Raw genomic sequence first — 144179 nt, forward strand, 5'->3', positions numbered from 1 at the left:
TTATTGGTGTCTGCTAGAGACCATCAAATCACACTAGGGAACAGGATGACCAGCTTGTTATGTATCTATCTGTAATGTGTAGGGGAAAAAAGCTGTGAGATCATGGGAGGTTTCAATTTGAGTGCCATATGCTGCCAGTACTAAAACATCTTTTGAATTTAAATATGATAGATAACAATTCCTTAAATCAAAAAGTGTTTCATCCAACATGGGGGAATTTCTATATTAGACTTCATCCTGATAGATAAAGAGGAACTGATCACAGAATTAAAAAAATGAATGGTGACTGTGGTACAACTGATCATGACTTGATCGCATTTCAATGTGCAAACAAAATCAAGTGTAGACTAGTGATATTTATACTTGCTACTTTAAAGGGCCAATTTCAGAAAGCTGAAAACAATTATGAGCCAAATCAGCTGGAAGAATTTTGTCAGAAAAATGTGTGAATGATAATTTGGAATTGTTTAAGAATACTTTACTACATGCCCAAAAAAGTCACAATTGAAGAAGGCCATATTGGTTTAAAAATTGACCGGGTTTAGAGGGAAAGTGAAGGCAGCTATGAAAAAGATTATATAACAAATGGAAGAAAAGAGGAAACTAATAGTAATGAATATAAAACAGATAGAGAACCCATAATAACATTATAATTTAGAAGGTTAAGAACAGGTCACATGACCTCATTGCTAAGGGAACTTCTCTGGAATAAAATTAAATACAAAGGAAGGGAATACTGATGAGTGCTAATTTACAGAAGTATGAATATTAAGCATTCCTGATCTGTGACAACTGATGCTACCTCCCTGTTTAATTTAGTAGGAAAACATTAACAAGGAAAAATCTCTTAATTTGCCACCTGGAAAAAATGCATAGGCAATTGTTACTTAGCAATACTATTCATTAATCATGTTTCTCTGGGTTTGGGTAATGCAAGGAGGAGGAATACTATGTAATTATCTATTTACTGTAGACACACTACAGTATGGTTAGCTCTGAATAAAGATATTGTGTTTCACAGTAGCAGCTGTGTTAGTCTGTATTCGCAAAAAGAAAAGGAGTACTTGTGGCACCTTAGAGACTAACAAATTTATTTGAGCATAAGCTTTCGTGAGCTACAGCTCACTTCATCGGATGCATGCAGTGGAAAATACAGTGGGGAGATTTATATACATAGAGAACATGAAACAATGGGTGTTACCATACATACTGTAACCAGAGTGATCACTTAAGGTGAGCTATTACCAGCTGGAGAGCGGGGGGCGGGGGGGAAATACTTTTTTTTAGTGATAATCAAGGTGGGCCATTTCCAGCAGTTGACAAGAATGTCTGAGGAACAGTGGGGGATTGGGGGGGATAAACATGGGGAAATAGTTTTACTTTGTGTAATGACCCATCCACTGCCAGTCTCTATTCAAGCCTAAGTTAATTGTATCCAGTTTGCAAATTAATTCCAATTCAGCAGTCTCTCATTGGAGTCTGTTTCTGAAGTCTTTTTGTTGAAGTATTGCCACTTTTAGGTCTGTAATCGAGTGACCAGAGAGATTGAAGTGTTCTCTGACTGGTTTTTGAATTTGTGTCCATTTATTCTTTTACGTAGAGACTGTCCGGTTTGGCCAATGTACATGGCAGAGGGGCATTGCTGGCACATGATGGCATATGTCACATTGGTAGACATGCAGGTGAACGAGCCTCTGATAGTGTGGCTGATGTGATTAGGCCCTATGATGGTGTCCCCTGAATAGCTATGTGGACACAGTTGGCAACGGGCTTTGTTGCAAGGATAGGTTCCTGGGTTAGTGGTTCTGTTGTGTGATTGCTGGTGAGTATTTGCTTCAGGTTGGGGGGCTGTGTGTAAGCAAGGACTGGCCTGTCTCCCAAGATCTGTGAGAGTGATGGCTTGTCTTTCAGGATAGGTTGTAGATCCTTGATGATGCGTTGGAGAGGTTTTAGTTGGGGGCTGAAGGTGACGGCTAGTAGCGTTCTGTTACTTTCTTTGTTGGGCCTGTCCTGTAGTAGGTGACTTCTGTGTACTCTTCTGGCTTTGTGTTTGTGATCCTTTAAAACTGTATGGGAAAGTAAGATATTATATATATATATTTTTTATAATTAGCCTTATCCATGGAGTTTCTAAGTTATCTTTTTTCTAATGATTATTCTAGGAAGTACTCCAGTATTAAATTACATAATAGTTCCCACTGGGCAGGCCTGTATTTGTAAGGTTGGGGTGATTTGTTTTTTTTTTCCTTTTAGCTTGACATTTATCTGCACCAGTTGCTTTGTGGAATGTGGCTGGTACACCATGGCTGTGAAAGACCTGATGCACAGCTGAAGACTGGGAGCTGAAAGCCTCTTCTGTTAGGCGAACAGTACACTTAAGCCCAACTGCATCAGCAATGTAGTCAATCTGTCTGTGTCACAGTTGACACTATTTATAAAGACATTTTTTTTTCTGTAGTGGAGCTAGGAGTATGTGGTTACTCTGGCTGCTTTGTGCCTGACACAGCCCATCTACTTCTTGTCTACTGTGGTTTTGATGTGACAGCTGGAGTTGGAAAATGAAAGTAGACAAGATGGAGATAAAAATATTTTACCTTCTGAGCAGAAAAGGGTAGAGTAGAGGGATGAGATGGAAACAGAGGGGTAGAAATTATGTAATAAGTTTTGAAGCTTGATAAAGCATAGGGGTTCTTATTACAAATTTTTGGTGGCCTCAAAGTGCTGCTGGTGGCTGTTCCCACACTTTTTCCAAAAATACTTAATTAGCTTTATGAAAAACAAATAAATATGCACATATATGTGACCAAATCATTGTAATTTATTTATTGCTAGCTAGTAAGTCCGTTGTGAAAAGTGATATTAACAAACTTACAAATATCACTTTTCACAGTAGACTTACTCAGCTCTGTCAAGCCTGGGGACAAATTAAGCCCTGAATGAGGTGCTGGGGGAGGCAGTGGGGGCCTAGAGCCTGAAGCCCCGCTGCCATCCAGCCAGATCCTGGGACTAGAGCCCAAAGCCCTGCTACAAGTGCCTGCCAGCCCACGACCCCAGGGATGAAGCCCAAAGCCCGAGCCCGACCACCACTGGGAAGGTGAGGAACTCACTGGGTGCCTGCTCCTGCACCCAACCCCTGCTGGCAGCTCCAGCAACCCAAGGCGATGCATCCAGGAGCAACAGGAAGAGGGAGGGGCTGTGACTCATCTCCCCCGCCCCCTGCCCAGGAGGCTGTGGCCACAAGAAAAGCCCCCGGTGGCCACATTTGAGAAACACTAAGTGTTGGGTTAATTTGCACTGACCATCCATTAACCTCTTTGAAGAAAGTTAAGTTTTGTTTTTGCGGTCTCAAAGATGCATTTTTCTTTTGCCTCTTAGCTGTGATTAAATAATAACTGTATTTTATATAGCTTAGCTATCTTGTTTTTGGGGGGAGGATTGGGAATAAGAGAGGGTGTTTGGCTGACAACACAATCTTTTAAAACCACATAAATGCAATGCAAGTATTCATGTACTGCATCTGTTAAATCCAGAGTTTGTAGTTTGTGGCTTTTAATTAATCAATGTCCTATCATTTGGGTTCATATGTAAGTGGTGTCTAAAATTGTGATGTTTTGTATACAAATCTCCTTCTAACATTAAAAATCCCCCAAGTTTTTGTTTCTTTTTGGTTTTCATTTGTACTGACTGAAGAAATATTCAGCTTACTTCCAAAGTAGTAAGGGGAAAAAAATCACTGCAAAGTCCAGGACAGTTCATTCTGACTTGCAAAGCTGATCAGTGATGCATGCTGTTTGACTGTTTAACTCTTGCTTCTAGAATTAAGGTGCTCAGTAGATCATAGCAACCTTAATATGAGGTCCCTTTTCTTAGGCTGTTGCTGTCACTTGACAGAAGCAGTAAGTGGGCCAGCCAGTGGAGACTCACGAAGGACAAATTCTGTGTTATCACTGCTTTATTCTTTGCTGCCTGTACTTAGATGTCTGAGAAGGTGGGTGAGGTGATATCTTTTAATGAACCAACTTCTGTTGGTGGGAGAGACAACAGAAGCAGGTCCAATAAAAGATATCACCTCACCCACCTTGTCTCCCTAGTATCCTGGGACTGACGCGGCTACAACACCACCACTTAGAAGTCTGACACTGCTTTAAGTCCTGGTAATGAGGTTTTTTTCCAAATCTGCTTTACATGATCTGAAAACATTACCCACAATGCCACAAATCTTAGACCAAAGGTTTTTGTTTTTTTTTTTTAAATACATACCAGTGTATGGCTTGAAAATTCTGAATCTGCTGGAGTACAGCATCTCACATTTCTGCTGGGGATAATTGGGGCAGCTTTTGACACTTATGCCAGTCTGCAAGTTTTTATTACTTTAGCACCTCATGCAAATACAACTAATTGACAGTTGGCTGGGTTTTTTCCTTCTTAATTATTAAGCTTCAAAAATTATAAATAAGAGGGCTGAGATTTGTTTCTTCACTAAGTAAAACTGTGTGTGCATGACGCTGTAAATCAGACTATCATATTTCACTAATAACATCAGGCACTAGTCATATGCATTCTGCCTTCAGGAAGCAATTAAAGAATTTTTCCAAGGAGGATATATCTGCTCAAACTGATTTGCAAAACAGGTTAATCAGAAAGAGTGTGAATTAAATTTTTAAGTGCGCTTCAAAGGCACAGGGACATATTTTTCTCCTGCTTCATTTACAGTAGGCAGGAGTATCCAGTGACTTCTCAAGTGAAAGTTAATGTTAAAAATAAAAGGGGGTGTCTCCTGTGGCACAGAAGTACCTGCCTGTATGTAATGGTAAAAGGCATGAGTTGAGCACTGAAGAAATGGCCTGGAACTAGGGGTGCTGGGGGTGCTACTACAACCCAAACACATGGTTTCCACTCTCAACACCCCCACTATAAAAATTGCTTCAGCACCGCTGCATATATTGTCTGATTCTTTAAATAGTATTTTTAAGAGACTCAGTAGCAGAGAAAAGCTGCTTTAACAGTGGAGGTGGGTCAGGGCCAGAGGGTCAAACGAAACACCTACTGGCAAAGAGATTACAGAGTAGTCCGTTAAGGAGTCAGTTTGGAATCAGCAGGGAAGAACAGGAGATCAGCAAATCACATATAAAACAACAGAGAGCCAAGGCAAGGAAGAATGGATTAATGATGGCTTCTTGGGATTTAAGCTCTGTGTTCTAAGTGGGTGAGTAAGCACATCAGGTTTTAAAAGCAGACCACAGTGTCTGCTATTAAGCACATTTTTCTGCCCTACTTCTTCCTAGTCTGGGGAAGAGAGCTCTGAAGGGTTGGTGGATCTGGGCCTACCATTTTTTAATCTACTCCAGATGACAAATTGGTAGCAGTGGTTTTCCCAGAGCTGTAAAACATCAGCAACACCAGTGAAACCTGAGAATTGAGCCTCAATTCCCACTATGTAATAGCACTCCCCTTCCTCCCCGGGGTTCTGTGGTAATAAATATGTTAAAGATTTTCTGACAGGTTAAGATTCTACTATGGTAATGGGGCCCATATAAGTACTGTGAGTAGGTAGGTTAAGACCAAGCAACAAAAAAGCTGCTTATTCTGATGGGTCAAGTGCATTTTTATATGCTTCACAAGAAAGTTTATGTATTCTGATGCTATAACTTTGTGTGTGTATGAGACAGACAATCAAACATGGAAGAAGGGATTTCTTTAGCTTCTGTTCATGCTATGAAGATGTTCTGCAATTTGGTACTTAAAAGCCCCAGAGAGCAATTGGGGTTAGCAGATCAGTAGCTAATTCAAATCATTATGGTAAATCCGTAATCCGCAGTCACTTCATAGTTAAGCTTGCAGTTGAGTTTCAAATTTTATCACCCTAAGATTTGACACATATGTATTGTAGCCAGTTACATTTATTTCTGGAACTACCAAATCCATCTCAATTTTTAAGTGGTGATTAATTTGTTTTTGGAAAAATCTACTTTATCTTATTCAGATTTATAAAACCTGAGGTGCCTGCCTAGACTGTTTGCCACAAGCACCTACACTGTCCATGTGCTTAAAAGCACAATAAATCAAAATGAGAAGCAGCAATTCCATAACCCATTAGGTTGGTTTGCTTCAAAACCCAAATTAATTTAGGTTCACCTAAGATCTTTGACAAGCTTGCCAAGGATGCAGAGGAGGAATATGTCACTCAGAAAATAATGAAATATAGAGCCTTTCATCTGCAGATCACCTATCTGAATCTTGCCCAGGTCAGTAGTGCCCAAAGGTGGTTGTTGCCTTTTGCTTAATAGTTTGCTTGTTTTTGTGAAACGAATCTCTGGTCTCAGCACGGTTCATAGTGGGCAGTTCTCCACAACACAACCCTCTCCCCACCCCACCGCACCAAAAATGATACTTAGTCACACTATTGTTGGCACTCTCCACACATGCAGTTATCTTCTCACAGCCCCGCTCCCTGCCCTTCAAAAATCCTTCTTCATAAGTCTCTCAAAAAAAGTGTTATGCTATTTCCATATAAGTGAACTGGGATGGGGGTGGGGGTAGCACCCAGACTGCTACTGGAAAGCTAGGGGTTTGACAAATCTTTTTGATGCTAGCATTGTGAAACTGAGTTGTTTCTCAATTCTAAAATATTCAAGAAGAGCCTTTTTGCTCTGACAGTCTGTCTCTCGGAGCTGCTTAACTCTCAACCTAATTTATAATATCCAAGATAAGGAAACAGAGTTAAAATAAAAACAAATAAGTGAAGCACTCCTCACTTTATTGAAATGGAACATTCTTAATGGGAACTGAAGGGGACTCTTCATAGGAGCTCATGAAAAACCCTCCAGGAACATAATATTAAGTTATGCATTTTTCACATGAAGAAATGGTTTGATAGATTAGAAACTTTACTTAGTGTAAGGTTTTTCTTTGCAGAGACCCTTTTATTGACCTATGGCTCACATTGCCAGGCAATTGCTCTTTTACTCCATTAATGTTAATCACAGTTGTTTAAGCTTAAATGAACTGCCTAATTTCAAGAGTGTTGTTTACTGCACTAGGCGGAAAAAGCCTTAAAGGTGATCTGCAGCATGTGAGGAAGGTGGGGAGGGGGAAAAGGGGGAGGGAAGGGAATGGAATGCACACACAGTTTTAAATGCTGAATGACATCCAATGAACAACTTAAAAGTCTATTTCAATGTAGGACTGTATTAAACAATAGGCCCACAATGAGTAGACCTAGAGTGCAGGCATTTTGGGGTGCTATTCTTATTTGCCAGTTGTTATGCTGACATTCCTGTAAGAGGAGCTACCATTGTGTGCTGGGCTCCCAATACAATGCAGTGATGTGTACAGCCATGTTCAGCTGGTTATCCACCATCTTCCCCAAATCTTCTTCAGAGTCACTGTTTCTCAGGATAGATTTCCCTGTCCTGTAAGTATGGCCTACATTCTTTGTTCCTAGATGTATAGTTTACATTTACTGCAGTTCACATATGTACTGTCAGTACCACTGGCAATGTATTATGTGAATAAACAGGGAAGAGCCTGCTCCAACCAGTTTTGTCAGGAAGCAATATATTGTGGGCATTTTTGCACCAAGGAAAATAACATGCCCATAACTGCACACTTACCAGGTGCTCAAAATTGGTTGGTCAATCACTTCAGCAGGAATTTCTCCCAAAGTTACATATGGTCCTTGAAGGGCAGTGTGCTGAGGTCCATTTTCAAATAATGGGGCATTCTAATTGACCCATTCACAATGCCTGGCAATAGGAAGCACAGTCAATTTTGTTCTCCAGCAGGTCTCTTCTGGGCTCATTAACCAATGCCTTCCGTTTGAATTGGAAATCAGCGCTGATGTATGCTTTCTCCTTCGATCCCATTCATCCCTCAGGTTATTTTCAAACGGAGGTTGAGTCATACTAATTTGATACTCATTGTGCCAGCTTGGCCAAGAGAATTTTGGTTTTACGACCTTCGCAGTCTATCTGTTCAACCTACCAAATCTCTTTACCTCATTCCTGACGTTGACACAACACAACCGCCAGATATGGCATCCAGCACTGAGAAATCTGCCTCTAATGACATGGATGCTGCATGGTTAGAGGAGGAGGAAGAATGATGTTTGGAAACAGTGCAGTGAGTCCTAGTTAATAGTAGAAAATCTTCTACTAGACTTACCTGTTAGGCTAACTGGAATTGTTTTTCACTTTGGTCAGTAGCTTGGGGAATTTGACTGATGCTAGCATGTATTCAGGAGATTTTGGATGCTCTGTTACATTCTACGTCCTCAGGTCTCTCACTCAGCTCCTTGAGAGTCCATTTAGTGGTGATCTTGACATTTCATCCTCTGATCCAAGGGAAGTTGGTATTTTCCATCTCCATGGTAATTACATTTCTAAAAGGTATTGTCCACCTCTTTCTGCCTATAAAAGAAACAATTCCCTTGTGGGATCTCAATACTGTACTGGCTGTCCTTGTGGGTCCTCCGTTTGATCCCCTGGTGATTTGATCTGTCTCTCCTGTTGTCAAAAGACAACTTTTCTTGCCATAACTTCTATGAGCAGAGTAAGCCCTGGTCTACACTACAGGGTTAGGTCGAATTTAGCCATGTTAGGTTGATTTTATAATGAATACATCTACACAAGCAACCCCGTTCCATCAACCTAAAGGGCTCTTAATATCGACTTCTGTATTCCTCCCCGGCAAGGGAAGTAGTGCTAAAATCGACCTTGCTGGGTTGCATTTCGGGTAGTGCAGATGGAAATCAATGTTATTGGCCTCCGGGAGCTATCATAGAGTGCTCCAATGTGACTGCTCTGGACAGCATTTTCAACTCTGATGCACTAGCCAGGTACACAGGAAAAGCCCCAGGAACTTTTGAATTTCATTTCCTGTTTGGTCAGCGTGGCGAGCTCAGCAGCACAGGTGACCATCAGTCCCCCCAGAATTGCAAACAAGCTCCAGCATGGGAGACACTGGATCTGATTGCTGTATGGGGAGAAGAATCTATGCAGGCAGAACTCCGATCAAAAAGAAGAAATGCTAATATATATGCCAGAATTGCACATGGCATGATGGACAGAGGCTGCAACAGGGACACACAGCAGTGCTGCTTGAAAGTCCAGGAGCTCAGGCAAGCCTACCAAAAGACAAAGGAGGCAAACGGTCACTCTGTGTCAGAGCCCCACACATGCCACTTCTATGATCAGCTGCACGGCATTCTAGGGGGGACCCTAACACTACCCTACCACTGTCCATGGACAATGGCAAGGGGAGAGTCTCAAGCAACAGGGAAGAGGATTTTGTGGATGAGGCAGAGGAGAAGGAGGAGGAGGAGAATGCACAGAAGGCAAGCACTGAATCTGTTCTCCCAGGCATCCAGGAGCTTTTCATCACCCTGGAGCCAACACCCTCCCAAGGTGGGATCCCCGATTCTGAAGGCAGAGAGGGCACCTCTGGTGAGTGCACATTTGTAACTACAGTACAGGGTTTAAAAGCAATAGTGTTTAAAGTTTGATTTTCCCTGAAGACTTGAGATGCATTCGTGCCCAGTACAGCTACTGGAAAAGTCTGTTAACGTGTCTCGGGATAGAGTGGGAATCCTCCCGGGACATCTCCATGAAGCTCTTCTAGAGGTACTCTGAAAGCCTTTTCAGAAGGTTTCTGGGGAGAGCTGCCTTATTTCGTCCTCCACAGTAGGACACTTTACCACACCAAGGCAGTAGCAAGTAGTCTGGAATCATTGCAGCACAAAGCATGGCAGCAAATAGTCCTGGGTTTTGGTCACATTCAAGCAATATTCAGTCTTTATCTTACTGTGTTAACCTCAGGAGAGTGATATCATTCATGGTCACCTGGTTGAAATAGGGGAATTTTTGTAAAGGAACAGTAAAAGGACACCGTTCATGCTGGGCTGTTTGCGCTTGGCTAAAAGGGATCCTATAGCCACGCAGTGGGGGGAGGGGTGAAAGGATCATCCCAAATAGCCACGCGGAGGAGTCGGGGGAGTTGTGTGCTGCATATCCACCCCAAAACCGCAGCCCCTCCTTTTAAATGGCAAACCCAACCAGTATTGCTTGCTCTGGGAAAGGAGGGTGCTGCAGTTTGAAAACATTCCCACATGTCATGAAGGTGTTAGAAGCCAAACCTGTGTACCCTTTGGCTTACCATGGCTGCCTGGAAACCGAATTCTGTTGCCCAGCCGTGTGTGATGTGTCACCATACCGGCAGGCGCTCAATATAAAAGGCAAAATGCGACCTTGTACCTGAAGCACATGTGCTGTCTGCTTGATTTACTGTGAAAGAGTCTCCCTTTTGTTCTCAGAAATGTATCATCTTAAATTTTACTCTCCCTTTTTATCCCCCTGCAGGTGCAATAATGTTTCTATGCTCCCTCTATCATCTCCATCCATGAGGTTATCACAGATTAGAAGGCGAAAAAAAACACACTCACGTTTTCTGAGCCCATGCAGTCCTCCCGCACTGATAGGGCACAGCTGAATGCATGGAGGCATTCAGTGGCAGAGTCCAGGAAAGCATTAGGTGAGCGCAATGAGAAGAGGCAGGACACAATGCTGAGGCTAATGGGGGAGCAAACAGATATGCTTAGGCATCTGGTGGAGATGCTGGAAAGACAACGAGAGCACAGACCGCCACTGCATCCACTGTACAACCTCCTACCCACCTCCCCAAGTTCTATATCCTCCTCACCTAGATGCCCAAGAATGCAGGGGGGAGGCCCTGGGCACCCAGCCACTCCACTCCACGCCAGAGGGTGGCCCAAGCAACAGAAAGCTGTCATTCAAACAGTTTTGAACAGATAGTTAATCATTTTTTCCTTGTGTATACAGTGGAGTTAATCACTTACAGGGAAGCCTGAAAGGAGGAGTCTTGAATTAAGTTAACAAATGTCCTGAGATGTACATTACCCTGTTGTCATTATCTTGTTAGTAGAGCCTTCACTGTTTCATTCTATGGTATGAGGATTTATTTTAATCTTGACTTGTTTATGGGGTAGAGCACTTTAGGGGTGAAGTTACGGCAGGCTGCTCACTTAGTCTGTCTTCTTGGAAATGTTTTTTACTGAAGAGCATGGTGCTGGTATGTATAGCTTGACTTTGGCCATAATTTCCTCCACAGAAGGCAGGTGAGTTGAAGCATGTGGCATGACAAATGGGGCCACAAAAATTGTGCCTACCGGAGTGAGGAATGACACCAATCTTTCTCTTTCTCACTGTGGTCACTTTTTATCTTTTATTTTAAAGATTATATTATTTGGAGTTCTATGTTACCAGTGTATTTATTCCCTGAATTGCTACTATGCTTAAATGATAACAGTAGCCTAACCTATTCCACACATGTGCATCTTTTTCTCCTTATAGAGAGCTACCACAATTAAGCTGGGTAGCAAAGGTTTTCTGCTGGAGAAGAGGGGTTAAGCTGCCAGCACACTACCCCAAAGGCCACATCCCTGCCAGAAATATTTTTGCTATAAATTTATCTTTTTTCTGGGGGGTCTTGTACCTATGGAAACACCACTTTCTCCTGCTGTTATGAAGAATGATTTGGTACTGCTAGTATAAATGCACATGTTCTGGAGTATAAAATGTCACGTCACTGGTCATATGAGAATATTCCATAGGGGAATGGTAGAAGAGGTATTCTCCCAGGTGAGTGGCATTCCCCCAGGAGGAAGGGGAGAATGACACTTGGTATTTGTAAAATCACAGTATGTCCTGCAGGATTTGTACTCAGCTTGACAAAGTGTGCTGTTAATTATCAGTTTTAAAAACACAGACAAAATCCATTTATGGTGAAATTGTGATTTTGCCACAAATCCTGTATGTTGAACAGTCAGCCATTGCATTGCCTTCAGAAGAACTCAGGAAGCAAATGGCAACTCAGTCACAATCTGTCTTCTGCTCCAGCAGGGGCATATGTCCTGCACCAGCCTACACCTGGTGAAGTTAAACATTTGCTTAAAAGTGAGGTGAGAGTAGGGAAGCAGACTGGGCAGAACAGAAGTACATGGTGGATTTGGACAGAGCTGTTAGCTTTGGGTTGCTGTACACTTCAAACCTAGGTCACTTGACATTAAGGTCACTATTCAGCAGGGATGTAAGCATGCGACCAAGCAGTTAAGCTTATGCTGAAATCCAATAACAGTCAGTGGGATTTAAGCACATACTTGGAGAAGCATGTGCTGAAATACTTTGCTGACTAAGGATAGAGTGAAGTATGTGCTTAAAGTTAATCATATGCTTAAGTGCTTAGCTGAATCAGAGCCTTAAAAACGGAACAGAACAAACGCTGTTATTCTTCATCATAGCAATTCGTACTCCTGCCAAGAAAAGCCGATGGCTGTGTTAGAATTTGTTGAGCTCAATTCAGATTGAGTTCAATGGAACTACTTACGTACGTCAAGTTATTCACGTCCCTAAGTGTTTGTAGGCATGGGACCTCAATATGGGAAATTTTCAGGGGTCTCTGTGTGTATAGCCAGAGGAAGCCAAAGAAGTGATTGCTAGGGCTAATTCTCAAAGCTGGATGATTTGTAATTGTTTTTTTTCTAGAAAATTTAGCAAATATTTTATTCAAAAAGTGTCACAGAAAATCCAGTTGTTCCTTGAACAGTAATTGTGGCAAATACGGAGACTAATTTTAACCAATGAAGTACGAAATAGAAGAATTTTAATCCAACTTTAAACAAAAAGCTCCCTACAACTTAACTATTCAGTCTTCACTCATGTCCCCATAAAAAGCCCTACTGTTCACTCTCCCTTATAACTTTCGTACAGAATTGTGTTTGCAATTGCATTAAGTATATTAGAATATCTTTTCCCCTGGTCATGGGTCCATTCACCCTTAAGGGTGCCTCCTCCTAGCTGCACTGGGGATTAGCTCCTTCCAGGTGCTGCGCCCTCCTCTGGTAGTCCACTGGTCATCCCCTCTCACCCTGTGGCCCCTCTCATTCCAAGAGCTGTAGCTTCCTCTCTGTGACTTAGCACTCTGGCCAGGTCACTATGGTCCCCTCCGTTCAGTGTATCAAAGACTTTTAGGGTGAACTGTCCCAGGCAGTCTGCTTTCCACTGCCTGGTCTGTGTTACTTACTCAGTGGCTGGTAGGAGAACCGAGGCCCACCCCCTCCTCAAGGTTCCAGCTCAGGGACTCTCTCTTCAGCAACCCAGGTCTGCACTATCCTATATCTTGCTGCTTTTTCCCTGAGTCTTTCCTAACTTTTTCGCTCCCCCTGTATTTGCCAGCCCATACTCCCTCCCCCCAGGGCGTAATTGTTGACCACACTCAATAGTCCCAAACACACCTCCCTTCACCTAGAGAGTGACTGCAGACTAGCTCCCTGCAGCCCCCTTTTCTATACTCAGCGCCTGAGCTTTATACAGGCCCCTCCTGCTCCCATTAAACTGAGCCTCGTCTAATTAGTCCCTGCTCCCTGGCTTCTCCTCCAGGTATGGGCTGGGCAGATCAATTGGCCCACCTAGCCACCTTAACCCCTTTAGGCCTTGTGTGGGGTGGACACCCCATCGCAGAGCTGCAGAAGGTAATTGATCAAACCATATTGAGTCTAGACATGTAAGAATAACAGAATTTTTTATTGAAATAATTTTTTTTTAAATGTTGGTCCCCCTAGTTGTTTTAATTTGCTTTTGCTTTAAAACTTGATTGAAAAATACCATTTAAATCTAGTGAATAGGGTAATTAAAAAAAACCTTACAAACATTGGCCTTATTTGGTATAACACTGCATGCCCTGTAAAGCCTACATGGCCAAATGAACATTTTATGAAGTCTGTGCGAAGAAAAGGAGAAATGGGGCCCCTGCATATTATTCCACAGAGCAGAAAAAGGCAAGGGAAGCAAATGATTAAGGAACTTCAAAAGCTTCAAAGTTTATCCACACATATGAACCAGAGACCACTCCCTATATCATCTTACATTAGTATCCAGATATACCCAAATGTTGCCCATTACCTTCGATATATAAACTAGAGACTAACTTTGTTCACTCCAATTTGCCTGTGTGGTCAAGAAACAATGCATCAGCTCATATACTCCATATAGTCTGGAAAAAATGCCTCTTTCTATCCTTTATTCCACTCTGAGACAGAAAATCCAATCTACCCCACCCTGCCTATATAGACTGCAAATCTCATTACACTTTCCTTATTCATCCTCCTAATGGGATCCAGACACCTCATTTTACATACAAGGTCCCTGCATCCCCTTCGCCCAACCTACCAGATGTTGTAGCCTCACAGTTATCAACTCTTATTAAACTGGGATACTTACTTTCCACAGAGAAAACAGGGCCGTCACTATGCCTGTAGAAGGACAATAGCTTAAAAGCACCATCTTTTTTTAAAAAACTGAAATTTAGCACAGCCATCATCTTTTGATCAATGTGAAGTGTAACGCATGCCGTGTAAACTGGTTTTGAAGCCCCATCATTTCATTATTCATGTGATGAGTACCTTTACGAGATTCCTCCTTTCAGAATACTATTTTTATAATCCAACAAATTTAGGCCCCAATTCAACAAGGTATGGGTTATCCGTTCTTAACTTGAAGCCTTATCCTAGGAGAACTTTTGGGGTTTGTAATCATTTCAGCAACTGAGCCTGCAATTTTTCCCTCTACAGAAATGAGTTATGCATATTACTCAGACAAATAAGATAAATCTCTTAGTTGATGGTGCTGATTTATAACATAGCTTTTTAGATTGAATATTCATCTTACAAAAAGTTCTTTTTAATGTGAATTGTGGTATAGTGACATCTATAACTCATCAGCTCTTTTGTTTTGGCTATGTTCTGTGAAGCGCTGATGTATTTCTTTACTCTCCCCTCATCTTTTTACTTTGCTTGAGCTATGATTTCCTGTGCAGAAAAATACATTTAAAACATGTTGATATTGATGTGTATGTGTGCGATTATATCACCATAATCACAGCAACAGATCAGATTTCTGCTGGTGTCGGGAAAGATCAAAATTCCTGGCACAGGAATAAAATACTTCAATTACCTCAAATCCTCTGTGCATAAACAAGTAATATAAAGGCTGGGATGGCAGCAAATGGCAATGTGAAAGGGACTCCAAGGGGTCTCTAGTCTGCCTTCGTTTGTTTTTGTTTTTTCCCCCCTTTTGAGCCCAGAAAGGGCTTCTTGGCATCAAGGTTGAATTATGTTTAGTTGAGAGTTCTGCATGAAAATTTCAATCTTTCTCCTGTTAAAGTAAACTGCGAGTTTCCCAATAATGTCAGTGGGAGGAGAATTAGGGCAGAAGAGTTCAGCCGCTAGTTTTGTACAAGTGACCTCAAATTGTACATCTACTCTCATGTCCCCACCCTGGTGAATCAAGATAAAAGCGTGTTAATGCCTCTAAGGCTACCGCAAAATCCTTAATTGAAAAAAAAAAGCAGTTTTCATCTGTCCAAGTTCAGAAGATGAAGTTGTGGCTTCAGTACCACAGTCAAATGAGTAACGTAATGTCGATGGTAGTTAGGATCCCTATTTTAAAGAGGAAAAAAGTATTCTAATTCTTGATAAGCGGAATTGTGCTCCTGGCAGTCTACTCAAAATATGCCTGGCAGCTGTCTGGAACAAGCCTAGTATTAACCTTATGCCAAAAAGCAAACACTGATATTGGTACAATTCTTTTGGCGTCACAACTGTTAAATCCACTAGTGGGGACTTTCCTCCGCTGATTCTGCTGCTAGTAAGGATAATATATCCATAAACCAGTGTTGCTGCACTTTGCTTCCTTAGCATGGAATCAAAAGAATTCTTCACTACAAAGAAGTAGATATTTTTCTACCTACAACACTACATTTTATGTCAGTTTGAATTCTCCAAGAATTCTGATGATTCCATCCTTTAACCTGGACTCCGTGACAGATCTTCACTTACTTTGTATAACAGAACTTGGGCCTTGACTAGATGTTCAAAATCTGCCTCAGGCTTCTGTTCTGATGGGATATGGTACTCTTCTTGCCTTGCGGTATTTGGGCTCGCTGCCCAGCATAATAGCGGCTAGCTTTGCAGTGGTGTCTTTCATGCTGCCCGGTTCTCCAGGAATATTCCACGCAGGTCTGTTTCTCCTTGTGTCATTATGTGAATTTCTGGCCAGTTCTGCTGCATCTTTTCAAGCCACTAACAGCCCATCCATTTATAATAACTCTCACTACATTTAAGACCTGAAAAGCTCAATGTAAACTTGCAAGCTTGTCTCTTTCACCAACATAAGTTGGTCCATAAAAAATATTACCTCACCTACATTGTCTCTCTAATATCCTGTGACCAACACTGCTACAACTACACTGAAAACCACAAGCAATGACATAGTTTTTCCATGGAGTTCATGCTAAATGTCCAAAGTTCAACCACATTATATCATTGGTTAATCTGTAAAAGACCACAATACAATTTGGGTATATTGCAGGGGAAGATGACTGGGTTTGTTATGATACTCTGCAATTTATACAAGTGGTATTGCAGTTCCTGTAGCCATTTACATCTCAAGTGATTGCTCTGCTAGCAATGGACTCACTCAGCATGCCTGCAAGTGCCCTGGCATAATGCAAATGTGCATGATAGCATATTCTGGATTATTTTCTCTCTCTTCTCCCTGCCTACCTGACAAGAAATGCAAGACTTTTCCTTGCCAGATCACACTGGCAGATGCTTCTCCCCTCCCCATCTCCCTCCCATTTCTGACTGAAAGCACTTTGAATGCGTCCCTTTTCTTACCACACTGCCAGAATGCTACACTACTTCTGGCTAAGTAGAGTGGTCTTTCCACATCAGTGAAGGTGCCCAAATAATTGTCAAATACACCAACATTCTGTTGGTACCTTGTGGTCTTCAGTAACTGCATTTGGCTCTTGCAATTCTCTTGCTATGATTTCTAGTCTTCTCATATATGAATCTGGAGCAGAGAGTAAGTGTGCCTATATTGATTCAATCACTACATGGACCATAGGACAGCCTGTCACGAAGACTCTAATTTTACACAGCATCACGTTCACAATGTTCATTTAGCCTCTTTCAGCCAGCCACACCCTCTGATGCTGTTTCCACCTCTTCTTTGTTTCTGCTAAACTAGAATCTCTCAGTTTTGGAGCAAAATGTGACTCACACTTGCACAACATCTACATATGTTTTTGTTCCTTGTCTGTGTGTCTACATCAGTCCAGATTAAAAAATGGGTGGGGATCTGCATCCCTGAGAAACTCTCTCTCTCTCTCTGTGATATTGTGTCAGTTGCAATTAGAGAAAGTGCCAGGGCTATTGAGGTAGAGAGGGGGCTGATAGAAGCGTGTTTGTTGAGAAAGATCTTCTGCTTTGGAATTCATCCTCCTTCCTTCCTTAGTCTGAAACAGCCCACATTTATTGGTGCTCCATATAAGGCAGTGATCCAGAATTTTGGAGAGGGTTGGTCGGGAGGCTGGGATATTTTTCCTGTCAGACTGTCTGAGCTGTGTTATCCGGCTGATCGTGGGTGGGCTAGCAATTTAAATTTGATATTCTGTTGTAAATGTAAATTTTGTCTGAGTGTCTGGGGCTGTATTACAGGACAGGTGATTTTGTTACAGGTCAAAATAAGTAAAAGGATGAAAATTTGAGCTTGGTGTCCAGGTCAGAATGGATATGTTACAGTTCTCCATATGACATTTGCAGCTATGAAATATTCAAAAGGTCTGGTGTAGGAGCTGCGCTGTTCCACACTGTTTTAAAAAAGTATCATCATGATAGCAGCTATAACAGGAAATGTTGTTAATGTTGATGACAAATGAACAAATCATTAACAATGTCTTCATCAGAATGTTAGAAGCACACACCCACTCACAACATTGCTTCTTTCTGGCGCTGATCCTAAGCCTAGAGAAAGCCAAGGAAAAGATTCTCATTCATTTCAGTAGATCAGGCTTTGGATCAGTTTTAGCTTTTTACATCCAAGCCTGATCCAAAGCCTGTTAAGTCACTGTAAGGACTCCTACTGATTTGAAATGGGCTTCAGGTCAGGGCCCTTAGTTTGCAGTTCTCTTGTTTGCTATTTTATTTATTTTCTGAATAAATAATCTTGCTCCTTCCTCTCTATTTTAGTAACTTTTTTTACCACTCCAAGGAACTTCCTTCTCTCACTCCAGGAGCTGGGAGGCTTTGAAACTCCACAGAGTCCAGCAGATTAGCATATTTGCATGTACCAGAATCTCCTGCAGTTAGGAAATTGGGTCTTTAAATGGCAATGTCATTTTATTCATTTCAGTACAAATTGCCCATTCTTTTCCCAGGGGAATGATGGTGGAAGAGGTGCCTTCATCATCACCATTGTTTAAATTTGGAATTTAACTCGGCTGTCCACTAGGGCACATCAGCTGTATATCATCTGCAGACATTCTGCACTATTTTTTTCTGTAGAGAGACAAATTTAGGCCCCCATCCTGCATGTTTCATTTTACATGCTCTGTGTTCAATTGATAATAGTGGGACATAAAATTAGACATATGCCTAAGTCTCTGCTGGACCAGAGCCTTAAGATGGTCGCTGTCATCCCATCATTATTAAAAGGCACTCTATATCCTCCAGAATACCACCATTTATTACACTTTTCATATCATTCTTCACTTACTTTTTTCTATTGATTTGTGCTCACCAGGTTGCTTTGTTTTTCTCTGATAGCAGACAGTCTGCAGAGTTTAGAGAGCTGTATTTTTCAAACTGAGCACTTGTAACATGATGAGAGAGAATCCAGGGCACGTATCTATTGTCAATGTGGCAGCAACAGTCTTTTACCAATGGTGAAGTGATTTTAAAAGTGGGAAGGTACTATATGGTGCTGGGAGACCGGCGACCAAGGTGTTAAATTCAATCAGATTGCGAGACTCTATTTTTGAAAAGCTAGCTTACTTGCTCCTACCCCAAGAAAGCTGCCTATCTATGCATTATAAGTGACACAGTAATTATGGTTGCCTAACACTTCCCATTACAAGACCCTGTTCAAACTAAAGCTTTCCACGAAGAGTGTCTCAGGCTGATTTCTCTTTTATTTTTTGTCTTTTATTTTTAAAGTTTATGCTAAAATGCTTCAGCAACTTCTGAGAAACTATGGAAATATATGTAGACACCATGAAGGGAAGGATAAGAATAAATGGACACATGACCAGAGCTGGGAGAGGGGCAATGGCAGGCTTTTCGGGGTGGGGATAGCAGCAGTGGAGGGGAAAGGAGTAGGAGCTGGGGTCAGTGGCAAAGGAGCAGAAGAGGACAGAAAAATACAAGGGGAATAGTGGCAGAAGGATCAGTAAGAGAGATGGTCAGAAACTTTCTGATGGAACATTTTTTCCTTTGGAAAATGCCAATTTGTTAAAATCAAAATGTTCTACAAGAATGTGTCAATTTTGATGATTTCTGATGGTAACTAGGCAGGTTTCCATTGGAATCTTGCCTGGCAGATGTGTTAAAACTGTAGGAGACCTCCCTGGTTTCCTGCCAGTTCACCTGCTTTCACAGCAGTCTGCCTGGCAGGCTGTCATGGAGCCACGGCTCCCCAGCTCCCAGAACTGCCTGCTTTCTCAAAACAAGTTTTTTGGAGAATTTTCTTTTTGTGGAAATCTTAGAGATTTCTACTTATTTTTTTCATAATTTCCTGCCAAAAAGGAAATTATGAGTTTTAACAAGCTCTAGTGGGTAACTTCTAGACACACTCCCCTCCACAACCTGGAAGTGAACTCAGAAGGCTGGTCTCTCAGAATTCCTTGGCTATGTAGCAGATAACTGTGAAACATGGTAGCAAAGTTAGTTTGTGATGTTGCACTCCATATGTTTATGGAAATATGCTTATGAGTGTAAATATAATGTAACTGGAATATGCTTTATGCAAAAGGTCTCTTGTAAGGTATCATTACAAAGCTTATAATCTACTGAGTGTGCTCATCCTATTTGTATGAATGTATCATTCTTGTATCTGAAGCTAGAAATATGAAGTATTACTCTGAAGTCCTATTGTAACTATGCAAAGTGTGGGCCATTAATGTTGGCTTGGAATCTTGAAGGTTCCCATTTACTAGGACAATTGGTTGTGAATGGCTCTGTTTATTTGCAAACCTTCCTGGGTATATGCAGGCCAGCCATAAAAGAATGGAAAATGAGGTCTTACAATGACATGTGATCATGTCACCTGGTACTGGAATCCATGTTAAACCTGGTGCTTTTCCATTTAGAAGGAGTGGTGGGGACCCAGAGAGACAAAAGATTCCTGCCTTGTGCCAAAGCTATAAAAGGGGGTGGAACAGAACAAAGGAGGCTGCCAGTTATGAGAAATCCCCTATTACCACTTGAGCTGGAACTAACAAGGACTGCACCAGGCAATGGATTGGGTCCATACAAGGAAGGAGTCTAGTCTGTGAAAGAAGCTTATTGGAACATATCTGAAGGTGAGATATCTGTAATCAGTTTCTCAATGTACTAGGCTTAGACTTGTGTGTTTTTGCTTTATTTTGCTTGGTGACTGTCATAAATGTAAAGGGAAGGGTAAACCCCTTTAAAATCCCTCCTGGCCAGAGGAAAACTCCTCTCATCTGTAAAGGGTTAAGAAGCTAAAGGTAACCTCGCTGGCACCTGACCAAAATGACCAATGAGGAGACAAAATACTTTCAAAAGCTGGGAGGAGGGAGAAAAACAAAGGGTTTGTGTCTGTCTGTGTGATGCTTTTGCCGGGGACAGAACAGGAATGGAGTCTTAGAACTTAGTGAGTAATCTAGCATATGTGTTATATTATGATTTCTTTAAATGGCTGAGAAAATAGCTGTGCTGAATAGAATGAATATTCCTGTCTGTGTGTCCCTTAAGGTTTTGCCTAGAGGGATTCTCTATGTTTTGAATCTAATTACCCTGTAAGGTACTTACCATCCTGATTTTACAGAGGTGATTCTTTTTTACTTCTATTAAAAGTCGTCTTGTAAGGAAACTGAGTGCCTTTTCATTGTTCTAAGATCCAAGGGTTTGGGTCTGTGCTCACCTAAGCAAATTGGTGAGGATTTTTACCAAACCTTTCCCAGGAAGTGGGGTGCAAGGGTTGGGAGGATTTGGGGGGGAAAGACGTTTCCAAACTCCGTTTTTTCAGGAACCCAGATAAAGTTTGTTGGTGGCAGTGGAAGTCGAAGGGCAAAGGGTAAAATAGTTTGTACCTTGGGGAAGTTTTAACCTAAGCTGGTAAAAGTAAGCTTAGGAGGTTTTCATGTAGGTCCCCACATCTGTTCCCTAGAGTTCAGAGTGGGGAAGGAACCTTGACAGTGACCTACTTTGTTCTGTCTGCTATTACTTGAAACCACTTAAATCCTACTTTTTATACTTAATAAAATCACTTTTGTTTATTAATTAACCCAGAGTAAGTGATTAATACTTGGGGGAGCAAACAGCTATGCATATCTCTCTATCAGTGTTATAGAGGGTGGACAATTTATGAGTTTACTCTGTATAAGCTTTATACAGAGTAAAATGGATTTATTGGGGGTTTGGATCCCATTGGGAGCTAGGTGTCTGGGTGCTGGAGACAGGAGTACTTGCTGAGCTGTTTTCAGTTAAGTCTGCAGCTTTGGGGTCATGGTTCAGATCCTGGGTCTGTGTTGCAGCAGGCTAGCGTCTCTGGCTTAACAAGGCAGGGTTCTGGAGTCCCACGCTATCAAAGAAAACGGGCTCAGAGGTAGTTCCAGCACATCAGATGACAGTCCCAAGGGAGGGGGGTCTCTACCTGCAGGCCCATGTAAAAGACTTCAGCCTCCTAAGGTTCAAGTGATAGACGAGTGTGCTGTGGAGCTAGAGAGCTTAACCCTGCTAAAGACCCTTGGGGGCGGTGTGTGTGTGTGTGTGTGTGTGTGTGTGTCAATATGGTTCTTTAGAGTTCTTTTAAAAATGTTGCCTTTTTAACAAAATATGGAAATTACATACCAACCCCACCCCCAAAATAAAAAAAAATAAAGAATATTAATGTTGCAAAGTGAGACACTCAAAAGCTAGGAAATGCTTGAGCAACCTGAATTCAGACCCCTTGTGTATATGCATTATGGTATAATCTTCCATTACATGATCACATACTACTGGTTCCACAGGACCCCGCCACATTTAGTGCACAGGATAGACTTCTCTGGAAATGAATCAGGCTTGTGTAGTGAATGAGACAGTTGTCTGTACGGCCCCTTCTTTGTTGCAGAAGTTGGAAGGTATGTAGATAATGTGGCAGGGGGACTGCAGGAAGATAAAGAACAGTCTTGTGTGTTAAGGCAGTTGAATGCTGCCTTGGAGAATTGAAGTCTATCCCTGTCTCTGCCACAGACTTCCTATGTGAGCTAGTCAAGTTACCCCAATTAAACTTTCCATAGGTGGTTACTGCATTTGTTTGTTGTTTTCTGGGTGCCCAACTTGGGACACCTGGAGTCTGATTTGCAGAAATGCTGAACAATCATAACTATAACTGATGTCAATGGAAGCTCTGCTCTAAACATATAAAAAACTAAGTACTCTGATTAAATCAGGGCCTAGGTTTCTCAAATTGGACACACACAATTAGTTAAAAGAAAAGGAGTACTTGTGGCACCTTAGAGACTAACAAATTTATTTGAGAATAAGCTTTCATGAGCTACAGCTCACTTCATCTGAAAGCTTATGCTCAAATAAATTTTAGTCTCTAAGTGCCACAAGTACTCCTTTTCTTTTTGTGAATACAGACTAATACGGTTGCTACTCTGAAACCTGACATTTTTGTATGTATATAAACATCTTCTGTATTTTCCACAGTATGCATCCGATGAAGTGAGCTGTAGCTCATGAAAGCTTATGCTCAAATAAATTTGTTAGTCTCTAAGGTGCCACAGGTACTCCTTTTCTTTTTGCTAATACAGACTAACACGGCTGCTACTCTGAACACAATTAGTTGACACTCTTCACAATTAAGGCTTTAATCTTTGTGTCTCAGTTCTCCATCTGTAAATTGGCGATAATAATGCCACCTCACCTTACGGGGGCATTGTGAAGATACAATTATTTAAAGTTTGTGAAGAACTAAGACACTAAGACTATGGTGAGATGACAGAACCTCAGAAAAGCCCATGAGGAAATTAATAATTCTGTATTCAGATCACGGGTTGAATAGTATGCAGTAAATAATGCATGGACATGCCTCAAATGATTAGAATAAAAAGAAATATTGAATAGCAGCTCATTAAGTGAGAACTGTACATCCTGTGCATTGTATGAGGCAGGGGTCCTGTGTCTAAAAAAAAAAAGTATGCATTATGTAATTAAAGATTGCATCATAATACACAAACACAGAGGCTGAATTACTGTTGCCCAAGTAACCTTAATTCTGACATGTCTTAACTTTTGAATGCTTTATTTTGCAAATGTAATATTCTTTTAACACAGGCTTTTTCAATGTAATATATAATATGTTAATTGATGCACAAAGAGTTTATATTAAATAAACTTGTGTCTTAGGTACAGAATTAACTATGTATTTGTGAAGTAATCTAGTGTAAAATATTACTAGGAATATCACTGAGGTGGCATCAGTAATAGAATACAGCAAGGCAAAGTAGCTGAGTGAGAATTTTCCATTGGAATAATTTTCTGGTGGAAAATGACCTTTTTGCAAAATCAGTAATAGCAAAATTCCATGAATATTAAATATTCTGAGGGCCGCAACTCTCCAGCAGCCAAGCTGAGAGGAAGGCAAACCTCCTGCCTCTCTAACAGCTGGGCTGGGTAGGAGGTGGAGAGCTGGAGAGGCAAACAGCTTGCGTGGTCAGCTTCTGGCAGCCACTGGGAAAGCTCTTTTTCAATTTCACATTCTGCCTGCAGGGAGAAATTTTTCCTGGCAAAGGATTTTCATCTTCTGGTCAGCTCTAGTAGCAATCACCTGGAGGGAAGTTGTGTAGTGCAGGTTTGAACCATAACAAACAATACTAGGCAAATAAGTGCACGTAATTCTATAGAGGCTACCCATAATGGCCAGGGCATAGGTGGCCAGGCCTGTAGTATATGCTGGGCTGGAGCTGAAGGTAGGGGTTGAGACTCATTACCAAGCCCAGTCAGGACATGGGTATCAAGGTCAAGCCAGAGTCTGCGTTGTTGCTCAGACAGCTCCCTGGGGCAATTTCATCTTTTAAATAGTTGGTGGGGACCAGTCAGTCAGTCAGCTGCATAGTTCTGTTGATCTGGCCTTTTCAGGTAGTACTTCCTGTGGTGCCTAACCTTCCAGTAAATTTTTCAGCTCTGTTTTGTCTTGCTCCTCAGTGGTGGTGTGGAGGCATTGGTTGCCCAGGACCCCACAATCAAGTTCAAGACCCTTTGGAAACTCATAGCCCCTCCCCACCATCCTTCATACATGCTCCCTCTGAGGTGGCATCAGGGTGGGTTTGTTAGGATGTTCCCTGTGGAACCTTTTAACTAGGTCAGGGATGTGAACATGGGCAGTGGGTTTCTAGGAGCATTCCTTGGGGCAGTAGGCCTGCTAGTAATGAGGTAGTAGAGTTGGCCTTGTTGCAGTTTGGAATCAAGAATAGCATGCACTGTGTGTTCCTCATGTCCCTGAATCTTGACTTAGCTGTTGGGATCGGTTGGGGAACGGATCCTCCGTACAAGGCTTCAAAAGTGACACATGAAACGCCGGATGTATTTTGAGGGAGTTGCAGTTTGAAGGTAATAGGGATGATCTGCTGACAGATGGAGAAACGGCAGAGAAACTGGTGGTCCAACTTGCAGGGAGCTGTTTCAGAGTAAGCCAGACCTTTTGGCCCAGTGAAAAAGCTGGGCATTCCCAGTGTTGCCAGTCCATGAACTCCTTATAGGCCTTTTTCACATCCTGCAGGTGGCTCGTGAGTTCCTATTGAATGTTGTGAATCCGATGGATCCAGTTGATGGCTGTTGAGTTCAGTGAATCTGCTGGTAACTCTGGGTGGAAGCAGGGATGGAATCCATAGTTTGCAAAGAAGGGACAATGTCCTGTGAAGTTGTGGTCAGGATTATTATATTCAAATGCAGGATGAGGCAAGAGGGTGGAACAGTTATCCCGGTGGTAATTGACAAAACAGTGTATATACTGTTCTAGTACTTGTTTTATTCTTTTTGACTGTCCATCTGTCTGATGGTGATGTGTTGTGGAAGTGGACATGGGGACATCCAGCAACTAGAGAATCTTGCACTGAAAGTAAGAAATTATCTGTGGCCCCAGTTAGAGATTATTTAATCCAGGAGTCCCTGAGCATGGAGATGTTAGCTACCAAGAGCTTGCTGTCACCTCAGCAGAAGGCAGGCTGTATGAAGGATGAAGTGTGCTATGTTAGATAGTCGATCTACAATTGGCAAGACTACTATGTGTTTTGGAGTTACATGATGAAGTTTGATGCTCAAGGTCAGATTGGGATATCAAGAAGCCAAGAGCCTTCCCAAGAGGCTTCTTAGTTAGGCACCTTCAGGGTTCTGTTGCTCCGGCCTCTTCAGGCATTACATCCTGCAGTGCCTAGCCTCCAGTAACTGTTGGGTGCAGGTTTCCAACTACGCCACTGTAAAGATGCTGGTTCTGGCGGGACCCAACTGAGAGTGCCAATTCAGGACAAATTGCTTAAAGCCAGGCAATTACAGCCCAAGGCTGGGGTTTCTATGCACACGAAGGCAAATCAAACCAGCCAAACAGAGAAGACTTTGGTTTTACCCCACTGGCTAGCCACAAGTCACACTAGCAATTCCCTTAGACACTTCAGTTTCCCAGTATCACCACCAGTGCCACTCGTTATGGGGACAAATGGTTATGAAAACCAATACCCCAGTAAAAGAAAAAAGGTCCTCTTGATCCCAAAGGACCAAGCCCCAGACCCAGGTCAACATACAAATCAGATCTTACCCACAAACCACGCTGTTGCCAATCCTTTAGAATCTAAAATCTAAAGGTTTATTCATAAAAGGAAAAAAAGATATAGATGAGAGCTAGAATTGGTTAAATGGAATCAATTACATACAGTAATGGCAAAGTTCTTGGTTCAGGCTTGTAGCAGTGATAGAATAAACTGCAGGTTCAAATCAAGTCTCTGGAGTACATCCACAGCTGGGATGGGTCTTTCAGTCCTTGGTTCAAAGCTTCAGTGTAGCAAAGTTCCTCCAGAGGTAAGAAGCAGGATTGAAGACAACATGGAGATGAGGCATCAGCCTTTTATAGTCTTTTCCAGGTGTAAGAACACCTCTTTGTTCTTGCTGTGGAAAATTACAGCAAAATGGAGTTTGGAGTCACATGGGCAAGTCCCTGCATACTTTGCTAAGTCACAAGGCGTATCTGCCTTCTCTCAATGGGTCAATTGTATAGCTGATGGTCCTTAATGGGCCATCAAGCAGGCTAGGCAGAGCTGACACTAACTTGTCTGGGGTGTCACCCAGAAGCATAGCATAAGTTTGAAATACAGACAGTGTAGAGCCAATATTCATAACTTCAACTACAAAAATGATACCCACATATAGACAGCATAATCATAACCAGCAAACCATAACCTCTCCATAGACCCCTTACACAACAACCTTTATACAATATTTGCTGCAAATATATAACAGTGGTTGCAACAATGATCTATACAGTTACAGATTATGTTAATAATGTCACAGTTTGCCCAGGTCACCAGAGACAATATGAAAGTATCAGTTACCCAGGCCCCCATAACCCTAGACCCATAGATCCTTAGATTAACTAATAATCCTTAGATTAACTCACTTACCAAACACACACAATGTTGTTTTTAATCTTCCCCATACCAAGTTCTCTCTAATAGTAATGGGTAACAGTAGAAAGTGACTCTAATATAGGCTTTCCCTTCAGCCACCATTAGTCCGAATGGTTAGGTTAACTCCATAAAACTCAATTGCTAAAATATGTCTCCCTCTGAGTCTGCTACTCCACAGCTTCATTTCTGCTAACATTAGTTCTTAATAACTCTTGGAAACCTAGTTTCTCTTTCTCTACAAAGCTGAAAATTTCAGCTGCCAAACTTCAGCAGCCCCTTGAGTGCAGCATGATCACTTGCCAGTCTATCAACATAATGATATGCCATGATAACTCCTCAATTAATATAATGTTAATGGAACATTCACAGATTAAAAAATACATTTCCACTAATGTTAAGGGTCTGATTGAACATAGACAAGCAAGCAAAACTAGATTTGGGCATCTGGTAGAAAATGCTGAATGGGTGAAGAGAGAGGATACACATCACTAAAAATGTTTGTTCTGGTAACAGGTACAAGCAAGTGCCCTTATCTCCCATTTGTTTTGCTTTAATTGAAAACAATACTCATCAACTTAAATTGAGTTTCATTGCTATCTGTAACCTGCCCCTGGTTTTTTTTTTTTGTTTGTTTGGTTTTTTTTTGGTACTCAAGCTCATGCCCATGCTGTTCAGTTGATGCAAAGCAGGAGAAAAATGCTGATCATGCCTGAATGGCTGAATGCCTTTTTTATGTTAATAGGCATTCTTGATGCTCCCATCTGGATTCAATTGTGCCTAAACCTGAGAGTCCCGGGTATCTTCTCTGTACCTCTCCAATTTTACAAGACAGGCTGAGATCAGGCTGTGAGACCCTGCTGCCTCTTTTTTTCCTCCCCACATCTCAGGTAACATGATCCTGCTGACTGATTGTTGCCTCCTATTCATAATAATAAGTCAAAACCATGGGTTTCCGTGGTCTGGAGGAGGTTCTTAAATTGATACATAGAGGTACAGAGCAATTAGGGACTAGTGAGTGAAGTGGTGTTTATGGATGTGTGTGTGACAGGAAACAGAAGCAGAGGGAAAAATGTAGTGAATGATTCCTTAGGGAGAAGATACCAATTTATTTGTTATAGCAGATAAAATGTTTTCCACATATATTAAATATGCATAACAACATAAAATATTTAAAATCAGTTCTTTTGCCGACTATTGTCTAAAATGCAATCTATGCACAGCCTATTTTAAATTACCCCTTACAAGTGGCAGATAAGCATCTCCTATGCACTTTATTAATGACAGAATCTTCATTTATACAGCAGTCTTTATTTAGAAGCATGTCAATACATTTGATTAACAATATATAAAAGCTTTTTCCCAACTCTGGAAATATAGCAACCCTGTGGATGAAACTTGGCATTCTGGAAAGGACACTACCTGGGAATTAGAAGACATAATTCTTCTGGTGGCTGTGACAATGACCTGCTGTGTGACCTCAGGCAAGTCACTTCCCTTATCTGTCTCACTGCCCCTCCTTTGTAAATTCTGTCTCTTTAGACTATAAGTTCTTCAGGGCAAGCCTACCTATTAATATATGTGGTTTTGGTGTCTGATGCAATGGAAAGCACTCTTGGAATATAAATAGTTGTTAAACAGCAACAATAACAGTTTAGAACAGGAGGTAAAAAACAATAACTTTGTCCTCTTGAAAGTACAAGTGGAATCTTAGGAAGGCTGGGTGTAATTATCAGAGTTAAAACTTAGCTAGGAATTAACATCCATGCTCTTTCAAAAAGTTCCCACCTATCTTTAATAACCAAGTAACAGGGTGGCAGCCTATCTCTGAAATAGCCACCCTGTTGGCATATGTTGCTGCTGTTAGGAAAGGTTTAAATGATCTCTGCTTGCTTGTTGAGGCAAGTGACTCGTTACTGCACTTCAACAGAAAGAAAGTGGGAGCTGCTTTCTGTGGGGAAAGGATTTGAGCTGAGTGATTTGATCTTATCACCATGACATTCTTTCCCCCTTTTATTAATATACAATAGGGTCATAGAAGCCACAAGAGAGAATACCGTGGGGGAATCTGCTCAACTTCTTAGCTGTTGGTACACCAATGCAAGGAGTATGTGGAATAAATAGGAAGAACTGAAAATCTTAGTAAACAAGTTAAGTTATTGCCTAATTAACATCACTGATATTCGGTGGGATAAATTTCATGACTGGAATATTGGTATAGTAAGATATAGGTTGTTCAGGAAAGACAGCGAGGAAAAAAAGGGAGGTAATGAATTATATATCAAGAATGTATTGTGATACAGCACGGCCAGAGGGCAGCAGGAGAGTGTGTTTTTTTTGTTTTTTTTGTTTTTTTTTTTGTTTTTTTGTTTTTTTTACTAGTACTTAGAGACTAACACATTTATTTGGGCATATGCTTTTGTGAGCTAAAACCCACTTCATCAGATGCATGCAGTGGAAAATACAGTAGGAAGATATATATATGACAGGGTCGGGCCAGATGGCTACAAGAGAGTTATTTATTTATTTATTTTTTGAATCAGAAAAGAATTTTATTTGTGCAACACTTACAAGGAATCACCAAAAAGGATAAAGCAAAACTATGCAACAAAAGCAAACACAAGGTATAACACAGCAGCCTTCAGGAGGGAGAAGTGTTCAGGCTAGCCTGGGCCCAGAGTGGGGGGGCTTCCTCGACACTCGTGGTCGTCCACCCTCCTGAGTTACCTGGTGGCCTAGAGCAGGGGGGCTTCCTCGACACTCATGGTCTTCCACCCCCTCGAGTTACCTAGTGCCACGCCCAGTGTCACCGATTATTCCTCTCCTGAGAGTGCCCGACAAGATGGGCACAGCTGTGGGGTGTGCGGGTTGGGGGTGGGCGGGGATGTACACCACGTGTGATAGGACCCCTCCTAGGTGACAGTAATGATGGTATCTACAGCGGTAACGGCTGGGGCTAGGGTCTCTCGCTCTTCCCCTCAATCAAAGGGTCAGACGGAGGGAACCGGATGGGGTCACCGAGCAGAGAACCTCAGACAGCGCCCACCGCTCCTCGAAGGCGTCAAGGGAGTCGGTGGACGCCGCCCAGAGGAACTCCGCCCGGATACGTGAATGTACTGAGGATCAGAAAATGGCCCTACAATCGCAGGACGCTTCATTAGCCAACCGCCTCTCTCTGGTTTTATAAATGGCTGTTTTAGCTAGGGCTAGGAGGAGGTTAACCAGGAGATCTCGCGATTTTGTGGGGCCACGGATGGGGAGTGTGTAAATAAAAAGGTGAGGGGAAAAGTGTAGCCAAAAGCGTAATAAAATATTCGTGAGGAGCCGGAAAAGGGGCTGCAGCCTGGCACACTCTAAATATACGTGCGCCAGGGTTTTCCTCACATTGCAAAAGGGCAAGTATCCGAGATGGGGGTGAATCGTGTCAAAAACATGCCCGTACTCACAGCTCCGTGAAGGAGCCGGCAACTAATGTCCCCGATGGGCCTTGCGACCAAGGTGGAATACAGACTGGCCCACTGGGGTTGCTCACCCTCCAAAGGTGGCAGGAGGTCCCGCCACTTTGTATCCGGGCGGGACACCAGGGTGTGAGCGTGGAGGGTGTGAAGCATGAGTGTGTATAAATATTTCCGTGGCACGATTTGGAAGCTGACCGGCTGCAGTTCATGCAGCCGGCTCTCAGTGAAAGGGTGAGGGGTTTGTTGGAATCTACGGGGTAGGGGCCCAATTGAAAGATCCGGCGGGCCTGGGGTAGAGGGTGGGCGGGGTGCGCCCTCACGTAGGGCTCGGTTGAGATAACCCCTAGCAGCGAGCGTCAAGGCGGCCTTCATCTCCTGAAGTACACGTCGGGGGGTACGAAGTCTGGAGAGCCCCATGCACCCAGCGAGCATCAGGGGATCCAGTCCAGTCTCCCCAGTCGTAGTCCAGGAGGTCTCCGATTCTCGTTACTTCCACCAGGACCAAACTCTGCCGCACCGAACGGGACTCCGCTGCCTGCACACGGAGCTGGGGGTTGTGTAGCAGGGGCTCCGCGAGGAGATCTGCTCCCACAGTGGCCGCCACGGACCTGGTAATTGAAAACAGTTTCCAGGTCCGGAGGAGGTCCTGGTAGAAGACCGGCAGCCCGGAGAGGTCTCGCGGAAAACCTCTCAGACAGAGATAAAAGAGCTGCCGGTTGTATCGGAGCCCTTGGAAGCGGCGCAGGAAGGCGTGCGCCAATATGCTCCACGTCGAACTACCTGCATTATAAAGGAGCCTCTGCAGGGCCTGGAGGCGGAAGACACAAACCTGAGTGTGCAGACACTTCAGACCCTGCCCTCCTTCCTTCAGGGGTAGATGAAGAACCCCAACAGGGGCCCAGTGCATTCCTGACCAAAAGAACTCTAGAATCAATGTCCGGAGGTTGGTCAGGAAACCCGGGGCCGGGACCAGGGTGTTGAGACGGTACCAGAGCGTGGACAGGACTAGTTGGTTAAGCACCAGTGCTCTCCCTTGGAGGGAGAGACATTGGAATAGCCTCATCTTTTTCCGGAGCCGCTCTATCACCCCACCTTCTAAATTTTGCCAGTTCTCCGGCGGAGAAGGGTGCGTGGCAGAAAGGTAAACTCCTAGGTAGAGCAGTGGACCCGTGCTCCACCGGATGGTCTGAAGCGCGAGTGGGAGGGAGCTCATCTGCTGCCAGTCCCCCACCGCCAAGCCAGAGCTCTTGACCCAGTTGACTCAGGCGGAGGAGGCTGCCGAATAGATGGCCTGGCAAGCCTCCACCCGCGCCAAGTCCCCCGGGTCCTGGACCACGAGGAGCACGTCATCGGTGTACACTGACAGGACCAGCCGCAGCTCCAGCTCCTGCAGCACCAACCCCGTCAACCTCCTGCGGAGGAGACAGAGGAAGGGCTCGATCTCCAGAGCGTACAGCTGGCCCGAGAGGGGGCACCCCTGCCGTACACCTCGCCCGAAGCTGACCAGTTCGGTCAGGGTCCAGTTGAGCCTAACCAGACACTCCGTGGAAGCGTACAGCACCTGGAGAAAACTCACAAACTGAGGTCCAAATCCAAATGCCTGCAGAGTGCCCAGGAGGTACCCATGGTCAACTCTATCGAACACCTTCTCCTGATCAAGAGACAGGAGGGCAAATGACAGACCATCTCTACGCCCGAGTTCCAAAAGATCTCGGACTAGAAATAGGTTGTCAAAAATGCTGCGACCCGGGACAGTATAGGTCTGGTCTGGGTGGATCACGTCCGCCATCATGGACCCTAGCCGCAGCGAGATTGCTTTCGCTACAATTTTGTAATCTGTGCTAAGGAGCGAGACGGGACGCCAATTTCGTAAATTGCGGAGGTCCCCCTTCTTTGGCAACAAGGCGAGCACCGCTCGCCTGCACGAAAGAGGGAGGACCCCGCCCTGCAAAGACTCAGCCCACACAGTGGCTAGGTCTGGGCCAAGAATGTCTCAGAACGCGTGGTAGAACTCCATGGTCAGCCCGTCCATGCCCGGAGATTTATTGGTGGGCATGCGATGGAGGGCTTCTGAGAACTCGGCCAGGGTGAGAGGCAGCTCTAGTCGGTTTCGGTCGCCCACGCTGACCGTGGGAAATTCCTCCCAGAGTACCCTGCAAGCGCCAGAATCAGTCGGATCCGGGGAGAAAAGGCTTGTGTAGAAGTCACGGGCCCTCCCACACATCTCCACCGGATCCGTGAGGGGGGCGCCGTCTTCTGCTAGAAGGCATGTGACGTGTTTCTTGGCCTCCCTTGTTTTCTCCAGGGCATAGAAGAAACGGGATCCGCGATCCATCTCCCGAAGGAGACAGATGCGGGATCGAACAAAGGCACCTCGGGCCCGATGGTCCTCGAGGGCCCGGAGCTCCTCCCGCTTCTCCCGGCACGCTCTGCAGAGGAACAGATCCTCGGGGCTGGCGGCTAGACGCCTCTCCATCTCTAAGATCTCCCGTTCCAACTGCTCTATCGCTGCATTTCTCCATTGGCTGGTGCCCCGGGTGTAGTCACGGCAGAAGAGCTTGGCGCGCAGCTTCCCTAAATCCCACCATCGCTGTGCCGAGGGAAAGGCACGCCGCTGCTCTCGCCAGGCCAGCCAAAACTCCCGGAAGGACATCACAAAGCCCTCAACCTCCAACAGGCTGTTGTTAAAGTGCCAATAGGCCGGCCCCGGCCTCTCTGCACGGAGGGAGGCTGTTATGGTGGCTAGATGATGGTCAGAGAATGGGGCCGGCCGGATGTTGGAGGAGTGGGCCTGTGAAAGATGGAAACGGGATAAATAAATACGGTCCAACCGAGAGTGGTGTGACCAATGGGCCTCCACCCGGACAAAGGTGAACGTGGAAGTGTCATCTGGGTGGTGGTCACGCCAGACATCTACTAGGGAGTGATGTTCGACTATTTCTCGGAGAATGTTCGCAGCGGCCGGGCTCAGCTCGGCCCCTGAGCGGTCCTGTTCCTCGAGGGTGGTGTTAAAGTCCCCTCCCAGGACTAAGCACTCGTGAGAATCTAGGGTGCTGAGGAAGTCGGACACCCGCTGATAGAATTGCAGCCACTTCGGGCTCGTTGCCGGGGCATAGATGTTGACGAGGTTGACCATGAGCCCCTCCATATGGACTCGGAGATGCAGCAGGTGGCCCGGCATGGCCTCAGTGACCCCTAGCACCTCGGGCCATAGGTTGGGGGAGAACAGGGTCGCCACTCCAGCTTGTCGAATCGTGAAGTGGCTGAAGTAGACCCCGTCCCCCCACTCCAGCCGCCAGCTGTCCTCGGCGGTCGGATCCCTATGGGTCTCCTGCAGGAAAACCTCAGAGTACCCCCCTTCCCGAAGGTAAGAGAGCACCTGGGACCTGCGGAGAGCATCCTATAGCCCCTGGTGTTCAAAGTTGCAATAATGAGGGGCGTCATGCGGAGGGCTGAGGGGGTGGGGGTTCCTTGTTGGCGGGGGTGTTTGCAGCCCCCGGCAGGTCGTGCAACAATCCGTGACCCATCCCATAAGTGAGTAAATCGTCACGGAAGCTGCGGGCCCACCCGTAGGCCGCGGCACTGTGCCTTCCTTTCCCTTTACCCTCCTTTATAAGGGCCCTTGTGGCCTGGAGGATGTGATCAAAGTCCCCCCATAGCTGGAGAGCTAGCTGTACCCTGTTGCGGGAGCCACGGATGTCTTCTAAAAACTGTCGCAACGCTTTTCGCAGCTCATGGGGGAGTGGGGTTGCGATTTCCAGGTTATTCCCTGGTGCAGCCTCGTGGTCCGCTGAGGTGGCCAGGCAGGGTGCAGACCACCGACGGGGCGTCTGACAGGCTAAAGTTATTAGGTCCGTCTCAAGCCTTGGGGTAGAAGAGGATGGCAGAGGGAAAATTGCAGCTCCTAATGGGTTGCGGCAGGAAAATGCAAAGACTGCTCCTTGGGGGGGATCCACAAAAAACGGGAAAGAAATAGTCCCAGGGGCAGCAATAGCATTGCAGGAGGAGGTGGATTGGGCAGGGACAGGGGTGGGGATGGGGGCGGGGGCAGAGGCGAGGCTCTGGGCTTCGGGAGGCAAGCAGCTGAGAGGTGGTGCCTTCCAAACAGATTCGAGGGTTAAGGGGGTGGGGAGGGGGCTCCCAGTGATGCTAGGCACACGCTCTGTGGTGGATTTGGCAGCCATGGCTTCAGGTGGTGGACCATCTTCTGCAGGGTGCTCGCCCGGGAAGGCAGTTAGGGGGAGGGAGCATGGGGAAAGGGGGACTGGGGTGAGGTTGCCCAGATCGAGGCCAGCCAGCAGTAGGTCATTCTCTCCCTGGGTGACCGGGGTCAATGCTAGGGCCTTGATCTCCTCATGGAGGAAAGGTCGTTTTCTGCCACCCCGGGGGACTCCCCTCTGGTGCCCGCTACGACGGTCGCTTCGGGGTTTGCGGAGGGGTTCGGGTGATATTCGGGCAGAAGGGGCTTCCTCAGGGGTCTCGGAGGGGAGGGTCTCCCGTGGAGGGGAGATTCTACCTTCCTGTGCTATTTTGTCTTCCCCTCCTGACACCGGTGGATGGATCTCACTCGTGGGCATAGCAGAAGGCTCAGTGTCAGTGCCTCCCTTCCTGGTCTTCCGGGGGGCCTCCGCATCAGAGGGGTGCAGCGGAGCTCGAGCCTTCCGCTTGCCTCGCTTTCCCAGGACTAGGGTCCAGCCCTCCATAGCATCATCTGGGGGGTGGTTAGCAGGGGTCATGTCGGGGGGCAGAGGCGATGGTTCACGGGCTCGGGGGGGGTAACGGTGAGGCAACATGGGGGGGGCGGTTCTCCTTGGGGCAGGCCCTCTCCTATGCCCGGTAATATCTTTGCTGCACCCCCCTCCATAGGCTCTGCTGGATTGTTAACAGCAAGGGCGGGGCTCCCTCGCTCGTCTGGGCATTGTAGGGGAGGTGTCTCTTGGGCCCGGGCAGGAGCAGTGGTGGATTGAGCAGGAGGAGAGGTGGTTTCAGATCTCGGGTGGCCAGGGGCGTCGGCAACGACGGGGGTCTCGAGTGCCCCTCCCCGCCGGGCCAAGGGGCAGTCTCTTCGGACATGCCCCGCTGATCGGCAGAGGTAGCACCGGACCTCTCCTGTGGAATAGTAGACCCGATAGCGGGCTCCCTGGTAGGGGACGAGGAAGGACCCCTCGAGCGCCTCTCCATCACGTGCCGCCGCCGGCGGTAAAAGCTGCACTTGCCGGTGGAACAAAAGGACGTGATGGAGGGTGGGGTCCTTGCAGCCCAACGGCAGAGGGCTGATGACGGAAATGGGTTTCCCCAGGGTGGAGAGAGCGGGTAACAGGGCTGCATTGGGTAGAAAAGGAGGGACGGAGGTCAGGACTAGGCGGACACCCAGGTCTTCTAGCGGCTCCAGGGGGACAAATACCACCCCCCCCCCCGCCAGGCCCTTCTCCACCGCCTCCGATGCTAAGAAAAAGACGACCTTCCCGTACATTTTGGAGGCTGCCACAATGGCCATGGGTCCTACTACCCTCGCCAACGCCTGCACGTATGTCTCCACGTGGGGCGAGGCGGGCACCAAGAGGCAATGGACGCCAATCTTCCTGGTCATGGTGGGAAAGGGGCCTCGGCCACTATTGATGGTATCAGAGGCGGTGGGTGGGCGAGATGACAAGGTGGCAGGCCGGGCGGGGGCTGCCACCGCCTGGGCATACGCCCTGGGGGCCGGGGAAGGGACGCTTGCGGAGCTGGTGGAGGGAACAGCAGGGAGGGACGCCATGGTCGATGATGAGGCCACAGCGGTGGGGGCAGCCTCTCCCATGGAGGGCTTGGTGGTTGTGGCAGGGACCTTCCCCTTCTTCGCACCCTGGCCTTTCCAGCTAACTGGGGGGGCTTTCCTAGAATCTGTGGGGCGGTGGGGATAGCAGCGGTAATATTCGCCCCGGTGCCTCCGGCTGCCGATGCCCCAGCGGGGGTGGTGGCCGGTGTTTTGGCAGCAGTGGTGGGGAGGGGGGCTTGGGGGTTGGGCGGGGGGGTAGGTAGGGGAGGGGCAACTGAGGTTGTTAGAGGGGCCTCACCCCTCTCATTCCCCGCCATCATGAGCAGGGAGAGACGGGGAGAGACGGGGAGACACCAGAAGGAGGAGGGGGAAGCAGATTAACCACTTCTCCCTGTTGGGCTGAAGGCGGGGGGGGGGGGTGCAAATGGGTCGGACTGGACAGGGGAAGGAAACAGGAGTTGGGGTCAGGTAGTAGGGGCAAACTGTGGGGTGGGCAGTCCGGGGGTGGTGGTGGGGAACGCAGACCCATGTGCATTTATCCAAAGAGTCTTGTTTGGTTGGCTGTTGTGTCTGGTCCGGATGATGGAATTCAAAGCAAGCAGCTGAGGCTAGAGACAGATGGTAGGTTGCCAGCAGGGACGGACAGCGGGGGGGCCGTGACAGTTGTAGTAGTGTTGGGGGGGCACCGATGGATCGGGGGCAGCTCCGTGCCACACCCCCTGTGCCCCTACAAACGCAATTAAGACACAGTCAAACTCCCCACACACGAGAGTACAGTTCAAAAGTTACTCAGTCTTACGGCTCCCTCCACGATGATTTGTAATTTCCCTGGGTGATGTCTCTGTCAGCTGTCTTCTCTCTCGGTCTTTGTGGAGCATTCCAAAAATGCCAAGCAAAGATAAGAAGACAATTAATTGCAGGTCCACAAACAAACAGCAAAACGGTTGGGTCTGGGGGCGTCCACTCTCCTCCTCCGGGGAGTGGGTTGGCAGTCCTCCCCACTCCTCCGCGGGTTGCAGCTGAAGCAATAGCAGTGTCCGAGGGCAGGCGTGGGGGGGCTGGCAGGCAAGCTGGCAGCCGACCAGCACTCGAACAGCAGCAAAAAAAAAAAAAAACCAGCAAAAAAAAAAAAAAAACTAAGAAAAAGCATCTGGCCCGGTCGGGGGGGGGGGAAGGGGGGTGAGGAACTGAAGCAGGGGCAAAAAGCAAGGAAAGCCCAGGTCAGAGGGCAGCAGGAGAGTTAATACCCCATTTCAGGGGTGAGAAACAGTGCCCTGAACCCTCCCCAAGAAGAGAAAGCACGAGACCCATCAAAGTAGTGCAGGCAATTTGCCACAGTATGCATTACTCCGAGGGGCCAGAAGGAGATGAAACGCAGACCAGTTGAAAGTCTCTGGGCGAAGAGCAAGAAATCAGGAGGAGGTGGAGGAGGCATTTCTACAATAAATGTAATATCCAAAACACAAGACCTGTTAGTATTGGGGGACTTTAACTCCCAGCCATCTGTTGGAAAAGTAATATGGCAAAACACAACATTTCCAGTAAATTCTTGGAAGGTATTGGGGCCAACTTCTTGCTTCAGAAGGTGGAGAAAATAACAAAAGGGAAGCCATTTTAGACTTGAGTCTGACTAACAGGGAGAAATTGGTAGTCTATCTGAAGATAGAAGGCAACTTGGTGAAAGTGATCATGAAATGATAGATTTCATCATTCTAAGGAAAGGAAGGAGTGAGAGTCACTGAGTAAGGACAATGGACTACAAAAAAGCAGACTTTAATAAACTCAGATAAGTGGTTGGTAAGGTCCTATGGGAAGAAAAATCTAAGGAAAAAAGAAGTTCAGGAAATTTGGCACTTTCTCAAATTTCTCAAATTCTCAAAAGGGACAATATTGAAGGGACAACAGCAAACTGTGCAAAAGAAAGACAGGAAGAATAGTAAGAGGCCAATGTGGCTGCATCAGGAGCTCTGTAATGACCTGAAAATAAAAAAGGAATCCTGCAAAAAGTAGAAATATGGACAAATTGTTAATAGATCAAGCACATACAGACAAAATCAGAAAGGTTTTGAGAGAGATGAAGGAAAGCGTAGGTCCACTACTTAGCAGGGAAGAAGAGCTAGTAATGGATGGCAGCTTCTGTCTTTGCTAAGAAAAGTAATTGTGACTACATGCTTAACACAATTAATATTAACAACAAGAGTGAAGGAATACATTTCAGAATAGGGAAAAAACAGGTTAAACATTATTAAGGTAAGATGTATTCGAACCTGCAGGGTCTGATGAAATTCACCCTAGCCTTAAGTAATAATCTAAAGCAATCTCAGAACTCCTGGAGGATGGGTGAGGTCCCAGAGGACTAGCAAAGGGAAAACATAGTGCCTGTCTTTAAAAAGAGGACCTGAGGAACTGTAGACCAGTCAGATTAACTTTGATACCTGGAAAGATACCAAAGCAAATTATTAATCAATTTGTAATCACCTAGAGAATTACATGGTTATATGTAATATCCAACATGGATTTGTCAAGAACAAATCATGCCAAACCAACCTGAAATGAGTGAGGGATATCATTCCTCTGGGATCAGACTTCTGGAGTTGGCCAACTAATTACCTGATTAGCTCACCCCTGCACCTGAGGAAGAGGTGGAACTTCATTTTCTGACCATTATAAAAGAGAGCAGTAAGAATGAGGGGGAGTGGACTGCAACATCCTGTAAGAAGTGTCTGGGCAGTGCTCTGAATTGACTGCCACTGGAATTACTGCTGAAAGGAACTGCTCTGGAAAACCAAACAGACAAGTTGGGAAACCGATGGGTAGCCCTAGAGAACTGAGGTTCTGAGGTAAAAGCCAGGAAATCTTGCCTTGGGAATTACTGGTCATAGAATATCAGGGTTGGAGGGGACCTCAGGAGTTCATCTAGTCCAACCCCCTGCTCAAAGCAGGACCAATCCCCAATTAAATCATCCCAGCCAGGGCTTTGTCAAGCCTGACCTTAAAAACTTCTAAGGAAGGAGATTCCACCACCTCCCTAGGTAACACATTCCAGTGTTTCACCACCCTCCTAGTGAAAAAGTTTTTCCTAATATCCAGCCTAAACCACCCCCACTGCAACTTGAGACCATTACTCCTTGTCCTGTCATCCTCTACCACTGAGAATAGTCTAGAACCATCCCCTTTGGAACCACCTCTCAGGTAGTTGAAAGCAGCTATCAAATCCCCCCTCATTCTTCTCTTCTGTAGACTAAAAACAATCCCAGTTCCCTCAGCCTCTCCTCATAACTCATGTGTTCCAGACCCCTAATCATTTTTGTTGCCCTTCGCTGGACTCTCTCCAATTTTTCCACATCCTTCTTGTAGTGTGGGGCCCAAAACTGGACACAGTACTCCAGATGAGGCCTCACCAATGTCGAATAGAGGGGAACGATCACATCCCTCGATCTGCTCGCTATGCCCCTACTTATACATCCCAAAATGCCATTGGCCTTCTTGGCAACAAGGGCACACTGTTGACTCATATCCAGCTTCTCATCCACTGTCACCCCTAGGTCCTTTTCTGCAGAACTGCTGCCTAGCCATTCGGTCCCTAGTCTGTAGCGGTGCATTAGATTCTTCCGTCCTAAGTGCAGGACCCTGCACTTATCCTTGTTGAACCTCATCAGATTTCTTTTGGACCAATCCTCCAATTTGTCTAGGTCCCTCTGTATCCTATCCCTACCTGCCACCATATCTACCACTCCTCCTAGTTTAGTATCATCCGCAAATTTGCTGAGAGTGCAATCCACACCATCCTCCAGATCATTTTTGAAGATATTGAACAAAACCGGCCCGAGGACCAACCCTTGGGGCACTCCACTTGATACCGGCTGCCAACTAGACATGGAGCCATTGATCACTACCCATTGAGCCCGACAATCTAGCCAACTTTCTACCCACCTTATAGTGCATTCATCCAGCCCATACTTCTTTAACTTGCTGACAAGAATATTGTGGGAGACCGTGTCAAAAGCTTTGCTAAAGTCAAGAAGCAATACATCCACTGCTTTCCATCCACAGAACCAGTAATCTCATCATAGAAGGTGATAAGATTAGTCAGGCATGACCTTCCCTTGGTGAATCCATGCTGACTATTCCTGATCACCTGATTACCTAGGGAGGTGGTAGAATCTCCTTCCTTAGAGGTTTTTAAGGTCAGGCTTGACAAAGCCCTGACTGGGATGATTTAACTGGGAATTGGTCCTGCTTCGAGCAGGGGGTTGGACTAGATGACCTTCAGGGGTCCCTTCCAACCCTGAGATTCTATGATTCTATGATTCTATGATCACTTTCCTCTCGTGTAAGTGCTTCAGGATTGATTCCTTGAGGACCTGCTCCATGATTATTCCGGGGACTGAGGTGAGGCTGACTGGCCTGTAGTTCCCAGGATCCTCCTTCTTCCCCTTTTTAAAGATGGGCACTACATTAGCCTTTTTCCAGTCGTCCGGGACTTCCCCTGATCGCCATGAGTTTTCAAAGATAATGGCCAATGGCTCTGCAATCACAGCCGCCAACTCCTTTAGCACTCTCGGATGCAACGCATCCAGCCCCATGGACTTGTGCACGTCCAGCTTTTCTAAATAGTCCCTAACTACTTCTTTCTCCACAGAGGGCTGGCCACCTACTCCCCATGCTGTGTTGCCCAGCGCAGCAGTCTGGGAGCTGACCTTGTTCGTGAAGACAGAGGCAAAAAAAGCATTAAGTACATTAGCTTTTTCCACATCTCTGTCTGGTGTGAGAAAATGATTTGGGGAAGGGGCTACTATGCTTTCACAGACTTTGAAATAAGATTCTTCAATGGGTGGGCTTCCTTTTGTTAAGAAGGCTCAGTTAAGAAATTACCCCAGGTGAAGATTGTTTCCCTGGATTCCTTGAGAAGCTTAGATGACGGTTGCCCCAGGGAATGAGCTGACACAGCAGAATAAAACTTGGCTTGACAAGAGGAGACCACTATAAGACAGGCCCAAACGATTACACGTGGCACCTGGACAGAGTCCTGACCTGAACCCCTTTCATTAAAAAGGGACGTAGAGGAGCTATTCTGAATAATGGTGAATTAACAGAGATGGAGACTGAAAGGAACTCCAGTTCCAGGAAGCTTTCCTGTCCACTCAGCAATGCATTCAGGAAGCCCAGCTGGCTGACCATGAGCAGAACCAGCAGTTCCAAGTCGAAATGGCCTGGCTGCTCTCACATCAGCCACTAGCAGATAGGAATAGGTAAGGAGTGAAGGCCCATCCATGCCCCTGTGCAGTAGCCCAGTGGTTCCTGGACTTGGCTACCAAATGACTAACTCCAGAGACTAAGACTGTAGGAGAGCTCATGGACAACATTGTCCTAGAAAAATAGCTGCAAATTTTCCCTATCGCAGTAAAAACCCGGGTCTGAATGTTTTGCCCCACATCCACTGTGGAGACAATGGAAAAGTTCTTGGAGGTCAAAATGCTCATGAGTGGGAATGCCAGTCTCTCTGTGGGCCTGCCACACTTACAATGATGACAAGAGATAACCCACCAACCCAGTGAGGGTCCTAGTATTGGCTCACCTCGAGCAACTGACCCTTTACCCCAAACACAGATCCCCACACAGAGAACCAGGACTGGCACCAGCAATCCAAGCTCATGCTTGGGGTGGCACAATTCCAGGGGCGGCATTCCGGGTGGTTTTTTTGTTTTTGTTTTTGGGGTTTTTTTTGCTTCGGCAGTTGCACTCTCGGAGGTTTTTATTTTTGTTTTTTTTTTTCCGCTTGGGGCAGCAAAAAACCTAGAGCCAGCCCTGCAGAGAACAAGGCCTCAAAGACCCAGATTTTCAAGGGATGATGTCTGCCCTCCTGACGAGGGCCAGTGGTATATTATCACTGTGGGTAACCCAGGCACATCCAATGGGAATGCCCTAAGATGGAATGGAACTATCTAGGACAGGGGTTCTCAATTTTTTTCTTTCTGAGCCCCCCCAATATGCTATAAAAACTGCACAGCCCACCGGTGCCACAACACCTGGTTTTCTGCATATAAAAGCCATGGCCGGCATTAGAGGGTAGCAAGCAGAGCATTTTCCTTGTGGGGCCCCATGCCACAGGGGCTCTACCTAAGCTACATTGCTCAGGCTTTGGCTTCAGCCTCTGGTGTCAGGGTTCAGGGCCCCAAGCTTCAGCCCCATGCAGTGGGGCTTCAGCCTAACACTGGCCCACATTGAAGGACCCCCTGAAACCTGCCTGCAGCCCCCAGGGGGGCCCGGCCCCTAGTTGAGTACCACTGATCTAGGATGCCACTTTGACCAAGCGGGTGAGATTGCGAACAAACCTATGAGACTAACCATGAGACCCTCTGTTGTCCCAATAAAAATAGGACTGAATACAGTGGAGGTATTGATAGACTTGGGGTGTGGAAAAGTTCTTCTTCAACATAACTTAATCTCCCCCAAGATCTTAGATACAGAATGATCCATCCAGATTTCCTGCATTCATGGAGAAATCCATACTTACCCAACTGCCTCCATTACCTTACAGATAGCAGACCAGGTAGGGGTGCCTCCAGGTAGGGGTGGCGGGTCACCTGTCCTGGCCAATGATCCTTCAACAGTATTGGAAACATCTTTGGATGCTCCTGGGAGGAGAATCAATTCCCTCCAACCCAAACTCCTTACAGATGCATGAAGGAGCTCACCTCTGAGGATGCCTGTGATCTATTCCCTGTTGCTCAGTCCAATATTTTTGAAGTCTCACAAAGGTCCCAGAGTTTGCAAAGACAATCAAAGAAATCTCTGAAGGGAGGATGGGCCTGTTCCTGTGCTGGATCTCACTCTGGGACGCCAAAAGAGGGACTTTTCCTCAGGGTAGACACTGAGAAGGGAACATGTAAACAGTCTGCATGCTATTACTCACCCACAGACCAGGCAGAACCCCTTCACATCTTAGACTACAACATCTGGAGTGACATCTTTGACATGGTGGCAGCTCAATATGATGACCAAACACTGCAGGAATGTTTCAACCAAATGTTGTTGTCATCTCTGAACAAACATCTTGTTGGTTTCCCTACTTTGAATTATAGGCAAGATTGGATATTGCTGGAGAGCCCTGGAAGGCTGAGTCTCTGAGGTAAGAGCCAGGAAACATTGCCTCAGGAATTACAGGTATGAGAGACTGGTTTTTGGGATGGAACTGTTAGGCTTGTACAGACTTTGAAATAAGAGTCTGCAATGGGTAGGATTGTGTTTGTTAAGAAGGCTCAATTAAAGAAATTACCCCAGGTGAAAATCGTTTCCCTGAATTTCTTGAGAAGCACAGATCAGTGTTACCTCAGGGAATGAGCTGACCTGGCAGAATAAAGCTTGTTCTGACAGAAAGAGGGCACTATAAAACAGGTCCAATCTATTGCACAACCTAACGTCCTTCTTTGACAGGATTATTGGTGTAGTGCAGGGGTGGGCAAACTTTCTGGGCCAAAGACCACCTCTGGGTGGGGAAATGGTATGCAGGGCCGGGGCAGGGGGTTGGGGTGTGGGCAGGAGTGAGGTGTGTGGGAGGGGGGGCGGCGTGCAGGAATGGGCTCAGGGCAAAGGATTGGGGCAGAGGAGGGGTGCGGAGTGCAGGAGGGGGCTCAGGTCAGAGGTGCAGGAGGTGTGCGGACTGCCGGAGGGAGGGCAGGGGTTTGGGGTGCAGGAGGGGTGCAGGTGCGGCAGGGGGCTCAGGGCAGGGAGTTGGGGGGCTGGGTGCAGGAGGGGTTTGGGCTCCGGCCCAGCGTCATTTACCTAAAGTGGCTCTAGGGTGGCAGTGGCACGCACCAGGGCCAGCGCAGGTTCCCTGCCTGCCTGCCCTGGCCCCAAATAGTGCCGCTCCAGGAAGCGGCCGGCACCACGTCCCTGCGTGGCCCCTGGGGGAGGAGGGGACACAGGGCTTCACGTGCTGCCCTTGCCGTGCCTCCAGATACCTCCCCCAAAGCTCCCATCGGCCGTGGTTCCCCATTCCTGGCCAATGGGAGCTGCGGGGGGCGGTGCTTGGAGGCAAGGGCAATGCATGGAGCCCTCTGCCCCACCTCCCTTCCCGGGCCGCAGGGATGTGGTACTGGCCACTTCTGAGAGCGGCACGGGGCCTGCGGCACCATGGGGGGCAATCTCGCGGGCCGGATCCAAAGCCCTGAGGGGCCAGATCTGGCCTGCAGGCCGTAGTTTGCCCACCCGTGGTGTAGTGGATGAGGCGGGAAGCAGTAGCTGTGATATATCTTGATTTTAGTCAGGCTTTTGACAAAGTCAACATGGCATCATCAGCAAACAAAGGAAATGTGCACCCACAGGCTAACATGGCTGCTACTCTGACACCTTATAGTAATTTCACCTAGACCACAACTAGGTAAAAGACCATACTTAAAGAGTAGTTATCAATGTTTCACTGTCAAACTGGGGGGATGTTTTGCGTGATGTTCTGCAGCCATCTGTCCTAGGTCCAGTGTTACTGAATATTTTCATTAATGATTTGGATAATGAAATGGAGGGTATGCTTATAAAATTTGCAGGTAACATCAAACTGGGAGGAGTTGGAAATACTTTGGAGGGCAGGATTAAAATTTGAAATGACCTTGGCATATTGCACAATTGATCTGAAATCAAAAAGATAAAACTCCATAAAGACAAGTGTAAAGTACTACACTTATGAAGGATAAATCAAATGCACAACTACAAAATGGAGAATTAAGTGGCAAGGGGGTAGTACTGCTGAAAGGGATCTGGAGGTTCTAGTGGATCACAAATTGAAAGTGATGTGATGTGATGCAGCTGTGAAAAAGGAAAATGCCATCTTGGGGTATATTAATGGTATTGTCATATATAAGATATGTGAGGTAATTGTACCACTCTGCTTGGCACTGGTGAGGCCTCCACTACAGTACTGTGTCCAGTTCTGGGCTACACACGGTAAGAAAGATGTGGACAAACCAGAGTGAGTCCAGAAGAGAGTAACAAAAATGATAAAGGGTTTAGAAAACCTGATTCATGAGTAATGGTTAAAAAAAAAAGGGAATGTTGAGTCTTGAGGAAAGGAAACTGAAGTGGGGGTGGGCATGATTATAGTCTTCAAATATGTTAAGAGCTGGTATAAAGAGGATGGTGATCAATTGTTCTCTGTGTCCACTGAAAGTAGGACAAAAAATAATTGGCTTACTTTGCAGCAAAGGAGATTTAGATTAGATATTTGAAAAAAAACCTTTCTAATTGTAAGGATAGTTAAGCATTGAAATAGATTACCAAGGGAGGCTGCGGAATCCCTGTCATTGGAGGTTTTCAAGAACAGGTTAGCCAAACACCTGTCAAGGATGGTCGAGGGAAGAGGGATTAGATGACCCCTCCAAGTCACTTCCAACCTTACATTTCTATGATTCTACTCAGAAAGAGTACACTACGATAGTGAGTATGGGGTGAGTTTGGACAATACATGCTATTTGGACTGTGTTTGTAGCACATGTTGGGAAAGGCACCCACTCAGAACCACAAGTGGTCAGATCTTGGTTTTAATTCATATCTGTAAGATTGCATCCCCAAGAGCACAATGCCCCTCATAAAATAATAATGCTGATTTGTGAAGGACTTTTAATCACCCATGAGTTCAGTGTAGAGGTTGAAATTCTGTTGTTGTTTTTTTTTAATATCTAACTTTAGTTCTTTAAAACTCTTTGTTTTTATTTCTCTGTAAATCTGGAAATTTCGACTGCCAAACTTCTGTAGCCCCTGGACTTCAATATGACTCCCTTTAGTTTAGGCATTGAAGGGTTCTTCAAACACTGAGTAACATTTACCTAGTCTGTTGAAATATTTTTCATGGGCTTAAGTCAAATCTTTAATCTACAATAGTGGTGGGCAGTGGATTTTGAATCTACCAAATTACATGTGTACTTTGATAAGAACTGATTTTTGACAGTTATTCTTCCCATGTCCTGCTAGTCTGTCACATCATGTAGGATAGAGCTGTTTGGATCAATAGAACCGTTTACTGGTAAAACTACTCCTAAAACAGCAAGTGCATATTTCTAAAAGTGCCTTTTTGATCATACATTTACCTCCCTGAGACAGTAAAAATTGACATAATGCTGGTTTCTCATGCATTAATGAACTCTCAGAAATGTCTGTCCTGAACTACAGATTTAACCCTCATATAATGGAGTTTGTAATTGAAATAGGTAAAGAGAAATTTGCAGGAAACTACTTAAACTCCTAACAGGTATTTTGGCATATGATCACTCACTGTTTGGAGAGTTCTGCAATGCTTTCAGCTATTACCAGCAGGAGAGTGGGTTTGTGTGTGTGTGTGGGGGGGGGAGTGAGAACCTGGATTTGTGCTGGAAATGGCCCAACTTGATTATCATACACATTGTAAGGAGAGTGATCACTTTAGATAAGCTATTACCAGCAGGAGAGTGGGGTGGGAGGAGGTATTTTTTCATGCTTTGTGTGTATATAAAAAGATCTTCTACACTTTCCACAGTATGCATCCGATGAAGTGAGCTGTAGCTCACGAAAGCTTATGCTCAAATAAATTGGTTAGTCTCTAAGGTGCCACAAGTACTCCTTTTCTTTTTGCGAATACAGACTAACACGGCTGTTACTCTGAAACCTTTAAGTACTGTGTTTCACCAAAAAGAATATTGATATATATTCAGTGAAAAAACATGGACTTGGTTCCTAATCTGTTCCCAGAGTATAGAATGTCTCATCTTTGAGAATATACAGTTTGTGAATGTGCAAAATCTCTGTCCTGTTGTGTTTGTAGCCAGAAATGTTGTACATGTACAATCGGAGAATGAGGTCTGTTTCTCCAGGGACATGTTACATAGCCATCCCAGAGAGTGTGCAGAGCATTTTCATTAGAACACTGCAATTAATGTCCTGAAAAATCACCACTTCAGTGTGTATGCATGTGCAGAGTTTTCAGGTATCACTCTTCCTCACTGCTCTAGATCACAGAGGGTTATGTCATAGCAATCTTTCTTCCCCCAGCAGAAGAACATTGATGCAGTTCCCTCCGCTAGCCACTGACGTGGCTCTGACTGCTGTCCAGATAAAGTCTTGAGAGATCAATGTGAAGCACATCTTCCTGGCCTATGAAGCAAGGGGCAGAAGAGAGGACTTGAAGTATTATATGATCCTTCGCATGACGGTATGTTGTGCTGCCATGAGATAGCCCATTAATCTATTGTAGATACTTATATGGTCCCCTCAGTCTTTTATGTGTGTATTCTCACAACACCATGTGGGATTAGGAAGTACTGTTCTTGTCATTTTACAGATCTATGGAATAACTGAAGAATAGTGGAGTTCTGCTCAGAACACTGAACTGCCCGCTCTCCCATCAAGTGTGTGGCTACTATTGTTGAGCCAGGGGAGGCAGTGTTTCAAACTCTTCCCCTAACGGTCCAAATGCCAGATGGCTTGGATCTGAGTAGTGGGGGAATCTCTACCTCTGAGAAAGCTCACCACGGTTTGTACCATGTGTTGTTAGCCAACACTGCAGCCAGGGCTTGAAAAGTACACAGAGCTCACAAGCACACACTCAACATTAAAGCTGTATGTGTGGTGGTGTTGCCTGTAGCAATTAAAAATAGGAATACGGGATCAGGAAAACATGTGGAACAGTGTTTATTGCCGCCCTACACAGTTATGTTTCTACAAGGCTGGCCCTGCTCTGTGGCCTGCTGCTGTAAAAACACAACTGGCAGTTTATTGTCCCCATTACAGAACATCCTTCTTTATTTATAGAATGTGGCTGGAAAGATGAATAACTTATTCTTTCCAGAAGCAATAAGAAAGTGATAACACTTCCCTTTAATAACCAGCTTCTCTCTTAACAAGAGCCTGATGCCTGCTCCTCCAATCCTAGGGTTTCATATCCAGTTAGATAGAGCAGATTGCACCACCATATTTATTGGCTGCCACAGGTAAAGGATGGCTTTTCATCTGCTTCTATTTTCCACTCTAATGTTCCTGTCAGTCATAAACAAAGCATTCCTTGAAACAAATGACTTCAGGTGCTCAGTTTCTTTTTGAACAGTGGTGCAAGTATTCAAGCATGTGTCCTCTGTTTTCTACCACCTGATAACAGACTCAAATGACAATTCTTTTTCCCAGTGCTTTTGAGATTCCTTGGCTGATTTCTTTTAAAATGGTATTTCTTAAACATTAATGTTAAATAAAGAAATAAATGCACAGTGGTGCTGTGAGATTAGCTATATAATGAGATATCATAAAGTATAGGTTAAGTCATGAAAAATCATCTACAGCCAGTTCAAGCTCTCATTCCATGCTAGTGGTTCCCTTCTCCACGGCTAAGAACAGAAGCTTCAACACAATATTCTAGTCATCCATGCAGAAACAAGAGGCTTCTTCGGCAAATGGCACTGGGACATTTCTTCATTTCCAGATAAAGAATCTTAGCATGTGGAGTTGTACTTTGGAGATACCAAACAGGGATCCCTGTACCATGCAAAGGACATTATGAATACATTGAAAAAATTGACAATGAGTGGCTCTTTTCTCTCCTGGGGAAGGGCAAGCTAAAGGAGAGAATTCCAGTCAAACAGCAGTGTAGTTTTTTATACTTTGCTTTAACAGTACATTTAAAAACAAAAATGTTAGCTTAAGAAGCAGGGTTTATGGTTTGAACCAGTTCACCCATTGCTAACTACACAATCTATTGCATTATTCAGTGATATCACGGTAAATATTAATTTGCACTACTTCTATATTTTAAGACCATCAGCTGAGCAGAACAAGTTTGAACCTTGCAGTAATTAGCAAAATGAACAATTTGATGGTGATGAAACATGAATGTTTCAGTGGAGTAACTTGAAGAAGTTAATGCTCCATGTACAAGCACTCCAATCTTGACAGCCATTCTTATAAATGGGAATTGGATTTGAAGTCTGGATTTGTTTTTAGTTTCTTGTTTGTCTTCTGCATATGTGTTAGTTTGAGGGGTTGGGAAGAGAATTTTAACCCTGCATTTCCCCCTATGTCCGAATAAATTGCTCACAACTTTGGGTGTTCTCTCTAATGTGGTCCCTCTCTCTCTTTTGGTCTGTCGGCATACTCTGTGAAAACAGCCTCATCTTTGGACTCCAAGGTGATAGCCCTGGGTCTCCTGAGTAGTGTTAGCATAAGTTTCTAGTCAGCAAACTCTTTCATGCTCCTGGCTGGGTAATGTGCCTGGTGTAGATTACCTCAAAAAAAAAATTCCTTTCTACCTGCCCCGCCCCCTGCTTCTTCTGAAGTGATGACTGATTTCCAAGCTAGCTTCACTGAAATTGCTTTGCATCATGGGAAAAGTGACTCAATAATGACCTTGTGGGGTTCCATGTTTTTCTTAGTGATTTCTATACCAAACTGACTTAATTAAAAACTTCTTTCTTGTAAAGTAGCAGCTGTGAAGGATGGATTGTGGTTAAGGCAACAAGACTGGTTTAGGAGATGTGGGTTTAAATCTGTGGAGTGCAGTATGAGCAACGACACATTATCTTAGTCTTTCTTCATGTCTGCTTATTACAGTCCCATCCTTACTGAGCCATTCTTGGTGACTATTGCCAGCTGAAGTGTGGTTAAAGTTGCATTATAGGGGTGGAGTGTATCTTAGCTTTGTATTTCCTGGCTTCCAAAGGTGTATGTTTGGCTACCTCCCTCATTCTGGAAGGGCATGAGGCACCGATGTGCAACTGTAACTCTGTGTTAATGGAGTTTTGGGAGTTAAGTTAAAGTGGTACAATCAGTCAAGTGTGGGCACACTTATAGCTACATAGCTTATTTCCAAAAGGAATTGGGGACTCCACCAAATCTTCATTCTTTGCTCCATATATTGCAATGTGATATTGTATTGGTTGGTACTGGTTGTTAGGTACAGTTACACAAAGTTCCAGAAGTACAAGTGCATACAGTATTGTATAAACATATATAGAATCTGTGATGGGAGACCCCAAAGGTTTGGAGTAGAGATCTGGTCAGATAGATCTGGTCAGATAGGCTTTCTAAAAATGTGGATGCTTATCTAAATATGTGGAGGACCCACAACCCTCCTACCTCATAACCACTTGTGCCCCTCCCCCACTACCAGCAGTCCCTGGTTCCCCCTCTTCCATGCCTATGAGTGTCATCTTCGGGAGGTGACAGGGATTGGGCGGTAAGCTAAGCAGTCAACTCTTTTCATATGTCTGACACTGGAGAACAGGCTTGTTCTCGCCCGGTCCCTTTTTCGTATAGCTCTCTGCATTTCTCTGTCTCCTCACTACCTGTTACATCACATCTTCTATTTCCCTTCATACTCTCTTCTTTCTCCATCACCCTGCCCCCCTTTTCCCCAACCTCAGGGACAGGAGAGAAGCAGCTGGTGCTGTAACTGTCCTGCTTATGAAATCCACTGCAGGAGTGGCACATCCACAGTAGCTGGAGCAGTCGTCTGGACTGTTCAGAGGGGAGAAGTGCAGCCATGATATCATTCTATGTCCCCACCACTCTTAGTTCTCAGCAGCCTGGGACCACAGAGGGATTTTAGAACTAATTGTACTGGGAAAGCTGGAGTTTCCACCCTCCTTTCCATATACTAAATTGCTACAGTTTTTCCACCTGCAGTTGTCTCCTTCTTTTTTCTAGTGGGTTACAGCTGAGGCCCTGAAAAACTTGTGAATTTAACACAAGCACAGATAGCCACAACATTATAAATGCATTTGTGGACTTAGTGCTGGTAGTTTGTAATTGGTCCATGAGGGACCTATCTATCTCTATCATGTGGGAGGAGTGTGGATGGTAGCATGCTGAGCTCTTGGGGTAGTCTTGCCAGAGAAGCAACTTTCTCTTACTCACCACGTGCTCCTCTATGTACTAGGAAGAGAGAGCCTGAAGCAAGTTGGCCTGGTGCAAGACCTGAGGCCTGAACCAAAGTCAACAAAAGTTACTCTATGAGCAAAAGTCAGGCTCTGTCAAAAGCAGACACTTGCCTGCAAGTTCAGTGTTGGGTACATGAACTCAGCACCGGTATTGATATCCAGTGTGTTTTAACAATGCTATGTAAACACGGTCCAGCAAGCCAACACAAGGACACCCCAACATAGCACATAAGATGATTCGACTGAAGTGATATATGGTGATGTTTGTAGCATCAGGAGAAAGGAACAAGGGAATGTAACAAACTCGGTCTATAAATCTTGCCTTGCCTTAACCCTTTGCTGGCCTAGAAGAAATCAGAAAGTCCTGCTGCTTACTAAGCTGGTCCATTGTAACGGGCATACATGTGCTAGTGTACCTGTAGCACATATAGGGAACTAGGACAATCCTTTGTTAACAATAAACCTGGCTGAGCACCTTTGCCACTCAACCGAGCCTGTAGTTTCTTTGAGCAGTTCGATCGAAGTTCATTGGGTTGGCTACCTGGCCAGAGCCAGTACAGAACACAGAGAGAATGCACATGCAGCTAACAATTGAGGACACTCTGTATGATTTGAAGTGATGCTAATAGGCTTTGAAGGACATCCTAGTCACCTGGACTGTAATATTTATGGTCTTGATATAGGACCTTGTGTTTGATGTGAAGTTAGGTGATATGGGTCTTCCAAAGGGGTTCAGAAACCACTTGTTAGGGTTTTAGACTTAAATTCAGAAAAGCAGGAAATTTAAGAGTTAGTGCTGAAACTATATTTAGCTCTTGAGTGGTGAGCCTATAAGCTTTGCCTTATCTTATGTACAATGTGTGTTGTGATACATGGGCATGGCGGAATAATTCCTGAACTTTGACTTTCCTTAGATTTGTGGAGTTTAAAGCAGTTACTCAATAAAATGTGGGGAGGGTTTGCCTTAATAGATCACATCTGAGCTCACCATCCTGCCAATTCACCATCTTTTCAAAACAAGAAAACACAAAGGATTTGCACAATTACAATGTTAAAATAATGGATTGTGACTTGAAAAATGCAGAGGAGAGAATCCAATTACTGAAGCTTGGGAAGCTATTAGGCAAGTATGTCAATTTTATTCCAGCAGAAAATAGGGGTTCCCTTTAAATGGTAACTTCTGGAGTTAACTGTAAATCATCTCACCTACAATGCATTGAACATTTATATTGGAACTGTTCCTAGTGCTGATTCATTTGACCTATTCACTTAAGATGTCTGGAACACTTTACCAAGACATTGGACAGTAAGTTCAAACATTACAAAGGTATGACTTGCCACAATTTTAAAACAAGTAAGGCTAAAGACCTCTTTGTCAACTTTAAACATAAGACAACTAGAAGGAAAAAAATGAAATTGAGTATTGTCTTCATTTTGGAGGACTAGGTAGAGTTTCAACTTTAGCAATTTTCCTTTTGCATACAAAAACTGGTATTTTTGTGAGCATTCAGTATAGTCCAGTGAGATGTCTCCATTTCTGCCAGCTTTTTGCAGCAAAACAAAAAACTTCATCCTGGGAGCAAAATGGTGAAGAGACTTGTCCTAGGTGAAAATTACCATTTTTCATAGTGGAAATTATCTCATCTATTCAGGAAAAAAGGCCTTTTCACCTTTAGCTTAAACTTTTTCTTTCCACTTGTGAAAACTATTTTTTATTTTTGAAAATATTGGGACAAAAGATGTGATAGATTTAAATTCACAAGAATTATTCAAGTCAAAGCTTGACAAGTATCTATATTTTTTTATTCTCATATTGATCCTGGCACTGTAGCATTTTATTATCTCTCAAAATAAAACATTTATCCTCCCAAAAGCCCAGGGAGGTGTGGAAGTATGATTATTCCCATTTGACAGGTTTCAGAGTAACAGCCGTGTTAGTCTGTATTCGCAAAAAGAAAAGGAGTACTTGTGGCACCTTAGAGACTAACCAATTTATTTGAGCATGAGCTTTCGTGAGCTACAGCTCACTTCATCGGATGCATACCGTGGAAACTGCAGCAGACATTATATACACACAGAGATCATAAAACAATACCTCCTCCCACCCCACTGTCCTGCTGGTAATAGCTTATCTAAAGTGATCATCAAGTTGGGCCATTTCCAGCACAAATCCAGGTTTTCTCACCCTCCACCCCCCCCCCACACACACAAACTCACTCTCCTGCTGGTAATAGCCCATCCAAAGTGACAACTCTCTTCACAATGTGCATGATAATCAAGGTGGGCCATTTTCTGCACAAATCCAGGTTCTCTCACCCCCTCAACCCCCTCCAAAAACCCCACACACAAACTCCAGCAGGATAGTGAGTTTGTGTGTGTGGTTTTTGGAGGGGGTTGAGGGGGTGAGAGAACCTGGATTTGTGCAGGAAATGGCCCACCTTGATTATCATGCACATTGTGAAGAGAGTTGTCACTTTGGATGGGCTATTTCCAGCAGGAGAGTGAGTTTGTGTGTGTGGGGGGGGGTGGAGGGTGAGAAAACCTGGATTTGTGCTGGAAATGGCCCAACTTGATGATCACTTTAGATAAGCTATTACCAGCAGGACAGTGGGGTGGGAGGAGGTATTGTTTCATGATCTCTGTGTGTATATAATGTCTGCTGCAGTTTCCACAGTATGCATCCGATGAAGTGAGCTGTAGCTCACGAAAGCTCATGCTCAAATAAATTGGTTAGTCTCTAAGGTGCCACAAGTACTCCTTTTCTTATTCCCATTTGGAGTCACGATGGTTATCCTCTTCTACACTTTGCTCTGTTTTTATTTTCTCTTAAGCCTCCCTGATTATTTCTGATTTAGACTTTTCGAAAAAGAGGTTCCTTATTCGCTGTAAATGCTCTGGTCAGTGTTAAACATTAAAATGATACTTTTTTGTCATTCTGTTGACACAGTTCTATCTAGATGCCTATGGGCTACTTTTCATAAGAACACTATTGAATGTCAGATTTGTCTTTGCTCTCCAAATGGCCCCTAATTAGACTGACTTATTATTTGAATTTTTGTAGTGCCGAGGAGCCTTAGAGATGGGAATGAAATTTAGAAATTCTGATGTAAATCAATATTCATTGCTTTATTTTGGCTCATTTTCCCCATGTAGTGGTTTTATCAAATGGCTAGAGTATTGCCTCCTGACAAATTCCAGTAATTTCTGTGGTGGAAGAGCGATGGGAGTCTTACCAATTTAATTTATGTATTAACCAGTGATTTTATTTCCCCGCATTTGTCTCTGGAACATAATAGAAAGTGGCACTTCCTAGTCAGGAAGTTATTTTGTACTAAATCCTTCATTTTGTGACTGGAATTCTTTCAACCAGATTCTGTCAGTTTTACTCATGTTGAGTAGAATCTTCTGTTACCAGTAATCTCATGCATTTCCGTAGGACTACTCATGGAGTAAGGTGCCAGCTGGTATAAGAAAGGGTGGCAAAATCTCGTCATTAGTCTGAGTGATTAAAATGAGTATGGATCCTTTAAGCCTGTGTTATCTTCATAGAAATGGTGAAGAATTTGTGAGAGGTTGGGCAGTTCTGCAAAACAACAGATTTTGTTTTTAAATAAACAAATATTTTCCAACCAACCTGGCCTTTATTATACTTGACCTGTTACCAATAGCAAGAAACCCAAAAGTAACCCTTGTGATATCAGCTAGTGCTTGGAATTTGGTATTCCACCCGATATCTGTTTTACAAACGATCTTAAATTCTCTCATACCCCTCCCTCTCAGGGGTGGAGCTATTGGCTTAGTTTTCTTCCTAACTTTCCTTCTTTCTTCTTGCCATTGTGTTCAGTGGGTCTTTGGCATCTAGGAAGTCCTGAACTGTTGTTGTAACTCTCTCAAACTTCTGCATCACCTTTGGTTTTTAACCTTTCTGATTGTAAAAGTAAGTATAGTTGTGTTCTATATGCTGATAATGGAAATAAAGGGGAAACAACATTTTATGCAACATTGCCAAGCACAGACTGATACTTTAGTGCATTTGATTTCCAAATGCTGCTGAGCAGGAAGTGGCTGACTGCAGTTCTATTATTTGTGCCAGTTTTGAGCATCTCTTCGACATCCTTCCCACCAGCAGCACATTGCTTTACAATGTCTGTTCACTAAATACTCAGTAATTACTCCTCTGAGCTTGGTGACGATGAATGTGCATGTTTCTGTAGATAAACTGTGCAATCTGTTACGAAAACAAAGATTCATTTTTTTTGTGTTTGATCTTTACTTGAAGCAGGAAAATGCTGTGGCTTCTCTATAGGTTGTATGTGGCTTTTTAAGTGGGTTTTCAGGGTGGATCAGGCTTTTATTTTACCCTGTCCCTTATCTATTTTTAATAGACGGTTAGTATGTAGTGCACAAACTCTCGGGAAAATGACTCTGACTGCTATTTCCTGTATGTAAGAGTAAGCTAATGCATACAACACTATAGAATCCACTGCCAAATAACTAAGCTGAAATTCAAAATATGGATTGGCCTATGTTTAATCGAAGCATTTTAATTTCTCTCAATTCAAAGTAAAGATTTTTTTCTCACTTTTTTAACAGAAAATAGACTGTTGTAATAGCTGTCATTGTGGCAGCAGCTTTAAGATGGGTTTTAACAGCTCATCTGCCCATTTCAGCTAGTGCTTTCAATGAAAACATAAATCTTTCAATGTCTGTGTTCTAAACAAAAGTTGAAGGGGGTGAACAACTCACAAGTCTCCCTCAGTCCCAGCACAGGCACACTTTAGAAATAGAGACATATTTTTTTAATTGTGTGAAAAACAAGGAGATAAGACTTCACATCAAAAGTGAGGGGGAAAATGTTCCTAACCTTTGAAAAAAGGAGAGAGATGGCACTTCAGTCTGTCACAACCTCCCACTAGAGCAGAAACAGATGCTGCTGACAAAAGGAGACGAGGGTTCAAACCCCAAACACAATGTATTCTCCCATCCTAGCTGGATATTGTGGGGGGGGGATCTGTTGTTTGTTTGTTTTTTTCCTTTGGGTGTGTGTAGCTTGTCAACCTAATGAAATCTCATTAAATTGTATTTTAAAGGGATTGGTAGCAACATCATGGTACAGATGTCGGATGTGTGTGTGCGTGTTTAATATTTATAGTATCTATAATACTGTAATATAAATCCTGTCTGAACAAATACTGGTATTTTGCTGTCTTTTGAACTAGGGATGGCTACAAAGTTTAAAACTTTATTATAATTTCAATGCTACACCATAGGGCCAGATTTACAAAGGTATTTAGGCTCCTAAAGATGCAGATAGCAGTAGAGAGGTAGTTTTACCTCTGCATTTGCCACTGGTGTGACCACTGCTGGAATACTGTGTCCACCATTCAAGGAGGATGTTGATAAATTGGATAGGGTTCAAATAAAGGATTAGAAAGTATGCCTTACATTGAGCTCCTGGAAGCTACCACTGTATTTAGTTTAACCAGGATGGGCAGGGATGGTGTCCCTAGGCTCTGTTTGTTAGAATCTGGGAACGGGCAACAGGGGATGGATCATTTGACGATTACCTGTTCTGTTCATTCCCTCTGAAGCACCTGGCATTGGCCGCTGTCAGAAGACAGGATACTGTGTTAGATTGACCTTTGGTCTGACCCAGTATGGCTGTTCTTTATTTTTATATAACAAAGAGAAAATTATGGGGTGATGTGATTTCAGTTTATAAGTACCAACCTGGGGAACAAATATTTAATAATGGGCTCTTCTATCTAGCAGAGAAAGATGTAGCATGATCCAATGGCTGAAAGTTGAAACTAGACAAATTCAGGCTGGAAAGAAGGCTTACATTTTTAATGGTGAGAGTAATTAACTGTTGGAAAAATTTACTAAGGATCATGGTAGATTGTCCATCACTGACAACTTTTAGTTTGAGACTGGATGTCTTTCTAAAAGAGATGTTCTAGGAATTATTTTGGGGAAGTTCTATGTGTTATTCAGGAGGTCATACTACATTATCACAATGGTCCCTTCTGGCCTTGGAAACTATGAATAGGTGCCTCATTTTCAAACACACCTACGAGAGTTAGTGCCCAACTCCCATTCAAAGTCAATTGGACTTAGTCCTCTATTCAAAATCCCACTAGGCACCTACCTGCATCTTTGGGTGCCTAAATACCTCTGTGAATTTGGTGCATAATACTTAAAGGATGCCAAAGTATCTTTGATAGAGCTGGGGAAGGAAAATACAGTTGTCAGTCTATTATTTTGTTGCGTGGAGCGTAGAATGAATGATCTTCATTTGAAATTGATCCGTCCTATAGGTATCTGACACCGCAATGCACCAGTATCTTGGTTTCCTGCTTCTTCAAAGTTGTATCAGCAATTACAATGCTAGCAAAAGATTCCCAAAGGAGCTGCAAGTTATTGTTTTTCCTATTTTCTTTGTGGTAGCATTCTAGGAAGGCACATAGTTGGTCCACTGGGTCTTGTTAGAGAGTGGATAATACAGAAGGAAAGGGGGAAACAAGCTAAAATGTAAAACACCCTTAGGATAAAGCATTATTCTTTGTTTTGAAATACTTCTAGTATTTTTAAATACAAAAGCCAGGAGTCAAGTTAGGTCAGCTCCCAAATATAAGATTTAATTAAAAAATATATTAAGGCCCTAATCCCGAAAACAGATGCATACATACTTAACTTTACATATGTGTGAAGTGTCCCACCAAGTTTCTCTCTCTATCGCCTTAGACATTAAAAATATGAAGTGTAAATTGATACTTTGTTGCCTTCCGGAACCAGATATCCTGACAAAGCTATAAGAGGTATGAACTCTGAGAGACTGTTCTCATATTGATGGGGTGTTAACGCTAAAGACTAATGGGGGAAAATTAAATGCCAACATGTTGTCTATTTCAACATGCTGGTCCAAGTAGGCTAGTAAGAAGAGGAGTGGCAATATTATGGGGTTCTGAGTTCTGCTATGAGTGGGGTATCACTTAGGCATCTCACATGGGTGGTGTTTGGTTTCTGGGCACAGCTTGGAAGAGAATAGCTACTTTTCTCCTCCCTAATTTGACCAGTGTAAAATAAACATTTAAAATTAACTAATATAAGACACAGGGACAAATGGCCCTTCTCCTGGGGTTGATAAAAGTCAACACATAGGACATCAGAGGGAGGTACTGCAACTATATACTTCTTGTTTAATAACTTATCATTTTGATGGAAAAGTGCACTCTATTGTATCCTTGTAACTGGACTAGTTTCAAAACCAGCCCTCTGTTGTTGTTGTACTCTTTAATATGCCTACATTAAACTTCTCTCTAATCAGGTATTAGATCTACCTTACACATATATAATAATAACATACAAATGGCCATACTGAGTCAGATCAATGGTTCGCCTAGCCCAGTATCCAGTCTTCCAACAGTGGCAAATGCCATGTGCCCCAGAGAACAATGCAATTATCAAGTGATCCATCCTCTGTCGTCCAGTCCCAGCTTCTGGTAGTCAGAGGCTTAGGGACCCCCAGAGCATGGGGTTGTGTCCCTGACCATCTTGACTAATAGTCATTGATGGACCCATCTTCCATGAACTTAACTAATTCTTTTTTTAACCCACTTGTAGTTTTGGCTTTCACAACATCCCGTGGCAACGAGTTCCACAGGCTGACTGTGAATTGTCTGAAGGAAGTACTTCCTTTTGTTTGTTTTAAACCTGCTGCATATTAATTTCATTGGGTGACCTCTCGTTTTTGTGTTATGTGTGTTTGCGTGTGATGTCAATAACACTTCCTTATTCACTTTCTCCACACCATTCACGATTTGATGGACCTCTGTCATATCCATTCTTAGTAGTCTGTTTTCCAAGCTGAATAGTCCCAATTGTTTTAATATCTCCTCATAAGGAATCTGTTCCATACCCCAATCCTTATTGTTGCCCTTCTCTGTACCTTCCATCTCTAATATATTTTTGAGATGGGGGCAACTAGAACTGCACACAGTACTCAAGGTGTGGGCATATCATGGATTTATATAGTGTCATTAAGCCATTTACTGTCTTATTATGTTCCTAACATTGTTAAGTGTTTGTTTTTGTTTGTTTTGTTTGTTTTGACAGCCTCTTCACATTGAGCAGATCTTTTCAGAGAACTGTCCAAAATGATTCCAGGATCTTTCTTGATTGGTAGCAACTAATTTTGACCCCATCAGTTTGTATGTATCGCTGGGATTATATTTTCCAATTTGTTTATTACTTTACATTTATCAACATTGATTTTCATCTGCCATTTTGTTACCCAATCACCCAGTTTTGTGAGATCCCTTTGTAATTCTACTCAAGATACTTTTGTCCAAAGCTGCCTGAAAAATTTTGTGTCATCTGCAAACTTTGCCACCTCACCATTTACCCCTTTTTCCAAATCATTTATGAATATGTTGAGCAGCACTGGTTCAAGCACAGATCCCTGGGGGACACAACTGTTTACCTCTCTCCATTCTGAAAACTGATAATTTATTCCTACCCTTTGTTTACTGTCTTTTTAATCAGTTACTGATCCATGAGAGGATCTTCCCTCTTATACTATGACTGCATAAATAATATATTGTCCTGGATCCCTCAATGTTATAAAAACAAAGAAAATAATGTTATTTCCAATATAAAAATGTTGAGTACTATAGATGTGGAATGTAAGACTTGCAGATTTAATTGTCAGGATTTAGGCAAACTTCCCTCTTTCTATCTTATATTTTTTCTTCTTGAGAGGATCCAGAAAGTGCCTTTGGTTCCTTCAAAGAAAGGACCCGCAGGAATGAAAAGCCTATGCACCATTTTGTGTCCTGTGCTAACACTAGAAAAATTGTCTGAAAGGTGAAGCAACATTCATAAGAAAGTAAAAGGTCAACATTATGTTGCCAACTTTTGCATCTGGTCATACTATTTCCATTTTTGATACTACCATTTTGATGTTTTTTTACAAGGGAAAGTGCTAATTTTACTCAATCCACATCAGATTTTCTAACAAAAATACTACTTTGGTTCCCAATTATTGCATCCAGACTATTTTTCCTCAATGTTGTTGCAGTGAATTAGTAGTTCATTGCTATTTACGTAGAGGAAGGGGTTTTATCAGTAAACCTACTTTGAGAGAAAAAATGTGCTTTGTGTTTAAAAAGCATATATAACCATACTTACATAAAACATTGAATTTAAAGATATCCAAGGTCCATTTATAGAACACCATTTAATGAAATAGTCAATATTTAAACTCAAGGTAAAGTTCATATCCATAGGCTACCATATGGTGTTTGCTACAGTGTGTGTTTAATTAGCAAAAACAGAGTATGTTGTAACAGTCCTTTTACAGGAAGAAACCCTAATGTTTTATCAGCGGATGACCTTCACTTTTCCCTTGAATTAGTAAATTATATTTGTGCACATATAACTAAGTAATATTGCAACAGAGTCTACATGTTCCATTATTTGACTCCAATCCTCCAAATTATGAAAACATGGGTACAGAGTGTTTAATCTGAAAAGTGAACAGCTCAGAAGATTAGTAATGATGGCAATGCTGAGATCAATTCTCCTACTGTTCTCAATCTGCAGGCAGTTTTAATAGTGTGTTCAATGCATATTTTTCTACCACTTCATCATGCTTCAGTCCTATGTTTGTGTCTGACTCAAATAGGCCATGGTGCTGGAGGTAAGAGTCCAAAGTATCTATGAATCTGTGCTCACTAGTGAAAATTTTTTGTTTTTCATTGACACAAAAATAGCAGCTATGGTGCTCTGAAGAAAAGACTCAAAGAGACAAAAGTTTAATTATACTGCCTTTTTCCTTTGCAGCTGTGTCCCATTAGCTTTTGAGCAGTAGGGGATTTCTTTGCAATCTTTGACCCTCCTACCACTACTTTCCTGACCAAACTGATCATTAAAATCAATTATAGGCTATACAACTGCTGAAAGGGATATTTTTCCCAACAAAGACCCTTGAATTAACTTTGCAGTCATATAACAACTTTATAGTTATTGGTTACCACTTCCTTGTTGCTCCTGTGAGATTCTTGGGGGAATCTGGCTAAAATCACCCTATTTAAAAAGAAACATTTGTTTCATTTTGTAGAGGAAGAGGAGAATAGGAAAGTTTGGATCTCTACAAACTGTTAGTTTTTATGTCCATGTTTTATAAGATGCCTCAGACTGATTAATGGTCTTATTCTAAAACTCTTGCTCACGTTGACTAATGCTTAGTCTAGTCAATGTTCTATGGACTACTCTACAAGCAAGTGTGACTTAGGGAAATCAATGGGAGCTAGGAGCCTAACCTCCTTAGGCACATTTGAAAATCTCACTAGGTTCCTTTTCACGTCTTTTGGTGCCTAAATGCCCTTGTAAATCTGGCTCCTGATGCTTTTTGGATACCAAGGGAGTGAGCCAAATATATCATAAACATGAAGGCAAGTGATGTCATGTCAAATGTGAGATCCATTTATGTCCTTTCTCATGGTATGTTTCCATAGAACATTCATTAGAGATGAATCCAAAGTAACAAAATTCAGATACACATCCAACTCTGAATGTCCATAGAATTCTGAGCTGTTCGGAGCCAGGATTTTGATTTAGACTTAGTTGTACCCTTTATATATGTATCTAACAGAAAGGCTGTCATTATTAGGTGGAAGGTAAAGGACTCACATGTCCTAGGCAGAGGCAAGATTTCAGTTAGTTACAACAAAAAAATATACACAGTTTCAACTTTTTTCAGGAAACCCATAGGTCAGATCCGTGCACCAGCTGAGATCCAGAAACAGAGTGGATGGTCCCTGTTAACAACACTTATGAGTCACATGGCTTGGAAGACCTGGGACCTCATGGCTTCCTTGGGTCAGATAGGGAATATATTGTAGTGTCTGATTGCCCTGTACAGGCCTCCACTCCTATTCATGAAATATACAGTGAAGAGTTAAACATTTTTAATGGTTTTCCATAATTCAATGGAAATCAGAAACAAACCTTTTTCTTTTTAAATGTCAGTTCTAGGAGACAGATTTTTAGAAGATCACACAGTATATCATTCTTCTAATCTTCCTTTCCCTCAGTTTTCTTGCAGAATGTGTTCTTGGCCTGCCTTGGCTTTACATTATACCTTTTCCTTTTTTTTGACAACCCTTCTGTTGAAAAGTTTATCTTTCATTAGCTTTTTGGCCTCCAGTCATCATCTACTGTCAGGGCCCTTTGGGGCATGTTGAACTTTTATTCCAACATTGTCTCACTCATTTGAAGGCTTATCACTATCATTTCTTTCAAAGGCTGTCCCCAGCTTAATAGCTAAAGGTTAGACAGTAAAGGATAAAGCCTTTTAATCATGACAGTAGAGTCCTAAACCAATATTATTACCATTCTGGTCTCATTTTTGTAGTTTTTAATCAGCTTGGATTGGTGTGTAGGAGAGAAACTTTAGAACAGTCATTAAATTTAATTTGTTGACTGTTCTCCACATTCTTGTCTCCATTTAAATAATATGCATGAGTATTCTCATAATTAATAAGATCATAATGGAATCTCCATTAATATAGCACCACACAACTGATATAATACACATGGGTCTTTTATTGGATTGGTAAGATAATTTTTTTTAAAACTCCTTTCCCATTAAACAGGCAGCAGTAATAGGTTGTGTGTTTTGTTTTCTTAAATAATTCTGCAATATAAACAAAGATTCACGTAGGAAATATTGATATAATATACCTAAGAAACTTTGAATTAAAAAAACAAAAGTGGAGGGGTAGATTTTTTTTTTAATCACTTGTTTAATTTGGGAAAGATACTGACCAGATCAGCCATTATAGCATTACTTACAGGACATAATTAGCCTGTGGAACTGATTACTAGGGAAAAGGAACAGAGATGGAAAGGCATAATGCGGGGTCTGGGAGTTGGTCTGTGCCGCTAGTTGTTATCACAGTAAAATGTTCCTATTTTTGTGCCTAAGCTCTCGTGGAACAGTGGGCAACTTAAATCCCAGTTACTTGATAATGTCTTAGGCAATAGTTTGCCAAATTTCCTTTTCAAAGCACACCTACGCAGACAAACAAAACAAATATAACTGCCTATTCATTATTATATAAGAAGGAGTGTGAGCTGCTGCTGACATCATGCTTTGATTCTTGAATTCTAGATAATTCTTTTGAGATTTCTTTCCATCTTTTCCAGCTAGTAAATGGCACTTCTCCCAAACAGGCAGAATAAAAATATATCTACACTGCATCTGGAGATGTGATTGCAGCTCGGAGAGGCCTATATGCAGTAGGTATCACAGATAAGTGGAGGCATGGGCTTTGGCACAAGTACGTGCCCAGCGTCCCTGGCATGGTTGTGCAGCCTGTGCTGCAGTATTTTCATGGCTCTTTTTATCCGTGCTGACTAGATTAAAGCCTGCGTCGGTGTGCCAACCCACACTGCAATCATATTTCCGATTGCAGGACAGACATGCCCCGAGAGTCAGGTGGAACTCCATATACATTTGTGGTGTATTGAGAACTGTGTACACAATATGATCTATCACTTTAAATTCTATGGTTTTTCCCCTGGTCTGGCCCGCAGATGCGGGTGTTCTGTACATATGATCAGCATCAGTCTGAAGGCAGACAGCCTAGAGTAAGGTGGGGTGAGTTGTGTGTCTCTGTTTAACAGAGCAGCCTTCTTTGTCTCTCTTTGCGGGATCTTGTGTTATCATTCTGAATTCTAAGAAATAAAGCAGTATTACCTTGCAACCTTCCAGCAAGAGTATTTTATGTTTTCATCTAAGTTCTCTGGGTGTAGGCCATGAACATAACAGTTTTGTTCTTTGTCTAAAACCTAGGTGAAACCTTTTCCCTTTCTGATGCATGATGCTCTTATTCTGAATCTGTATTTTTTGAGACCAGAAAAATAACATTCCCCAACTTGGGTTTTTTGGAGGACACAGCAATGAAGTACTCAGTCTCAACCTGTATCTGCCCGCCCCAACCCCCCCCCCCCCCCCCGGTCAAATCTACTTCAAAACCAATGTGAAATTTTAAGGCAAAAAAAACGGTGTTTATAATTTTAGGTCCATCCCTTACTCCAGACATTTACCCCTCTTTTTCCTACTCTTCCCTCCCCCCCAACAAATGCTTATTAACGGGTAATGGTGAGGTTCACTCTTTCATATTAATTCCTCAACTTGGGGATGGACTAGCAGAAAGCTTTCAATCAGATTTTATCCTTGTGTTGGAGGCATCATTAGGTATAGGCTTGGAATGCATTGTTATGCAATGATACATGTCTGTACCAGCGTGGCATCCACCTCTCATGAGTGCCCCTTGGTCAAGTGTGTCCACGGTCTTTAAATAGTCCTGGTCCTGGAATTGGGCTTAATCCTTGGAGGCAATGGTTTCGCCCTCTTTGGTCTGTGCTCATCTCAGCTCTCCTGGTGGGCCTCTTAACAGTTTGGTTCCCCTTCTGGGGCTTTATCTCTGTCTGAAAGTAGGCCACTCCCCAGTGGCCTATGAGGGGACCTGAGCCCGCCCACTACTCCAGGTCCCAGCCCAGGGACCCTATGAATAGCAGTCATGAGCCACTGTGTCCCTTTAACTAGCTGCATTCAGTCCTCTGGGCCACTTCCCTGTAGCCCATCTTAGTTGAATCCCAGCAGCCAGTCAGAAGCTCCTTCCTCGCTCCCCTGTCCCTGCCAGCAGACGATCTATCCAGCTCTCTCACTCTCACACTTAGGTGTGGCCAGCCAGGAGCATCTCTTGGTCCTCAATTCCTGCCAGCAGGCTGAACTCACTCTGGCCCTGCAGTTCCTTTTATATGAGCCAGCTAGGCCCTGATTGTCTGCTCCCTGCAGTCCCTTTCCTGATTGGCTGCATCCCTCATTATTGTTCTTTTTGGGGGCTCAGTGTGTCAGGGCCACAAGGCATCCAGCAGTGGGCTTAAGGTGTAGTCCACCCTGTCGCAATGTCCAAAATAACTGAAGCAGTGAGTCTGAGGCTAACTTCCAAACTGTCTTCACTTTGGAGAAACCAATTCAAACCCTACATCTAAGGAAATTATGCTCAAAGTTACACTTCGAGTAGCGATGGATCAAAAAAAATGAGACTTGACTTCAGGAGCTTCCCTCCTAAGACATCATGCATCACATTACAGATTGATCCCAAATGGGCATGACTAACAATTAATCATTTACTCTCAGATATTTGATCATCCCAAATATAACTTTGTGAGCTTTCTTCAAACACAACTTTTCAGGAAAAAAAAGTTTTTCTTCCTGTCTATATTATTGCAAAGCAACTTAACAGAAGGCTAAGATAGCTACTGTCTATGATTTAAAACATATTTTTTTATTGATAAACTAGAAATAATTGGAAGAGGACCTTAATTTTACCTCGCCTGCCATTGCTTGTAAAAGCAACTTTTGAAACTTGTTTATTGCTTAGGGTAGCTTGACTCTAAATTTAGCTTTGATATCAAATCAGAAAAATATCAAACACATCAGGAAATTTGAAGATCTAAGTGCAAAAAGTTTTGTAAACTCATTAGACACATTCTTGCTCACTCTTGACCTTTTTGGACCTCTGAAATGCAAATTACTTTTCTTTACTTGTAATACAGTTACTCATGGCTTGTTTTGTTTTTATTTTTTTCAAACAGGTTGCGTGGTATATAAGAAATCTAGAAAATGCAGCTCTGAAGGGTTAGGGTTTGATCAAACACACATGGTCTGGCTACAGGGATGCCTCTTTTAGTGCCTCTTGAGTGCACACCTTAGGTGACAGGCCTGGCTTCCTGTACCACATTCTGGGTGAAACTGCAGGGTTCAACTACTCTGGGACTGAGTCTCTGGGCATCATCACCCCCTGTTTCAGAACTGTGTTCATGTGATAGGCCCAACTGCCTCCGATACCTGTAAGCCCTTTAACTTCTGTGACCAGCAAATTGATCAAAGTGACTCAAAAACAGCATCTTCAAAGCAAAGCATTATTTATTTATTCCTTCCCCCAAAGCTACCAAACATGTAGATCAGAAGGTAAAACCAACAGAAGGCCTATACCCTGGGGTCTTACTTACAACTTACTCTTTCCTTGCCAGTTTCTGCAAGTTCCCCTCAGCCCAGCTTACCCCCATCCCTGCTTGTCCTGCTTGCAGCATATTCCCTCTGTCTCTGCTTTTGCTGATTCCCTGGGCTGCCTCTCTTAGCTCACCGAACCACACTCTATTTTGTAGGCCAGGGGTCCTGTAGTGTTTTAGTGTTCTCTCTCCTTCACCTTGGCAAAACAGCAGTGTATCATGAGGGGTGGGGCCAGGCGTCACCTCTTTATGACTATAAACATGGGCAGCATGTGAACCCCATGTTTGGGGAGACTAGCTCTCTACCCCACTCCTTCTGCCCGAGTTCCCATCCACTCTGCCCCCCTGCTCTCACCCAGCGGGACCAGAGGAGCCCCGTGGCTGGAGGAACCCTGGCCTGCCCCTGGCCCGCACCCCTGAGTTGCCCTGAGCCCCGCCCGACCCCCGGAGGAGTTCTGAGCCCCGCTGCACCCCAGCCCTGGGGCAGGGAGTATTTAGCTGAGGTTTGGGGAGACTTAGCCTCCTCCAGCCTCCATTACACGCCCTCCATAACTGTAAACCCCGTTATTGGTCTGAGTGTTTACTGGGATGCTCCTTATCTAGTCCAACACTTTACCTTTCCTGCTTGTGTCCGCTAATAATCCCTTTTGATCTAACTCTGTAACAAGTAACTCATCATAAACAAACATATCCATACAAAATAAGATAGATGTTTCCCAGTTTGTCACAACATATTTAACCAGATTTGAATAAAGTCAGTAAACTTTTTTTAAGCATATGAGGTAACTTTACATGTAATCCCAATCCTGCAAAGATTTATATATATGCTTATATACACTGTGAATCTTTGTAGGACTGAGGCCTAAATATGGACTTTAAGTTTAATACTTAAAAACTAGCCCTTTTCATGTTAACAGAACAGGCGGGGATGGGTGATGAGTGTAGTGCTGCACTAGTATAATCTACTTGGATTGTTGGCTTCACTAGTGCCTTGTCTGAAGCACTGAAGGTACTGCTTTTTCCCTGCTCTCTGTGCCATTGAACATACTAATGAGCAATAGGCAAAGGGAATATTCTCATTCTGGGTCGTCGCTACATGATGTGAAAAATCTGCCTTTATCCCCAGAAGACAGAAAAGCTGCTTAACATTAGCAATTGCTCTGTTATACTGTAATATTGAAAAGAGGGGCCCATAAGAGAGAGCTTTGAAATGAGGTCCTGTGCTGCATCATTATCAGTTACTGTTATACCTGCCCTGACTACAAAATAGGTACCAAAAAAAACCCCCATAACTCAAAAGGCCGCCCTCTTAATGTGGATAGAAAGTGTGTTTAACACAATGAAGAAAATGTATCCTGACCCTAATGGAAAAGCAAGCCTTTAATTCTCTGGCACAATTGCCTGTCAGGCAAGAAGAATTGCAACCTCACAGGGGTCTTTGTCTGGACGGGTGGGAAACAGGAGCAGTGGCTCCTTTAGGGTTTCCCTCCTTCCTCAAGGGTTGGGAATGGGAGGTGGATGGAAGTGGCAGGGGAAGGCATCATCTGAGCTGGTGAGCAGGCTCGGGGGCTCAGGTAAGCCATTAGTCTCTGTGTACCCCTGGGAGGGTATATAAACCCAGTTCCTCCAGCCAAAGCCCCCTCATACATCTGGATTGAGAGGTGGGAGAAGGCCGACAAGTTAATTGCGGGTGCCTCCTTGTGGCAGGTTTCTAGTGCACATACTTGCTCCATGCAGGGTTTGATTCCCGATGAACTGAACTAGAAGTGTGAACGTAGGGGAAGACATCCCCTAAAGAAACTGGGGAATGGGGCTGGGGCTTCTAATGTCTGATACAAAGAGGAGACAACCTCTTTAACTGTCATATGATATAAGGGTTATGGGGTTCCAGCAATTGTCTGGGGAACAACTGTGGAGGGGTCAAGGGATGGCATCAGCCCTTCACCAAGTGGAAGCAATTAAGGAAGGACTCATGACCTCCTGCACTGTATGAGTATTTCTGAGTAGGTCCCAGCTGAGTTAAAGTTATGGGCTAAAAAAATCACATTCCTTGCATCTTGTCTGTCTTCCAGCATGCCCGGCACAATTGCTTTGGGGATGAGAGAGCAGGGTGTGTGTGTGAAATCTAACATGTGTTCTGCACTCACATTTAGTGTTGTTTGTCTTGCTCGTTATTACTGTTATAAGCGGTCCTTTTCAGCTACAGTGTCCCAAGCTGCATAATTAGCGATGTACCCCATTGTTGTCAAGAAATTTGCTACATTCAGAAGAGGATTATGGAAAAGAATGGAAAATAAAATTTCACTGAATGAATTAAGGCAGCAGGTTTAAAACAAACATAAGGAAATACTTCTTCACACAACACACTGTCAACCTGTGGAACTCATTGCCAGGGGATGTTGCTAAGGCCAAAAATTATAACTGGGTTCAAAAAGAATTAGCTAACTTCATGGAGGACTGCTCCATCAATGGCTATTAGTCAAGAGGGTCAGGGACTCAACTGCGTGCTCTGGGTATCCCTAAATCGTGGACTGCCAGAATCTGGGACTGGTGACAGGGGATGGATCATTCTATAGTTGCCCTATTCTTTTCATTTCCTCTGAAACATCTGGTACCAGCCACTGTCGGAAGACAGGATACTGGGCTAGATGGACCGTTGGTCTGACACAGTATGGCTATTTGTATGTTATTTTCTTGTGTTAATATTGTGTGTTAAACTGTCCATATAGCTTTAAACAAAAAGTCCGCTTAAATGAGGTGTACATTTCAATTTAAAATGCCCAATAAATTTATTAGAGCAGGCTGAAATTTTTCAAATGACATTTTTTTCTTGAAATATGGCTAGATCTGAAAATAGAATTTTTTTGAAAAAAGTTGCTTTTTTGGAATTTTCCAGAGTTTCTCTGAGAAAAACTGTAAAAATGTCCAGTTTTTGTTTCTCCTCCATCCTTCCCCACCATTCACCACCCACCCATTTCAGTGGCAAATTAGAAAGAAAGGGAACAAGGAGGATGAAGAAAATTCAAAAAATTGGGGGAAAAAGACATAGAAATTTAATCAGTTATTTTTTCAAAATCTTCTGAATGAAAAGTGTTTTTTCAAAAAATTAAATAATTGAATTTATATGAAGTTTAATGTCTGTTGAAAAAGATTTAGGGAGAGTGATTTCATCATTATTATTTATATAGACCATGGGTAAAATGAACTCATATGTGCATGCATGTTTACATAAAATGTAATTAACTTCATAATGTCAATCCCAGGACCAGGAATAATTTGTATCAATTTATGTTTTGAGCTTCTATGACAGTGTACACAAATGTATGTTTATGAACAAGCTTCTGAAAGTATTGAGAATCCCTTGGCATAAGAATGTTAATAGAAAATCCTCCTAAATGTTTAAGCTTTTTAATCCCTCTTACTTAAATGAAATAATTATTTGTTCCTAATTTGAAATGATTTTTTTTTCAGGTAAGGTATTCTCCTCTCATTATAAACCCAAACTACAATTTTGGCTTTACCTTCTGGCATATCAATTACTATCTCTGCATTACTATGGCTCTTAAAACAATTAAAGCTAGGCACCATACCAGAGGATGAGTTTGGAACAATTTATTTATTTTCTAATTTCTTGCAATACAAGTCACTTCTGAAAATTAGGCCCAAAATGACCAAAATATCCTGGCACCCACATTTAGAGGCAGTGTTTCAAAAATTTAGCTGCATAAAATCTAGTCCCATCGATCACTGAGCACAAACTGGAAATATGAACCAGAAGACATATGACCAGCTGTAAAATAAAGAGAACCAAATATACATTCAAAAGGTGAAATCTCTTTCTTGAATTCTTCTCACCTGAGCTTTCCCATTTTCTTTCTTTATATTCTTCTTCTTAGCATATGTGCAATGTGCCTCAGGTGGCACGTGACAAGGATTCATCACTGAATTCGGTGCGCTAGTTGGATCATTAGCTCCCCCGACCCGGAGGAGTGCGACATGAATGCTGATGCATGCCCCCCTGTTCTGTAAACTGTTCTGTACCATGTCTCACCCATCACCACTCACTCTACACTCTCCCATCAATTGTTCAATCATCAGTCCCACACAAGCCATCCTTCTTCATCTCATATCTAGGGTTTGAGTCTGATCTGTCAGCATTTTTAGACAGTTCCTCAGTTACTGAAAAATATCAATTTAAGCCAAAACTTCCTTCCCAGATAACAATTTATAGCCAACAAACCTCAGCCTAGATAGACTAATATCACACTGAGCTCATTCTGTGCAGATGGAATGTAAAGTTGTTTCTACTTTCTCTTAACTGTCACCATCTGGATAGATAGATTATATAGATCATTCTCAATCCTCCTATTAGTTTACTATGTCTTCTGAAAGGCAAAGGTGAAACAGTAGTAACTCTGTTGCTTTAAAAATCACTTTCATGCTTCTGTATCTTTGTTCAAGAAACTTGCCACATCTGGTTACATCAAATAATGTCTCCAAGGCATTAGCTATGCATGGTTCTTTCCATCAGCTTTATAGTGCAGATAAACACAGTTAGACAAATGTGCTCCTGAACTAATGTAACAAGTTATTCCGTCACAGCTCTTTTTAAGCACTTATTGACTTAACAGAAATTTATGTCCTATTTTAAGGCCATTCTAAAACGCACCCCAAACTATGGAGTCATTTCCAGGAAATTATCATGTTGCATATTTCCTTTTTAATTTACATTCCCAGAAATTCTACGGCAAGAAGATCTGGAAAATAGTAAAACCTAGAAAGCTTGCTGAATTATTTCAAAACTGCAGCTTCTACACTTGTTATCAAATTATCTGGTAAGTGTATCTGGGTGCTATCTGTTGTGCTAAGATGAAGTTCATGAGTGTTATCTTATGTTGAACTAGCTGCGGCAAACTTCCCACTTTTCTTCATCAGGAAGACTACTGATTAAAAATACAGCTGGCTTCACACCCTGAATTGCTTCACTGCACTATGAGCAACAGATAACATATGGATAATTTCCGAAGGGTGTAGATTGGATCTCTAAGCTCAGCAAGATAATCAAGAAGACAAACCCTCAAGCACATAAAGACACACATCCCACAAAAGCAATTAAATAAAGAGCACAAAGAGCTTGAAAGAATCTGCTGAATATCTATAAAACTTTTTTCTACAATGAGTTCATACATCTCTGGGGATTCATATTAGAAAAAATATTGCCATGCATTTTGTTTAACACAGTTAGTATACAAATAAATATGGGCATGTAAATAGCTTTGTGTAACTACCTGTTCTCTACCACAGTGTAATTTATAGTTGAGCTACTTCCACGCGGCTGTCATAACAGGATGCAGCAGTAAACCTATCACATTTCAGCTTGATCTTTCTTGTTGAACATGAATTAATAGTTTGGTTCCAGAGGAGGATACATTTTAAAAAAATCAGAAATCCCCCATACATATAGTGTCATACTCAAGTAGATTATTTAATTTTTCTTCTGGTTGATTGGTTTTGCAGTACTTGGAGTATTTTTCTGCCCCTTTACAGCAATTTCTGCTTACCAAGCAAAATCAATCAGCTTGGGATTTCTTCACTGGAAACAAATTGCTCCAAGTTTATAAAAATATTATCTACCCTCTTCAAAGGGCTGATGAGAGGGAGGGAAAGTGGGGACAGTTGAACGAGCGCCCTGAAGTCAGCCCCTTCCATCCCTAAATGCCTGTAACATCTTTATAAATAAATGGGAGGGGTGGGGCCCTGGTGAACACGATGTGATGTACTGGAGCCCCAAACTTCTCTGGAAGGGCCTGCCTCTTCATTAGAGGTCACTTTAACCCTGAGATTTAACATGACTGAAAGTGAGCTACAGGAGGGTTGTAGACTAGTAATATTAATGTCATAATTACTTATCTCACATAGATATATTCTGTGTGTGCTTGTTGTATATAATTCTTGCAATAAAACACTATTTTTTAACAAAAAAGAGGAGGAGGGAAATTTAATTTGCATATAAAGGGAAGATGTAATAAGAAGAGTTGGGGTAGGAAGGCTGTAGAATCAACTCCATTGGAGACATGAAAGGTAAAACTTGACTCAATTTGGGAAGAATTAAGGCTAATGAAACACTGTCTGCGATTGCATCCTCAGCACTTAAATCGTTCTTAGACAGTAAGCTCTTTGGGGCAGGGAAATATCTTCTTATGTGTTCAGCACAGTGAACAAAGGGGCCTTAAATCTTTTTGGGGATTCTACGTGCGTCTATAAACTATAATCATCATTATGTTTTAACACACATACACTGCTTTTTGCCTTGAAAATGCTTTACAAATGTGAACTACCTATTCCTCACAATGCCTGTATTGTTAATATTCTGATGTATGTTAGGACAAACCATAGAATGGATCAGACTGGTAGCACCAGGACATGAAAGGCAATTCTGATGAGTAAATAGGCTAGGAATGAAGCTTCTTTCTAAGCCCTGAATAGTACATACTAGCTCAGGTGTTTGGAATCAAATCCAGTCCACTGGACGAGTATAAAAACATTTTTATTTTCCTCCAGTTCTCTAGCTTTTGAGGCAGCAACTGTGATACTAAATGGCATAATGATGTGCCTGGATTGTTCTCCTCATGTGATTTTTTTTCCAGATTTCTAATCACAGATGACAGCCCATTTCAAAGAGACATGGACAAACTCTAGTAGGCAAAATTATTCACCTGTACCAAAATATATGCAATGTGTTGCATCTATGTCTGCTCTCTCTGAGTTCTGGGTTTGCAGATTCTGGGCATACATGTGCCGTGAACCAATGCTCAGCAATGCAAATTAGCAAAGCAGGTACTGTGTTAAAAGGAATTTTACTGGAATAGCAGTAAATACCAATCATTTCAATACTACATAATTCCTGATGTTACATTACATTTAAAAGGAACCAGAAACTGGGAAACAGAAAATGTGGTCCACTGGTTTACCACAGTTAGCACAATGGGAAATCCCTGTTTTCAGAACAGATTGCTATTTGAAAAATAGAGCTCAGGATGCATATAGAAGATTAGAAAATATTTAAATTCTAAAATACACCTGTGTAGATGTCACAGGTCACAAAGGAATCAATGTAACTCACTCACAGAAGTGCACTTTTGTAGTGTGGCTATTAGGCAACTGTCCCATCACTCCCTCACTTCCTCTCTCCCCAGAGTAACTTTTTCATGATCTGAATTAAAAGCAGTTGATGAGGATCATGAATTTCTGGGAATGTATGCAAATATTTTAGATACAACAGAGGATGGGATGGAATTGTCCACAGTTGCCTGATTTCTTCAGTGTGGTGTTACCTTTAATCTAGCATGGATCTGTGGTTTTACAAGCTATCTGTTTTTATTTGCTTTCATTTATTAAAATTCCCTGAGGTAAACGACTTTAAAGATGTAAATGACCACTACACACACACACAGGAAATGTTATCATTCTTTTTACATTTTAGCACTTAGCCATTAGTACTTCCCTTGATTTCCTTTAACACTTGTTTTATGCTAGTTTTTTTTTTTTCAATTACATTTCAGAAGAAAGCAATGAAAGAGCAGGTGCTAGGGGATTTGTGTCACAGAATGTGAAGGCTGATGAGCTGCTGTCCTCAGATGTTGCCTGTATACCCCAGGTGTAAAGCCAAACAGACATCATTCTCACTACAGCAATTGTCAGTCAATTGTTCTGTTAAATAGGAAAATATTACTTCAAGGCTGCAGAAATGATAAGCCTGACCCTCCAGTTCTGCTTTGAATGTTCATTTTGATTAATATAAGTAAAATTGGGAAGTAAATGCATTTTCATAGCCTCGTCTCTCTCTCTAGCTTTTACTGGTCTAATGGCCTGGTTTTTTTTCCAGAAGTGCTGAGCACCTGCAGTTTCTAGTGAAGTCAATGGGAGCTGCAGGTACTTAGTACCCCTGACAATCAGGCTATATATTCTCTCATCTTTCCCTCTGCCTCTCCTTCCCTCCCTCACTTTTTCTCATTATGTTAATGTAATGGCTTATTTGAAAAAGAAACTTCATTCATAATCTTGGAAGTATAATGGCTTTAATTTTCAAGGTTGTATTTTGAGAAAACTATTAATGCCCCCTTTGAAGTAATCAGAACTGAATTATGTTTCAGGAAAAAATATGAAGTACTTTAGAAGTCTCTTACAGGCTCAGCTAAAGCCAATCAGCAGTCCAGTTGCAATTATTTAAAAGCACAGAGCTCTGGATTGTTAAACACATTATGAATTATCCATGAATTATCCAGGCTCCCATCCTATTGTCTAAAATTAAAGGTCTCAGCCATTTTCAATCTTCATCAAAGATTGTCACCAGAATAGTTATGTTTTTAATGTGTTGAAGAAACTTTTCATTGTTTTAATACTATCCAGATAGTTGCTCTAGATAATAAAAGGGACAGAATCGGGGTGTGAAGAGGTGAAATTGCGCCTCTCTTAAATAATGCAGATTTGTTTCTTTTTACTATGGTATAAATAATATTTTTTAGAATAATGTCATTTCCAAGTTTTTTTCCCATTATTTTGGGTATAAAAGAATAATATGGGCTTGGAATTAATAACAGGAAATAAGGGCTTATCTAGACACTAGTTTTACTGCTTTAATTATATGGTACAATCCCTCCAGTATGGGTTCAGTTATCCTGGAATAAAGGTGCTTATATTGGTATAGCTATTCCCATATGGGAAGGGGCATAATCTATACTGGTATAAACACCTTTATACTAGTATAACTGCATTCACACACTTTTATAAACCCTTTGGTTCTCTGGTGCAATGGATTTATGACCTGTACTTATTAGTTTGATTCCATCAGCCCATCCCACTCCACCGTTTCTTTTCTTTTTTTTAACATTAAACTCACATTTGGGACAAATTTGTCACATTCTGACAGAATATATGAAACCTATTAGGAACAAATGCTTGAATTAAGGGCATGTGTGACAGAATAAAATGGTGAAATAATACAGCAACTATTGCAAGTATGCCAGTGATTTGGGGGGAAGGGGAGTTAATTCAGAATTACAACTACTGGTTATTCCAGAGGAACAAACAAATGAAGAGATGGTGCATTTTACAGATCAGAGGAAAATGCAGAGATTCAAATGTTTCAAACAGCAGTAGGTCAAAGCACACTATGGAATGTCTACTATGAAGTAGCAGGACCCATGTGGCTCCTTAGCATGCAGCAAGCTAATGTACTGTAGGTTCACACCTTGGCCTGTTGCACACTAAATCGCCATGTAGAAAAGCCCTAAGGAAATGTGGCTGTGCATTTATACACATTCAATGGTCAAGCTTGTAGCACCATTTTCTTTATAGCAGGGTTTGTAATTCAGCCATAAAAAATTGTTCCTTGTTGAAACATGGGATAAATAGAAAAGGAATGTTTTAATCAGATTTCTAAAATGTAAACTTTTGTATTTCTAAGTGCTACAAATATTTATCTTATCAGAAGAAAGTTTATTGCTGTAAGGTGTCCTATTTGCACATTATATTTCAAAATATGGATTCAATTTCAAAATTAAAATTATGCGAGCAATTAATTTTAAATTACCATGACATGGCTGTATGTGTGTATTATAATGGGTGTGGCAACTTCTAGTATCATTAAAATTGCATAAGAGTTTCCATTCTAAATCACCAGTTTTTCATCAATTGTAACTTTCTGTAATTTTCAGCCTGAAATTTCTTAGTCTTTGCCTTAAGTGTGGTGGGTTTTATAAAAATAGTTCTTGTGGCAATTATTTGAACAACTTTAGAGTTAAAAACTGTTCAAAGGTCAGATTAACATCATGCACTACCGTGGCACTGAAGATGGTATTGTATTGAATATAATAGATGCTTTTACTTGTATAAACCTTAAGGATCAAATTCTGCCTTCAGTTACATCTTTGCTACTACACTGAACACATTGGGGGATGCACTTGTACAGCACAGAACAGAATGTGTCCCTTATATCTACAGATAAATAAAGCTGGCTGGGAAATTTGCATCTAAATTTTTTTTCCAATGGAAAATGTTTCTATAAACATTGAATTATCATGTGGGAAATTTTCAGATTTGCTTTTTTTTCTCTCTCAGGAAAATTTAAATGAAATATTTCATTTCAAGTTGGGTTGACATGAATCAAAGTAGTTTAGTTTGTCAAACCAAATTGAAACATTTCAGATTAGACCAATACTAATCTGTGTCCCTCTGAGCTGCTGCAGTGCCTCATGGGATCTGCAGTATGAGCACCTCACACACCTATTCTTTTCTGTTTGCTGGGGTTGCCATCTGCACTAAACCTTCCATGATGTATCATGGTCTGTCTAGTCAGTGGTTCTCAAACTTTTGTACTGGTGACCCCTTTCACATAGCAAGCCTCTGAGTGCGACCCCCCCCTTATACATTAAAAAATAATGGCGGGAAAGCAGGGTTTGGGATGGAGGCTGACCCCCAGTTTGAGAGCCCCTGGTCTAGTTGTTGAACCATTATGATGCATCATGGGAGGTCCATGACCATGGTGCACCATGGGAGATGTAGTACTATTACAAGAGAAATTTTCCAGTCTCCACTTTGTTTTTCTGATCTTTATTCTGAAGAAGCAAAAGTCACTCCATCCTGAGATGGATGCTGCAGACCCTGAGCATGCTCAGTGAACAACTAGGATTTCTAAAATGGTGCACTAGCAAAGAGCCAAGTGTGTGTGTGTGTGTGTGTGTTGGCAGAATCACAGCTCTGAGGTAAATGACAACAGTGAGCATGTGCAAGGTTGGTGGCTATTGAGTATGTGCAGTAAGGGGTGACAGAAAGGTCAGTTAACTTAGGAGCTAACTGGTCATGACCCACTCAAACTGGTCACAACTTATTTTAAAGGACAGAGCTGTCAATCATAATTCTGAGGTTATGATATTGATCATGTGTAAATGGAGTATTTGCTTAAGGGTATATAAGGAAGTCCTAATTGCATAGTATATAAAACCAGACATTTAGGGCAGGGCAGTCAGTCAACAGGGAGAAAAGGAAAAGATCTGGACTGGAGAGAGAGAGAGAGTTTCAATTGGGAGAAGAAAGAGAACTGAAAGCCAGCAAAGAGAAAGCTGCTAGAAAGAAATCAGAAAAGCTGCTGAAGAAAGAGAGAGAAGAAAACTGGAGCAGAGAACAGCTGACTGACCAAGAGCTGAACAGCAATAGTTAGGGCCCTACCAAATTCACGGTCCATTTTCATCAATTTCACAGTTATAGGATTTAAAAAATCATAAATTCCATGATTTCAGCTCTTTAAATCTGAAATTTCATGGTGCTGTAATTGTAGGGTTCTGACCCATAAAGGAGTTGGGGGGGGGGGAGCTGAGCAGCTAGAGAGCAGCAGCTGTTGGTTGGGAACCCAGCTCTGAAGGCAGAGACACCGCCAGCAGCAGCGCAGAAGTAAGGGTGGCATGGTATGGTATTGCCACCCTTATTTCTGTGTTGCTGCTTGTAGGGTGCTGCCTGCAAAGCTGAGCACCTGGCCAACAGCTGCTGCTCTCTGGCTGCCCAGCTCTGAAGTCAGTGCAGAAGTAAGGGTGGCAATACCGTGATGCCCCTAAAATAACCTTTTCTCCTCCCTGCAACTCCCTTTTGGGTCAGGACCCTCAGTTTGAGAAACATTGGTCTCCCCGTGAAATCTGTTTAGTATAGGGTAAAAGCACAAAAAAGACCAGATTTCACAAGGGGAGACCAGATTTCATGGTCCATGACATGTTTTTCATGGTCATGAATTTGGTAGGGCCCTAGCAATAGTGATTAAAGATTTACAAGGCAGCAACTGTGATTTTAAAGGAATACCAATGGATGTATAAAGTAAGCTTGCCAATTTTTTATATAATTTTTAGTATAGTATAGTTTAGCATAGTATTTAATATGTGTATTCTTGAAATGTGTGTGGGTTTAACTGTATTTTATTTATGTAAAACTAAAAGAATAATTTAAGAACTGCTGTCAGCTATTTGTTACAAACGAGCCACTTGTATCAAATCGCTTCACTTAGAATCATTGAAACTATATGCTTTTGTAGTTTGAATGCTCTTTATCTTTGTCATAAATATAAAGGGAAAGGTAAACCCCTTTAAAATCCCTCCTGAACAGAGGAAAAATCCTCTCACCTGTAAAGGGTTAAGAAGCTAAAGGTAACCTCACTGGCACCTGACCAAAATGACCAATGAGGAGACAAAATACTTTCAAAAGCTGGGAGGAGGGAGAGAAACAAAGGGTCTGGGTCTGTCTGTATGCTGCTTTTGCCGGGGATAGACCAGGAATGGAGTCTTAGAACTTTAGTAAGTAATCTAGCTAGGTATGTGTTAGATTACGATTTCTTTAAATGGCTGAGAAAAGAACTGTGCTGAATAGAATTACTATTCCTGTCTGTGTGTCTTTTTTGTAACTTAAGGTTTTGCCTAGAGGGATTCTCTATGTTTTGAATCTAATTACCCTGTAAGGTATCTACCATCCTGATTTTACACAGGTGATTCCTTTACTTCTATTAAAAGTCTTCTTATAAGAAAACTGAATGCTTTTTCATTGTTCTCAGATTCAAGGGTTTGGGTCGTGGTCACCTAAGCAAATTGGTGAGGATTTTTACCAAACCTTTCCCAGGAAGTGGGGTGCAAGGGTTGGGAAGATTTTTGGGGGAAAGACGTGTCCAAACTACGTTTCCCAGTAAACCCAGTTAGAGTTTGGTGGTGGCAGTGGAGATCCAGGGACAAAGGATAAAATTAATTTGTACCTTGGGGAAGTTTTAACCTAAGCTGGTGAAAGTAAGCTTAGGAGGTTTTCATGCAGATCCCCACATCTGTACCCTAGAGTTCAGAGTGGGGGAGGAACCTTGACAATCTTGCAATAAGGCATTTGTGTCTCAGGGATTTTGTTTTGTTTAGGACTTTTAGGATACATTGTATTAGGGATTATTAGTTACATTAATAAAAGTGACTTTGTTTTTGGGAAGAATACTTTTTGTCAATTACTTTATTGGAAAGTTATATCCGTATTCTTTAGTGTTTCCTTAACAACCCTGGAAACTTTTACCGCAGGAAGAATAGACTAAGGAGGTGATAGGCAGATTATTATAGCAGTATCCCAAAATCAATTTTTCAGGATAAAAGTACAGCTGGGAAGTCTGGCCTAGGAGCGTGTGAGCATGAGGCACTGTAATAACTGAGGGGGAAACAGATTAATATCATCCCAAGCAAAACAAAATGTTTCAAGTCAGTCTAACAAATCAAAATGTAATGTTGATTTGGGAATGTTGGTATGTTTCATTTCTATTGAAAATGCCAAAACAAGATGTTTTGACATTTCCAAAAGGAATTTTTTTTTTTGAATTTTCATTCAGAAGAAAAAAAATGTATTGTAATTCAACCTTCTGTTTCAATTCAGGATGAAAACAAATTTTGAAATATTGGAATTTCCAGCTCTACAAATAAGGAATTTTCACACTTTTCTGCACTGTCCTGAGGAGGGCTGCAGATCAATAACACTTCCTGAAAAAGGAAAGAAGGATGATGGAAATGGCTCTGCTTCCCTTGCAGGTGAGGCTGGCAGTGACTCCTTTTGCCTTTCTGTAGATGGGGCTGCAGGTTACAACCTATCAGTCTAGCTATTTTAGTTGCAACGTGCCTTGGTGGCCATGATTCCACAGAGTGTCAGCATGGTCTAGTGGATAAGGCGATTGGACTGGGAGTTAAAAGACCTGCATTGCATTCCTTGTTCTGCCACTGACCTGCTGTGTGAGCTTGGGCAAGGCACTTCTGTTTCTCCTTTCAGCCACTGAAGTCTTACCAATGTAGATCGTAAACTTTTTCAGACAAGAACTGTCACTTACTATGTACTTGTACAGAGCCTAGCCCAATAAGGCCAGTCTTGGTTGTGGTTTCTAGGTGATACCATGATATAAATAAATAATAACAACTGTGCATGAGATGCACAGGTACAATACTAGCACTTTCATCCTCTGGGATCACCGAATACCTGCAATCTGAGGTATTTGTATTCAATGTCTTGGGACTGATGAGGTCCACAGTAGAGGTGGACAGAGAAAGAATACCTCCTAACCTTCTTTGAAGTTCAGCAGCAAACAGTACCAGGAGGTAAAGTTTTTCATACCTTGATCAGAGGACACTGCAATATTACATTAAGTAAAAGCATCAAAGAGAGTAATTAAAAAGTTATGAGGACAGTCTATAGAGGAAATATTGGTTAGCCAAAATAATAATTAAAAACCCAGATGTGTCTTTAACTCTGTCTGCACTTTCCTAATAGTAAAAACAACAACAACAAAAAAACCCAACAGATAATCATGCCTTAATGAGTCAACATAATTAGTTATTAACCATTAGAAAAAAGTAAATAGTTGTTCATTAAAAGTTTAATGGTAGGATTTTCAAAAGCACCCAAGTGACTTAGCATTAATTGGACTTGTGCTGATAAACTGCTCCAGAGCCTTCAAAAATTCCATTGAAAAAGTATCTGACATTAAAAACCCCACCAAAAATATCCAAACTTATAATAAATTCGTGGAAGAATCCTGTTCAGCAGTGGGAAGACTGGGATGCAAAATATCATTGCTTTTTATGGAACCACCCCTAAAAGTCATGATTTTTTAAATGGAAATGATAGGAATCACTAACACAGCCTTAAGCCTAATCTTCTTCTTAGAAGGAATTGTTCAAGTAACTCTTTGAAATTGTAAATATATGCCTAATAACTTGCAAAACACCGCAATTTTTTAAAAAAAATAAGCTAACACTCATTCTTTTCTGGGTTCCACTCTCCATAGAAAGGAATATTATATAATGACACAAAGAAAGTGTGTAAACATAAGACTGAGAGCTGAACTTTCTAAATGTTAAATTGAAATGGCTCAAGGCACGCTATCAATGAGGCACAGCAATAATTTATTTGGTAAATGATTACTACTTGAATCAGTCTGTCCCTACAGAGAATGATGCATTAACCAAAGATGGAGGCAGGATCAGTGAAGCAGATAGATGCACTCAATCAAGTGACATTAGTGCTGATGACATACAGTAATTTTGAAATCAAAACTGCAAACTAGCTATCAACAAAACAAAAGTTATGACGTCAGGAAGATAAGGCTCAAAGGCAAGTAAATATTAGTGTTGATAAATTAACTAGATAGATGATGAAGAATGAAACATTATTTTCTTGAAGAGAAATGAAACAGTTCATAGCAGAAACACTGAATATGCATGACAAATATAAATTGTAGCAAAAAGTTTAAATAAAACAGAATACATGATAATATTGATGAAGTAATCAACAGCAAAAATGCCCCCCTCAAAAAAAAAGAAAAGAAAAAGAAACATACCATACAGTGAAAGATGTTAAATTAATTTTCTCAAAGTTTCCCCCTACACTACAAGAGCAAGAGATCAATGAAGAAGGAAATTAAACCCTTCTGGCTTGGAATGGGAAATTAAGTTACTGAGGATGGCAAATCAGATGTAGGTGATGGATATATGATCATTATCTTTAGAACAGGGGAGATTAAAGTCATGTCATGGAAAGAGGGCTGTATATATCCAATGTCCTGGATGGCTCTAACACTGAAGGAGAAGAATGGAAATTAGGACATGTCCTCTGGGCCAGATAAAGATTACTGTCCAAAGAGAATAGGATTTATTGACAGACATGATAGAGCACAGTACTTGAACTCTGATGATGAGCTAGGTACCAGTAGGATGACTCTGGAATTCAAAACAGGAGAAAAAAACCTTTCTAATGAGAGGAAAAAGAGAACACCAAAAGACCATGAATCTTTATGTAGGACTTAAGTGACCTTCTTCCCAAAAGGCTGCTAAAAGTCTTGCAAGTCAATCCATTTATAGTCTCTAGGCCCATGTAAAGAATATTTCATTTTCACTGTGATGTTAGGATACTGAGTTCCTTTGTTATGAGGAATTAATTCTGTCTCTGGTCCCCTAAAATAGCTGTTGAAGAGAAGGCACTAGGGGCATCTTGGATGGTGCTGTCAATGCCAAAGCTACAGGAAGTTCATATCATTAGACAAGGGGAAGAATTGGGCACAGATTCCGATTCTCCATTGCTCCATGGAGAGTCAGTAGAGGTTATGTTAGTCATTTGACTGAAGTAGCCTTCAAAGAATGGCTCAGCTGATGCTCCCCACCCTAAAGGGGAATATTTCTTGTCACTCCCCAGCTATTCATGCATCTGCCCAGTGACTGGCTTGGCTGCGCTGGCCAGATGCTGAGCTCTGGATTTAGTAATTCAAAAACATTAATGAAAATTAATTTTCACATTCAAAAGCATTAATAAAAATTAGTGGCCACACTTAGAACTTTTAATAATTTGTGAACCACATGTCTTCATAAATGTCTAAGGCACCTATTGTCATTAGGGATTAACAGCCAGATTTTTAAAGATAGGCACCTGTGGGATTTTCAAAAGTGCCTGGGTGCCTAACTCTCATGTGAAAATCCCACTAGGAACCATTCCGTTTCTATAGGTGCTTAAATACCTTTAAAAATCTGGGCCTAAACCTGTAAGTGGAATAATTAGCTAGTTTCTGAGTTACTTTTAATTAAATGCACACATGCATCCTTTCATGCTCAATAGCCACTCAACCCACTTTTGTTGAAACTATCAAGAAAAACATAGGGTGACCATATGTCCTGTTTTGGTCAGGGTAGTCCCTTTGCTAAACCCTGTCCCGGCCATGCTGACTTTTTTGGCAAAACCGGCATTTGTCCCGTTTGCTCTTGCCAGCTGATGATCGGTTGCCCAGTTTTGCCAAAAGAGTGGATTACAACCCCTAGTGGGGTGCAGAGGAATGTGTGGGGGGAAACAACAGCCCCACATGAGGAGAGGGAGGGCTCAGGCGAGTATCTCGGGCCACTCCAGCCCCGCACGGGTGTTGGCTAGCCCTAGACGGTGTCCCATTTTCCCTTTTCGGAAATGTGGTCACCCTAAAAATGATGTTCATTTGAGGGCTGAAATTATGTTTGGTTAATTTTAGTCCAAAAGGACATTGCTGAGAAGGAAGGTGTTCCAGCCTGCTCCTGCTGCCATTGACGTCAATGGGAATTTTGCCAATACTTTAGCAGTAGCAGCAGGAATTGCCCAGAAAGTTTCTTAGCTTTTCCAATGTACTGCCTTATGATTGTGATGGCTGTGATGTCACTTGCTCTGAAATAGACAGCAGGAAATCTGGAGCTGAGATTCTAGTGGGTTAATGATTGGCTCTAATGTTACTGAATTAGTGCTAATTAGAGCTGGGTGAAATTTTTCAACCAAATAGTTTATTTACTGAAAAATGCAGTTTTGGTCAATCTGAAACTATTTTTGAATTTACACAAATTCCCTGAATTGTTTCAACCAAAACAGTACTTTATTTTATTTTGGGGATTTAAATGCCATTCACAAAATGGCTAGAAGAGGACATGATGGTGTATAAAATACTTGTATAGTGATTGGGACAAAGAAGAGAGTGAGAATGACTCTATAGCCTGACGGTGAGGGGAGACTTCCATGGGAGACCCAAGATCATGTATCTGCTCCACATCAGGAGGAGAGGGAAATAGAACTAGTGTCACCCATGTCCAAGTTAGTGCCTTGACCACTGCGCTAAAAGTTAGAAGGGAGGCAGTGGCAGTTTCTCCTCCAGCTGTTTTGTGAATCTAGCCTTTTATTTCCTTTTCTTTTATGTTAAAAAGTACCAAGAAATGAAATGGTTCATTTCAGGTTGAATACATGTTTTGCTGATTTTTCTAATTTGCTGAAGTTTATTTGAATGTTCAGCTTTGGTTTGGGTCAAATCAATTTTTCCCCCTGATTTTTCAGCAAACCCCCAAAACCAGTTATTTGCAAGCTCTAGTGCTAATCACATTTTAAAATAGCCATCTATGGCCTTGTCTACACTACTGGGACAAGTTGACCTAAGTTATGTAGCTTTGGTTGACTTACTGCAGTTTCTACACCATGCCGTGTTGACAGGACATGCTCTCACGGAGACTTACCTTATTCTCTTTCCTGTGGAGTACCAGAGTCGACCGGAGAGTGCTCTGTGGTTGATTTAGTCAGTCTTCACTAGATCTGCTAAATCGACCCCCTCTGCATAGATTGCAGCAGCATCGATCCCCAGTAAGTGTAGACATGGCCTATATGTTTGACTTAGTTAGGGATTTTGTAAACAAATTCTGATTTTTTTTTAGTACAATCTTGGCAGGTAGCTTTTAAAACTAAAAAAGTTTGTAAAGAACAAAAGGAGGAAAAGGACAGAATAGCACTGAAGATTAATGTAGTGCCCCCTGGAAGCCTGCATCTGAATGTAGATTCACTTAGCCTTGAGTATAATAATCAGGTCTGTAGAGCAAAATTAAGACACTAAAAGGGAGCGATCTAAAATTAAACAACACTACCAGTGTAGCATAAGTGTACATTTGAACCCGTATCTCATGTACTCTAAAACATTTCTTCTGTTCCTGATCCTTGAGACCTGAGTTATACTCTGTGAAATTTTGTGCTTATATTGCCATTATAATTTTGTAAATAAACTCTTTCACTTTCTAATGATAATGTAACTCTATGCAGCAGGCTATTCAACAGGCCACAGAAATAGGAGAAAATGAGAACATACTCAGCAGTTTAAGAGACACTAAAAGTGGTGGTGTTCTTTAGGCCTTGTTTACACTACAGAGTTTTGTTGACAAAAGTCAGCCTTTGTTGACATAACAGTAGAACTGTACATACTACAATGCTCTTTCCACTGACAAAACTCTCCTGCTTTGCACACAAACAAAAACCACCTTAACAAGAGGTGTAGAGCTTTATGCAGCAAAGTTATTTTGACAAAGTGTCAGTGTAGACACTGCGCTTGGTTATGTCACTGTAAATGGCCTCCAGGAGGTGTCCCACAATGCCAATCCTGACTGCTCTGGTCAGCAGTTTGAACTCCACTGCTCTGCCGCCCGGTAAACAGGCATCAGTCCCTCCCCCTTTAAAGGACCAAGAATTTTTGAAATTTCACTTTCTGTTTCCTTGGCATGGACAGTTCATATCACATCTTCCCAGTTGACCATGGCGCGCCACGCAGCAAATGCTCTTCCGCTTGGAGCACACCTGAATTGCTGAATCTGATGGCACTGTGGAGAGAAGAGGCTGTGCAGTCCCAGCTCCACTCTAGACATAGGAACTTCTATACCTGTGATCAGATTTCTCATGATCAAACCGTCTCTCTGATGCTGTGCCAAAGACCTGATGCTTCTACAAGAAGCTGGACACCATCTTTGGCAGCTACCTCCCTTCCACCACCAACAGCCCTGTGGATAGTTCAGTGGGCTGGGGACTGCGGACAGCATACTCAACCCCGAGGATGAAGTCATGGATGAGGAGGTCGAGTTGGAGGATGAGATGGGACAAGTGACAAGGTTATCCAGTACCGTGGCGAGCGAGGACCTCTTCTTGACCCAGGAGGGTTCAAACCAGTCCCAGCACGCCATCTCTGGCACTCATAATGCAGGAGAGAGAGATCTGGTAAGTGATCTTTTTAAGTTGATGCTGCTCATTTATATCAGGTCGAGCAGTCCTTTGCTTTGTTATATTCTAGAAGTGGGTGAAGAGATAGAAATATACAAGACTAGCTGTGTTTGCGTATGTTTCATATTCCCCTGTGCAGCTAAGCAGTGTAGCGGAACAGTGTGTTAATGCACACCGAGATTTCATGGGAATCTTCCAGAGAGCTCTCTAGGAGGTCTCTAGGTACTCACCAATCCTCTACTGGAGGTTCCCTGGAAGAGCTTCTTTGTTCCATCCCCCCACTGTATGAAACTTTTACTTGTGCAGGGACCAAAGTGGCACACAGGAGAGAAGCATAGGGACCTGGTTTGAAGCCACACGCATGCAAAAGATGCACCCTGGCATCCTGGCTTACGCTCAGGAGTGAAATATCAGCTTCAGTGACCCCCACCTGTGAAAAATGGTAGAAGAATTTACAATTTTGTCTCTCCTCACCTGCAGTAATCCCTTTTTAAAAACTGCCTAAACGCTTTTCCCTTTGTTTAGTATCCTTCCCCTAGCCGAACTCTGCATGTTTAGGGTGTTCACTGAGCTGTGTGCTTGCCAAGGGAGGTGCATTTTAAAAAGAGGTGCATTTTACTATAATGATTTGATGCTGTGAGCGCACTAACAATCATGCTTCTGTTTATTGTTTCTGGTTCTTCTGCAGATGTGGCCTTCAGGGCCACCCTCTACATACCTGCAGAGTGCCTCTGCCAGATAAGGAAGCAACCAAGGAGGAGCAAAGAGGACTAGATGGCCTCCTGAGGTCTCGTCCAACCCTAATCTATGATTCTATGTTGAAGTCTCTAATCATGTTTCAGGGAGAATACATGCATGCTCACCCTCACCCCTGCAGCCAATACAGAAATGCTTGCTATGTGCTCCCCAAACTCCTCCCACACATTCCTTGTAACCTCCCGGCCCATCTCGGTACCCCATTCACTCCACCCCTTCAGACAACTTCCAAAATGATAGCTGGAGTTACACACTACTCGGAGAGCCTACACTGTCCTTCACTGTGATCTCCCTTTCCACCAAGAGTTGTGTGTGTTGTTTATTGGTATTTAATAAAAACATACTGTTATTTGTCTCCTAAACATGGTGGTTGCTGCTGGAATTAATACACAGTGGCAACTAGCACATTTAAAGACTACAGATCATGGGCAGGAATCATCGAAATTTTCATGCAAGGTGGCAACTTAATAAAGCAGGGCAGGGTGCTGTATAGAAAGACACAGTTCTGGTTCTGATTGTCAGAATGGTGCCTCAAAACCTCCCTGATTCAAATAGCTTCCTGTTGTGCCCCTCCAATAGCCCTGGTATCTGGCTGCTCAAAATCAGCCAGCAGGTTATTGGCCTCCGTGCGTTACCCTAGGGGAAACTTTTCACCCTGAGCCTAACAAATATTATGGAGCACACAGCAGGCAGCTATGATCCTGGGAATATTTTCCTCATTTAGGTCTAACCTGCCATAAAGACAGCTACAGTATGCTTTTAATCTGCCAAACACAAATTCTACAGTCATTTTGCGTCTGCTCAGCCTGTTGTTGAAGCACTCCTTGCTGCTGTCCAGATTTCCCATGTGAGACTTCATATGCCATGGGAGTAAGGAGTACACTGGGTCTCCCAGGATCACTGTGGGTGTTTCAATATCCTATGTTGGAATCTTCTGGTCTGGAAAGAAAGTCCCTGGTTGCAGCTTTCTATACAGGACAGTGTTCCTGAAGATGCACGCATCATGCACCTTCCCTGACCACCCCACGTTGATGTTAGTGAAATTCCTATGGTGATCCAAAAGCATCTGAAATACCATAGAGAAGTACCCTTTTCTGTTGATGTACTCCATGGCAAGATGGACTGGGGCCAAAATTGGGTTATGCCTGCCATCTATTGCCCTGCCGCAGTTAGGGAATCCCATTGCTGCAAAGCCATCCACTATTTCACGCACATCTCCAAGACTCACAGTTCTTCATAGCAGAATGTGATTAATGGTCCTGCACATTTGCATTAACACAGCCCCAGTGGTGGACTTCCTGACTCCAAACTGATTTGTGACCGACTGGTAGCAGTCTGGAGTTGCCAACTTCCACACAGCAGTCGCTACACACTTGTCCTCCAAGAGAGCTGCTCTTATTTTGGTGTCCTTGTGCCACAGTGCTGAGATGCGCTCCGCACACAGTTCCAGGAAGATGGCTTTCTGCAGCCACTACTCATTAACCCAGACCTACATAATGATGTGATCTCACCACTCAGTGCATGTTTCCCAAGCTCAAAATCAACGGTCCACCATATGCAGCTGCTCCATGAATGCCAAAAGTAATCTGGTGTTGTTTCTTCCCATGACATAGAGCAGGTCAGACAACTCTGATTCCTGTTCAGATTGGGTGCTCATGATATACTACAGGACCATCCGCGATGTGTTCATAACTGCAACAGAGAGCACTGCAGGATCCATCCTTTCAGAGAGAGATGGCGGGTGCATAGTAAACAGGGGCACTGAAAAATGTGTGAAATGCAGTTGGAAGCCAATGGAATGATGGGATGGAAATATGCATGATGGGATGTTGAGCTCACACCCATGACGTGCTGCGATCCATTCCACAACTCCTAGCTGCAGAAGATGGCGAGTAGCACAGTGGCATAGCTACCCACAGTGCACTGCTCTCACCATTGATGCTAGTGTACCAACTGTGGATGTCCTCTGCCGTCAAAAAGAGCATTGTGTGAAATGCACAGGTGATGTAATTATAGCACCTTTAGATCATCAGCGTAACTTCCGTTGACAAAACTCTGTAGTGTAGACAAGGCCTTACTGGTTGGAATTAGGAGACCAAGGTTATAGTAATGGTGCTGGCTTACTGTGACTAATTTAACTTCTCTGCCCCTCTTTCCTTATCTGTAAAAGGGGGATGATGATATTTATTTACCTGGCAGAAATTGTGAGGCTGTTCATGAGACACTTTGGGTATGTCTTAAGCATTTTAAAGCCTGTGGCAGTGAGTCTGAGAGCCCAGGTCAACTGACTCAGGCATGCAGGGCTTGTGCTACATCTCTTAAAAACAACAGTGTAGATATTTAGGCTTCAGAGCCTGAGCTACAGCCTGAGCCACAATGTCCCCACTGCTGTTTTTAGCACCATCGTGTTAGCCTTGCAAGCCCAAGTCTGTAGACCCAGGCTCTCAGATTCATTGCTGTGGGTTTTAAAATGCTGCATAGACAAGCCCTTTGAGATCCTCTGATGGAAGTGCCATTTAAAAGTTATCTTTTATTCCTGTGGCTGTTGTGGTTGTCATTAATTATTAAATGCAGTCACCAGATTTTCACAAATTATGAGAGCTGGCCTAAAATTAATCACATTGCAAAACATCTGTGTAGGGACAGCTTTCTCATAAGATAATTTCTGGTGAACCACCCCAAAAAACTAACCAGTTTCTCACATAATTTTAAAAAAGCAAACATAAATGTTTAATGCCTGCAATGGCTGGGTGGGCAAGAAAAAGATGCTCCACAGAAGCACCAGAGTTTCTGTCCTCCCCTGCACCCCCCCTGCATAGACCCAGTACTTATTCCGGTGCTCCTTGTTCTACTTGGACATTAGCTAGACAGACTGTGAACAAGAGGCCAAGGACTGGGGCAGCAGAAGTTGCAAGTGAGGGTTGAAGTGCACTGGCAGAACTGTATAGAATCGTAGAACCGTAGGGCTTGAAAGGACCTCCAGAAGTCATCTAGTCCAGGCCCCTGCTCTGAGGAAGGACTATCCCTGACTGGTGTTTGTCTAACAAAGTTGAATCTTGCCAACATGTTCATTCAAGCTACTGTTATTGCTCTTTCTGTTACATTGAGTAATCTTTCATGAGTACTCTATTTGAAACCGAAGGGGAGAAAAAAATCATCCGCTCTACAGCCTGAATGGTTTTGCACAGCAGTTAAAAGAAGCTCCTAATGCATGTTGATTAGAGGGCTGAAGGGCCTATAATAACGCATCTGCTAAAGCTAAACCAACCTAAAGGACTTTGCTTTATGGTGTATGAGGATATTTTGAATGAAAGCTTAAATGGCAGGTTCTGTGCTAGATCATCCTCAGATAATTACAATAGAGTCTGGAGAAGAGAAAAACAATGTCCCTAACTCTGCCCAGAAGCTCAAGGAAATATTCTGTCTGAATTACTGAAGTTACAGAAAATAAGCATGTCTGTGAGCAGCTGGTTTAAAACTTTCAGATGGCAAATTATGCATAGACATTTAAATGAGATTTTGTGTGGTATGCTCTGATGAAGGGGATGTCTTCCAGCTGGGGTGTAGCCAGAATTGCTGGTAAATTCTATTACCATACTATGATGTATAATTTATCATTGTGTCATTGTATAAGTAATTTGGGGGTATTTTTTTCTCTTTTTTATTGTTCAAGTTCCACAGTTGACAATGAACTAATCAAACTGAGTACACAGACTTGGAAGAAAGTTGTTTTGTCGACTAATAAATTAAAAGATACAGAGCTGGTCTCTCTGGGCTGGAAGCCTAATGACTAATGACCTGGAAGATTCCACATTTGATTTTTCTTCAAGTAGCATCTGTATGTCTGCCATGTGCCTTCAATCGGAGATTTTAGGTAGCAGTGCCTGTTCGGCTCCCACATGCATCCTATGCAGCCTCATGTCCTGTATCAAGGATCATAGAATCATAGAATATCAGGGTTGGAAGGGACCCCAGGAGGTCATCTAGCCCAACCCCCTGCTCGAAGCAGGACCCAACTAAATCATCCCAGCCAGGGCTTTCTCAGGCCTGACCTTAAAAACCTCAAAAGAAGGAGATTCCACCACCTCCCTAGGTAATGCATTACACTGCTTCACCACCCTCCTAGTGAAAAAGTTTTTCCTAATATCCAACCTAAACCTCCCCCACTGCAACTTGAGACATTGCCCTTTGTTCTGTCATCTCCTACCACTGACAACAGTCTAGATCCATCCTCTTTGGAACCCCCTTTCAGGTAGTTGAAAGCAGCTATCAGATCCCCCCTCAAGCAGGGGTTTCTGTGGAAGAAACACTCTCAGTTCATTCTTAACTGCCTTGGCCTAAGCCAAGTTCACAGTCCCTACCTAAGCAGAGACTTTGCTGCTTTATTGTAGACCTTTTATTACTTTATTTTTTTATTATTATTTAGTTATTTTATTTTATTTTGTTCTTGTTTTGAGTTTTTGCAATTTTTTACTCTGACTCAGGGCTTGCCTCAGTCCCCCTGAGGTAGGGAGGTCCTTTGTCAGGAATCCTCTTTTTTTCTAGGATATGACTAGATCCCCAGGCTTCAAACATTGCCACACTTGCAAGGGACCCTTCGTGGTGAATGATGGCCATTCCTGATGTACCGACTGCTTCAGAGATACACATGTATCATTTAAGTGAAAAAATTTCACTAGTTTCATTAGCTGCTAAAGAAAGACCAGAGTGATAAAGTCCAGCTCCTAGTGATGGAGTGTTCTCGTCATCCTCCATCACGTGGAGAAAAAGGTGGATGGCTGCTTAGGGTCAGGCAAGAGATATAAATCATGTATAGAAGCCCCATCTGTGTGATTTAGTCCATTTTTTTCAGACTTTCTGTTGTCGCATGAGGTGTGGTGGTTATTGAGGTCCCCTGAATGGATACTGAAATGTTGGTAAAGTTGGGGTGTTCCAGGCTTCATTAGAAAGTTTATAAACATTTGCAACTTTAAGCTGACTGACTCTTGCAGTGTCATAACGAGGTCAAGCAGGGGGTAAATTCTCCACATAATCAATATCAGATTTCACATAAATGGCTCTGCCATATTTTCCATCAAGATTCTAGCTAACAATGTCATAGTCTCTTATTTGTCAGCCTACTGGCAAAGAAGGAATCTACATGCATTTCTTGGAAACAGATAATGTCAGCCCTGTGACAGGCCACGAGATTCTCTGTTACTAAGTGCTTTGCTGCTGACAGTCCCTTAACACTATGCTGAAGAATGAAAAGTGAAGACCTAATGAATACTGCTCCGGTATCATGGTAACCAGGCTCCGGATTGTCCAGATTTGATCTGCTGTTTGCTGCTTTAGTCTCTCCAGAAGCATACTCCAGGGGAGCATGATGAGAATAGAAACATTATTTCTAACACTTATTTCAGTGCATACAAAATAAATGCTCCCGGAATTATCTATTCCAACCATTGATGTTAATTTATAGCTTAGACTTCATATTTTGAATCCCTCTTGTTTAGCAGTGGATAGTACAAAGAAGAAAACAATTAAAGGTGAATGCAAGCATTGGTTAAATAAGTGTTTGAAATGTACTGAAAAATGTGCATTGAATCTCAACTCATCTCTCCTTTCATCTCTTTTATCTTTGTGCCTTCTTCCATCCTCTCCCTGTATCTGTAACTTGTCCTCTACCCTAGAAGCTGGCACTTTTAAGGATGTGCATAAATCCCATTGATTTCCGTAGTACTTAAACATATTCTTATGTCTTGAATAAGGATGTTTTCTTGAATCAGGAGAAATAAGAGGAAAGAAGGATGGAGGCACAAGGTAACTGTAATAAAAATACATGGTTATATAGTTTATCTGTGTGAACAGCTTGATGGTTCTGAATCATTAGCTTTAAAAAAAAGATTAATTATTTTAACCCATGGCTCCTTACTGTTTGTTTAATAACATTTGCTATGTCATTATAATCTATGACTATTTTACTTTTTAAAATTTGTTCTCAATTGTTATTTTAACCCATTTCCATTCTTTAATGCACTGCATATGTTTTATTAGCTTCTTCTATTTCCTATCTTTAAAATATAATCCCATATTTCCCTTTTTGAAACCCCCTGCATATTTAATTTCTTTAAATCTTTTCCTATTTCCCTTTTTTCAAATCCCTCCTCAAGACTTTCTACTTCAATGAAGCCCACAAACTAGAAAGCATATCAATAAATATTCTATCAGCCACCTATTGACATGTGCATGAGTGTATAAAAGTTCCTCTGGTAGAACCTTCCATGTCCTCTAGATTTTCCAGAGTATTTGGTGTTATCCACCTTTTATAGATGTAAGTGCCTTACAGAAGGGACTGGATTTAATTCTGTGTCCTGTACAATAGCAAGCACACTCTCAATGCTGAATAAATAATAATATAGTTTCCTTACAATACTATACCACAGAGCAAATTAATTTCAGACTGTCTCTGATTTTGTTGACTTGATTATTTTAAAAAGTTGTCCCTTATTTTAAATGAACATATTAACACATAAGGTCAAACAGCTGCCTAATACAATATTTAGAGGTTTTTTGGAGGGCTATTTAAAATATGAGCCTATTTGGTTTGATAAAGCCATACCTACCACCATCACCCAACAAAACACCAATAGAAGTTAAATGTACATCAATTTGAAATGAAGTTCTTGCTGAGGGTGCAGAGGCCTCCAGCTCCTTTCCTGTGACATGGCAAGGTGTTCCAGTAGTATGTAGGGTAGATGGCAGATCCTCCTTCCCTGGGCTGAGGACAGAAAATGGGTGCAATGATTCTGGTGGCAGATGGAGCTTCTTCTATCTCTTCTCTCCTATTGGGATTAAGGTGCTCCCTCCTTATTCATTTTCAATCTTACTCTCCTTTATATTGTAAAATGAGAGCAAAAAAAAACTTTAAATGGTGTTAGTAGAAAAAATTAGGCGAGTCTGGGTAGAGGGGAGAATAGGAGGATTGGGTGGGATAAACAATGACTGGAAAGAGACTGAGGAAATGGAAAGAGAGATTTATTTTCCCTCTTCTCTCTCTGCCCCTTCACCTCAACATGCACCAGTTCATTTTCCCCTTCCAAACAGATTGATCATGTCTGCTTTCCCCACAACAATTGATCCCCCATGTGTTCCCACATCCCTCCTTCAGATTACACACAGGCACACACAATTGGTACAAGCCCCACTGTATTTTAGCTGATTTTGTTTCCGCTGCTGCCTGTCCTGCTGTAGTTGCCACTGTCCCTTGTGGGGTCACTGAAGTGCTGTGGAACACCAACCCTTTTCAGACACAGTACTTAGTAGAGTGTTGGAGAAACCATGACTCGAAGATGAGGAACAAAAATACTTAAGCTCCTAGGCTTTATAAACTCTAGCACCAGATGGTTCCAAGTAAGCATTACTCAACTGCCTCCAAATGCCACACTTTTTCCAGATCCCAGAGATGCTCTTGTCTCCCTGATCCACCCTGTCTCATCTATCCCCACAGATGTCACAGAAACTTTCCCGTCCTGCTGGACTTCAGACCATCCAGTGCTGGAGGGGAAAAAAGCTATGAATCTACCACCCAAATTCATTTCTTCACTGCTTTCCTGGGTCCCAGTGCTCCAGCTGGTTCCTTCTTATTGCTCCCCTTCCCTACGGACCAAAAACAACAACAACAGGGGCTCGGGTTATTGGGGTGGGACAACAGCAGATGAATGTCACCCACTCCCAGGCCTTAGGGACGGGGCATCCAGCAACATCAGCCACAGCAGAGGATTTTTACCCCAGTCTAATCGAGAACAGGAATTGTTGCAGAGCTGGAGGGAAGCAGCTGGTTTACCAGTCATGTTACATGAGAGTTGTGTTGAATCACTGATTGGCTAGCCAACTTTTGAAACAGAAGGATAGTGAACAATGCACTTCTAATATAAATTTAAGATGAATAATTATTTGTGCTAAACTTTGGGATAGATGAACATTTTGCAAAAACCTGAATAATTATAATTATAATTAATTATCCAAATAATTATAAATAGCAAAAAGCCTCACAAACCAGAGCAAATTGAACCTGGCATTTGTGCATTTATTCATGAATCAGTTTTCTAACTATACACTCAACTTCGCTTATTATAAATGTGCTCTCATTTAATTAATTTTGTACTTTCAGGTTTGTTTGGTCACTTGGGAAGAAACCTGAGCTTTTGAGAAGCACCTTCCCATTTGGTTTATTTTTTCCCCATCTCTTTAAAATGTAATCCTGTTTCTTTGAATCGGGCAAATTGCTACTCATTTTTTGCCTATTAATACAAAACATGCAATCATGCATGCCATTTTATGCCCCATGTCACAGAGAACCACTCACAGTGAATGAGAGGGCACTTTTAAACCATGAAAGGTACCCTATGGGTTGTATTAATTTATTTCATAAATCATTCTAATAGTATTGCAGAGCTGGTATTTTGATCATTTTCTCAGTTTGTATATGTATATATATATATATATATATATATTAATGAGTGAACATAATAAAGCGTTTCTCAAAAAGGAAGATTGAACTAACTTTGCCATCTGGTCAGAATTCTCCAGGGTTTGGAGAACTACCTGAGGTAGTCAATGGAAGTGGCTTGACTAAATCCCCCTACTGTTCACTTAGTACAATGTTCTAAGTAACAGTAGGACTCTCTGCAGACATGAGTGTGCATTAGAGCTATGTGAAACATGCCTCTTTCAGTCTGTCCTACAGGTGGGCACATTTCAGTTGGCTTTGCTACTTGGATTAATCTAAACCCTAAAGCAAAACCATATGACCTCAGGATCTTCCCCCACATAGGCCAAATTAAAAGCATCCAGGACCTTCATTACTTGGTGTTATCTTCATTGGAGTCTGGGGCCAGTGGTCTGCTACCAGCTCATCTTCAGACATCTTTGTGGGGCAGTAAGCTGCTACCAGTCAATCAGCTCCTCCCCATTCTGTTTGATCTGCTGTTCCTACATTCCCCATCCCTTTTGAAAAGATGTCATCAAGGAAATTCTGTTTTCTTCACCAAGTCCTAAGGAAACTTGAAACCATATGAAAGGTGTTAGGCCTATCAGTAGTCTGAAACTCTCCCAGTTTCATTGGGAGAGAATGTCAGTGAAATTTGCTTATAGAATGAAACCCAAAATGAGGGAAGCTTTTGTTTTGGTTTTGTTAGGGAAGCTTCGCACAGCTCTAGTAAGCATATGCATGGTGAGGGAGGAATATGAATGGAGAAAGGAAGAGTTAAAGTCCCCACCTGTTTTGTGTGTGTCATGCCTCCATGATTATCCATTTACAACAACTAAAATGGAAACAGCTGTCTTGGAACAATTTTAAAACTTTATCCCTTAGCGACACAAATAAATAAAATCCATTTCCGATGCAAATTCTTGATACCAGCTAAAGGGATTTAACAAGTTAGTTATATTTGCACCAGGGATTTCAAAATTCATTTTTATTCATGTGTTTTATCTTTAAAATAATTGGGAGGGAGTTTAGTGCTGAAGAAAGCTTTGAGCCATGTACATTGTGGGCATATAAGATGCCAGCTTCTTCCATACAGCTAAGTGCATTCACCTCCATGCTGGTCTGCAATCAATTTCACTTGTTACTCCATTTCTGAGACTCTTGATCAGAGACAGACTGCTAGTTGTGAGTATGTCTGAGGCTCTTAAAAGGCATTTCAAAAACAATTGGTTGGAATGCCTTGCAAAGCTTGTCAGTGTCTTCAGTTTGCAACAACAGCTGTCCCGGGTGTTTAAAAATATTGGCTATACTTGCTTCTTGCCAATGTGAACAGAAAATCACAATCATTACAGGTCCCTTGGTTCAGCCAGGTTTTGTGCCTTTTTCCCCACAATGCAATGCATTGCATTTGTATTTTACTCCAAAGATCCTAGTCCTAGCAACAGCGCTTAGCATTATGGAATAGGTGCTTCAGAAGACCCAGAATGCACAGGTACAATCACTACTGTGATGCATCCCCAGTGTAAACATGCCCAACAGGTCTTTCAAAAATGGTGTTGCTGTATGGACACCCTATCGCAATTTCCTTCCTTAGAACTGTTTCCTACCTATCAACGACTCCTGTGGGCAAGAAGGGCAATCAACTCTCTCCAGGTTACTGAACAACAGAAACCATATTGTCCCTCTCCAAGGTGGAGGAAGGAGCACTGTAAATTGTTCCAGATCCTATGGCCTCATTCCCAAAAAGTTGATGGAGGTGGGCACTCTCCAGAGGCATTCCTGTAACTATTTGAAGCTAATTCTTGTCTGACATGTCTGGATGTCTCCTCATCAACTTAAAATTAAAATAGTCAAAGCTGAACTTCAATACTTCACTCTGCCACCACACTCTGTCATTGTTGTCAATGCGGTCAGGCTCCCTGTAGACTCACATCATAAAAAAATGTCGCTGCCATGATCAGTTGGTCCGTTGATGTGACCATATGACTCCCCACTTATTCACTACATCAAGTTCAAGCTTCCTGTCAATACCTTCGAGGTCCTTCACAGTTTTGCCCCTCACCACTTGTTCCACCTGATTCTCTTTGCAGTGCTGTCACCTCATGCTCTCTACCAATGATGACAGCAACATGCCTCATTAATCCATGTCTCCATAACTGTCTCTATGCTTTTTTCAGTGCTCCCCCCACCACCCATGCATGGAAGCAAGCTAATCCATCAAGTTATCAGTCAGTCATATTTCAAATCCCACTCCAAGACTCATTTCTGCCATAAAAGCCTAAACAATAGTCATCTAATAGTCTCAAAGAAAGAGGGTATGTGGGGACAGCTGATCAAATAAACAATACAAAAGCATAGCAAACAAATTGTGCCAGCCATCAACCCTTCCCTTTCATTTTTTTTTTTTTTTTGTCTTTCAGAGTGTAGGGTCTTCATGGCAGGGATTCTGTCATCTTATGTGCTTGGAAAGTGCCTATCATACTACAGATGTTATCACAATATAGGAATCAATAATAATAATAATTAATAATAAATTATACATTAATTAAATGAAAATCAGATGTCACTTAGTAAACTTGCTGCTTTGGATTACTTTATAATCTCTGCTGATTTGTGACCACTTCATGGCCATTCAGACTGAGATTGGGAACACTTTGGCGTCTGCTTAGAGATGGCCTCACATTCTCTGTTCAGAGAGACACTCAAGGTCTAGTTCCCTCTGGAATACTTCATCTTTCATAGGGGTGAAAATTAAAAAGCCTTGTCCTTGTTTTGTAAAGCAATTCAAAAATAACATGAAATATGGTTTCATTTTGGTAGATAGTATTAAATATGATGTCCCTTAAAAGCCTACTGAGCATAAATCACTGTAATGGTACACAATATAACAGTTTATGATGGTGTGTGAGAAATGAGCAGTGATGCTGCCATCCATAACTCATAAGACAAAGTTCCATGTGGGTTATGTGACTTGAACATTATGAGTCCATTGTTTCTCATTTTCAGATTGGACATTCAGTATAACTCTTGTTCTGCTTATAATATGCAGGAATTCCACAGAAGTGGTGACGAGGGTAATGGAAGGTTTTATAGTAAGATTAATTTATTTTGTCCACTTTTTAATCTTTATTTGGGTGGAGGTTCTTTGCCAGATTGTCATTATACCAAAATATTTTTAGATCTTAATCAAGAAAGTACTGCAGCTTTAACTTTTAAAACAGTTTGATGATCAGGAGCCCTAAACGAACAGAAAAGCTTAGTTTCTTATTGTTCAGATTGAGATTACAATCTCTGTACATTTCCTGTCCATGGAAGATTTTTTTTTCTTTTTTTAATTTTGGAAGCTCTACCTTTCCCTATAATTTTATTTCAGTTGATTATACTTTGGTATTTCAGTGAATTGAGACTAATGTTCATTAAACTATTTTGTTCAGCCACAGAAAGATAAGAGGTTCAGCAGTCCTGGTATGGGCAATTGGCATGCTGCAGAGCTGTGACTATTGTCATGATGTATAATCTCTCTTCTTCCCAACTTTCGGTAAAAAAAAAATTCTCAGAAAAAAAAATCAGACATCAATAAAAAGCAACTTTTAGAGTTCTGATGCAAATGACTCCTTTGCTGATCTGGCATTTATCTTGACATTGGAGTTTGGGGCGTTAGCATATACCATGGGTTGCATATACCACGTCCACATATTGTTGTGGACTCAGGCATGCCTTTTCCATGGCAGCCGAAGCCCTGTGTTTTTGAATGTGCCTACACAGACCTCATGTTCATCTGCTGTAACAGGGATATGAAATCCATTCTACCTCCCAAAGTGTGGAGGAGATGATGAAGTTTATTCACCCCTACAAGTATGAAACTTTCCTCTACAGTATGAAACTTTAAATGTAAAGAGTTTTGTGAGGAATTGATTAATTCATGCAGCATGTCTTTAGGAGTGGAATTGAGATTCTATTCTCTTTGGTCATTAGTGTTCCCCTGGCAGTGCAACACTTGAGTGAACTTTCTAAACTATATAGCAGAAAGCATGGGATTAAGTTAGACCTGTCTGGTATGCAAGCTCTTCTGCAGTCAAGCAAGCTGTCCTTTGACTAGTTCATGACTAGAGTCAGCACACCCAGCCAGATTCTTCTTCTAGATCTGAAGCTCCAGAAGAAAAGATGCATTCTTGGTGTAACTCATCCTGCCTTAGTGTGGGGGGGATGGACTGGATGATTTCTTGAGGTCCCTTCTAGCCCTACATTTCTATGATTCTTCTAGGCTTGAGGAACAGATTTGGGTCATGTCTTCCCCTTCTCTTCTTTCATTTCCATATTGCCTGTTCAAAATCCATTAGGACTGTGTGGAAGTGACATTATTGGGGATGTGTGTTCCTGGGTGATCAGACGTGCTGTATTTGGTGATAAAACCCTATCTCCCAATCACCCACTCCCAGACCCAAGGTAGGGTAGCTAATTTTATCTAGCTAGCTAGACATGCTTTTATACACTGTCTGTCACTGTAATATCTTACGATGATCAGTAGGGCTTAATGGGAAGGAGAGACAACTACTGAAAACATAATTATTAGCTGACCATTCTGAAGAATCTTCTAAAAGTCCCATTGAGCTTTGTTGAAATGTGTGCTTTTGCTCTGTGCAAATTCGAGTGCTTGTGAAAGTGTCAGATGGTCGTCCCTGCAAAATGGAGACTTCAAAGGAGAGGTACTATATGGGCAGTGACAAACTGGCAATGCAAGCTTCCTCACATGTCCATGCCACTGAGTTTAAATCCTGACATGAAGGGGAAATTTAGTCTCTATTACAAGTGAGTCCTTGGCCTCTCTGCTGAGACTTCCAGAGAGGCAGCCAATCTGTGTTGTTTGAAGTGATGGTTTTGTGCTGTGGACACTTGTCTGATGGGAACTGGATTGAGATCACCAAACTCATTTCACATGGGTCACAGAGCAATCATCACACAGTAGCCTTTGATCTGGTCTGCATTTAATACAGGTGACCAAGAGGTTGAAGCCTTTTTACTCCCTTTGTTTATTTTATGCTTCACAACTTTCACCAACCTTCTTTATTTTGAATATTTCTCTAATTGTTTTCAATTAACTCTAAACATTTCTCTTAATTGACTCCAAAATGTCATTTAAACTACATGGCTGACAACAGTATGCTGCACTGACAGCAAAGCTTATTTGCCACCCCCTCTAGTGGTCATTATGCACCCATGCTCAAAAGGAGTTAGGGTCCTAATTTCTGTTTAGATTCCTAACTTCCATTGATTTAAATGGAAGTTAGGGAGACTAAACAGAAGTTAGGAGCTTAGCTCCTTTTGAGCATTTAGCCCTGTGTGTGTGTAAGTGTTTGTACATCTATTCAGAAACTTTTTCCCCGTTCACATCCTGGAGAATGGCAAGAGCTGCATGTGGAACATGCAAACTGAGCAAATTAATCAAGCCATTAGATTGAAAATTGAGGGGGGGGCAGATCACGGACCAAAACCAAAATATGCAGATTTTGCACTATTTAACATTTAAGGCATCTGCCTTTTTAGTACGGTCGTTAATCGGTTAATATCAGAACTGGCACTAATCAGCACCCTTTTTAGCAGTCTCAGCAGGTCTGGACAAGAACTCTCTCATGCTCAGGAGATCTCTTTTGAGGCTAGAGAGGGCTGCTGCTTCCAGGGCTATCCGTCTGATATCTCTTACCAGCGCTAAACTCACTCTACAAAATATTAGAGCAGAAAAAGAAACCCACACAGATTAGAACGGAAGTGATTCTAATAGTTTAATATAATGTGTCCGTTCCTTTAGGCGTCTTCCCTGAGGTAGAATTAAGTAAAGTTATTGAAAGATGGATGCAGCAAGTCTACAGTATCTGATCAGTCATGTTGGGTTCACCTACTGGACTATTCATGCTAGATACGTTAAAGAGTGCCAAAATATTACTATTGAATCATCAAGGGCCAGATTCTGAAACAATTACATCTGAATCGTACTTTACTCCAAAAGGAGTGCCACTGATTTCAGCAGAGCAGCTTGGGGAAGTAGGTGCTACTTAGCATTAATAAGGGTGACAGAATCTGGCCCCAAGAATCCAAAAAAAATGTTTTCGATTTAAGCCTCCTCCAGGAGACAATTTGTTTAAAGTTGTATAAAACCTGGCAGGGAGTCAGGTTATTCCACTGGGCTGATAATGTCTTACTCTGGTTTATTAGATGTGCGTGTGTGTGTGTATCGTTTTTCATTCTCCTAATGTAATGTCATTGCTTGACAGACCACCCATCTTCATTTAATTTTGTCTGCTTGGGAAAATTGTGCCATTGGCAACAGTGTCATCTCTTTCAGTGAAGGAATACTACATCATAAACATTTGTTTACTCCAGGCTCCAATCAGAATTGATTATACTGTAGTGCAAACCATATAATGCTATAATAGAACAAACAGTTTAATAAAAAGATTATCCACCATTCTTGTTTTGGTCCTTCAGCTTTCATTGTCATAAGCTCTCCAGCCAGCTGAATGAGATGATTTGTATGGAAATAATAAATCTAAAAATGGATTAAAGCCCAGTTAACCTGATTCTTGGCAATTTCCTTACAATATGCATGCACAGTGTTGACAATTGGGTCTACAAATTTACCCAAATTGTGAGCTGAACTGTAAAACCTAGGTAGACATACATAAGATGTTAAAATCTAGCATAACAAATGTTGATGGGGAAAAAGTATGAAAGAGAGACAGAATAACTGAATTATTCTGAATAAAAAGACCAGCTTAATACGATTCAAGGACTGTGTTGAAACTATGCTTGTTAAAAACAGGAGATGTGGAGCTGGAAATTAATGAGCCAAAATTGATATGTCCGATATCAGGCCGAATTGGTGGATAAAATAATGAGGGGATAGGCTATTCCACCCATCACTCCCTTTTGGGCTCCTTAAAAGAAAAAGATTTTGTGATGAAAGAACAAAAAGAAGAGATGGAAAGAACAGACAGACAGAGGCTACTGGAATTAGCTTCACCACTGTGGCTGCCACGCCTATTTTTCCCTGGGACCCCAGGGTCTTCGTCATCCTGATCCTGAATGGTGTTCTGACCAGACCAGGCTAGAAAGAGAGAGACCCAGATGACATTGCCACCTCTACCAGCTCCAGCTGAATCCCAAACACCACCTGGGATGACCGTTTGTTATTGCCATTTTTAATACCATCTTAGAGACTGTCAGACAAGAGCTTTTCCTTCTAAGATTCGACTTTAACAACAACAGCAGCAATGATATCTCCAGCCCGTCTCAGCTAACCTCTTCTTTCCCCAGAAGGGGAGTTATCACCATCTTTGATACTGTGTAACAAACTGTCAAACAAGGGAGGGTTTTCTTCTTGAACTCTCTCCAGCTGAAGGGAAAGGGCACAAGGAATGTTGCTAAAATGAAACCCTTCCTTAATACTTTACATTTAAAATGTTTTAACTCTTTCCCCTTCTTTTCTTTATCTGTAATAAAAAATTAAAAGGATTGTTAATGGTGTGTTTACCATGGGGCTAAGCAGGCTGAGGTCTCTGTATGCCAAGCCTTGGACCTTGTTTAACACTGGTGATGGACCATGACTGGGTTGTGTTAACACCTTTAGCCCACATATTCCATTTAAATTGATAAAACAATATCTAGTCATGCATGTAGAGCGAAAATCACCCCCTGATGACCTGTGAATGTGCACAAACACCACTTAAGCACACACTATTGTGGAATTAAATGGAAGGGCCTTGGATGGGCCCTTGGGAGAAGTCTGGGTTTCATCCAAATTGCCTATTTGTATTGAATACCCGCAGACATACACAGATACTAGGCTTTTAGTGTGCACTTTACATAAACGATGAGGGAAAAAATCTTCTTGACTATCTTCCTAATATTTAATGCTGCTATTAATGTTTTGATTAGGGATGGATTAGAGGAAAAAATAACTTCCCCAAATCTTCGCATCAAATTCAAACCAAACCTCAAATCAATATTTTTCAGTGTTTGAAAACTGTCTCTTACACTTTACTTTTTATTGTCATATCTCTGCATTTTGTGGTTCTAGCTGGAATTGGAAGCAGAAATGCTTCAAAGTAATTCTTATGAGATATCAGCTGAATGTTATATACTCTCAAGGCTTGGATAGTTCAGCTAAAGTTCAGATAAGCAATTAAGCATCCAAACACTTGGTTGCTTCTCCTTATGGGACCTTTGAATGCATGAGGTTTCACTCAAAGCAGTACTGTAGTAAGGGCATATTTGTTATATTTCTACACTACTATGTAATGGGGTTTACAAATCCCACAGTGAGTGCAGATAGAAGAGAGAGGAGTGTCTTCCCTGCTTACAGGCAATCAGACTGACCTTACTGCCACGCAGCTGCTAACACTGCTGGTTTGGAGACATGCACCCACAGCTGTGACCAATACAGAAAACAAGCCCAGCCAGAAGGCAGAAGAAGCCAGAAGAGCATGGTGCGACTATAGAGGGAAAGAGAGATAGAAAAGCCTGGGGTAGCAGAGGGGAAATAGCCAGGCGCTTCTGAGAAACTGACAAGGAGACAAAAGACTACAAGCTCTGAAGTTTAAGGGCTGATAGGCTCAATTTAACTTAAGATGTGTTTGACTGGTGTAATTTTAGATGAACTGAAGGATCCAGTTAGGAAAAATCTGGGACCTCTAGAAAGACTACACAAGAGCAGCTAACACACCACTACTCCAAAATATTTGTATTATTCTTGCACCCCAGACTAAGGCTTTATGCTCACACCCTTTAACATTGCTTCTGCCTTCTAGACTTCTTTGATACAATAATGTTTTTATATAGCAACCTTCATGCAAAGTCTTACAGGGAATAATTTATCCTCTGCCATTCATATAGTGGAGCCTGCAATAAAAAAATGAGCCATTTGGTGTCACAAAGCATCTTTCTTGAATGCAAAATACCCTCATTTTTGTGGGCAAGGAAAGGAAGAGTTCAGTGGTTCATGGGGATCCATAATTACATTCCTTTCTTGTAGTAGTACCTTCCTCCTCAATTTAGCTCAGATCTTGAATAGCTTATTCAGATTGTTCTAGATTTTTGTGAGTACTGTAAAAGAATCAGTGAATATTAGTTCAAAGCTGCAAGTATATATGCTTAGAATTTTCTCACCTTCTTGTCTTCATTTTCTATTAGTATTCTAGGCAGGTTTGCGATAACAATGGATTTTAAGCAAATAGTGGACCATGTTCATAACAACTGAATTTTTAATTCATAGACTCAAATATTCACATTGGAAACCTGAGTCTTAGAACTTAATTTCATCCAAGTAGGACAATTAAACAATGCCATGTAACATATGTGATCAAAACTAGCAACACAGCTTGAATTTTGAACATTCATAATAACTCAAGAACGATAATATCAAGAGTTAAGGTTTTGTCTACATGGGAAAAATTTCTGGCATAACTAGTATAATTATACTACTATAGAATAGTAAATGTCTCAATACAGACAGCCCTAGTTCCCATTTAAAGTCAAAGGGATTTCGGCTCTTAAGCATCTATGTGACTTTTGAAAATGGAACATAAGCAACTAAGTCATTTAGATCCTTTTCAAAACTTTAACAATAGACTATGACTCCTATATCCTGCCTGGTGTTTGTTGTAAATTTGATGACTAGTGTTTCCAGTAGACAGCTAGTTAACCGGGTTTTTGTTTGTTTGCCTGAGACCATCACCATGTGAATACATATTCCTTTAGGCTTATCCCAAAATTACTAATTAAACACATCAAGCCCTGGAGCAGCCTTAGGGGTATAGCACAGTTTAAAAATCATTGGCAGTTAGTTACAATTGCTTCAAGAAGAGGATTACCCAACACTTAAAAAGAAAAAAAGTATGCTTAAACTGAAGAGGAACATCGGTATAATAGTCATGCTGTTTCATGCAGTGCTTTTTTTTTCCTTATTGTACTAGTGACATTTTGTATCCTTTTCCAAGAATCAAAGGTAGCTATATATGAAAACCATTCCACATTTCAAGCATATTTATTGTTAGTTCTGTATAGGGATTATACTCTTTTGTTTTTCAAGGATTCAATTTGATGCAGACTGTTTTGGTCTTGTAATCCACTTTCCAATATTCCCTTTTATAGGGAGCGTGTCTAAGTGTGAGTTTATAGCTTAATTCTGAGTTTGATTCCTCAGCACAGTTTGTTGTGGCTTTATAGCTTCACTTTGGTAGGATAGCTTTTACATGGGTAAACTGGGTCCATTTGAATTCTCTCTGAATCTTCAATCTTTTCATTATGGAGTACCAACTGTCTCCAATGTTCAGCTAGGCAGTTAAGTGCTGCAATAAATATTCAAAATGGATCCTTATCCCTTCTTTCTCATGCTGATTAAATAGAGCATCCTGGAATATTATGTATGATTTTTCATACAATTCTGTAAATAATGTAAATTCTGACTGTATTTTTTTCTCTCCATCTGTAAAGGCAGATGAGCAAAATATTATAGTGGTTATGTGCTTAAAAAAAGTAGTTAGGATTTTAGCCAATTTCCCTTCCACCTCTGTTGGACTTGAAGCATCCATGCATCTTCAAAGTACATAATTCCCTCGGAACATTCCTCTTGCTTCCTAGATTTAAATGTTTTGGGTAGGGAGCATTTTAATGATACCCTTATTTTAAATTTGTGTGCAGCTCCTTTGTCAAGTCAACTCTACCATCTAATAAATTCTTACTCTGATCTCTTTGGGACACTATGTTGGGGCAGGTCAGCTGAACTCTAAGCAAGAGGGAAGCAAGGATTTAGTGATGAACACACATGTCTCTGTGCCAGATGGTTTTCTTCCCCACTGGCAAAATTCTCTACTTGATGTGTAATGTATTACATAGTTTACCAGATCCCTAGAGTTAGACTAAACTATCATTTTCAGGAGGGCAAAGGTTGGGAAACAGCTACAGTCCAATACCATTTAAAACAAAACTATTCCTATTAGACAGGTGAGCTAAAGAGAAAGAAAATGAAACAACACTAAAAAAATAGACTTTAGCAAATAAAAATCCATGCATATAGAAATAATTATTTGATTTCTATATGTTTCAGAGTGGTAGCTGTGTTAGTCTGTATCAGCAAAAACAACGAGGAGTCCTTGTGGCACTTAGAGACTAACAAATTTATTTGGGCATAAGCTTTTGTGGGCTAAAACCCACTTCATCCGATACATGAAGTGGAAAATACAGAAGCAGGTATAAATACACAGCACATGAAAAAGTGGGAGTTGTCTTACCAAATGTGTGTGGGGAATCAGTGCTAACGAGCCAATTCAGTTAAGGTGGAAGTGGGCTATTCTCAACAGTTGACAGGAAGGGGAATCCTGGATGCCTCATCATCTCAGGCACTGGTACCCTGACAGCAGAATTATCTAGCTATGTAGACTCTCTCCTCAGGCCCTATGCTCCCAGCGCTCCCAGCTATCTTCGAGACACCACTGACTTCCGGAGGAAACTACAATCCTTTGGTGATCTTCCGGGTGGAGGGGCAAAGCCAAGAGGAAAGAAAGGACATGATAAAAGGGAGAGACATTTTGCTGTGCTCTCTCTTCCACCTACATCTACAGACACCACCACCACCACCACCAAGCGACTGAAACGCTGATCAAAGGGGAGAGCCTGACTGAAAAGTAACTAGCCAGCCTGTGGTGAGAAGCATCTAAGTTTTAAGGATATTGAAAGTGTTAAGATCAGCTTAGAATGCGTTTTGCTTTTCTTTCATTTGTCCAAATCTGACTTATAGTCACTTAAAATCTACCTTTATAGCTAATAAATCTGTTTGTTTGTCCTACCTGAAGCAGTGCGTTTGGTTTGAAGTGTGTCAGAGGCTCCCTTTGGGATAACAAGCTTGGTACATATCAATTTCTTTGTTAAATTGACTAACTTATATAAGCTTGCAGCATCCAATGGGCATAACTGGACACTGCAAGACGGAGGTTCCTAGGGTTGTGTCTGGGACCGGAGATATTGGCTAGTGTCATTTGCTTGCAGGTAGCTGGGAGCAGCTTACATGTCAGAGGCTGTGCGTGAACAGCCCAGGAGTGGGGGCTCTCACAGCAGAGCAAGGTAAGGCTAGCTCCCAGAGTCAAGGATCGGAGAGGCCTAGCCAATCACCAGTCCAGATAACACCAGTTTGGAATGTCACAATCCCCATCCTATCTACCATTCAGGATTGAAAGGTCAGCTCCTGCATCCAATGGGTCCATGATGCCAGCCTCCATCATCCACTTGTTAAACTTTCAGACAAGCACCTTTTTGCTTTCTCATTTTGCTCCTCATGTCTTAGAGAAGTGCCCTATAAATATCCACAAAACTAACTCATTTTCCTCCCTCAAATTTCTCCTTCAAATTCTCCTTGCTGCGAGGCCTACAAAAAATTGGCAGTGGCTAGGTGTGCTGAGAACACAATGTGTCATGCTGACCAGTATTGTCTCTTTGTTTCCTTTTAGTCCCCATCTGCCCATATCCATTTGTGGTCTCTTGTCTTATACACAGATTGTAAGCTCTTTTAGGGGCGGGATTGTGGTTTTGTTCCATGGTCCATGACTGGGGCTTCTCGGTTGCACAATAATACAAATAACAAAAAATAATCATTTCAGGTTTAAAAATTGGAGGATTGTGGAATATGATTTCTAAAGGGATGTATGGAAGGAGGCAGGGCTTTGATAGAGCAAAAAGGAATCAGTTTAAAGTCTGATATTTTGCTGCCTTGCAGAAGCAGTAATGGGTACTTTTATACTACTAGATTTGGAAGGTTTCTAGTTCTCTGAGGGCCTCAATACTCAGTTCTAGCCCTAAAAAACACAAATATTTGAGTTTTAAAACTGTAACATTATGTAAAAAAACCCATAAACCCCTTTTAAGTCATTTTCAGAGGTGGTTAGTGACTCCCGCTAAGCCCCCACAATTGGTCTTGTGGTAACTAAGACACCTGCCATCAAAGAAGAAAAACAAAAATCATCCCAATATTTTAAAAAAAAATCTCTCAAACATTCTTAATATAGTGCCTGTAACATACAAAGCACCCACACAATACTTGGTGATGGTCTAGTGTAACAGAAAAGTTTTATCAGCACCTGTTTGAGATGATCTGCACAGCCAGAGCTTTTGCCTCTTGTGAAAAGTGTGCTCATCCTAGTCTCATGGTGACAGAACTGTTATACTACATCATCATATAGTCTCTGTATAATAAAGAAATAATGTCATATTGTGCAGGTGCCTGTGATGGGGTGTCCACCCCACACAGGACTGGAAGGGGTTCAGTTGGCCAGGTAGGCCTATGAAACCCACAGGCTACACCTGGAGGAAGAGCCAGGGCACAGGGAATTGATTTCAAACAGGCTCAGCTGGGCAGGAACAGATAGGGCCTATAAAGCCAAGATGCTGGCAATAGACAGACCTGCTGTTGGGAAAGGGCAGTCGTGCCCTGGGAAGAGGGTTCAGAGCTAGTATACCCAGAGAAAGGAAGGGAAGCAGGAGTTGTAGGAAGCAGTCCAGGAAAGGAGCAATGAGAGCTGGGAGAGGAAAGCACAGACCTGCTGGGTGTAGGGTCCCTGGACTGGAACCTGGAGTATAGGGTGGGCTTGGGCTCCCCTCCCAGGCACTGAGGGCAGGACATAGACCAGATGTGGGGCAGTGAATGGGAAGACTACCTAGGTCACTATGAGTGACAGAGAATTGAGGAACTGTACCCCAAATTGGGGGAAATGCGGAGCAACTTAACTGCAGGGTTGAGTCATGAAGAGGACACTGCAGCTCCTGGGATGAGAGAGGAGTTACGGATCTGAGAGAGATGACATACAGCCATGGGAGGGGGGAATGGACCTTGAGAGCTAATCCCCAGAGTGATCACGACGAGGTACTTGACAAGCGGTGAGTGGTGCACCCCCTTAGTGCCTAACACCAGTGCTTGAAAACTTACTGTAATTAGATGAACTATTACACACTATTATAAACATTTTACAGTATACCATCACACTTTGGTAGCTTTTCATGCCTTTATGTACCCAGGATTTTAGTTAACTGTCAGGTTAGAGCTTACTTTGTTTTTATAATGAATTATTTCTTTGAATGCTGACAGGTACTTGGTGCTATACAAATGTAAGGAGATATGATCCTTGCTCCAATAAGTTTAAAATCTAATTAAGATTCAGACACTAAAAAGACTGTGGGTTATTGTGCAAGTTTCATGAGGAAGAGGGGATTCATCTTGGATAACTGAACACCAGAAGATTTTACAGAATCAGGATTAGAGCATGTGTGTGGGTTTGTGTTAGAGCAGTAGATCTCAACCAGGGGTTTGGATCCCCCCCGGGGGACTGCAAGCAAGTTTCGGGGGGTCTGCCAAGCAGGACCAGTGTTAGACTTGCTGGGGCCCAGGGTAGAAACCCCACTGCATGGGGCTGAAGCCTGGGGCCCTGAACCCCCGCCACCTGGGGATAAAGCAGAAGCCTGAGCAACTTCACTTCACTGTGCCCCCTATGGCATGGGGCCCTGGGAAACTGCCCAGCTTGCTACCCCCTAACACTTGCCCTGGCTTTTAGATGCAGAAAACTCATTATTGTGGCACAGGTGGGCTGTGGATTTTTTTAATAGCATGTTGGGGTGGGGGGGGGCTCAGAAAGAAAAAGATTGAGAACCCCTGTGTTAGAGGACTTGAAAAAGGGAAAGCAAACAGCTGATCATCTCTCTAACAGCAGACTAGCTTTAGATAGGTGAACTGGATTTGAGAGTAGAAAAAACAACTGAACTGGCTTTTGATTTCACAAATGTTGTTGTATTTTTAACTTCCATTTATGAGACTTACCCTACTGACTCTGGCCTGGCAGGAGTATCCTATTGCAAACTACTTGAAGAGCTCCCTAGTCTGCTGCCTGTATAACATACTCCCTGACTGAATTTACAGCTCAGACAGCTTCAGTCATTTGAAACGTGGGTGAATAAGCACCCACACAAATGTCAACCTGCCTCACCAAGCACGACAGTCTTTGAGTTTTCTATACCCTTCTGTCACGAAGTTGAGAATGTAATACACCCTGAAAGACTCATTAGTCTCTCCAGCAGGGGTTGAGCTTCTGCAGCTTTGGAACTGATCAGAGTTGTGCATTCTGGTGGACAACAGAGTCCCTTCCCCATAGTCAATCAGAACACACTAAGGGTGGAACTAGAGCCAGGAGGGTGAGAAAGTGGTTCTGTGGTCCTGGATAAGGAGCCTCTTATCTGGGAGAGGGCGGATTCTGGATAGAGAAAGGTCTGAGGGGTGAAGCCTCAGTCTTAGACAATGAAGAATCCCTGACTGGGAAGGATTTTGTCTCAGGGTGTTTGTCCCTATAGGGTGCATAGGGTTGGCAGGGTGTTCTGGTCAAGCTAGACCTAAAGAACTAAACCTTATTGATACTGACTGAGTATGACTTGGATCTGTTACTTGTGTTTGTGTATGACTCTTATTCAATTCCAGCCAGATTGCAGGCCAGTTTATTTATTTTATGACCTTCATGTGTGAATATCATTCACGGCTGGACGCACTGAATGTTAGAGCTCCAGGTGGCTCTAATTGTTGGAGTGCCTACAACATTTGCCTCCCAGGTTTGTGCTGTGGCTGTCATGCCTACTGACCCTAACCGATTTCTATGCACTATCACTGACCCAGGCTTCAGCTCAGACTTATCTAGGACAAGAGGCAGTTGGTTACAATAGAAGTAGATCTGTGTAGCTGGGACAGAAGGAAAAGGTGATGGACTCGTTCATACCAGGACAGAAGATAGACAAAGGCTAAAATGTTCCAAAGATCCTAAGTCTGACTGATTTTTAAAATGAGATTTAGGTTCTTAAGTAACTTTCAAAAAGGGATTTAAACTCCTAAGTCACTCAGTGCCTTTGAAAATTGTTCCCCAAAACTATTTCTGTACCCACTGTGGGGGAGGGGAAAGAAAGGAACACAGGCCTTTGTGAAGTTCTTTATTCAGAGGCTCAAGAGAGGTGTATGCTGCTGAGGTGGAGAAGGCTCATATAAACCTGCAAACCAAACTGGCCTTTGGCGATTTATGAAAGAGAAATCTCATTTTTCATTCTCACACTGTGTCTAGGGTTTTCCTTGTGAAGATACCCCTCAAGTGGAAAGGGCTACAGACCTGTGTAACCAGACTGTTCAGTGGAAAGGACCAAGCAGCTGGGCTCAGCTTCTGCCTCAGGAGGGGGCTGTGGAGAGGGGAATTAGAAAGACCACACACATGTTTTTAGGCAAAACGAGGCAGTTACATTTTAGTACATCCTAGAGAATCATCTTGCTAACTTCCTCCAAATCATTGGGCCAAGTTGGAGTTCTGATAATGGTGGACAGGAACCTGATATGTTTAAGGGAACAGAAGTCAACTGTTGTGCAGGCCTCCTAGGGCTAGATGTGTTTGTTAAAATGTTCAGCCCATTCTGAGGATGGGACTGATCCCCCTTGTGCTCCCTCAGGCCTTGCCTCAAAGGAGTTTCCCCTCCTTTGCCTTTAGCCACTAGGAATACATGGAGGATGCAACATGTAGTCCTTGTAGCCCTGACAGCTTCAGCAACTGCATGAGAAAGAGAAGGCTAGAAGGCAAGGATGATCTTGTGGTTAAGGCACTGGACTGGGACTCAGGAGACCTGTCTTCAGTGTCCAGCTGTCTCACAGACTTCTTGTGTAAACTTGGACAAATCACATATCTCTGCTTCAATTTCCCTGCAAGACAGGCATATTACTTCCCTACGTCTAAGTGGTGGTTTGAGGACAAGTACCCTGGGGCATGTTAAATACTGCAGTAATGGGGACCATAAAAGTGCTTAGAATCCTGATTTCAGCAGCATCACTGGTCTGTTTCTAGCGTTTATGGTCTTTGGTGCAAAGACAACCCCTGACCCTCACCATTAATCAACAAGAAACACACAAAATGTACCATTTCACTCACGTTAAAAGACAGGAGTTACCAGAGTCCAAAAATAAGGTGAACTGGAGAAGTGCAACTAAAGGCAGAAGAAACTCAAAAGGCTCTTCTAAATTCCTGAATAGTATATGAACTTTCTCTGAAACGTTAGGGTAGTCTTCATTCTACATTTCAGAACTCTTTATTCTTCACCACAATGTCCTCACATCTTTCTTATTACTGTATCTAGGGATTATTACTGTATCTAGAGATTATACATTAATCAATGTACAAAGCCATATTCTTCATGCCATGAAAACACGTTTTCATAGTGTTCCTCATCAATTTGTCTCAGACATAACACTGTTAACATTATTCTCAACTCAACACATTTCCCAAGCCCTCCCTTCCCTGTCACCATGCAGGTTTATTTGTGATGCGCATGTGCAGCTTTTGAGGATAGAGCTCTTTGATCCTGGGAGCGCCTCAATGGCACACCCCGTACTGTAGCTCACATCAAGCCTGACACACTCCTTGCCCCACCACACTGTTGTTATAATATGTATAACATGACACCTTTGATAAAGTATCCTATGTAAACTGGTGACACTGGCCCCAAAAATCATTGTGATGTATCTATAGAGTGTGTACAAAGCGTGTTAGATGCATGCTGGCAATGTTTTTTAAATGTGTTTGGGAGGCAGTCCATAACCCAAGCCTGCCATAGACAAAGGAATGTGTGGAAGAGAACAATCAAAGTACATTACATATTTGGCAAACAAAGCTATCAAGCTACACAAGCAGAGGCAAAGACCATTTAACAATCAAACCAGCGACAGCAGGGAGCCTTCCTGGCTCTTGAAGCAGAGACAAAGGATTTTGGGTAATATAAGGGGGGCATAAATACCTTTTAGGGATCCATCTGTGAGGGGACATAGCACCCTCTGAGCCTGTGAAAGTTGGGTCCCCTAGTTTGGAGGGCTAGGGATGTTGGTAACCTGGTTTAAGTTATGTGTGAAAACTGCTTAGGCAAAGATTACTAAGACTACATTTTAGTTGCTAGAAAGTATTTTTTATTTTGTAACTACACCTGTCTCTCTCTTCTTTTGTTGATATCACTTAATCTCTGTTCTTTAATAAACAAGAATCACTTTATTAATACAAGTATTAGGTTAGCGGAAGACTTTAATACACAACAGGCAGATGTGTGCTCTGTCTCTTTGGAGGCAGCAAACTCAATTTCTGTGAGTGTCCGCTGACTGGGACTGGACGCTGCAGGAAGAAGTCTCCAGGAACTTGATAACTGGGGTTCACTGAGTGTTTCCTGTCAGGCAAGTTTTAGACTGGCAAAGTCTTGAAGCATATGCTAGCAAGGCAGACAGGCTGGTGTGTCAGCAGCAGCAAAGCTCTCACTTTTGCTAAGGCAGAGTGGTAACATGGTGGCTCACGGTTCTGGGTGTCCTGCTGAGTACAACATCACATGGTTACGTAGCGGTTTTCATCCCGAGCTGAGAGTGCTGTACATAAGTGATTCGTCTTGTTCCCCACTTTACAGATGTGAAAATGGAGGCACAGAGGGGTCTGTGACTTGCTCAGAATTACATGGCCAACCAATTGCAGGGTTCCAGGAATTTGAACTGATAGTGTACAGGGAATAGAATGTCTTTTTTCATTAAAAGCAATTTCATACATATGTCTTAGCAGCAACAGCCCTTAATTTATAACTGTCTCATTTTATTCTGTTGCTTTAATTCTGATTGGGTCAAATTCTTCCATGGTGTAACTCTACTGAAGAGATGAATTTGGCCCAACGTGTATGGCTTGGGTGCTATTCTTCTTTTGGTGTTTTGCTCCCCCCCACATATACACTTTCTTTAATAAAACTTCTGGATTCACCTTCTTTTTGTTCACTTTTTTGATCTTTTCTTTAATTTTCCCCCCTCCCCTTCTGTTGGCTTCTGTCCTCCATTGATTTTGCTCTTTTTTTTTTTCCCCTTCAATTTTTTCTTGAGTCTTCTGGGCCTAGTTTCTCCCCTCTGGATCTGCCACTATCTTCCCTGATCTGTCTGAAATATCAGACTGAGCCCAAACTAAGTGGGGAATTGATCAGGAGTAAATCAATAGCCCAAATTATAGATTTACTTTCAGTCTATTGCTACTCATTTGGCTTCCCTTCAAACTGATGTTTTTAGCTCAAGAACTGCACTATTGAGTCAGAAGTCCCAGGTTAAGGGCCTGATCCAAAGCCCATTGACCTCAATGGGGAACTAGCTATTGACCTCAATCTGTTTGAATCAGGCCTTGAATTCATACGCTATAGCAGAAAGAAAGGGGTGGGGGTGGGGGGATGAAAATGTGAAACTGCAAATTTTTCAGAAGTGTGGGTTACTGAGGGAGGGGTGAGGAATAGATTATTTATCCCCATTAGACAGGATTGCTTTCTTCTTTCCCCATTTACTCTATTCCAATGAACAGACGCAGCACATGCACGCAAACAGAGAGGAGATAGAAATGGGTTGATCAAATGAGCTGCCTTTCAGCCAAAAGGGAATTGGTAAATTTTGCTTTATATGGTAAACTAAGACTAAGTGGCAATATGCAGTTCTGTTTAGCAGGGCAAAATCTCCACATTGCAGTCTGTTCCATGCAAAACCGAAGCCATTAATAATTTTACATTCAAAAACATTCTTACTAATTGTTGCTGTTACTGCAGTAGTTTTGATTTGACACGTTCTGTAAATCATTTCTAATCCACCACAGAAAAGCCGTTTGAGCTTTACAGCAGTTCAGTGAACATGCACATCTACTATTCCATCCTGGTCCTGGTTTGTTGACAAATGTAATTAAAACCATATTATTATTGCTTCATCAACATTTTAAAATGTGTGGTTTTTTGTTCCAGGAGGAGGAAGCATTCCCCCATCAATCAGATTCAATTTCAGTGTTGATGTAGCATCTTCATTCACATAGTCTTGGTACCTGTGTAACAGAGTGCGATAATTGCTTCTCTAGCTCATCATATGTACTTAAAAGCAGCCACAAAATGTTTTTTGAATATATATTTTTTTCTGTCATCCTGTCAGCTACACATCTGTGTGGTTGCTTTAAAATGACAGCAAATGTCTCTATCGCTTTCTTTTAAATTCTTTAAAATTGTAATAGGCACATTAGATTTTCTCCTCCTTTTTTTTCCTTTTAACCACAGCTCTAGCTTTCCTTGATCTTCAGGCTTTATCTGAGTGGCGCATCCCCAGTGCTTGGATACAGATGTGTCAATTTTGGGTAGGGAGGCTAGCTTCATTTACTTGCAAATCGGGACATTTACACAGTCTGTTGTCTCTCTCAGAGGTTTTGCATCTGCAGGAAGCTTTCCTGCAGAAGACAGCACATTAGACACCGTAATTATTTTAATCTAACATCCTCTCAGTATTGCTCTTTAGGAGAGAGCAGTAAAATGGAGTGAGGGAGCAGGCGAACAATGTTTTGCTTTGGAGGATTTGACAGCTGATATAGTGCCGTCTTCAAAGCTGCCTCACATCGAGGGCTGTATAAGGCCATAACTGCTGAATAGATGTTAGCTTTACTGCAGTGAAAGGGAAATAATGATTCAGTTAAACATTAGTAAAGTATGGCTGTCAGAGTAATAAGTGTAGCTCCATATTCCTACATCAGAACTCTTTGACAAAAGGCAATAAAGGAATCTAATCTGTCAAGAAATGTTTACCAGTGATGCTGTTTCTTAGCTACTTTATCCGTGGTCTGTTGATGTTATACCTGTTTGGGCAGGGAGAGTGAAATGACTTTATCAGCCCAATGGGAAAAGGAAAGGAATCCATCAAGACTATCTAGCATAGAGGTGGGATTAACAGGCCACTTCACCTTGAATGGTCCCTTTAAATAGTGTTAAATACTTATGCCAACCAATCTATTCCACCTTGTATTTAGCTGTGACAAGAAGTATGTTTCCCAGACTTGAAGAAAGGCTCTGCATGTTTTGAAACCTTGTCTCTCTCACCAACAGAAGTTGGTCCAATAAAAGCTATTACCTCACCCACCTTGTCACTTAACATAGCACATGTCACCACTACAGGGCTGGTAATAAATAGTTACTTACACAACGAAACAGCTGTAAGTTATTTGACTTCAGTGAAGTTTCTCCTGTTCTACACCAGTCGAAGGCCAGGTCTACACTACACACTTACTTTGGTATAACTACGTCATTCAGAGCTACTCCCTCCTCTGCGAGAAGGGGCAGGTATTAAACCAATGAGAGAGCTCTCTCCCGTTGGGTTGGGGTGGCTTCACCAGAAGCGCTACAGCAGCGGTGTAGCTGTGCTGATGCAAGTTCACAGTGTAGACTTGCCCCAAGTAAGAGGAGAATCAGGCCGTGCATTTTTAGAGATACACTAAAAACTGTTTTATAATGTATTTGCTAAACACTGACAGTGATATAGTGCTAGCTCAACTCTTTTACTTTATAAGGGGTGGATGTTGCTTTCTTTAAATTTGTGTGATGGAGTCAGGCCAGACGGCTACAGGAGTATGTGGTTGGTTTTTTGCACAGAATTTTTTTTTTAATCAGCAGACCAGAGTAGGAAAGTCCTCTGCTGGGCACCATTACCTCATTCTCCTTATGAGCCTGTTAATCTGATCTTCCCTGTTGCCAGAAGGGAGGTATATTAGCCCTAGGATAAGCAGGTCCCTTTTCCCTTGGTAACAGAACAGGAGTTACTCTAGTTTTATTAGGGTACCTGGGGACGATCAAGGGCCTGCCAGAACCTGTTAAAAACCTCCCCTGCAGCTGGATAGGGACATGCAATAGGAGTTGAGGGAGGAAGGCGAGCTACTGGAGAGCTGGGCAATGCAGATGTTGACAAGCATTAGAGAAGCCCCGCAGGTACAGAGGCAAAGTGGGGGAGAATTCCTGCCCAACGGGGTGGATGGCCTGGAGGTCTGAGGGAAGACACCCTGCCAGAGGGGAGTGACTGAACCGAGTGTCCAGTCTGTTGCCACCACACCCAGAGGGGCTACCAGAGACTGAGAGGCTCCCCCTCCCCACATCAGGGAGGCTGGGAGGAACACTGCTTCGGCAGGGTGTGGACAATAAACCCAGGGGCATGGGGAAAGTCCTGAGGGGAAAGAGGAATACCCCATCTCTCTGCTAAATGGAAGCAGAGAGGAAGCTCTGTTAGTATTTTAAGTTAAATAAAATCATTTTATACTAGGAGTTCAGGACCCCTATAATGCTGTCAGATTGGAGCCTCTTGAGTACTTGGGCCATTAGCATCTCTGAGCTTAACTTTTCAGTCCTAACAGGTCAAAGTACTCACAAGACACCAATCTGAAAGCATTTATAGGTACTCTGAACTCCCCTTATAAAGCTATAGAATTCAACCAGCCAGATAACTGGAAGTTTTGTGTGAATTATCTGACTATGAATGCAGTGTTTTTTTCATAAATCATAGCATATTCAAGCTGCATTCCCTACAGTATACTGTATGATTCGGAGTTAAAAGCTCTAATGTACATTTGATCAATTTTAGTTTTTCACTTGGGGAAAAATCTGTCAAACTCCCATTAAACTAAGTTTCTCTTTTCTCTAAAGTTCAAAAAGTAACACTTCAAACAATAAAAGGATCAGGCAAAGTAAGCTGTTCAACGTAACATACCTGAAAATGTTAGTAAAGCAGTCTTGTGTTCAGGTAATTGCAATGGGTTAGAACAACAAATTTTGCTGATTTTTGCCTGATTAAAAAAGGCTTTCACTTAAGCAGACAATAAAAAACCAACAACAAGACACACACACACACACGGACCCCAAACCCAGTTTTCTTAACACATTCCTAAATAGAAGGATTTTACAGACTAATTTGTAAAAGTGCAAATTGTACTCTAGTGCACTGGTATTTCTATTTGTCTAATCACAAAATTGATGGAAGGGGATCTTTGCTCTATGGATGAAGAAGCAATAAAATACATTTTGTACCATGTAAATATTAATGGAAGACTGAGGCATCTGGGGATATCCACCATTCCATTTTGAAGATATATGTATAGCTCCCCCACTCCTTTTTTATTTTTACTGCTTTCTTTCTTATTTGTGGCATTTTTGAATGGTATATTACTTTTCCCTTTAGATTAAAAAAAAAAGGCAAACATATTCATGTTGTAGGGCATGGTGCTGTATTTATTTACAAAATGGAGGACAGACCTATCATATTGAATTCTCAATCTTGATTTGATTCATATCTGGTTATCTCACATGTTAGCAATAACTGACGTTGTTTTACATATTATGGATTTATTAGTCGGGCTGGACTAGATTTTATTTTGAATAATGAAAGTGAAAAATGTTATACAGTAACTGTAGTGGAGACAGGATCACATGCAAAGTCAGTCAGAGTTTCTGACTGAAGCTCTGGAAATGAGGGATGTCAGACAGTTTTGCCATCAGGCAGTACTGAATGGGCAAACTTGTCTGTCCTTGCACTTGAGATCTTCTTTCACCATCCTAAAATGCTGAACAGGGAACTGTTTGAACTAATTTAAAAGTTAAGTGCCATTATTTTTAATGTGCCACTCTCATTAGTGGAAATATCAATGATTTATATATTATTTGACTTGTTTGAAGGGTTGTAGCAAGTACAGTGTCACATCTTCATCTTCACTGTCTGGCTTGGATCCCTTAAAGCTTAAATACCTTGTAAATATCAAGGGTGCAAGCTACTGCTTTTCAAAGTCACTTCAGCTGCACTTAATGAAATATATTTATATTGACTTGATATTGTCATTTATTACCCTAATACTAATTACTTAAACTGTTTTTTGCCAGTAAAAGATCAATTGTAGAGCCACCCCCACAGTATATATGTATAAGGTGTTATACACTATACTAAACAGGAATCTCAGCCTTGATTCCTGGACTTGGTTCTGTGCTTGCAAGGTGTCCAGTGCAGGGAAGAGGGCTGATGTGCTCCATGGAAGGAGAGACACCAGAAATTCTTCTCTGTAGTGGCGTGACATTCATCCACACAGGGCCTAGCTCAACTGTGTCCCACTGAACGGAGCAGTCTAGCACAGGAATTGGGACAAGCAATGGAGGTAGTGCGGCTATGCCAATGAGATTCTACCCCACATTCTGTGCAGTTGCAAGCTCCATTCGAGAGCTTGGCAGCTGCAATACAACAACATCCAAGATTGCCTGGCCAGAGCCATCCAGCTGCCTGTGGGGAAGGTTGCCATAAATTCCGCCATGCCCAGAACTGAAAGCCAATTGCGACCGAACATCATAATCACCAACGAGGATCGGAAGAAGATCATCATGGTGGACATCACAGTGCCATTCGAGAACAGAACCCCGGCCTTCCATGATGCCTGAGCTCGAAAGGTAGAGAAATATGCCCCTCTGGCCAAAACCTTGGGAGGTAAGAGTTACCAAGTCCAGACACACACACACTGATTGTCAGAGCCCTGGATGCATGGGACCCCAGTAATGAGCGACTGCTGAGAGAATGTGGAATTGGTCAACGCTCAGCTGATGCGGCAACTCCTGGTGTTGGATGCCATCAGGTGGTCGAGGGACATCTACATAGAACACAACACCAGACATCGGCAAAACCAGGAGGGATGAGCTGGAGTGCCGATGAGAAGTGCAGTCAGGAATGTAACAAATACTTTCCTCATGGATTGTATTTTCTAAATGGACAACCAATCTAATTTTCAACTACTGAGGGACAATCTCCATTAATTGATATATTTTGCTTTCCACAACCAAATCTCTGTACAACTTTTCATGGGTGATGTACCCAAGCATATCTAAACTGTATTGTTAAATCTATTCACCTAAGTTTGGGTTATTGCTGATTATGTACTGTATGTATCATATAACTTTAACTTTGTGGATAATCGAAGCACAATACCCAGATGTAGGGACACTTTTTCCAACCTGTGTATTATATATATTTTTTTTAAATTTGCTTTATTAAAACTTTAAAATCTGTTCTGTTGTGCCACCAGGTCCTCACAATGACCCCTCCATCCCTGTCTGTTAACTGTTAACCTTTATGCCTTTCCGATGTAACTTACGTTGATTGTTTGCTGATTCTGCTGCTACATGTGATGGGTGGGGACTCTCTCACTACCCCCAGTCCGCACTAGCAACTGCCAATGAAGAATTCAGCTCATTGGAATGTATACATATATTCACCTGATCCAGTGTCAGTGTTATTGTCTAACTTGTTTTAGCAGCAGGAGATATATTCCAACTCATAAAGAGAAGCAGTGTCGCTGCAGAGGTTCTGATCCATGGCACTGAGCCTTCCTGTAATTCACAGTTAAATTGACATGAAGTGAATACAGGTACCTGTGTATTAAATGTCAGAATGGTAATTTTCTTCCCTTGATCTTGTGGAGCCAGTGTTTTCACACTTCAGTTTTAGCAGCAGCAGCTATAAAGCTTGCAGTCTGTTGACCTAACCTATCAAACAAAATAAAAATTATAATAGATACTGTAATTTTTGCACTAAGATAGTTCAAGTACAGGAAAAAAAGGGGAAATCTGTTAGAGGGGACTTGCTGCTAAGGTGGTTGGTGAATTACAAATAACTAAAATGGATAGATTAAAAACCTGAGAGACTAGAAAGAAGAGTTGATTATGAGAAACTGTTTATTCCCTCATCTAGCAAAGCACTTAAGCATGTGCTTAATTTTAAGTAATGGGTAATGCCATTGACTTTAAGCTTTTAATAAAGTTAAGCAAGTAGTTAAGTGCTTTGCTGAACTGGGGCCTGGTCGAGCTGTTATTAGATTGGCTAGTACCCCTCACCCCTCAATTTAATAATCTGGTGACTCATCAGACCCTTGCATTTTTTTAAAAAAATCTTTCTTTACTTGCACAAAGGAGTATCTTAATGGAAATTTCCAGAACAAAAATGTTTGTTTGAAAAGGTAGTTGAGATTTTTTTATTCAATGCTATACGTACTACTAAAGCCCTGATTCAGGAAGGTGCAGGTTTAAGGCCATCTCTAGCTATATTTAACTTTATGCATATACTTCCTGATTAGGAATGCTTTCCTGAATTAGGGCCTATATCACTGACACATCTACAGCTTTCAAAGCAAGGGATCTAATAGAGAAGGATCTAATAAATCTACATTCTGATATCGTTACTCACACTGAATAATGCTATCATACATAAAGTCTGTGGAATTGATATGTAGTGAGTAATGTGCTACTCAATACAAGAACGTGTATCAGAATCTGACCTACAATCAGCATGCACGTGTTTTTATGAAGTATATGAAAATGCATGTTTTATCACAATCTTATCTCTTACCCAAAGTAATTCTATTCTTTCATCTGTAATCTCACTATATGAACACAAAAAAGTCTCCCCTTTTTGACCAAGTTTTCATATTAAAGTACATATACAACACTGTCAAAGAGCAATTATATAGCATTTTAATCAAAAAAGTGTGGATTGATACAATTAAAATTTACTATTTACATAAAGGAACACATTTCAGGACCAAGATCAAACAAATAAATAACATTCCCCCCACCACACACGCAACTATACGCACAAAAATCTAAGGGTCAAAATTAACATTTTTATAAGTGTGTGTGGAGATTGGTGTGTGACAACATAAGATTTATGATGGTCTCAACTTTTCCTTTCCTTTCAAATGTTCTGGTTTTCTCAATGTGATAGTTCAGTTAAATGACAAGAAATACTTACCTTGTTTTTAATTGGTTTTGGGTTTAGAATAATAATAGAGGTGTCAGAGTCTCAGTGTTTGGATGAAAATACTGATCCAGACACAGACTGGGGAAGGGGGCTTGAGGAGGAGAGAGAGACCAGTCACTGGGTGTGATCCATGAAGGTAATTAGGTGTCTAAGTCCTGGTTTTAGGCACCACTGATGTGATCCACAAAACTCTTGCATGGCTGCTGCCTAACCCTGTAGGTGCCTAAACTTACTGGGCACCTATGTTTTTGCCTCTGGGCCTGTGCACAGCAGCCTCATTCAAGGTATGTGGTCGCACTAATCTCTCATGATAGGCATCCGGATGCCTGTCTCCCGCCTAATCCCCTGAACAATTCACAAATGGGAAAGATGGGCATTGAGCTGTCTCGATCAAGGGTGGGGGCTTGATCTGGTAGATGGGAGGAAGGTTCTTTTCAAATTCACCAGTGGTGAGCAACTGGGAAGCCAAAAAAATCCATTTCAGTTGTCACCAAATAAATAAATAAATAAATAAATAAATCCCTTCTGGGGAAAAATGTCATGTTTGTGACATTTCGTTCTGGTTCAGTATGAAAAATTGTTCCAAAAAGGGTGGTAGGGGGAATTTGCAGGAAGGGATTTGCATTTTCCAGCCAGTTCTAGCTAAAACCTTTTCATGACTGTGTTTCCAGGATTATAAACGTATTTCCCTATTGAAAAGAATCTATGAAGAAAATTAAATCTTAAAACGATGTTCTTGAGGATCCAACGGTTAGCTACTGTTGAGCTTACAAATGAATAGGTACACTGGGCCCTGTACACGCACACCAGCTTGATCTTCATGTAGTTGTATTAAGGAATAGGGCAATGGTGAATACCTTTTATTAGAGGGTTGCTGGGTTTTGGGATTTTTTGGCAACTTCACCTGCAAACTTCAGGAGAAAGAAAATAACACATTTTCTTCTTCAGAGTAGAGGGCAAATAAGTTTCCAGTAGTGTTGATGCCCTAGTCTCTTAGCACAGGAGTCACTCTGGCTAGCTGAACAATACAGCTGGTGTCCACTGTTCATGTCATTCCACCCGTTGAATGGTTTCAAGTCAATTTTAGGATTATTAACCCTTAAGAAATACAATAACTGGAAATTTCATTTTGTTTGGACACAGTAGTTGAGTCACTTACATAGATTCAACCAGGTCCTTTTCATTTTCCCAGTAGTTTCAACCTCACCTGTATATTTTGCAGCAACTACAGTGGGATGTAGGCCCAATCTACACAATGTGAACAAACCCATCGTGGACAAAAGGTGTCAGCAATGGCTTTCTCTGTCTCTCTTCCTATCTTCTTCCATTGGGGTGGAAAATGATTTGGCTACTGAAGTAGACAGGCACAAAGTGTTTTCAATACCTTTTGCAGAAAATGTGGTAGAAACTTTGTTCCATCATGTGCTTAGCACACTTTCCACAGTGGATGCTGGAAACTGATGGTTCTGTCTTCTCAAGCAGCCAAACTGTTCTCAGCCTGACTTAAGTGGAGAAAGAAGTGGGGAACTATTATTGACCCCCTTGTCAACAACTAATCTTTTGTCCAGAGCAAAATAGGTGACTTTTTTTTGCATTCCAGAGCTTCTCATTTTTCTCTCTGTGAAAACAACTACATGTTCCTGCAGATCTTGAATGATCTCAAATGCCTCTGAAACAGTTTTTGACAGCTATTTACAGCAGTATTTAAATTAGAGGTGGTCAAAAAGTTTTGAACTAATAGTTTATTTGAGGGAAAATGCAGTTTTGGTCAACCCAAAACTATTCATTGATTTCACTTGAATAGTTTCATCCAGTCACAGAATGGCCAGAGAAGGAGGATGAGGTGCTAAGGGTAATGCTGCTGCTTATAACCTTGAACCCAGTGGTTAGAGCACTCATTATTTTGACCTGAACCAAAGTTTTTTTTTGTTTGTTTGTTTATTTAACTGCCACTAAACTAAAACATCAGTTTGCCCTGCTCTATTCAAAAGTTCTGTAAGGTTGTTGAGTATACAATACATTATTTCCCATAGCACTAATACTTTTCACTAATTAATAATGTAGGGATTCCTCATACTCTTGGTAACATATAAGATGCATTTTGGTTTTGGAAAACATTCCCTTATGAAAAGTAGCAAAAGTATTTTTTGGTTAAGTTGCATTCTAGATTTTCCTTATTCAGGCATTGTATTCTCTTGCCCCCTCTGCTTATAGTTTTGTATCAGCTAAGGTGGCATAGAGGACATGGCCCAAATCCAACCACCTGTGGAAGAGCAAGTTCTGAATATCAGGACTTAAACACAACATTAAAAAAAATAAGCCAGTTTTCTATATATACACTCACTCTTACCACTACTGAGATAGCACCTGAAGTTGTTTTTTCAACCCGCCATATGGGAAGTCCTCCGGCCCACCTTTTGATGATGTGACCTCCTACAGTCACTGCACTGGGGACTGGTATAGAGCTTTCTTTGGAATGGAACCTCTGTGCTGCAACATGAATAGGTGGGGCAGTCTGCATTTCAGAACAACCCTTCCATTCCCTAGGAGTTCAGTGTGACCTTTGCAGTTCTCCCTACTTTTGCCAACTTAGGTGCCAACGGTGGTAGTGGAAATGTGAAATCTGACTCCTGCTATGAATGTGTTTTATGTTACCATGTTTTTTTTTAAATGGGGAAATATGGGGAAAGAAGATCTCAAGGAGCTCTTATAGACCATGAACACGAACTAAAAATAATGTTCAAGTTACTGCCGAAGAAATGTGTTTTTTGAAAACAAGATGAAACCTCATCTGTGATAAACAGCCATGTGCTAAAAAGCTTTTAGAGAGGAAGTAAACAGGTACTCTCCAGCTGGACATTTTTCTCAGGTACAGTAGCTTTTCATCATAAGCAAACCCCTATGCTTTCTGAAAATGACCTGCTGCAAATACCAAACTTGCTGTAATAGTCCATTGCCCTTCTATAGCACTTTCCATCTCAGGATCTCAAAGGTCCTTAGAAATATCAATGAAGTTTACCTCTCAACATTTACATGTTACAGTTGGGAAAACAGAGGCACAGGCAGGTTAAGTAACTTCCTCTCTCACATGCAAAATTTGTTGAAGATCCAAAAATCAAACACTTTGAATTAGCCACAGGACAATCCTTCATTTAAACTCTGGAGAGCTGGCAGAAGAATAGCTATTTGTTAAAGGAGATAAGGATTTTGGCACCAATGGGATTTTTTTCCCGGAGTAAGGACTAATTGCGTGACTGATGGTTTGCAGAATTGGACCCCAATTTTGTTTTTCATCAGTTTCAGTAGATATGGTGTCCTATCCAAATGAGCATAATCTATTATAATATTAACAAAGTTCTGAAAATGGTGCAACCACAGCTGGACACCCAGAGAAGAGAAAACAAAACACTTGTGGGGCCCATTGAAATGGTGAAGGAAGGTATGTTTTCGGTTTGGTTTGGATAGTTTTTTTTTTAATAGTGATAGATTTACAACGGAGAAATAAATAGAAACTTCTCATCCTTACCTTGTTAAGGCCCTTCATCACTTAGCCTCATCCTACCTGGAAGCCCTAGTAATTTATTGTGATATTGACTCCCACTTTCACACCACTAGCAGTCCCAGCCTTTACCATGCACCAGACAGCTTCTCCCTTAACTACCTCTCTGCTTTCTTCTATGTGCCCCTTTTGCATAGGAAAATCTCCATGATAAAACCCAAATAGCTGCCACCTTATCTTCCATTGAATCCCTCTTTAAGACTCACTGCTGCCATGATGCCTTCAAACCCCATCCTGCTGTGACTATTCTTCCCTCCTATCATTTTCCTACTCCCTTCCTCCCTACCTCTAGCCTCAGTGAAAAAAAAAACAAAGTAAATACAATCCCCATGACTAACAAACCTGGGCCAATTCTACAGTTGCATGTATGTTGTATCCCTATCTTCTACCCTTCATCTGTTTGTGTCTTTAGTTTCATGAAGTGTTAGACTTATAGACTTTAAGGTTAGGAAGGACCAACATGCTCATCTAGTCTGACCACCTGCATATTACAGGCCACTGAACTTCACCCACTCATTCCTGAAATAAACACTTAACATCTGGTTGAGTTATTGAACTCCTCAAATCATGGTTTAAAGACTTGAAGTTACAGAGAATTCATCATTTACAGCCTGAAAGTTGCCCATGCCCCATGCTGCAGAGAAAAGCAACTCTCGCCCCAGGTCTCTACCAAGCTGACCCAGGGGAAAATTCCTTCTCTACCCCAAATATGGCAATTGGGTAGACCCTGAGCATGTGGGCGAGACTCATCAGCCAGACACCTGGGAAATAAAGCCATTCCCATCTAGTGTCCCATTTCCAGCTGTTGGGGATTTTTGCTACTGGTAATTGCTGATGGGTCACATGCCATCATAGGCAGTCCCATCATATCATTCCCTCTATAAACTTATCAAGCTCAGTCTTAATTCCAGTTGGGTTTTTTGCCCCACTGCTCCCCTTGGATGGCTGTTCCAGAAGTTCACTTCTCTGGTTAGGCACCTTTGCCTAATTTCAAGCCTATACTTGTGGATAGCCAGTTTATATCCATTTGTTCTTGTTTCCACATTGGTGCTTTACTTAAATAACACCCCTCTCTCCCTGGTATGTATTTATAGAGAGCAATCATATCTCCCATCAGCCTTCTTTTGTTTAGGGTAAACAAACCAAGCTCTTTGAGTCTCCTCTCATAAGGTAAGTTTTTCCATTCCTCAGATCATCCTAGTAGCCTTTCTCTGTCCTTCAGTCCTTCCTCAAAACAGCTAGCACCATTGAAAAAACTATTACATATTTTGGAATTAAACTCATTTGACTGACTAATAATATGGCTGGCTATATAAGGTCCAACTATGAACAGTCTCCTAGATTCATGTTAGAAACTGAGGGCTTTTTGAGCTCTCCTATGTCACCAATAGATGGTAATCCATAAGAATAGATTACTAAAACTCCTCCACTATATGATTAGTTTTCTCTGGTGGCCCAAAACTGTACCAAAAACTCAAATGAAAGTTCTTTACAAGAAGGCTTTCAACTAAGGAAACCAACCTTGCACCAGCCTAAGGACACTTTGAACTACAGTTCAAGAATCTAGCTATGTGCACCATATAGATGCTTGAAAGTGACTTTTCTCAGAGGCATCTTTTGATGTTTTTTTTATAATGAAATTAGGATTCAGTTGCCAAAGAAGCAAGGATTTTTTTTCCAAATATGGACCAGGGTGACTTTGACTCTTCAAAGTCTCACAACTGCCTATGAAAAAGGGGGCCAGATCCCCCTTCCCCCCCATTGGTGTAACTGAAGTCAAAGGAGCTAAGCCAGTTTATACAGCTATGCATCTGCTCTAATGCCTGAGACAAAGAATTACATTTTACGTGGTCGTGAGCAAAAATTAAGTATCTTGGGAAGCAAATATACTGTAACTATGACTTTGGCTGTCACCAATGTAATGGAAAAAGACAGACGTGAATGTGATTGAGGACAGGAAAGGTCATGTTTTGTCCCCAGAAATGCTAAAAGAAATTTATACCAGAAACCCTTTCAGTTGAAATAGAAATAGTAGAAGCCAAGGTGAGATATGACTTTTATTATTAAAATCTTTTACCTATTTGATATATCTAGGCAAGCCATTGATGTCTTCAAACTGAGCAAATATGTCTCCACTTTCCAAAACCAGGGGATTAACTTTAGGTATCCACTTATTGTGGTTTCTGAATTGTTCCAATTATAGCTACTTAATGTTAAACTTGTTAATTATATTCTATTTTCTAACAATAGATGGGTTAAGAGATGGCCACGTGACAGCAGAGACATTCGCAAAGGCTGAATGGTGAAGTTTGTGTGCTGCTATATTTTTTCAGGGTTTATGCACAGAAAATTGTTCAATCCATTCACGTTTTTGTAGCCCATGGTTGCATGCATGAAAGGATCACTTCATTATGTATTTAGACTAAGGCTAGAATAATGCAAGCAATCATTTGTGTTTGTTTGGGGGTTGTTTTTTTTGGTTTTTTTTTTTTGTATTTTACTGAAAAATTTTCATAAAGAGAACTTCTTTTTGAAAAGAAGAAGAAGAAAGAAACAGCAATTAAATGGAGGAATCAGTATCTAGCTGAATGTAAATAACACAGCCAGCTTTTCCAATCTTTTCTCTTATGAAAGGAGTTTAATTTATGTAACAGATGCTCTGTTTCTGTAAATATGACTTACAAAAGCCAAAGTTGGGGAAGGAAAGCAAAACAGATCTTTCCATTGACCTTGGTCTCTGGTAGTTAAGCCTTCCCAAAGAGAACATGAGCATTTAACTCCAAGAATGAAGGCACGCTAATATGATAACTCTTGTATTTCATTAGCTTTCTTCTTACATTAGCAGCTTTCATGTGGTCTTGTGCCTTTCATATAAACACCTTTACATAATTAAAAAACATTAAATAAAGCACACACTCTAGTAAAAATAATTCAATAAGTATATAGAAAAGGAAGTCTAGGTCATCAAGTAGAACGGTTTAAAATTTTGAAGAAATCTTTCTGGTTCTTTCCCCTCTCTGCATGTTGTCTCTTTTTGGGGGGGAGGGCACGGAGGGAAGAAATTATTATGTTCCCTGTAGAAGCCTGCAAGAATAGGAAACATTCAAAGTAAAGCAACAAAACATACAAAGGGGGGTCTATTTTCCCATTCAGGCATGCAATTCCCATTACCATTGATGGAAGCTGCATGTGCTTTACAACTGGAGAACACACCTATTGTGAGATTTTATGTGGTGGTGATCGTGGAGCACTTGTTGGTACTGCGGATATTTCTTGTGGCCATAGAAATGTGTATTTGCTTCCAATTTAAAAAATATTCCCTCTCCCACTTCAAATCTTTAATATGATGTCTGCAAGTCATACAGCTGGGAGTAACCATTTCATGTCTTTATCATAATGCTGCAGAATTAGGTTTTACTGGAATAGTTTTGGTCAGCATAAGAACTTCATACCCCGATTAGTTGTAGAGTGAAGCTAGATGTAAATCTGTCTCAAAGGGAATGAGATGAGACATGCCATTTATTTCTCAATGATTGATGGCAGAACTAATGAGACTGAGGGTTGCAATTTTATCTTGTATAAACACTAACTTCACGGGTAGCTTAAAAGATATAGCACCCTTCATGCTATTGAACTTAGTTTTAGAAAAATATATTTAAAATTGAATTGTAAATTTATTTTCTTTAAGGCAGTGTTTTCCTTGTGTCACAGTAACATAAATGTTTCAGAAGTCGTAGTAGTATGCAGTGGGGTTAATGCTACTGCGTACATTTTATTTTGAAGTGACCCTTGTTTATGCTGGATTGGGATAACTTTTGATTATTTATAAGTCTCCAACAGTGTGCTCAGCACTGCATGAGTGTCACCTTTGGGGTGCAACCCAGACCAGTGAGAGGTTGTCACTGCTTGTCTTGTAACCCTGGTTAACTTAAAATGCTCTGCTGCTGTATGTCCTTGTCTGGATGCTCCCAAGCAGCATACAAGAATGCACCAAGTGTCAGTGTGATAAGCATTCCTGTTTCAGTAGCTCTGACTCCAGCAGCCTGCTTTTTACATCACAGCCACACTCTGGTCTCCACCAGCCTTGGTTACCTCTAGCCAAGTGACCCCCTACACACTCCTGAATTTCCCCCGAACTATCTCCCCTGAAATGTCCAGCCCTCTCCTGGCATGTTCAGAGAAGTAATAAGGTCCATTGCTCCTTTAAAGAGACAAAACCACAGCAGTTTGTTGCTTTAACTGGGGTTAACAGTCAATTCAATTCAAACACAGCATTGGGTTTGTTTAGATTAAAAGTAAAACAAGTTTATTAACAAAAAGAGAGAGGATTTTTTAAGTGGGTGCCAGTGCAAGGGATAAACTCAGAAATGGTTACAAGCAAATAAAAGTGAAAAATGCTTTCTAATGACAAAGACTCAACAGAGCTACAATCTTGGTTCAAGGTAAAATTCTTACCACAGCTCTTTCCAGCAAGATGGCAGACCTCCCCCTTGGTCAGGATCTCCCACAATATTCAAGTGCTTGGTTCCTTTTTCATCTTAGGTGAAAGATAACTTAGAGAGGGGTGAAGGACCCCTTCATAGACCAGTGAACCTTTGAAATATATTCTTCTGAAGGCCTCCCCCAGATAAAGTTCACTAGTTCATGCTAAGTAAAAGAGCCATGTGGTCTGGAAGATAGACCATGCTGGTTTCTTCCCCACTGTCCCCCTTCACTGGTGGTTGCTACTATGCAAATTATCTCTCCCTGCTGCAATGTCCAATTGAATTGGGGCCATGCCTGGTTTGAGGTGTTGACCTCTTTACTTGGTCTGGTCTATTTATCAACTCCCCTGACACACCGGCTTTAAACCCTTTAAGTCACAGACTTTAAGGCATGAAATTACTGAATATCCATAATTTCACATGAAGCATTGTTACATATATTTTACAATGATATTATTAACCAGTGTGGTGGTAATTTTCAAATGTTACCTCAGAAGGCATATCTTGAAAAAAAAAATTATTGCAGTAGTGTGCAGGGTGCTTAAGGTCACAATGGGACAAAGAGGAGACATTGAGTCCTGCCCTCAATGTTTATAACAGGCTTGATCCAAAGCACACTAAAGTCAGTTGGAGTCTTCCTATTGACTTCAATGGGCTTTGGATCAGGCCCAGTGTCAGTATTTGAGCTATTAAATAAAGACTTCCCTCCCAGATGACGCTCTTTGATTTGTCATTGACCTGTGTTCAGGTAACTTAAATATCAAAGGTATTATCTCCTGTATAATGCCAGTATAGTGAGAATATTATAAGTCCTATTCAAGTAAATACAGCATGAGGCAATAGAATGGTTCAAAGCCAATACTAAGTTACTCGAGTATTGTAGGTGAATGTAAGAAATGTTTTGCAATAGTTTTATATAGCAGACAGCATTGGAGTCATATAATCTGCCTTCTTTTGCTATCCTCAGATTAGGTCAATGCAGTGCAGTCAAGTCTGTTTACTGCTCACTGTGTCGGATTTACAGTGCCTTATTGTGCCCTTTGTGGGGTCACTCTGAAAATTTGCTTTTACTAAAGATTAAATAGGCAACTGTTGCCTAGCCTCAAGCCAGAAGCAAGTTTTATCAGAACTGCTTTGGTCGCATATGATATCTAAGGAACATTTTAATAGATTTAAAAGTTCAAGAGATGGCAAAACTAGATCTTGGTTCAAACTATAAAATGTGGATCCAGATTTCAAAAGATCTAAAATTTGAATTGGTTTGACTCTGAGGTTTTGTTTTGCCCATTTTGGAGGGACATCCTGTAAAATTCAGATCTGGGTCCAGATTCATATTTTCAAGATGCACAAACTTTTGGGGGTTTATTTGGGGGGTTTGACTCAAAGCACGTCCTATGTTGAAATGTATTTCCTACCCTTCATTTTCCATAATGAACTTTAAGATCTGGGGATGCATAGGCACATAAGCTTTTAATTATGGCAGTTAATGATCTTGTGGCTCAAACTGAACCCGTGCTCTCTGCACTGTAGATAGACAAGGAGACTGATGTGTTCTTCCACAAAGAAGGAGCTATTATTAGGCACACTTGTTTTCATCAGGATAAATTAAACCTGCTGAAGGCTTCCTTTTGAAAGGAAGGACATAAAGCTACTTAAATTAATCACAAGTCATCTTGTAGACTGAATGCCTCCTCCCAGGTTTGTCTGGACATTCCTGTTTTTATGAACTGTTCCCTTGCTGTGCTGTAAAAGTGCCAGAATTGATACTCAGCAACATTATGCTTTGTATTGATGACCTCATATATTCAAAGAAACTGTATGTTAGTACTGCTTCTGATTACACCTCTTTAAGCATAGTTTATGGTGAAATTAATCCTGTCAACATGGTAGTGGGATGGCACTGTAAATTTTACCCGTGATCGGAAGAGCAAAGAGAATTTCTGATGCGTGGCTCAGAGCCCTGTTCTAATTGTCCGTTTGCCTCTCTTCAAACAGCCTTTGTTTCTTAACACTACAACCAACCCATTCAACAGAGTTCAAAGAGTTAACAGGGGGCTGCCAGGTCTTACAGTCTTGTGTACTTCCTGGAAGAGGGAAAGTGATGCTTAGTTAATGGGATACTGATGAGCTGGTTAGTGTATGATTTAATCTCTCTTCACTGACCAACTGGGGGAAATAGTCATCAAATCATATTATGTGCAGAAATCCATACAGTGATGTTTCTATTATAGTGTCAGACAGTAGATTTTACATCAGATGCTGTAACAATATCCTCTCCACAGTATTGATTAACAAGCTGGCTAGGTTGGGCAATGTATCAATTGATCCCTGATGCCTGCAATTAAAATTCCCAGCTATAGGCTCTGAGATATCTCTTACAACAGAAGTATAGAGACTGAGGCAAAAAAAATTCTAAAAAGGGATATTTGTTCCTTTTGGTGTTTCTGGAGCCTTCAAGAGAGACCCTCCTTTGCATACCAGAAATATTCATTTCTACTTGACTTGTCCTTTGTCCATGTCCCTTTATCCTCTTCCACTCCTGTCAGTGTAGTTACCCCTGCTTTGTGTTTTATCTGATATTATCACCTCATTACAGCTAAATAATCAGTTATATCTTTCTTGCTTCCTGCATCAAGTGTTTGAGCAGTAGAGATTAGAGTCCTATTAGTCAAACAGACACCGTGGTGGTGGGCGTAGTATAGATACCTGGGTAGTCAGATTATTGAAAAATATAAGCAAGAGGCACTGCAAGACATTCAGATAGTAATTAAGTGTAAATATTAAATAGCAGAATTCAGGTGCGAAGTCTCAATATTTTCTTCCAAGGAAATGACTAAATTTTTAAAACAAATGTGTATGTTACCACAGCACACAATAGAATTTTAGAAAACCAAAATCAGCATAAGGGATGAAGTGAGCTGTAGCTCATGAAAGCTGATGCTCAAATAAATTGGTTAGTCTCTAAGGTGCCACAAGTACTCCTTTTCTTTCTCCATGTAGTGCTCATTCAATTTACAAACCTGTACAAATTTATCCTGTTACTAAATCAGATTACCCACTTCATGGGCAACAAAAAACTGTATATTTATAAACTCATTCCATTAATAACAGCAGATTCAAAATAATCCCTTTGGCTGACATTAGTAAAAACTCTACTTTCATGATTTGATACAATGCAATACAATCTCTGCAGAAGCCCAAGTAGGGGAAACATATCACAGTCAAGCTGTGATTTACAGTATGTATTGAAACTTGTATTGCGCTGCATTGAAACTAGTCTCCTCCATGCAAATTGAGAATTACAAATGGAATTAGTTTCTTGATATAAGTGTAATATGAGGAATATACATATATATTACAGGCTTTTATTCTATCCCTGAATGGAATGATATCAAGCCATAACTACCAGTATTATCTGAATTAAGGTAGCACCCTGTAATGGGTTTGTACAAACCCTGACACTGGACAGGAAGGAGTTAAGAAGCAACTCTGACCTTAGGAGGCGAGGCCCTTCCACCTGTGCCAAGCATGCTCTGGCTGGAGACAGGGTTTAAAAAATAGCCAGACAGATCAGTTAGAGGTTGGCACGGCAGGGGGGAGGACATGCTCTGAGAGCTCCAGGCTGTGCAAGACCTTAAGACCACACCAAGTTGGGAAACAGACAAGCTGCAGCTTCCAGGAACCTGGACCAGAGCAGGAAGCCCACAGGGATGGGATGCAGAGGTAAGTAGGAAGTGACCTAGGGAAGCTGACTTGATGCTGTTGCAAGGCACTGCAGGGTAAGTGAAGCTGAACCAGCTTCCCAGGGTCAGAACCTGATGGAGTAGGGTGGGCCAGGGTTCCCTTACACTGCCTCTGAACCACACCCATTAGGTGAAACTGGTACCTTGGGCACTAACTACTAGGTGGGAGACACTGTTTCCTAATCACACACAAGTCCCTCGGTCCCTGCCCAGATGAGTCTAACCATACAGGTTGTCTGTATCATCTGTGACCAAAAGAGAATGTATCAAAACACTAATTCTGAATATGCACATTTCTCAGTAATAATACTGTTTAGATCATTTGTGATGGTAAAACCTATATCCCACTGGTTTCCCCAGTAACAATATTTGGAGAAAGCATTGTATCTGGTGGGTATAATAATTAGGGCTCTGCGTCTGTCACCCAGAGCCTCTGTGACTTCTGCAGCAGCCACTGTGGCTGACCCCAGGGCTGCCCAAGCAGCTGGCCTCAGGACCACCCGAGCAGCGGCCGGTGTGGCTGGCCTTGGGGACTGCCTTAGCAGCAGTCCCAGGGGTGGTGGGAGCAGCTGCAGCTCAGTTGGCCCCAACAGCTGGTGCGCTGGCTCCTTGGACTGCCCCCCAAAGCAGAAGGCCCCCCAGACTCCCCTCTGAGAATCCCCCTGCCCCCCACCCTGAGCAGCAGCCCCATAAAATACTCTCTGTATGGTCTCATGTTTTGGGGTTATGGAGTTAATGCCAGTGGTCCCGCCATGTAGCCCACAGAAATTATAAAAGGTAATCTTGTTATGCTTATAAGAAGCACGGGATCTTTTTCAGGGGAAAAGGCAATATGCCACGTTTATTGAAGATACAACAATTAGCATATGCATTCAGTCACACAACACACACACACAGTCCCGCCAGTTGATGTTATAGTTGGCTCTAGATCTAGATACATTTGATTGTATGCCTTGTGGCCCAGAGCCTACAAAAGAAGGGAGGTGACTGAGTTAGCTTTCCGCTGGCATCTACTGTGGAGCAAGGGAAGTTGACTGAGTGAGGCAGTACATCATTTACATAGGAACTGCAAATAACTTGAGGACACTGGGGTATAATTTGACTAAGTTTCAAACTTGGGGCCAATATTTTGGAAATCACCCTGGTGAAAAACCAGCTGGGCAAGGCCTAGAAAATGATTGGGTTCAAGTTCACCCTGGCTATGACTGGGGTTTGCTGAGGTTGAGTTAGAGGTCCTGAAGAAAGCCAAAAGAAGAAACAAAAAATGTATGCTTTTGGTTTACTGTACGGAGTATTTCTCTAGTTAGAATGGAGTCGGTAGAGGTTCCCTTATATCATGGTTCCCTTCTTAAAAGAGATGAGCTGAAGACAGTAGCTTCATCCTGAGAAGATGCTGGAGCAACTGATCTGGCCCCTAGCTGAGAACTACAGGGTGTAGGTGGAGCAGAGAAGCAGTTGCAGACCACTGGTAGTATATTTAGATGAGAGCTACTAATCAGTCACAGGCAGAGAGAAGTGGCAGTTTGGCCCCTAACAGAGCTGAATGGGGATCCTCATTACTGAGGGCTGAGTATACGGACAGCAGCTATTTCAGCTACAGAGGGAGCAGATCCGAGGGAGTTATCCTCTCTAGTCTCCATCTGCCTGAGAGCTCTGGTGAGGCCTCCCTGACCCAGCATCACACCTGAATGTCGCTATAGCAGGTCGTCAAGCAGCAGAGACCCGGAGCTTGCCTAGGCAGTTCAGACCCAGATTCTCCTTGGGACTAACTAACTGTGAGTCGGGAGGCAACAATGCTCCATCAGGTGCTCATGCTCACTGTGGGGTGGACATAGTTTGGGACTGTGACTCACGTACGTTGAGGTAATAGTGGCAGAAATTGTTAAGTTGTAAGGCTTGAACAAGTTTACCTGGTCATTTCCCTTTCCCCAGTAAAGTTTTCCTGTTTAAAAACCCTTTGGTCACTGTGCTTGCAAGTAGGGAATAAGTTGCCTATGAGTGATACATATGTTCCCAGGTTACTGGGTGGGAGCTCAAAGTGGAGTTATTTAAATTTTAGAAAAACCCTAGAAGGCAAGAACCAGCCCTTAATTGCTGCCAATGTCACTGGCAGAAGGTTTACATCATTGTAACAATTGTCTCAGAAAATATGGTTACTTGTAGAGTGATAGGCAAGAGGAACTATTTTTGTGGTCATAAAATGAATAGTCAACTCAGGTTTTTTTCATTCAATGTGTTCCTGTAAAGCTTAAAAGTTTGCAGCAAATAAACAATCCCATGAGAAACAGCAGTCAGTAGCAGGTGCTGAGACTCCCCTTGATCATTTCTGGTTATTCTTTTTTGTTTTGTTGTAAAAGAGCAATAAAACAACATTTGCTTTATCTGAAGACCTTTGCCTCAGGACAGTTGAGAATAAGGGATTCCAAGTTCTGACACTTCAAAGTATCTTTTTTCTAATTTTGTTTTACACACCGTAGCTTTCAGATTGAACAGCTTAGCTCAGTCAGGATTTAAGTGTTTGGAGTGCAGCAATAAGAGTAAGAACACTATGGGGCCTGATTTTTCCTTTCAGTTCCACTGATGGTGTGAATCGGGGTAATGCTACTGAAGTGGATGGAGTCACAACCATGTTACATTAAGGTAAGCGAGAGAAGAATCGGGCCTAAAATTCAAACATCAAAAGACCTGGCCCTGCTTGTGAAGTATGAGTTGTCACTGGGGAAGCCTACAGCACTGGCATCTGAGCTAGTCAATAGAGTTGTTAATAAACATAAAACTTACCTTCGTAATTTCTGTACTTCGGAAACTGAAATATCATGTGGATAAGTTTGTTTTTCAACTGCTTTCTCAGATAGCTGAGCTAATCTCCTTGCATTTCATTTTTGACTCAAGGGGCTTTGTTTCAAACACCTGCTGCTCCAACCTGGACTTCCTTTTTTGCATTCAGTGTTGCTTCCTTTGGTATGTGAACATCTGGGAGAGATTTGTTTTTAAAATCTCGAGTCACTGGGCTGCTTAGGGGATATATTTGAAACCTTCTTTGTTCACTGTTGTTACACAGGGAAGATAATTTTAGTGTTGAAAAGAAACTACATACCTCAAATCTTTAATATTTAAAGTACATATTTATTGCAGTGTTAATACATTTACCTTAAAAATACCAGGTTTTTTAAAGCTGTTAACTTATTCAACAACAATTTGGCGCATTGATCCATGTTCTTGTTTACTGCTGTGCAAAACTGATCTCATTTTTTCCAAGTGGAAACTGAGTTTTTTGTAAATTTTCTCAAGGGCAAAATTTGGTCTAGTCTGTCCCTTCTCTCCCATCTTACTGAATAATATACAGCAAGCATTATAGTGAACTATGAGGACACGAGGCAATGGTCTGTCTGTTTGGTGTGTGTGGAACAGTCTTGTGTGCATATTACAAAAATGTATTTGACATGACCCTAATTAAAGTTCAATGATTGATGCAGTAAGAGTTATTTTTATTAACAATACCAGTTGTGGAACCATATAATTTTGATAAAATTTGCATGTTACTCATAATTGAGGATGGAACTTCTTTTTGGTGAGTTCAAATTCTTCTTCTAACTCAGCAATATAAAGCTAGTTCTTGAAGACTGAGAGTTCCAGTACAGATGTGTATATATTTATTCTCTTAACACGGAGTTGGTATTTGTTTTTAAATTCTGTGGTTGCCCCACTTTTCTACAGTAGCACTTTCCTTTATTCAGTTTTCACTGTTCTTGATTATTTCAGAAGAATATAAAAACCTAAGATTTGCAAGCATTTTGTGCAACAGAAGGGCAAGTCTGTTATGAAGATGACCTACTTACCCACAAATAACATAACTTGGTAAAAAAAAAAAAAAAGGGACAAGCAGTCATAGGAGCATGACAGTCTAATTTCAATGGTGACAGCTCTGATTGCAAGTTAAGTTTCCCTACTACATTATGCTGGATTTACACCAGTATAACTCCATAAAATCAGTAGAGTTACCCTGGTATAAAACTAGTGTAAACCGGTGTAATGCAGTGGAGAATCAGCGCCCCACCCCAGTGGAGGTTAACATTAGGGATGCAATTCAGCCCACCTAAACCCTTATTTAACTGAACAAATGAAGTCCTTGGGACACTTTGTGCTTAAAGTTATCCATGTGCTTAAATGCTTCACTGTATCAGGGCAAGCTGATAAAACTCTATTCTAAGATGCAGTGGTTTCAAATTAATGTGAGAGTAGTTCAATACTTTTCAGTCCTTAGGTCAATTTTTTTCCACTATAAACCTTGCATCTGATCACAAGAAGCATCTCATACGTGGTGGTTTGCTAGCAACAAATCTGACTATCTCTAAGCAATGTCATCAAGGTCACTGGTCCCTGATAGACTTAGGTATGTCTTCACTGTAATTAGACACCTGTGGCTGACCCATGCCAATTAACTTGAGTTCAGGGGGCTCGGGCTGCAAGGCTGTTCATTTCTGCTGTAGATGTTTCAGCTCAAGCTACAGCCTGAGCTCTGGGATCCTCCCACCTTGCAGGGTCCTAGAGCCTTTGTTCCAACCCAAGCTGAGATGTCTACACTGCAATTAAACAGCCTTGCAGCCCGAGCCCCATCAGTTAGCTGGCATGGGCCATCTGCAGGTTTTTAATAGCAGTGTAGACATATTCCGAGCGTGTCCATTCTGATTTTTGAAGCCTTTCCCCATAAATTCTGATTTCTTCAGTGGAACTGTTTATTCTCAATCAAATCTTTTATTTTACATACACTTCATAAGCAATAGCAGCTGGTGCTTACACATTAATAAACATTGTTTTCTGTTTATATTATTTATATATGCAGTTTTCAAAAAGTGAGAGGAAAAATTAAACAGCCAGACAGCCTCACACAAATGAAGACAAAATGCACCATAGGAAAAAAAACAAACAGACTTTCTTTGTTAAACAGTAGTACGAATCATCTTGTCCTCTACGATCTGAGTTAAATAAAAATATCTGAGATGGATATTTTGAATGGCTTCAGAGTGTTTTTTGAGAAAAACATTTGACACTTGTAATGTTTTTATATATTAACAGTCATAAAAATAGCTTTGCTAGCCTAACTCAGTTTTCTATCAGTACCTAGTACTTTGTTGCTCATGATGACTTGGCCTGTAATTAGCCATTTCTCACAAAATCCAATACAGAAGATACCAAAAAGATGTAATTGCCTGAAGCTAAGGAAAAAGTGGGAAAGCAAAGAAAAATGTATAGCTCTATTGCACACTTCACACAGATACAGATAGGTAGTGGAAATACACATAGGGAAAAAAAGGACTTACTTGCGGCTAAAGTATGACTCTGGGCATCAAGACAGCTTGGAATCTCTCTACTGTCTCACTCCTTTTTACACCGCATCAAGTTCAAGCTTCTTATCCTTACCGTTAAGGCCCTCCAAACTCAGAATCTACTTATGTGATTTTGTATATCCTAGTGCAGTAACCATCAACATCTCCACTCCATTAATTATGCCAGCTTTGACTACATATTAGGCCACTTTTCTCACACACATCAGGAATTCCACCCATGTCACTCCTTATGGTTGGTATAATTTCCCCAAGCTAATCCATAAACGACCCTCTCATCCTTCAATTTTCCCTCACAATCTGCTATTTCTGTGAATTCTACAAAAAAAACCTGTCCCCTAATAATATCTAAAGGGATTTCTAATACTTACTTAGGACTTGTCTAGATGGCATGGCAAAGAAAACTGGAGGGGTTCTGATTTGTAAAGACAATGCAGCATGTTAGAGTGAAGTACCCTATGCAGACCTTGCTGACACGTTCTATCTTTTAGATACACATATTGGTCCAGGTCCAGGATGGGAGTTAAAAGCAGAAAGATAACATTGTCCCATATTGTATTTGTCATGTTCTTTCACAATTTAGGTGGAGCCCTCTTGCTGGGGGAAATGCAGACACAGAGCCACAGATGACCCTATAACCTGTAGTTGCACTCAGTTTGTGTATGTCCCCCAACATGCACTCAGAGAATCGTCAGCCTCTCATTTCCTCCCATTTAGCCTGCTCCTGCAAGTTTTTATGTAACTTTGGCAAGCAATAGAGCTCCAGCAATAATACTGGGAGCTATCTTGTGTTCTTGTAAGAAAACACATTGCTCAGTTGTTGCAATTTGACCTTCACATTTACTTTTAAGATCTATTTTACTCCACATAATTGCTGGTCATATATCCTTGTGCCCCAGGATTTGGGGACAGAAGTATGACTCGGCTAGAAGGGAAGGAGTAGTAAAATAGAAGAAAATATACTGTATGACTTGTGTGTATCTAACTGACTAACAAGCCTATAATGAATCAGGAAAAGAAGAATATGTATCTCAAACATTGCACTTAAGTGTCCAAATTACAGATCTTTTTTGCAGTAAATGGTGCAACATCAGAGCTATGTCATGCTGAGGCATCTTTATTTTAGATCACATGGTAACATGATACCATCCTTAGTCAGTGGTTAGTATGTTGAAAATTTGTTGCCAAAAAGTGACCTGTACAAAGCGGGAGATCTTGGGCATTTTAGGTCATATGGCTTCAACTGAGCAAAGTGAATTGTCTGGCAATCCAAGCAGTGTGTGTGTGTAGACATGATTATAGACAGAGGATGGAGATATAGAGTAAAATATTTAATTTTAGTCCAGTAGTATTACCTTCCCTGTGGCCTGAAATTAAATATAATTCTCATACCCAGCCACTTGATAGTGCCGGGTAAGCTTTTGTCTGTCTCTACAAATGTTTTTCATTTCTCAGATAGTGATATTTTCAAGGATTATTAATGATAAAATCAGACAAAGGCTGTGTCAAGGTTCCTTCCCCACTCTGAACTCTAGGGTACATATGTGGGAACCTGCATGAAAGACCCCCTAAGCTTATTTTTACCAGCTTAGATTAAAAACTTTCCCAAGGGACAAACTTTGCCTTGTCCTTGAACCCTATGCTGTCACCACCAAGCGTGTTAAACAAGGAACAGGGAAAGAGCCCACTTGGAGACGTCTTCCCCCTAAAATATCCCCCCAAGCCCTACACCCCCTTTCCTGGGGAAGGCTTGATAAAAATCCTCACCAATTTGCATAGGTGAACACAGACCCAAACCCTTGGATCTTAAGAACAATGAAAAAGCAATCAGGATCTTATCAGAAGAATTTTAATTAAAGAAAAGATAAAAGTATCACTTCTGTAAAATCAGGATGGTAAATACCTTACAGGGTAATCAGATTCAAAACATAGAGAATGCCTCTAGGCAAAACCTTAAGTTACAAAAAGACACAAAAACAGGAATATACATTCCATTCAGCACAGCTATTTTACCAGCCATTAAACAAAAGGAAATCTAACGCATTTCTAGCTAGATTACTTACTTACTAACTTAAGGAGTTATGAAGAGCATTCCTGATCTGTTCCCGGCAAAAGCATCACACAGACAGACAGACCCTTTGTTTCCCCCCCCTCCAGCTTTGAAAGTATCTTGTCTCCTCATTGGTCATTTTGGTCAGATGCCAGCGAGGTTATCTTAGCTTCTTAACCCTTTACAGGTGAAAGGGTTTTGCCTCTGGCCAGGAGGGATTTTATAGTTCTGTATACAGAAAGGTGGTTACCCTTCCCTTTATATTTATGACAGGCTGTTTCAGCCTCTTTATATTAATTTTATCATTTATTCATCCAGGGAAACAGATCATCATCCATGTTTGTGTGGTTGCATTGCACCATTTAGTAGTGTAAATAAGTGTTGTACTGTCTGGAGTAGCTCATGAGTGAGAATACCAGCCTCAGGGCAGATTGTTAAGAAGTAGGGCACAAGCCCCAAACTGGCTGTGAGTTCTATAATTAGATTTCATCAACCCAGTAACAAGTGTGAACTGGGTTGATAAGTCTTACCATGGAGTCACAGACAGTCCCTTTGGACATTCCAGTCCACCTTGCCATCCATTTACACCAAAAATCACAACCATATTCAGGTTACTGTCAGTCCCAAAGACCAGTCACTTACCCCAGGTAAGTTGTATCTCAGACAAAAGACAACACCTGTAGCCACTCTTGTAATAAACCAAGGGACAGTTTATTAATTAGGAAAAACAAATAGTTATTTACAAGGTTAAAGGAGCTAAGCATACACACACAAATGAGATACTGTCTTGCATTTAAAAAGGTAATATAAGCTTCTGTAATAAGCAGCTCTATATGAGTTTTGGCGCTGACCTACGCCAAGCATCATAGGGATCTCTTATTTATATTTAGGAACTTTGACTCTCCGAGTCCAGACAGCAAAAAAGACCTCAATCCCTTCTGGTCTGGTCAGGGATTTTTATCCCCTCTTCCTTAGAGTCTAAGGTGATGGGACTAATGCTTCTGCCCCCATAACCTCTTCATGGGTGGGTGGGGGAAGCAATCAAAGTTTTAGTTCCACAATGGCTCATTTGGATTCAATAGTCCTCCCTGATGAACAGGAGATAACACCTTCTGTAGGAATCCAGCATTTTGTATTAGGTGGATTTTTGTTTGTTTTTAGCTTCAGAATAAACATTTTACACATATAGAGCAAACACTTAAGTGTTACCTTATAACACGGGATACAGATATTATAAGTAAGATTAATACATGCAGCATCCTACAAGCATTCCATAAAGTCTAAACACATATTGTATTTGCACATATTTGCAAATATAATCTGTAGGTGTTATAAAGTGGTGGTAATATGAGAAGGGTTGTTTTTGTGTTCATCTTTTAATTTAAACTCATCTATATGAAAATTGCCATTTTCAAAAAAATATTTTTGCAAGCTTTAATTTTGTCTTCAACAAAAAGCACACAACTCTTAGGGCTCTCAGGTATCTCAAGAGTCTTGGTTGATGAGTGATTAGAGAATGTATATGTGCTTAAAGAGCTAGGTACAGCCATTCAAATCTTTCCCTTTTTGCTTTTGCAAATATATAGGGCTACCTTGATGCCCTATAAGTAGAAATGAAAGTACTGGGATAAAGATAAATAAATTACTTATAAAGGTCAAATGATAAAGATTTTAATTGTGCCTTCTGAAAACCCACAGGGTGATCAATGATCCTATCACTTTGAATTAACTAAAACATTAATGTGGACATTTGTGTGTAAAGTGGCATTTTTATCAGGACTCCAGTTTCTCACTCCTTCCCATCAAGAGCCAGAGCTTGCACTTTTGAAGTCAGTGGGAGCTTTGCCATTTACTTCAGTGGGCACAGGATCAGGCCTCAAATATATGCCCAATTTCTGGCTTACTACTAAGACTCAGTGTGTAGCTCTGGATGTCACAAGGTTATGTCACTCTTACCTATTATGCTGAACCCGATTCAGAAACTCCAAGTAAGCTCAGAACTATCAAACTAAAAATAACTATTGTGAATGACTCTGGATGAAACTTGGTATGTGGAATATCCTGTAGCTAGGATGAAAATGGCCTGGATCTTCTTTGATGGAATCTCCTTAAATTCAGCTGCCTCAACTATTATGTGGGAAATTGAAAGCAGCAAGAAATTGATTTTTTTTTTATATAGCATGTTCAGTTCCCATCTTGTTCTGAATGTGCAGTATTCCAACATGTGTGACATGTAAATCTTTTTGCAAAGGAAACAGTTATTTGATTATGCTTTCCCTTTCGTCTGATGAGCAGTTTTATTGATGATGCAATCAGAATAAAATTTCTGCTCCAATGACAATGACTAATTATTCCACATTAAAGCCAATAAATGCTGGTAGAATTTACAGAAACATAGACATGTAGGGATGGAAGGGACCTCAAAAGGTTCCCTGTGCTGAGGTCAAGTACACCTAGACCATTCCTGACAGGTGTTTGTCTGAATTGTCCTTTAAAACCTCCAGTAACAGGATTCCACAACCTCCCTTGAAAGCCTATTCTAGTGCTTAACTATCCTTTTCCCTGCACACACCCTACTCTAGCAAATATCTAACCTAAATCTCCCAGCTGCAGATTAAGTTGATTACTCCTCGTTCTCTGTTCAGTGAACACTGAGAACAATTGATCATTGTCCTCTTTATAATAGCTCTTAACGTATTTGAAGACTATCAGATCTGAGTCCCCTTCCACCCCAGCTTTCTTTTCTCAAGTTGAAACATATAAATTTTTTCCCCCTTTCCTCACAGGTCACATTTCCTAAAACTTTTATCATCTCTGTTGCTTTCTTCGGGACTCTCTCCAATTTGTCCACATCTTTCTGAAAGAGTGGAGACCAGAACAGGACACAGCTGAGGTCTCAGCAGTGCTGAGTAGAGCCAGTCGGTTTGCATGCAACATGCCTGTCAATGCACCCCAGAACGATATTAGCCCGTTTTGCAACTGCACCACATAGTCGGCTCCTATTCAATTTGTGATCCACTATAATACTCATTTTTTTTCAGCAATACTACTGTTCCTTTGTTGTAGTTCTGCATTTTGATTTCCTAAGTGTAGTGCTTTGCACTTGTTTGTATTGAATTTCATTTTGTTGATTTCAGAGCAATTTTCTAATTTGTCACGGTCATTTTGAATTCTGTCCTCCAAAGTGATTGCAACCCCTCCAGTTTGGTGTCATCTGCAAAGCATACTCTTCATTCCATTATCCAAGTCATTAATACAAATGGTGAATAGTACCAGACCTGGGAGAGACTCCTGAAGACTCCACTAAATACTTCCTCCCAGTTTGACAGCAAAGCATTGATAACTACTCTTTGAGCATATGTTTTCAACCAGTTGTGCACCCACCTTACAGTAATTTCCCTAGACCACATTTCCCAAATTTGCTTATGAGAATGGCATGTGGGACTGTGTCAAAAGCCTTGCTAAAATCAAGATCTATCACATACAATGCTTCCTCCCTATTCACTAGGTCAGTAACTCTGTCAAAGAGGGAAATTAGGTTGGTTTGGTATGATTTTGTTCTTGAC

At 41.9% G+C, this 144179-nt stretch overlaps 2 long non-coding RNA genes across 2 annotated transcripts; both read left to right on the forward strand.

The window, feature by feature from the left end:
• Positions 1-20225: 20225 nt before the first annotated feature.
• Positions 20226-28235, forward strand: LOC125634221 (uncharacterized). The gene is made up of 3 exons (XR_007355833.2): positions 20226-20433; positions 27503-27647; positions 28138-28235. It is a non-coding gene; the product is annotated as an uncharacterized LOC125634221 (long non-coding RNA).
• An 18761-nt stretch (positions 28236-46996) lies between these two features.
• LOC142071416 (uncharacterized) lies at positions 46997-86641 on the forward strand. The gene is made up of 4 exons (XR_012667449.1): positions 46997-47152; positions 79386-79537; positions 85039-85520; positions 86212-86641. It is a non-coding gene; the product is annotated as an uncharacterized LOC142071416 (long non-coding RNA).
• Positions 86642-144179: the final 57538 nt, after the last annotated feature.

Source organism: Caretta caretta, chromosome 3 (genome assembly GCF_965140235.1).
Source record: "Caretta caretta isolate rCarCar2 chromosome 3, rCarCar1.hap1, whole genome shotgun sequence".
NCBI lineage: Eukaryota > Metazoa > Chordata > Testudines > Cheloniidae > Caretta > Caretta caretta.